The 110,261-nt window shown below is 28.3% G+C and overlaps 4 protein-coding genes across 6 annotated transcripts; 2 read left to right on the top strand and 2 right to left on the bottom strand.

Annotated features, from left to right (window-relative positions):
• Positions 1-2,214: 2,214 nt before the first annotated feature.
• Positions 2,215-16,669, bottom strand: LOC107440950 (SET domain-containing protein 4). 3 transcript variants are annotated; one of them, XM_087163624.1, is made up of 8 exons: positions 16,549-16,669; positions 16,086-16,256; positions 14,704-14,830; positions 12,664-13,093; positions 12,409-12,583; positions 10,535-10,622; positions 7,947-8,027; positions 2,215-2,424 (listed from the first exon to the last, which is right to left on the bottom strand). In XM_087163624.1, the coding sequence occupies exons 2-8, from the start codon at positions 16,252-16,254 to the stop codon at positions 2,217-2,219; spliced, it is 1,278 nt and encodes a 425-aa protein (XP_087019750.1). In that variant the 5' UTR covers positions 16,255-16,256; positions 16,549-16,669; the 3' UTR covers positions 2,215-2,216. The 3 variants fall into 3 exon arrangements, with proteins under 3 accessions (XP_087019750.1, XP_087019748.1, XP_087019749.1); XM_087163622.1 differs by having other exon boundaries at positions 16,488-16,627; XM_087163623.1 differs by lacking the exon at positions 16,549-16,669 and adding an exon at positions 16,365-16,532.
• A 175-nt stretch (positions 16,670-16,844) lies between these two features.
• On the top strand, positions 16,845-59,764 carry LOC107440951 (DDB1- and CUL4-associated factor 6). Its single transcript, XM_087163621.1, has 18 exons — positions 16,845-16,986; positions 18,600-18,661; positions 18,778-18,870; positions 24,857-24,934; positions 27,143-27,361; positions 31,014-31,149; positions 34,764-34,921; positions 36,549-36,617; positions 39,698-39,803; positions 42,112-42,291; positions 44,246-44,663; positions 45,933-46,098; positions 47,734-47,999; positions 51,137-51,296; positions 52,628-52,784; positions 53,436-53,524; positions 54,795-54,900; positions 56,225-59,764. The coding sequence occupies exons 1-18, from the start codon at positions 16,893-16,895 to the stop codon at positions 56,305-56,307; spliced, it is 2,640 nt and encodes an 879-aa protein (XP_087019747.1). The 5' UTR covers positions 16,845-16,892; the 3' UTR covers positions 56,308-59,764.
• Positions 59,765-62,118: 2,354 nt separating this feature from the next.
• Positions 62,119-78,835, top strand: LOC107440936 (alpha-taxilin). The gene is made up of 9 exons (XM_087163619.1): positions 62,119-62,238; positions 63,238-63,911; positions 65,675-65,783; positions 67,979-68,229; positions 70,301-70,495; positions 71,840-72,127; positions 73,131-73,226; positions 74,300-74,423; positions 76,819-78,835. Exons 2-9 carry the CDS (start codon positions 63,246-63,248, stop codon positions 76,893-76,895), a joined length of 1,806 nt encoding a protein of 601 aa, XP_087019745.1. The 5' UTR covers positions 62,119-62,238; positions 63,238-63,245; the 3' UTR covers positions 76,896-78,835.
• A 1,971-nt stretch (positions 78,836-80,806) lies between these two features.
• Pgm1 (phosphoglucose mutase 1) lies at positions 80,807-98,858 on the bottom strand. Its single transcript, XM_087163620.1, has 11 exons — positions 98,733-98,858; positions 98,317-98,617; positions 96,393-96,555; positions 94,386-94,646; positions 92,779-92,969; positions 90,547-90,701; positions 88,274-88,405; positions 87,230-87,349; positions 83,226-83,409; positions 82,127-82,261; positions 80,807-81,137 (listed from the first exon to the last, which is right to left on the bottom strand). Exons 2-11 carry the CDS (start codon positions 98,563-98,565, stop codon positions 81,048-81,050), a joined length of 1,680 nt encoding a protein of 559 aa, XP_087019746.1. The 5' UTR covers positions 98,566-98,617; positions 98,733-98,858; the 3' UTR covers positions 80,807-81,047.
• Positions 98,859-110,261: the final 11,403 nt, after the last annotated feature.

Raw genomic sequence — 110,261 nt, 5'->3', positions numbered from 1 at the left:
TATTCTCAGCAATCAATTTAGTCAATTCAGGTTTTACAGCAAGTGGAACAAATTTGGCATTCTTTCGTGCTTTCAATTTAAATATCAAATCCTTGACAACCGCTCCAGATTCAATAGCACATTTGTCATCGCTTTCAATTTTCAAGATGCTTTCATTAAAAATTGCAGCATGCGAATGCGCAAAAAACAACCATAACTCGGTTGTTTCACTCTCAAAATAATTCTTCCAAGATTTTTGGGCACTTTTTTTCAGACAACATAAATTCTTTAAGAGATGAATAAATTTTAAGAATTCTTTCTACAAGTAATGTCAACCACCTAACATGAATGTGTCCTAAAATTTGATGATATTCTTGGTCAGCATACTCACAAAATTCTTTCAGTCTTTCAATTCGGACTGTGTAAATTTTAAAATAACTAAAAAGTTTAGATACCATAATTTCAATATCTACAGGCAAACAATCAAAAACAGTTTTAGCGCCATTATGTATAATATGCGCATTACACCCAAAACCAAAAATATCTCTTCCTAACTCAGTTTGAAGTTTAGTATGAACATTTTCTGTTCCTCTTCTTAACAATCCTCCAAAATTAGTGTTAGTATTATCCGCAGACAAACCAGCCATTTTATCCTTCAATTGGAACTCGAATAGTGCGTTTAATATTTCTGAAGATAAAATCTTTGCAGTTTCTCCTTTAATTTCGTTTAGTGATACAAGTTTTTTATTAATTGGATCTTTAGCACAGTCCCACTGAAAATACCGCACTAAAATAGGAAGTAATTTTACATGATTGTGATTGGAAGTATCGTAAGATATTGTTACAAATTGAACAGACTGTAAATCTTTCTTCAATTCAAGAAATGCCCACGGAGAAAAAACATTGACAGCGATAGCTTCGTATTTTGTTCGGGCACAAGAAAATTTCTTGTCTACAAATTTCTTCTGTAAATTTGAAGTACAGTCCATGCTGCGAAACGATTGGTTGTGACGAATGGTGTGAAATGCAAGCGTTCCTTCATATGTTGCTAAGTAAAACTCTTCTTTGTATGGTTCCAGCTTACGAAAAAACTGTTTGACGGATTTCGTTTTTGTTGCCAAAGCTTCTTTGTGTTTAATTGTAAGAATGTGATCTGCTATAGCTGTTCGTCCACCACTTCAACTGAAAACGTTGTTCCACACATTGTACATTTTACTTTGGAAGAATTATCAGGATTCGGTTCAATAAATGGAAACTCGCTTTTCCAATCACCCAAATAATGGCATTTTCTTTTTTTTTGTTTCTGTTGCCATATTGACATCTATTTTAAAGAAATAAAAATATTTTTCTAAATATCTATTACGATAACAAATTATGAGGTTTTCAAAATGTAGAATAATTAGAATTTATAAAAATTAATTAGTCGTAAGTGATAATAATAACAATTTCATAAAAAATGGTTTTATACTTTATTGGTTAGATATTTATAAAATGTTTTAGTTATTTTTCTAAAATAAAACGGAAATGTAGTAATTGTTGTTGTTTTTAGTGGAAATTAGCTAATATTGGCAGTTTATGTAACCCAAGATATTAATTGTTTTAAAAGCAGCAACTAATATTCATGTTACGTCTTGTTTTAAACTTCTTTTCTTATATAAACATGTCTGGCGTACAGCCTAGTAAAAATGTAAACATAACTAGATATTAAAGTTATGCGTTCCAAAATTTCTGTAGTATAAGTTATAGTGTGTTCTTAAAAACTAGTTTACATTTAATTTTCAATGCTTACATTAATTTGTATTAAAATTTTTGAGAAAATAAAAATTACAAATAACATATTTTTATCAAATATTTTGCACAAAATTTTTCAATTTTATAACCGGGGACAAAACCGGGGACGCAAACCGACCGGGGACACGAGGTCCTAGCCGGGGACAATCCCCGGAAATCGGGGACGTCTGGTCACCCTAATTATAAACAGTGGTGACAACCAGCGTCTTTGTAAAGAGGGTGTAGGCGAAGCACTTGCCAGCTCTCGTTTTGTCAGTTTCCGAGCTATCTTCACTGCAATCTGTAATATTAACTTTGAGAAAATAATATTGACTTGTTGAGATAAAAAGATATAATTTTCTTTTCCATAAAAAAATGTATGCAATTTTAAAATCTGTGGTTGCAGATTTTCAAAAAAAAAAAAAATACTAAAAGAGACAACAAAATAAAACATCAGACAAAATCTCTTATTTTAAAGCTTTTATTAAAATCAGTTTATCAATTGATGACAATTCTTCGATAATTTTTTCAAGATATGAATATTCAACTGAATTCCTATCATAGACAAAATTATAATCATTAATCTTTATGCTCAATAGTTTTTTCTTCAACTTCTCATAGTTCAGTTCATCAGCAGACAGCTTTGAACCATCATGCAAAATAGATTTCCAATCCCTATTATTAAAATAAATAAATTAAAAAAATTATGTTAATGATATATATATATATAAGTTCAAAAATGTAGAGAAAACATGAAAAATTACAGAACAATGAAGAAAGGGAAAAAGAAAAATAATAATAAAAAAATCCGGAAAAAAAACACAAAAAGATTTTATGTAAAATCTTAATTATCAGGTGATACTATACAGCCTTATTGTCTTTACGCTACTGAAACCGGTTTGCACTTGTTTACGTGCGTGTATCAATTGGTTAAATTAGGCAATATATAATATAAATTCGACGATTGGATAAATTAGACGATATATTATATAAATATTTATTATATCAAGTATTATATTAGTATATGATAATTATTAGACCAAATTATTGGAAGTGGCTGTAAAATATCAAGCGAATCGGACAATTCTGTAAATGGCCCATATAGGAAAACAACTGCCTTTTGAATCCGTATTGTGCCAAAATTCGTGAATATTGGTCCTATGAGGGCCCCAAGTTATTTTGCTGCTAAGGACTCTTTAATCATGCAGGATCTGAGTGCCCTAACAAAATTTTAAAGTGGTGCTCATAGTAAATTGTTGGTTCAGTGTACACAATACTGTACACTGAACCTCCAAATGTACTGAAAGCACATGTCAACTTCTATCCCTTAAACAGATTTTTTTTTCAATATTAAAAATTGGAAGAAGATTTTAAGATTAAAAATTTTATGTTTGAATTAATAAATTTGATTTACAATGATTTTAATCACCAATATATGCAATAATTTTAAACTGTGAAACAGGCAATGTAGATTTCAAGTGCAAAATTAAACAAATTAAGTTTTTTTTAAATTGTTTTTACACTATAAAATTATAAGACTACCGAGTTGGCATCTACAAATGCGCTTTCTTTAAAAATTAAAATAAAAAAAAGGTGTCCAAATAATTTTTGATCGAACAAACAACCGGGTTTTCCCGTACTGGAACTCCTAGAACTCAATCTCAATGATTCGAGGACCTAACCATAATAATGCAGAAAATCAGGAATTCGCATAATAAAACTAACTTACTCCAGATAAACATATCTTTTTTTTTCGACATATTTGAATCTCTTATAATCAAAATATGGGGGTCACCACAATCTGGAAAATATGGTGCCAATACTTAAGGCAGGAAAGCAGACGAGCTCTTTAATGCTAATTTAATTTTTTGCGTATTCCGCTATCTCAAATAAGTCGAATTTTTAGATTTTTCAAGAACTAATCGACCCATTTTTATAAAACTTTAAATTTTGTGATTTAAAACTGTGTAGTTTAAAATGGAATAAAAATTTGAGGTTTCCTCATTTAAAACTATGTAAATTAAAATGGTATAAAAATTTATATACTTTAAAATTAAATGTTTTTAAACTCACAATTAAAATTAATAAAAAAATTATAATCTTATAATTATTTTTTTGCATTAAAATAATGCACAGGAGTTTTATAATCGTGTGCAAAAATATTTTTACGCGTTTCATCAGTTCTGGAGAAGTACACATAAAGTAAAGTTAAAATAAAGCGTTTGCGGTCCTATATTGAACTCGACCCGACTCTATAAATTTCCAGACTTTAGGCCTTGTCCAACCTAGGGCAGCATTATTAATTTGTTCTGTAAAATTATTATTTTTTTAGTGATTGATTTATGTTTCAGTTAAAGCCTACCATTTTTGTTTCAAAAATAATTAAACCAAGAGAAAAAGACCAATTTTTAAAAAATGTATTTCAAAAGGTTCATGGATCAAAAGTTTTAAATGCTCCCTTGACCAAACTACTGAGATCATATTTTCCTGACTACCTTATTTTGAGGGTCATCTGTCTTCCTTATTATCTGTCTTCCTTATTTTGAGGGTCAAGAGTCCGAATATGTAAAAAAAAAGGTATGTTTATTCAGAGGGTATGTAAATTCGTCTAATTTCGTAACTTAAAATATCATCTGCACAAATTAATTAGTATATAAACGGTTTTTATCAGTTTTACAGCATAATAAAAATTTAAAAACCAAACAAAAGGAACTTATTTTAAAGCTTTTATCAAATCAGTTAAAAACACCATAGAAATGTATAAAATGTTTTTCAAAGTATGATCTTATTTTTAAACTTAAGTGGTTTAAGACATATACCATCAACTCATCAGTTTTATCCCATTCTTTTTCAGTGCATCAACAATCTTAAATGCTTTATTAGTTGTTTCATTACTTGATGTATTTCAAAGTTTAATCAACTCCTAAATATAATTAATGTACATGTATAAAAAAAACTATTTATTCAGAATGATGGTTCATAACAATCTGTTCTTTTATATCTGACTAACGCATGCAGTCACATGTAGCTATTTTTATTTTACCAAGACTTTAGGGCTTTGCTTGTCAATTTTCTTTCTCTCTGCAACTCATGTCACATGCTTTCCTTTCATTGTCATAAATGTGATGACACATTCATTTACATAACAGTTTGAATTTTACGAAAACGACTTCCTTTATTCCACGCTTATAATCTTGTAATTGCTTCCTTTAGTCCAGAAGAATGAATGAAATATTTCACCTTAAGACCTCTGATAGTTCATGGACCTAAAATTCTAGTAAAATCTCAGGCCTAACAAATGGCAATGAACTTGAAATTCTGTATCTAAAATGCTCACAGTTCATACTGTCTTTTATATTTCTGAATTAATTTATAAACAGAATTCTACTTTCTCTTTTGTAAGTGTAAAAGTAGATAATAGATTTAATGTGCATATTAACATTTTAATTACTTCTAATAAGGTAAACTAACCAGTGAGGGAACACTTAAGCTTCGCTTGCCTTTTAGAAAATCATATTAATTTCAAAATTCGTAATTTTAGTTAAATGACAGTGTCAACATATTTGTTACTAATTGCAAATTATGTAAAAAAATTGTAGAGAACTTATATAATATTGTTTTAAAGTTTTGGAGGATCAAATAACAAGTAGTAAGAAGACCAAGTGAAGGAACAGCTCTTACCAGTGAATGAACACCCAGTAAAGGAACACTTAGATTTGGCTATTTTTTAATGCTCTTTGTGAATTTATAAGCCATACAAATATTTAAAAACAAGCTGATTCTTGAAATTATAACATATAAATACTTGGAAAATGTTAACTTTTTTTGTAATCATGAATTGAAAATTAAAGTGTCAACATATTAACACATACTGTTCATTCACTGGGAAATCTATGCCCAGTAAAGGAGCATGCCTGTTCCCTCACTGGTTAGAAGTTGTTTTAGTATTTTTAACATACTTTTGATGCGGAACATCACGAAAGGTACAAGCAAATTAAAGTTTATCTTTTATTTTCATTAACTTAGAAAAACACCTAGTAAAGGAATACTTGTTCCTTCACTAGTTTTTCATCGTTTGGTGATCCAGTGAATAAACACCCCCTTATCTCAGTACTTTATTATGCTATGATGCTTAAAAATAAATAAAACGTAACTTCAATAACTATATTTTGAATTCTCTTTTTCACAGTGAGAAAAATAAAACTATTACATGCAATTAATTCCACTTCAAACATATAAATACAAACTCTCACCTTATAATTTTTTTAAAGAAACAAGGCGTTGCAGAGATAATAACAAATTCAAAAATTTCTCCAGAGAAGTCTATTTGAACAGGTAATCCAAAACATTGCTTTCCTATTGTTTGGCAGTAAACTATTGTTACCAATCAATCTAAAGAAAAACTTTCAAATTCTTATTTTTAATCAATATATATGAAATGTTCCTTCACTGGGTAGTGTTCCTTCACTTGTTGATTTATCCTAATAAAGAATTAACTATGCATGAATTGTCAGTCGCTAATTGTGCTAACTTTTTTATTCAAATATTTTCTTACATTTAGATGTAAAAACCGTTTGGTTTGCATTGATTATGAAGACTGATTATTTACCTTTACATTAGGGGTGAATCCAAGAACCATAACTCCCCTTGAGCAACCAAGTAAAGTTTAATTATTAAAATAATCATCAACACAAAAACGTTTGTCTTGAAGATGAGAACACAATAAGCTTTGGTTAAAACCCTTATACTTCCCTATAAAACAGGGGGAACAGTCAAAGAAAAAATAAGTATCCATGTAAATAGTCATGAGAAGTAGTGACTCCCTAGTTAGCAACCACAATGTGCTTCTTTAAGTCTTAAAGATATTAGATCAAAACATTGGATACAAAGATTTCTGAGGTCTAGTATCCTTAGATTTTTTAGTACCAAGATACTACTATATAAAGTACTTAAAAGATCTGTACTTACATATGCCACGGTATCATAGATTATAACCTCAAAAGATGAATGTACAATAAGTGCTTTCGAAAGAAAAATGTTTCAAAGTATTTTCGGTGCTCGGTGCTGTCCAGATTAACGGACTATGGGGAAGGAGATTCAACATGAACTTTACCACTTTTATAAAGAACATGACATTACTAAATGTATCAAATTTCAAGGGATGAAAAGGGCTTTCCATCTAATGCAGTCACTGGATCAATATACATCTAAAAGCACTTTTATGAATAGACGATCTAAAAATCTACCATGGGGAAGACCCAAACTCAGATAGTCCGATTCTATAGATAAGAACTTTTTTGTACTGAACTGTCAAAACCAAAGAATTGCGTGTAAGAAGAGGTCAGAATGGTAGAGAATCCTCAAGAAGGGCAGGGCCTATCCAGTGCTGTCACCCTGATGATGACAATGGTTGGTTATAAAGTTAGTATAAAATACATAACAATGTATTGCAAAAATATGAAATTTAATCAAATTAAGTTAAAGTTTTGCATTAGGATTATTCAGTAAACATTATAGTCTATAATTTGTTAGATTTATCGTTAGTAACTTGTCATAAAAATACAAACTTATAAAAGTAATGTTTTAAAATAATTAATCTAACCAATTTAAATTAAAAATAATATTTAGAAATAAATCACTCTGGAAACAGTCAGTTATCGGCCGAAGTCATGAGAGTTAAGGCTACAGGACTTTGAAACCAGCTGTCGGTAAATAGAGTCAGTATTCCAAAACTGTCTCCTTTCTTTTTTTCCAGGAAAGATGGTACCAATGAATCTGTAGCATGACAGCACAAATCTTCTAACCATATAGTGTAAAAAGCACAATAAAACAAGTAGTAATAGCTTTCATATGATAGTCAGGGTCTGATTTATCATAAAGCCTGGGCTTTAGGGCCCCCACTTTTCTGGGGGTCCCCTAAATAATCAAATAATTTTTTTGTGTGTTTCTCCTTAAGAATTGTCTATAATTAATATTAGCTGGCAAAAATTGAATAAATATTAGCTCAAATTTACTAAGATATCATAATTTACTTATGTTACAAAAAATTTAAAAGTCTTTTGTGTACAAACAACAAGTAAATTTGGTTTAAAGTTACAATCAGCAGCACCACCTGACAATTTTCTGCCTACAGCCCCTGGATTTCAAGATCATTCCCTGACCATGGTAGTAAACTATTTTATCAATGAAATATTTACTTTAATTGGTTTTCTGACGTCAAAATTCTCAAAATTACAACTAAATTCCAGCTCAGACCATCATGTGAACAGACAGCATTGCTAAAAAAATAATAACTCTATGTTAAATAAACTACAACTGCAATGTACTTGTAACAACAAATTTAAATTATCATGATTCACAATAATAAAAACATATCCTGTTAAAATTACATACAAAAGATATGCATACTTACTATACGTTTGAGGATAAAGCACAGTCTTTGCAGGAATGCTTTATTTTTAATTTATAGTGACAATATAATATTATATTTTTTTATTTCTCTTTGGCTGTAGAAATATTTATGTTAAAGGAAATCAAACATTTTTAATCTTAAAAAATCATAAAGACAAGATTGTATGAGAAAAGCAAATTGTTGAATTAAAAATATCTTTAAAAAAGCTAACTCATTTGCAATGTTCAATTGTAATAATTGTGCTTGTATCTTGTACCTCATGTAATTTCTCAAGCTGTGGACAATGCAGTTATCTTTAATTATTTAAAATATATATGTAAATTAATTTCTAAAACTAAAGCTATCAAATTTTTTTACATATCTTTTTACTACCTTAAAATAAAATTATGCACAAAAATTATTAGTAACTAGCATATGACACATTTTAGTAATAATCACATACAAGCAAAATTTTAAAAACTTTAAACCAAATGTAATAAGAGTAATTTTATTGAACTTACTTTTCATTTCATAATATTTTCTGCACATAATATTAAATTTTTTAAAAAGTACATAAATAACTTCAGCTTAAAGCTAAGCCTTTAAAAACTTGTCATCATTAATTTAATACTCAGTTTTCAGTAAAAGCACATACAAAAATGTAAATTAAGAAAATAACTTTAAAAAAAATTTATACAAATTATGTTGGTGCTGCTTAACTGAGCAACAAGTAAACAAATACTCCACTTCTACACACACAACAAAATAAAGAGTAAGATAACAGAAACATTATGCTAATATTTTCTCTCTAAATGAAATAATTAAAATTCCCCCTTAATTGATTTTTCCCTAGAAAATTTCATAAAAGCAAATCTGATGTAACAATAGAAGGGTTTTGATATTAGGAAGTATCTCAATCTATGGCAAAACACAAAAAAAAAAGAAATATTCCTGGTAAGTAAAGCAAAATAACAATGTAATGATCACATGTGAAAATACATATGACATACATGTTTTGACTTGTTTTCAGGCAATAAACAACCATCCTAGCAATCAATGCTAAAACAGAAGGAAGATAAATGTTCCAAGTAGACAATGCTAATGGTAAAGAAATGGGGGGGGGGACGTAATAATCACTTGTGACAACAGTTAAGACATAGTTGTTTTGATATTGATGCGTCCTCATCAATGTTAGAACATAAAAGGAAGAGAAATATTTCATGTAATAAAAACTGACAAAAAAAAACAATGTAATGATTATATATGGAAATAGCTACGATATGCAGTTGTTTTGATACCACAAAGACGCACCCTAATAAATGCACAGAAAGAAGAGAAATATTCCAGGAAAATAATGTAAAATGTAATTAAAAAAAAAACAATGTATGTAGTGACAAAGTTAAGAAATACAGTTGTTTTAGTACTACAAAGATGCATCCTCATCAATGCTAAAGCACAAACGAAAGAGAAATATTTCATGTAAGTAATGTAGAATGGTAAAGAAATGCAAAAGAAAGAATGTAATGATCATATGTGACAGTAACAAATATATAGAGTTGCTTTGATACTACTAAAATGCATCCTCATCAATAAAACACAGAAAAAAGAAAAATAAGTTTCAGATATGCAATGCAAAAAACAAGGAAATGATCACATATGACAATAGTTAAAACCAACAGTTGTTTTAATACAACAACGAAGTATTCTCATCAATTCTAAAACGCAAAAGGAAGAAAAATATTTCAGGTAAGTTACGTGAAATGATACAGCAGTACAAAATGTAAATTAGGCAGCAGGAAAAAAAAGTGCAATGATCACTTGTGAAAGCAGACATACAGCTATTTTGATAGCATAAACAAGCAACATTATCAATGCTCAAACACAAAAGGAAGAAAAGTTGTCTAGAATAAAATTAAGTTACAGCATGACTATATTTAAACGTGAGTTAGAAAGAAGACATAAATAAATAGGCTGAATAAACAAAATCATGGGAACAAACAAATTTTAATGTTTTTTTTTAAGACTTCAATATTTTTTACCATTGTCGGGAAAATTTTGTTTAGCTATTGACTGTTAAACTAATGTTTGCAAACATTTTCAGCTAGTGTTTACAGATACAAGATAAATGAATGGGCATAAACCAAACCCAAAATACCAGCTGTTAATATTTTAACAAAGAAAGCACACTTCAATCCTAACGAAATTGCCCAAATTAAAATTGGTGTCTGCACAACCACAAAATTATAAAACTTTTACAGTGCTTTTTTTTTTTAAATTTTAATTCAATTAATACTTAAATGTCACTTAATGAATTCCATTTCAATCACAATTTAAGAACATTTGAGTAATATATGAATTTAGAATAGACATAAATTTCTTTAAAAATATTCTTACCTTAAAATATCATTACTGAGAATAAATTTCAGTTTTTCTGATACTGATGAAATAAAATGGCACTGCTTACATGCATCAAGAATTTCCACTAAATATAGTGAAAAATAAAATGAAACATGATTAAAATAGTACCATGAATTATAAAATTTGCGCAAAATTTTATGATTATTTAAATAACAGCTGAAGTTGGTGCAATTTTTAATAAAAAATAAAATCAAAAATTAAAATATAGAAAATGACAAAGCAATAGAATTATTGAATATTTCTAAACATTAAAAAGATCATTTTTACGTTTTTTATTTAATTTTTTTTTTAAAGTTAAGTCAAAAAATAAAGTTACTTTATTTTCTGAAAATCACAACATTTTTTAACATAATGTTAACTGATAGTATTTCTTTTAATAAAACATTAAGTAAATTACTTGAACTTTTTAACATGTTTATTGGATTAATTTTAATTTAAATTAGCTTCATTTATCTTATTTATTTCAGGAGAGTTTAAACGGTTTTATTGGGCTTTCTTTTAAGGAGAAAAGAAGCATTTTTATAAGCAAATTACTGCAAAATTGATGAAATAATATTTTCTTTTTCTTACACTTGCACTTTCCTAGAAAAACCAAATAGTTTTATTCTTATATTTTTTTAATGCATTTAAATTCAGTCTATGTTTTTTACCTTATTTTTTAAAAAAAATTTAACAAGTTGAAAATAGCAAAATTAAAAAAGTCTAATTTGATAATGAATATTTTCAAATTAGCAACATTTTAGGTATTTAACGTTAAATAAACCATGTTTAGAAGGTTTTGGATACAAAGATTTTAATTTATTCTTAGCTAACTAATTACTAATTCATTGTAAGATTTTTGTAACTTTGTAAGAAAAATTGTAACTAACCAATGAATCAGTATAAATACTTTTAAAGTATCATTTTTTATATTTATTTACTAAAACATGCATAAAAGAACATAAGCATAATACTTTGTATACGCATAAACATATAACTCAAAAGTAAGATGAAGTGCAAAAACTTTAAAATGGCGAGATCATGTGATTTTAATTTTTTCTTGCATATAATAGAAGCATAGTGTTTATTAAATTAAAAGAGCACATATTTCTGTGATAAAAATCATTGTTAAAATCTAAGCAATTATTAAAAGAGCTTAATTATGCAACATTTATACAAATTATGTCACAAACATTTTAGTAATTTAAATAACATAAATGCACTTGCTTACGATGCATTCAACACTACTTTGCATCTACCGAAAATATGGAATGATTTCTGGAAATCATTCCATATTTTTAAAAATTCTAATAGTTCAGTTATTGATCTTTCAAGTAACCCACTATTCTCCAATGTTCAGAAATCTATTTTAATTTAACTTTTTGCACCCAGAGGTTCACGCCAAACATCCTTACACTTGTTTTTTATCTTGCTCCTTTTATTATTTTGTTCAAACTTGGCCCTCTGTCCCTAACGGTTAAGCCACTTTGCGCATGTTTGTCTCTTTACATCTCTATTGTAATTTCGTTTTTAGAACCAAAACTATAGTATGTCCATTTCTAAAGTTTTAGTTGTGCTTTATTCACATTTTTTTTTTTTTTTTTTAGTTTACATAGTACAAAGTATGCACTATGCTTTTCAGAAATATTCAAAATGCCTATAGAACAGAAGTTCATGCATTACTTAAAACACCAAATAGGCAAAAAATATTTAATATTTCTCCTATTTAAAAGAACAATATGAAATATATAGCTCATACCAACATAACACTACATAAAACCATTTCAGTAAAAATAATTTGAAACACATATTTTGATTATATAACCAAATACATGAGTTTTTCAGAAATCTTGCTACAAAAACTAACTTACCACTAGAAAATGTTACAGAATGATTATGATTTTGATTCACAATGAATCCATATTCAATTAAAAGAGTATAATTATTGTGAGGCCCATAATTAATAAAGACTTGAGAATATTTCTTAAAACCACACAAACTTCTAATTTCGTATTGTCTTCTTTCAGAATTATATCCAGCTACTACCTAAACAAAATAAAGAAACAAAGTTAAAATTGAACAAACCGAGATGTAAAAAAAAATTTTTAAACATTTAAAATATTTACTTGCACTTCACAGTTATGATTAAGCAAATCTAAATAAGGTGCCAATGCTAGATGAAAAGTGCAAAACTTTCCAGGACAATTTTCTCGAAAACAATCCATATGTACACACCTAGTATTAACAGTACACCAAGCCCATTTATAAAGACTGAAATTTAAAGTACTGTGAAATATAGGATGTGACTGTTCTAAATGTTTTAAAAGTAAATTTAGTTTTTCGTAAGCAGTTTTTACAGATTCTATCTGTTTCGTTGCAAGTGATGAAATATTAATTGGTAGCTTAGAGAATGGGTAACCATCATGAAAAGCTGGAATATCATAAGACTCTGGTAAGGAACATAAATAAGGATACCATTCAGAACTATGGAATTTTACTCTTTCATACATTAAGAAAACACTAAGTATCTCGTGACCAGAAGCATCGGGACAATACCTGAAAATAAAAGTTGTTTTTAGCTAAATGATATGTAACCATTAACACACATCTAAACATATACACTAAAAGTTCAATGCAACACATGTAGCATATTAGGAAAAGTCTGTGACTATATTAAGTTAACACCAAAATGCTGTAATTAAAAATACAAAAAATTAATACAATTTTACATTGTATACAGATACATCTGATAACAAGCTAAAAAAATATCATCCTTACACCAAATCGTTGAGAGAAATATATTTTTTTCTTGTTTGTACAAAAAAGGGATAAACAGAACATATTTCTTTTTATTTCTAGTATCCATAAAGAAAAGTGAAAAATGAACATAATTTCAATATCCTGGAAAATTACTTTAAACTTATTAATTTCTTCTTACAATTGTAACCCTTTAAGTTTATAAAACAAACAGACAAGCACCAGACTCTTATCTTTTTCAGTTATAAAAAAATTTGAATAGTTTTTTTTCTTTTAATTTTTTTGCACATTTTAAAGCAATTGCACTTTATTTCATTTTTAGACACAGTTTGAAAAAACTTATAACAATTTAGAAATTTGTTTTTACAGTTTTTTACTAAATGTGTGTTTCATTAAAAGTTTACTACTTCAAAAATTTGATCAGCTACTGTGAATTGTCCTTAATATGAACTTTTACTGCATAAGGAAAAAAAATCTCATAGCAAAACTAGAATTTTAAATAGTATAAATATAAATAAATCATTATCATTTCGGAATGAAACACATTGCATAAACACTAGATTATCCCAAAAGGCTATCCATAGAAATAACGAAAAGATATTTTGGGTGAAAATAAGCATATTTTGTGATCCAATTTTAAATCAACAGGAAATTGGTAACTTCATAAGTGATGGCAAACCTTTAAAACTCAGTGCGTTAAATCAATTTACCTAATTCTATTGTGTAATTTTTTTTCCTGTTGTTTAAAAATATATCGAACAAAAAGAAAAAAGATTAATAATTTTGACATATGGGTGTGACATGTTATCGACACATAAGTGGGTGTTGACATGTTATTTAACAAAGAAACATCAAATGAAAATAAGCATAAAATAACTAAAAACTATTGTATATTTTTAAAAAAATAATAATAAAAGCAGTGATCACCAAATAGTATGAAAACAGGAAATTTGTGCACTTTTCAGTTGGTGCAGTTTACCAGCTAAATATTTGATTGCAGGTTTATGCTTTGTGCAATTTCATTTCTACATTTCACTATTATTTAACAATGAAAAGTTTCTCAAAAATATGTTGCTGAAATTTTTTTTTAGCAAAGCCATCCAATTACAAACTTTTATTGTAATGGCATGTTACTTTCCTTCATTTTATTAAAATGAGATTAAAGACAAAATACTGCAATTAAGCTGTTTAGTAAATATCAGAGCTTGAAAAATATCAAATCGGACATATATTCTATGGACTTATATCCCCTAGTGAGTATTTTACTTCATAAAATACATGCTCAAACAATTCAATAGTACCTTTTTTCATAATTTGTGCAAGGTTATTTAACCTAATCGAAATTTTTATTTGCCCAGGCATGATGAGAAACATAAATTTTGAGACCTGAAAAATATTGATGTACTTACTTTTCAAAATAATCACCCAAGTATAATGATAAAACTTTGACAGGAGTTATTAGCAATTTTTCAGGAATTGCAACAATAACATCACCTCTAGAAATTCTTTCTTTAGCCATCAAACCTCTACCAGATTCTAAACAACAAAAAAGCAAAATATTAATGTCCCTTTTTAGCCAATTAAACTTTGAGAAAATTTCCATTTAGGTATCTGCACCAAAATATTTATCAATTTTGACAACAACAAGCCAATGGCACAAAAGAAACTAAAAAATAAAGACTGGAACAAACTCAAAGGATAAACTCACACCCGAATCCTGTACCCTTTTTTTTAATTCCTTTCAAGTACAACAACTGGGCAGTTTCACCTGGCCGTTGGACAATTTCAGTTAAAGCAAAAAGATACAAAAAGAGAAATATTCCTGCAGCTATCTTTCAGGAAGATAAATTCTACATATCAAAGTCAAAGAACATAAAAGGTATAATTGAAATTAAATCATAAAAACTTTATTTTACATGATAAATTTAACATGATAATATTTAACATCATTTGATTCGAAATGCTCAGATGTTTACACAGATCAGGTTTTTGAGTAGAGATAGCCACTCCTATTATGATCCTTTATTTAAATGATTTAGCAAATTGATAATTTAGTATTATAACATATTTACAAACACGAGTCATGAAAGTAGTAATTTAAACACATTACATAAATAATTAAAAAATAACATTAAAAAATAAAAAGCTATACTACATATATATTTCTGAATCGGTACCAGTTGAGACCAATAAGAAGCCAAATGGTTTTAACTTGTAAAACATTTTAAAAAATATTACATGGCCACCATTTATGCCCTTCAAGTTTGCACCCTTTTTATTTTGCCAGTTCCCAGTTAGCACCAAATCTTGGTGATTGATTATTTTGGTGCATATACCGATACTGAAAATTCCAAATAAAATGCCAGGGAGATTTCAGTATTGTGATCTGTGGCAGAATAATCGCCAAGTCTTGGCAACTTCTGGGTAGTAACCCAAGATAAACTAAAATGAAACATCACATGTTTGTTTGTTTTCAATTTCAAGTTTAAAATCTATTTGGCACCTTGGCGATTGTATTTATCGTGACAGATCACGGTACGGAAATATCCCCAAAATACCTATTACCACAATTAACTAAGTATCATTGGCGTCAATAGTAAGAAAAATTTTTACTGCTCTTTGAAATAGTTTTGTATCTTTGCGCATTATATTGAGAATAACTTGTTAAATTGTCCGCAATTTAATAGGCTTTCTTGCACTAAACATAGTTTCTTTTCCTTTTTCAATTTTTGTTAACGTTATTGGGTATTAATACATTTTGCTATTACCAATATTTCGTTGAGAAACTCACCTTTAAAAATCATCGGGCATAATCTCTTCAAAGGCTTGAATCCTTTAGTTCCCATCCAATGACAAAGTAAATTGAAATATTTTTGATCATGTATATTTAAGTTAGCATTACAAGATGGGTTTAATTTTCTTCTTCTTTTGCGATAGGTTCTCCCAGAGTTATTGGTCATAACTAGAAAGGTAATATACCGTAAAAATTAGCGATGCTTTTCTGTTAATAACATAAAAGAAATATTTATCAAACATGAAATTTGGAATCAAATAAAAACCATTCAACAACCAAATTTATATTTAATATAAAGAAATCCATCAGCAAACAATCATTTTAATTCATTTGACGAAATATATACTTAAAAAATTGAAAAATTAAATTATATAAAGAGCTAGATGATAAATGACATACCAGCAGGTATATCAAGAAGTAAATAAATAAAAGCACGTGGATGTCACAGTTGCCAAACTACCTTATGAACAATATGGAATTCAAAATAAAGGCTGACTATTTTGATCATTTTTGATTTTCCGTTCAATAATCCCTCTCTTTCTTACTCTCTGTCTATTTATTATAAAAATGCTTATCATTATAAGTTAATGCTTATAAAAAATCTAAAATTTGGATTGTTTTGAGCATAGCTGTAACTGCTAAAAATAAAATCGACATTGGCTTCTGTCTTTGTTTATTTACGAAATAGTTGTTTTGTTATCGAAACGATTTATTACCAATTTTAAGTCGTATATACAAGAGAATAAACAAAACATGGTTTATAATGTTTTTCAGACAATAATATAATTTCCAATCTCTGTAAAAATGGCAGAGTTGAGAAGAAATAATTTATTTTCGCATATCTATAACTCTCCTTACGAATGCATTAAAAAGTTTCAGCTGTTTGATGCTGCAAAAAGTGAGGTTTTTCCTGAAAACGATAGTTTTTTTTTTTTTTTTCTTTCCCTTAATTAAAATACTCTTCTTTTATCTACATTTTATGATCAGTTAGAGTTTTGGTTACTACCCTGACAACAATATGTATTTCAATATTTAAAGTTGAGGAATTTTTATAATTTTAAAAAATGCTATTTTAAGTCTTATATTTTCTTTGAGTTCCTCTATATTAATTAAATTAAAAATGAAGTGTACAAATTAATTGAATTGATCTGCTTTGGGAGTGAGAGGAAAAAGACAGGCTCGTAAAAAGCGAAGAAAAGCACAGATGCGCATTCCAAACTGTTGTTGATCATCAGGCTTCCTAAGTTAATGTATAACCAAAAAAGACTTATTTATAGAAAAATTAAATGTTTTTAAAAAAAGAAAATGTCTACTTATTATACAAGTTAGAAACAGTTTTTTTTTTTTTTTTTTTTTAATTAATAAGAGATTACATGCAGATAAATTTAGTGAGACAGTTCTGCAAATTTAAGTTAAGCTACAGTGGATTAATTAAAAATTTTAAAAGTTAAATTTAATAATCATAGTTGGCTAATGTCTATGGCATAGACATATGCTATTGTAAAACCTTGTTAGATAGAAAAAGTTACTTTTATTATAAATTTTCTAATAAAATCTAGTTATTACATTAGTAAAACATATATTTTTCTAATAAATGTATATATATTATCATTACTAAAGTAGCAATAATAAATGTTGTTATTTTTGTAAAAGGTTTTGTGTGCTTGGATGCTGGTTTTAAATCAACTTGGACGTGATATAGAAATTAAAATGGAATTCTACTTTTCCTCACCTGGAATTCCTGAAAAGAAATTCTACTTTAATTAAATTTTTTCCTTGTGGGAGTAATTTTTTTCTTGATCTGTCGTGCCAACTACAATTGAAAAGTAGCCTAAAAAATTTAAACTTGCAAATTTAAATAATAATAAAAAAAATATTTATAGGTTTTCCCAGGGGTGATTATAAGTTAAACCTTATGAAATAATCTTCTTCAGGATTTTTGCGTTTTTTACATCTTGCGAGCCACTGCCTTGAAGTTTGTAAAACTTGGCCATCATTTTGGCATAGATAACATTATGGAAACAAAAATTGTCAGAAACTTCTATGGAGAGGTCTCCAAATTCATTTTTTTTAAAATGTGTATTGATTCTTGCCTGATTTATTTATATGAATTGCATTTGTAAGCATAAAACCTTTATTACAGTTATTTAGCATTTTTGGCAGAAAATATTTGAAATTTCTAAGTTTTTTTTCTGTTTTATAATACATTTCTTCCTGTTTTTTGTAATGAAGCAGAACTTGTTTTCTTTTCCTGTTCATCTTTACTCAATACGAATTTTGTGTTTGAAAACTCCAATTGTAGAATTCAAAACTGAATGAGCACTTAAGTTTTGAAAGCAAATTTTATTTATTCCTAATAACAAGTTCAATTGACCAAAAATAAATACCTCTAAATAAAAAATATTTTATTAATTCGATTTCTTTTTTTTTAAAAAATAAAGTTTGTATTTAGCTTTGCGATTTTTTTTTTTAACAATATTTTTTGATTTATACTTTTTTTTTTCTTTTCAGACAGCAGAGACTTTGTTCAGAAATTGCAACTTCAAAGAAAAATACCTGTTCATTCTGGATGTGTAAATTAACTTTTTTTTTATCATTTCTCTTCATTTTTTGTGTTTATTAAATATTGTAATTAATATGGTATTTCATAACATTTAATATTATCTTTTGAAGTATGATATTTTTACAGGTGAACAGTATTTGTTGGAATGAAAATGGGAGTTATATTTTATCTGGCTCTGATGATCAAAGATTAGCAATCGTCAATGGTTATGACTATTCGGTACTATTTTTTGGGAATTTTTATTTTTAAGAATTTTATTAACTGTATGCATAATCTTAACATTTATTTTACAATTTCGTATTTTAGTTTTTTTTTTATTTTAACTTTCTATTGCTTATGTTTGTTCGGTTGATTATCGTATACTTAATGTTAGATTTGAATTTTTTTTTTTTTTTCATTTTTGTAAGTATTAAGCTTATCTTATATAAATATAACTTAGTCTCCAAGGAAAATATTTGCTATATGCCACTGTATATAGTTGTGATCAAAATTCTTTTGAATCAATTATATTAAACTAAGAATCAATTAGTAAGGAATTATTGTATTGTGAGATATTCTTGGTGGTATCCAGATAAGACACATAATAACAAAGGTATAAGTTTAATAAAACATAACAATAACATGCTTACAGCACGTAACAAGGTTAGCGATGAACATCTATTAGGAATGGCTATATATACTCTCTGGAAAGGTAAGGCAGCGCCGCTACTCAGAAACTACAGGCTGTCGTCGTTGACTCGTAATGATGACGGAAGGTTGACATCACAACACCCCTTTGCCCTAGGATAGAACAAAGTCTTTGAACCTGCTTAGCCTGACGATGGTATGTCTGGGCCTCAAGTTTCTGGAAGTCTGTTCTGGAACTGGAACAGAAGACTCTTGATTTGGTATTGTAGGTTCAACTACTGCACTCCGAGAATCAGCACTGGAAGGAATGGGAGATGGTACTTCAGTTTCAACACTCGTTGCTGGTGGAGATGATACACTAGGGTCGGACGGAACAGTCAACGGATCAGGAATACATTTCCGCATTTGATCCACATGACGTTTAACTACCTCGCCTCCTGTAGTCACAGCTTGGTAGGAAACTGGACCTGTGGGTTTAATTACCGTTGCTGAAAACCCCTTTGGACCCTGTCCATAGTTTCTCACAAAGACTGGATAGTCGGCACTGAACGATCTTGGAAGAGAACCACCATTTTTTCTATATGCATCTTGCTCCTGTCTCAACTTCCTCTCAGCCGTCAGATCTGGATGGAGTCTATCTAAGACGGTCCTTAGCTTCCTCCCCATCAACAGTTCCGCAGGACTAGCACCTGTTGTGGTGGTGGGAATACAATGTTGTTGAAGAAGGAACTTGGCTAGCCTCTTCCTCCAATTTCCCTTCACAATGCGTCTTAGGGCATCTTTGACGGTCTGGACTGTTCTTTCAGCCTGACCATTTCCGGACGGACGTCTTGGTGCGATCATGACCCTTCGAACGAGATTCCTCTCTAAGAAAATCTGGTACTCCGATGCTCGAAACTGACCTCCGTTATCGGAAACGATGACTTCAGGTATCCAATGGGTAGCGAAGATTTCTCGCAGGACGTCGACTGTTGCAGAGGTAGAAGTCATATGACGCACTTCTATCCACTTTGACATGGCATCTACTATGATGAGAAATTCTTGTCCCTGGAACGGACCTGCAAAATCTATATGAAGACGAGACCAAGGTTTCTCTGGAACCTCCCATGGATGCACTGGAGCTTTAGGAGGGGCATGGCGTGTCTGTTGACATTCCTGGCATCTTTGAACATGCACTTCTATGTCGTGGTCCATGCCTGGCCACCACACGTATGAACGTGCAAGAGCTTTCATTCTTTCGATCCCTGGGTGTCCCAGATGTAGAGCCTGGAGAACTCGTTATTTTCCACACACTGGAATAACTACTCTATTACCCCATAACAAGCAATTTCGATGGGTTGAAAGTTCGTTACGTTTCGAAGAAAAAGTCTGAAATTTTTTATCTGGGTTTTCTTTTGGCCATTCTCTCAAAACCCAATTTAGTACTCTTGACAAAATTGGATCACGCAATGTTAATTTTGCAATCTCTGCTGCCTGAAGCGGAGGATCTTGTAAGTCCTCGGTAAACAATATCTCTAAAGGAGCGGGAACCTCAAATTTATCAGTCTCTTTTGGGAGTCTACTTAAAGAATCTGCGTTTTAAATCTTTTTCCCTGGTCTATGAATTAGAGTATACTCATATGCATTAAGTATTAAAGACCATCTCAGCATACGCGGGGACAAAATTTCTTTAGTTGGCTTATTTTTTGAAAAAATTCCTAGCAGAGGCTGATGATCAGTTATAATAGTGAATTTATGTCCATAAACAAAATGATGAAATTTTTTTATACCGAACACAATTGCCAACGCCTCTTTGTCGATTTGCGCATAATTTCTTTCTGTCGACGTGAGCGTACGCGATGCGAAAGCTATTGGTGCTTCGCAACCATTTTCAAGAACATGACTTAAGACAGTTCCTACGCCAAACGGAGATGCATCGCAAACTAAAGTTATCGGCAATTTTTCATCGAACGGAACCAAAACCGATTCGGAACTTAGCAATTCTTTTAAATATCGAAAAGCTTCATCGTGGACTTTAGACCATTTCCACACTGAATCCCTATCTAGAAGCCTTTGTAATGCTTCAGCTTTAGTAGCTTTGCCCTTTAGAAAACTATTATAAAAGTTTATCAAACCCAAAAACGCTTGTAACTGAACTTTATTTTTAGGTACCGGAAAAACATGAATCGCTTCTACTTTACTTTTGGAGGGGTGGATACCCTTCGCATCGATACGGTAGCCCAAAAAATCTACTTCCGTTACCCCAAATAAGCATTTGTTCCCGTTTGCTTTAAGTCCCGCTTTTCTTAAACGATGTAGTACTTGTTCCAAACGAGCGGCTAACTCTTCTTCCGAACTTCCTCTGACGAGTACATCATCAAAATACGGAACAACCCCTTCTAAATTTCGAAACAAATCTTCTATTGAATTTTGAAATATTCCTGGGGCTATGTTAATTCCGAATTGAAGTCTTTTTACCTTATACTCACCCTTATGCGTGATGATAGTCTGAGCTTCAGCGGAAGCATCATCAACCGGTAATTGTAAATATGCTTGAGCCAAATCTATTTTAGCATAATAACCTCCTCCTTTAAGATTAGAAAGAAGATGATTTACCGCGGGAAATGGATAAGGATGTGTGTTCATTGCTTTGTTTAACGTGATTTTATAATCACCGCACAAACGTACTTCACCTGACGGTTTAATCACTGGAACAACCGGTGTTGACCATTTTGGATTTGAAATTTCCTCAATAACTCCTTCACTTTGAAGTTTTGGTAGGGCGGCTTCAATTTTGGGCCTCATTGCCAAAGGCACGCTTCTTGCTTTACATCTAACAGGCGCTATATCCGAATTTATAGGAAGCGATACTGGATTACCCGTATACGAACCCAATTTGTTATCAAAAATATCATCGTAATTTTTAAGAACATTTTCGATAATTCCAGTTCTAATTTCGTTTACTCCTGTTATTGAAATTCCTAAAGGTTCAAACCAAGAATACCCCAAAATATTCGTACAGTGATTATTTGAAATTAACAATTCTAACTTAGATTTGAAAAGGTTATGCACAACTTGAACCTTACATACGCCAGCTAGTGAAATCCCATTTTTAGAAAAGTTGCGCAGTTTAATCAAAGTTTTTTTGATCGCAGGTTTCTTAGAACGGAAAACTTTATTCAGCGTTTGCAAAGAAATAATCGAATAATATAAACCCGAATCAATTTCCATTTCTAATTTTTCCTTATCAACCTCAACAATAACGTTTTTCTTAAACGGATATTGAGAACTTAAAACATTCAAATATTCCGGTTGAACTTCAATTTCATTTGCGCGCTGTTTTTCAAATTTATTTTTCTTCCGACAAACTTTTACAATGTGACCCTTAAGACCACAACAATGGCATATTGCATTTTTGAATTTGAACGTTCATGTTTACCACCGCAACCGAAACACACTTTAGAATTTTGAATTTGCGATTTGCTACTACCTGAAACATTAGAATTTAGTTTGCTAAATCGCGCATTATTTCTTTTGTTCCCACCACGTACAAAATCAACTACATCCGAATTCTCAGAATAAGAAGAATTTTGGGTATGAATATGCTTTGATTGGGAGGCCGCAACCTCAGATGCTACGGCAACAGAAATAGCGTTTTCAGGAGTTAATTTGGATTCAGCCAACAATCTTCTTTGAACCTCTTCATCACGAATACCGCAGGCTAATTGATCTCGTAAACGTTCTGACAAAGTTTCTCCGAAATTACAATCTTCGGCCAGCTTTCTTAACTCAGTAACGTAAGCATTCACAGATTCTAACTTGGATTGAAATCTTTTATGAAACTTGAAACGTCGAAATATTTCTGAAGATTTAGGACAAAAATGTTCTTTTAAAAGTTTAATTAATTCTTGAAATTTAAATTCTGTAACTTCCTTTGGCAAAACTAAAGTCCGAATTATAGACAAAGTTTTAATTCCACAAACAGCTAAAAGAGTCGCACGCTTTTTACTATCATCTACGATAGAATTAGCCTCCAAAAAGTAAGTAATTTGATCAGTATTCATTATTACTCGAATGAATTTGGATTTGAAGTGTCAAATTCCTGAATAGAGCCTACCATCGCCATCTTAGTGCGAAATTTAACTTAAGCCATACGAAAATATCGCAAATAGAAAAACGCAATTAAACATTTAAATCACCTACCGGAAGTATTAAATAATACCGGTATTGAATCTCATGAACAACTCATGGCTGGCAATCTTCTCCACAGAAATCCAGTTGATATCCAATTGCATCTTCACAAAAAATCCAATTGCAGTGGAACTTCGTGATGCTGTGCGGTCGAATGATAGTTTTCGTGAAATAGGATCAGTGGAATACAATCCCTTCTCGTCGCCACGTATTGTATTGTGAGATATTCTTGGTGGTATCCAGATAAGACACATAATAACAAAGGTATAAGTTTAATAAAACATAACAATAACATGCTTACAGCACGTAACAAGGTTAGCGATGAACATCTATTAGGAATGGGTATATATACTCTCTGGAAAGGTAAGGCAGCGCCGCTATTCAGAAACTACAGGCTTTCGTCGTTGACTCGTAGTGATCACGGAAGGTGAGGTCGGTTGACATCACAACAGGAATTATAATGTGACAGCATAATATGGCTACCACTGAAAAAAATCTTTCAACAGCATTCACGGAAAATCAATAGAAGTTGGAGGATTAATGACTGATGATCATCCATTGCATTACAAAAAAATTTTAAGCTTCCATCTTGATAATTTAACTAATATGCCAGACTCTATAAAGATTATAAATAGGACTACTTGTTCGCGAAATTAGCAGGAAATTTTGAAAATTACCCAGATTATAAATACAAAAAAAATTACCATATGAATGATGCAAAAGTTTTTTTCTTGGCCTATTCTTATTTTTACAAATAAAAAACAAAAAATTTAATTACCTGAAAAATATAAATTTTCATAATTTTTAACTTGATATCAGTAAACTTTTTATTATCGATACAAATTTTGCATCCGTCTTGCACCGACCACAGTGCTGACGTGAAATATCCTCAGTGGTATTCGGATCATGGGTTAGAGTCCCCTTGTCGTCCGGCTAACCATGGGAAGTTCTCATGGTCTTCCTCTCCATGTAACGCAAATGCAAGTTAGCTCCATCAAAAAGTCATCCACGAAGGCAAAATTTCTCCCAATGCTCGATCCAGGAGTTCCCTTGTCTTCTGGATTGGGTTCAAAATTACAAGGTTACGGAGTTGAACATTAGTAGTCGTAAGCCCATAAAATTGAGTCAGCTGTTCACCGACGATTATAAAATTAAAATAAAAACTCTTTATTATTCATAATTATATGTCTTTAAAGAATGTAATATTGGAAATATCTACTGCTAAATTCATATTGATACATAATATTATTCTAAAGCTAGAGGAATAAAAAATAACTTCACTTTGAAGAAATAATCTGTTAATTATTTAATGTTCGTTATGTCCTACTATATATTTTGTTAAAAATTTATATGTCTGTTGAAAGATCGTAATTTTATATAAATTATAAAACATGATATTTTATTCTAGGTAGTAGCCCTGGTTGACACTGGTCATCGTGCTAACATATTTAGTGCAAAATTCTTACCTTGCTCAAATGACTCACAGGTAAAATTGTTATTGATTTTATTTCATTAGGAGTAGTATTTAAAAATACAGATGTCATTAGCAAAGTTTGAATTCTAACTTTCTTCAGCATTTTATAAAAAGCAGGTCAAGTAAGAAACAGTTTAACATTTTAGACATTACCTAGGCATTCTGTGTCATGTCAGTGTTTCATTCAATGCTGGTAGTATGCATAATTAGCCTCCTCAATAACAGTCTTTCATTATTTTTTGAAATTAACATTTGTATTTTTGAAAAATGAACAATTTTTAAATAATAGCCTTGTTTTGACATTTTTTTCATGATTTTCCTAAAGAGTCTTTCTATAGAATTCCGAGGTATTATTGCAATTCTTAGGTAGAGTAAATAATTTTCATATTTTGCCTAAAAATGTCTGGTATTCTATCAAAATACTTCTTTAAAATGTCAGTACTTCGTGTATTGAGTATTGCAAATTATTGAAGATTTTGATATTGAATCCCAGCATCATTATTAATAAGTGTTAATACTTCTTTGAAATGTCAGTACTTTGTGCATTGACTATTGTAAATTATTGAAGATTTTGATACTGAATCCCATCATCATTATTAATAAATGTTATGTAAAGTGTGCTCTCATAGTTTGTTTCTATGAGTAATTCCTTTTCTACTTCTTCTTCATAGTTTTTTTTTTTTAATACTTCTTCTTCTATAATACTTCTTTAAAATGTCAGTACCTCGTGTATTGACTGTTGTAAATTATTGAAGATTTTGAAATTGAATCCCAGTATCATTATTAATAAGTGTTATGTAAAGTGTACTCTCATAGGTTAGTTTGCTTCGAATTCTCTAAATTTGAAGCAATGCAAGACTTTTAAAGATTTTTATTCTTTGTCTTCCCTCTTTTTAACAGTTGTGTATTGTTTGTATTTTATACAAATTCATTTACTTTTTTATTGGGTTTTTTTTTTCTTAATTTTTTATAATAAAATTATTTTAATTAAACATGAATATATTTATACAATGCCTGAGAGCTAAATCTTTCTTAAAATACTATTCAATATTTAAAAATCAATAATAATTTCTCAGTTTTTATCAAAATGTTCATGATTTCTGTTGGATAATGATTAGATTTGTTTTTAAGTAATAAGTATTTTCTTTCTAAATACTATAGTTATATGAAAATTCAAGATTTGAAAGGATCAGTAGTGATAAATCACTTTTATCCAATGGTGAAATTTTTTTACAACAAACTATTTTTTATTCACTCTAGTACGAACCTGTGGTAATTTCCCTTTAGTTTCTCTAATGTGTGACTTACCTTTCTAAATCAGTATTTTATAAATGTCCACTAGATAACTACACAATAAAAAATATCTTATTATCCACTTAGAAATTGTGGAATTTTTCTCTAAAAAAATTTAAAATCTCCATAATTTTAAAAATGTGGCTTATAATTGTATTACCCAAAGCCTTGTTATGTTTTCTGCATTTTCATTTTTGTTAATTTTTTTCTCCTGCTTTCATGTATACAAAAATTACTTTTCAAATTTAGCATTGTCACTAATCTGTAAGATAGTTAGTTTACTAAAAGATGCCTTAATATGTTTTATTCTATTAAAAATTAACAGCATACAAAAGAGCATCAAGTCTTTATATTAGGATGAAAAACAATTCTTGAAAAATTTTGATTTTTTGAAAAACATAGTAAAATAAAAATTAATAAAAAGAGATTTAAAATTTTTGGATTTGTTTGGTATTCAATTCAGCCAATGATGATGCTCAAAGTTCAGTCAATGTTTCATCCTAATTAGAAAAATGAAAATATAAATATTGTTTACAGCATTGAATGTAATGAAATATATGTTTTTATTTTCATCCAAAGCTTATTGTGTTAAATATTTTACCACATTGAACCCCTCAGGTGTTTACCTTTTCAGGTAAAATCTAACTCCACAACACTAGTGATTTTTCCCCTTTTATTTGTGTATCTGACTTATATGATATGATGGTATTTCATTAAATTTTGTTTGTATTAATGTGTAAATTTGTGGCAGTATAGTAGACACTTTTCGCACTCTTGTGCCATTAACTTTAAAAATAACTCCTGAACATCAACAACATTGACACTTCTGTCTTATTTTTTATACCACATTTTGTGCCTGTCATGTTTTGGTATTTAGATATAGCACTATGTATTTATGATTTTTATACAGTAATTACTTTTTTTCAGGTTGTATCATGTTCTGGAGATGGAATTATTATTTATTCAGATTTAAACCGACCCTCCAGTAGTATAGATAATAAATTTGTGTGTCACAGAGGTACAGCATATGAAATAATGACAGTACCAAATGATCCCAACACTTTTTTATCTTGTGGTGAAGATAGGACTGTTAGATGGTTTGATATTCGCACCAAAATATCATGCAATAAAGAAGATTGTAAAGATGTAAGTTTATGGCTAGTAAAAAAAAAAAGAAGTTGTGAATTTCGAGTATTTTGAAATAAAATTTTACTGTTTTACTTATTTCAAATGTAATAGTTATAATATGAATGTTTTGTATAAAATTAAAAGAAAAATATTTGAAATAGTTTTATGTTATTAATAAAATATTAATTTATTTTATAATAAATGAGCAAAATGTTAGCTTTACCATTGTTTAAGTTGGTTTAGTTGAATGCAGAGGTGCAGGAAATTCAATAACTGTAATATTTCTCCAGAACACAGTTTTTCTAGTTTAAAATTGCCACGATTTTTTTTTTTTAACTTACAGTAACTTTTTTTAAATATTTTTACAAGGTAGAAATCTATATTGTTAAAAAATTATGATAAAATTTTTTTCTTTATTAAAATAATAATATTTTGGTTTTTGTTTTTACACAATTCCTGAATTAACTTGTATATATAGTAGAAATCAAAATGATAATTATTTATAAAAATAAATGTAAGATACCTCTCTTTAGTAAAAACATTTTTAAACAGTAAGTTGATATGGCATAAGTAAATAAAAACATGTTAAAATAAACTTTAAAGAAAGTTATATTATAATATTTATATAATGACCATTTTTCTTATGTCTTATTTCTTCAAAAACTACATTTTAAATTTAGCAGCAAGATTTAACAATAGTTAAGAAGCCGAGTAGCTGTTAGTAGAAATTTGTTTTGCATGAAAAGGAAAACACAGAAATATTCGCAAATTGTTTAAAATAAATGTTTATTTATCATCATAAATGACAACCTTTCTCCTTATGCTTGCTATAAGTGACTGTAGCTGTTCGATATATTTTTGAAAGAGATGCTGAAAACTTATTAAAATTATTTTTTAACCATGGAATATCTAAAAACCCTTTTTATGAGTTAGAGGTCCATTACTTGAAAAAATACTTCATGGAACAATCTGTCAAAAAGCTTTGTTGGTTTTTTTTTCTTTTTTTTAATTTGACTAAAAATTTCTCCTAGGCTACGTAAATTTCCTCCAAACCTGTTGTGGGATTGAACATATTCTGCAGCCCTGGTTGAATGTAACATTTTAAAATAATAAATAAAATTAACTATGTTGAGTTAAGAAAAAATTTTATTTAAAAAGTATGATTGAGTTTTAATTTTCTATAAAGCATTTATTTTTTTCAAAAAACTAAACTCAGTGACTGTACAGCCCACAAAGAGACAAGGTTTGAGGGCATCCTTGTTTTCTTGACCTTGGGTTAATTTTTTTAATCATTAAAGTTTCGCTATTTGATTTGTTCACTTAATTATCATTGAATGATTATTAAAGCATGAGTTTCTTTCTAAAATTTTAATTATTTTTTAAGAATGTCACATATATTTTCATTGGTAATCAAAGATAAAACCTAGAAACAAGCTTGCATTCTAACTAAATTATTTTTAGAACTAATAGCTTAATATAGCATTATTTGTATTTCGTTTAAAAAAAAAAAGTGCGTTATGTGATTTTTCATTTAAAAATCAAAGTAAAACTATGTAAAAAATGTTACATATTTTGATGTGCCATAAAGATCTAAATTTTTTTTTAAACTAAATTTCTATATTTTTATTTCTATTGCATTCTATGTTCAATTTTGACTCTTAAATATAATATGAATGATTTTCCTTATTGTTTTAAATCAAAAGTTTTTGGTTTTCTTAAGAAAATATTGATAATAAAAAGTTACTTGTCTATTAGTTAGATACCAGGCGAAGGTTGGCAAAAAGCTCCAAGTTTTATCAGCTGTTTATTTGACCCTGGTGGAGTGTAGTTTTAATTACATTGAATTCACAATAATAAAAGAAAACATGTGGGGGGAAAACATCTTAAGAAAGAAATTTATTTACACAGAAGGCATAATTTCTCTTACAGTTGCTATAAAATAAATTTGTCTTGGAATGCAAACATAACTAACCTTTTTCCTCATCCTTGTCAGCCATTTTGGTACTGTGATATTTGTCTGGCACAACCAAACAAATAAGTACTAAAAAACCAATTGTGGTTTTTAAAAAAATCAATGGTTATTACATTTTATATCTCAAAGTTGAATTATGATATTAATTATAGAATGTCAAGCAATCAATTTTATGAATAAAGTATTTTAAATTAATTTTATTATACACATATACATTACTCCACCATGGCCAAGACCCTAGCACCATTTTTAGTGTTTTAATTTTTTAACAAACATAACTAACCTTTTTCCTTATCCTTGTCAACCATTTTGGTGATGTGGTATTTGTCTGGCACAACCAGTTAACAAATAAAGTGCTAAAAAACATATTGTGACTTTAAAAAAAGTAATGGCTATGACGTTTCATATTTCTATGTCGAATTATGATATTAATCTATGATCTATGTCGAATTATGATATGATAATATCAAGCAATCCATTTCATAAATAAAATATTTTAAACTAATTTTATTACAAACATATATATCACTCAACCATGGCTAAGCACCTAGCCCCTTTTTTAGGGCTCTATCTCTTAACAGCTATGGTAAGAATGCCACGTAATTTTGACCCTTGTCAGATGATGCGGACAATGCCTGAACTGGCACCCCTCTCTCCAAACTTCCACACCTCACCCAGCAAAAGGACTTGCAGCCATTACAGATTTAACATGCACCTTACTGTGTATACATGCCAATTGCTTTGTCAATTTTCTCAGGATCGAATTCACTACCCCTAACTCTCTAACCAGCTGTGCGAGTAATGCCTCAACCGACTGCACTACTGGAGCTCATAAATATACTTTATTCCTGATATCTTTTTACAGGGTGCGTAGCGTTTTTAAAAAGTGCTTAAAGGTGTTTATTTTTGATTTACGTTTTTTAAAAGCCCTTAACGGTGCTTTTTTTATTTGGTGTTTGTAAAAAGTGCTTAATTTTTTATCTTTTAAGAAGAGATTTTTTCTTTGCTGCATCGATTGTCGTTCTAAATTACAAAAAATTCATGATTTTTATAATTTTCTCTGCAATATTTATCAGAAACTAGTTATTTTATCATAATCATGTAAAGTTTTTAAAAATGTTTTTGAATTTTATTGATTTTATGTTTATAAATAACTCATAATAATAACTTCTAAACTTTAAAACAATAGAAAAAAAGAATTTTTGTTACTGCATAGATCCTAGTTATGATTTTTTTTTTTTTTTTTTTTTTTTTTTGGAAAGTGATTAAAAGTATTTTTTAAGTGAAAAGTACTTAAAAGGCGCTTATTTTTTGATGAAAAATCTGGCTACCACCCTGTTTTTGAATTTTATTGATTTTATGTTTATAAATAACTCATAATAATAAGTTATAAACTTTAAAACAATAGAAAAAAAGAATTTTTGTTACTGCATAGATCCTAGTTATGATTTTTTTTTTTTTTTTTTTTGGAAAGTGATTAAAAGTATTTTTTAAGTGCTTAAAAAGTACTTAAAAGGTGCTTATTTTTTGATGAAAAATCTGGCTACCACCCTGTTTTATCATGTCATTGGTTATTAATGTCCAATTTTCAATTCAAATAAAGTTATTAAAATTTTATTTATGATTAAAGGTTTTTGGTTTCTAGAACTAGTATAAATAAATATTTTGTTTAAAGTTAAAATCTCTTTTTTTGTTCAGGATGTTTTGATCAATTGTCAAGCACCAGTGACTTCACTTGCTGTAAATCCTCTTATACCATATCAACTGGCAGTTGGATCTGCTGATGCTTCCGTCCGCATATTTGATCGCAGAATGCTATCTACTCAAAGTGCTGGTAATATTTTTGAAATTACTTAGAAATTTTTTAATATCATTTTGAAATTATATTTGTAAATATCACAAAATTGCATAAAATCTCTAGTTTAAAATAATAAGTATTTTTCTTTTATTAAATAACTAGTTGTAGTACCCAAATTTGTTTAAGCAAAAGAAAGAAAGTTATAATTTACCCTGTACAAGTCGACTTTTTAAATTCCTGAAACTTTACGAAAAACAGGGGTCAACTTATACGCCGGTAATCAAGTAGGACATTCATTGATTATGAAATATCGTTGCATTATAAACAATGAGATAGATATGAATATCTCTTTGTTAATTTACCTTTACAAATTACTCCTTTCAAAAACTATTTTTAATACATTAAATGCAATTAATTTTGCATTTTCTCTCAACATATTTTCTTTGCATATAAAGTTTTTTTTAAAAAAACAGTACTTTAAATTAAGTTCAGATAAAAATTAAGAATAACAAAAGTTTGATAATTTATTCAAGAGTATTTAAAAAAAATCAGGTAATGAAAACTTTTGAAACATAACATGAAGCTATAAATTTAAAAGATTTCAGAGCATCATCTGTGTCGGATTCGATAACGTTTGCAGTGTTGTGATTCAGATCTCACTCTGAAATAGATTCCTTTTCATGCTCATCTGGTGAATTTTACAAAAAAATTGTCTTCACGCCCATTGAAAGAATTCTACATGTTTTATAATATTTTCCAATAGCATTTAAATCCATGTGGTGCCATGCATCTAGTATCATTTGACTCCATCAACTCACCGACAGCGATCCACTTACACACCAAGTTTCATTCTTTTCAAAATAGTTTTAAAATATCACTTAAGATTAATTCAAATTAGTTTTAAAATGTCCTTTAAGATTGATTTGTTTAAAAATTGTATGTAAATAAAGAAGTAGAGAATGTATGGTTCCTCTTGTCATGAATCACACAGATGCAAGGATTAAGAGAAGATGGAAACCTTTAAATAGATTCTATACCTACTATTGGTCATGTGTTTGTAATAGGGATGAGAGAGGCTTATTAGCTGCAGAAAGCTTTCGGGTTTGGCTTCATAATAAAGTTTTCATATGATTTCTTTCTAACTTAATAAATATGAAAAAAACATTATTTGATTCATTTGTTAAGCATTAAAAAAATCGTAAAATCATTAACTTTTGATCCCAATATAAGAAAACTCAAATAATGTATCTTATATTATAGCCTTACATCTTTTTAGACTATTAGCTGATTTATTAAATTTCTTGCTCCAGCAGGCTTGACCCCTGAAAAACTCGTACTTCTTTCGGTCAGACTCTAACCATCAAAAAATAGCTCGTTTTAGTCCATGTGTTCATTTCTTTCAAAATGTTTGTAAAAAACAGAATCTGGCAATTATTTTGAAGAAATAATCATCACTAATTTCATCTAAGAGACTTGGTAAACTTTGAAATTGAAAAACCTTTTGCATTTTCTAGTGTCACTAAATGATAATGAGCTGTGATGGCTCAGAGAATAGAGTGTTCGCCTTCCAGTGAGGTGAGCTGGGTATGAATCCCAGCGATAGCTGGTCGATATGAATTTCAAACACGGCTCGTACTGACCACAGTGCTGACGTAAAATATCCTCAGTGGTAGACAAATCATGGGTTAGAGTCCTTTTGCCGTCAGGCTAACCGTGTAAAGTTTTCATGATTTTACTCAACGTGTAACGTAAATGAGGGTTAGTTCCATGAAAAAAAAAAATTTTTAAAAGTCCTCCACGAAGGCAAATTTTGCCTAATACTTGATCCAGGAGTTCCCTTCTCTTCTGGTTTGAGTTCCAGATTACAAGGCTACGGAGTTGAACATTAGTAGTCGTAAACCAAAAATTGAATCGGCTGTTCAACGACGGTTATAAAGTAGAGCCATCTACCCAACAAGAACCTGCAGTATTTGAAAACCAACCAATGGATATCGATAGTTCAGAGCCAGTGAATCATCAGAATGAACCATCAGATCTTCAAACTGAGGATTTGGCACAAGGATCATCAATTCAAAATCCCAGTGAAGATAACCATGATAGTGTGCCATCAATTACTTATAGTGCCTTTGAAAGTGATAGACTTACTGAAAATGTTACACAAACTGTTGAAACAAATAATGAAAGAAAAACTTGTGATAAAAACCCCAGTGATTTGAAAATGGATATGGACAATACTGAAGAAAACCCGAATCGTGAGGCTTTAACTTCTCTGCCAGGATGTTCTTCTGATTCGGCAGATAATTATGATGATATTAAAGCAAGTTTAGAATCTAGGAGAAAGGATTTGATCAAAAGGTGAGCTGATTTTTGCGACAAAAGCTTGTTTTTTTACATATGTGATGTGTTTTGTATATTCAAAGTAACTGAGGATCAGAATTATATCTAGCATTATGTAATAAGATGGTTAGAGTCCCTTTGCCGTCAGGCTAACCGTGTAAAGTTTTCATGATTTTACTCAACGTGTAACGTAAATGAGGGTTAGTTCCATGAAAAAAAAAATTTTAAAAAGTCCTCCACGAAGGCAAATTTTGCCTAATACTTGATCCAGGAGTTCCCTTCTCTTCTGGTTTGAGTTCCAGATTACAAGGCTACGGAGTTGAACATTAGTAGTCGTAAACCAAAAATTGAATCGGCTGTTCAACGACGGTTATAAAATAAAATAGGGGATAATATATTTTGCTCCATGTGTATTTTACATTAAATACTGTTGAAATTCAAGCACAAAAAAATTTTGAGTGTTTCCTATCAGTGTAAATAAAAAATTGTAAAAAACAAACAGTTTTTAAAATTTTTTAGTTTAATTTTGTTTACTTAGTTTCCTTTGATTGTTTTAGGATTTCCTTGGATTTCACGAGCACTCTAATTTTATTAACAAATTGTCTTAGTTTCATTATAAACAAGTTTATTTGAGTTACTCTAATACAGTCAGACTTCTATTTAACGAACTTCTATTTTGGAATTTTTTCAAGGAACTAAGAACATTTTGGAAATTTCTTTGTAAAATAACTTCCAAATAGCGAAGTGAATTTTCTATTCAACGAACTTTTCTTTGAGATCCACTTTCCTTATTTTCCAAAATATTTCAGAACATTTCAAACTTGTTATCGCATTTTATGGGGGAAATGAACTTTAATTAATTTTCGAAGCAACTGTTTTATGTAATGCTCTACTGCTTTCTCTAAAAGTTATTTTAGAGTGGATTTTAACAGTAGCAATTAAACTTAAGAATGCATGTTTAAAATTACTTTCATAATAAATGCAGCTATAACTTTATATATAAATGTAGCATGATAGTATAACACTGGATAATGTTTTGCTCTATTCTTGCTTTCCATGCAGATTCCTTTTATGGTTAAGATTTATGAAATAAATAGTAGATACTAGTTTACAAAATAAAGGTGCATCAATTACTATTTTAATTATGCCTAGTGTTATGAAATTAAAACCTGTTTTGTGTTGTTTAAATAAAAGGTGATTTTCTATTTTACGAATTTTCCATATAACGAACTTATTACCGGGATTTAGCGACTTCGTTAAATAGAGGTCTGACTGTATTTCTATCAATAACAATTTCTAAAAATATGTCTTAGGTGTTCGTGTCAGCAATGGCTTTCAAGCTCTTATGACTTGCTTTACTGTGCCTGAATTTGAACAAAGCAGAAGAATAACTTCATTGTGTTACAGTTCTGATGGTCAAGAAATGCTTGTTAGCTATTCATCAGATTACATTTACCTGTTTGATGTGAAGGTAAAGCAAATTTTTTTAATCAGTAGTCTATTTATTTCATGCGCTTTTCAATACAGTACAGAACCCGTTATCCGGAAATCAGAAAACCGGAAAACCAGAAAACCGGAACGAAATTCGATAAATTTTCCCGCCATTTTTTAAACAAAATTTTTTTTTCCTTATAAGATTTTAGGATTTTTCTTTCTTTTTTGAAAGATGTTCACCTTACCATCATTTTGGAAATAATCATTAGTGTATTACTTCATCGTTTTTTCTTCTTTTCAAGATTATTTCCTAAAAAAAATTTTTTTTTAGTTGGGTTTAACAATAAAAAAACGGCTTTTTGTAGCGATTCAGAAAACCGGAAAAATCAGTTATCCGGAATAGTGATGGTCCCGATCGTTCCGGATAATCGGTTCCCTACTGTATTTCTAAAACTATAGAAAATATTTTTGCTTGTATTGTATTATAAATATAAAAAAAACAAAGGAGAAATTAGCATTATTTTAGTTCATGAATTCACTGATTATCAAATAACATTGAAGACTTGACTATCTTATCCCATGGTGATAGGTATTTTATTTATTGCTATTTAACAAACAAATTGCATAGCAAAAGTCCATCTTCAAATCTCTGTCTATTGTAATAATTTTTTTATGTTGAACTTTAGTATAAATATCACCCCTTTTTTTAAAAAAAATTGATTTTCCTTTAAAAGATTTTTATACTTTTACATTTGCCATGTAAGAAAAAAGATGTTAAATTTGTGAATTCATTGGCAAAATTCCGTCTGTAGTTAATTTCTTTTTCTTTTAAATTTTTAAGAAGTAAAGTTGTAAAGGCAAATATTTAAAAAAAAAAAAGTTTCTTATTATTACTTAAAAAGTGTTTTAAAAATAATTATGTGCTAAATTTTATTGCTTAAAAGTTGAAAGTAATTATATATCTATTTATATTCATTTTATGACATTGAAATAAGATAAAGAAACAGCTGTAGTAGCTGATATTTTTAAATTAGAAATGCGCTTATTCATAGTTTCTGCAGAAGCATATATTATCTAATTTTCAGTAGCTCTTTAAGAAAATTTTCATTTCTATTTTGATAGAATAGAACAAAGTTTAAAAAAAAAATTTTAAAGTACAAAAACAGGATAAAGAAAAGATTCATAAATTCTACACTTTAATTTTTTTTAATTTCAAAAAGATAAAAATGAAGATCATCTTAAATTATAATACATAGGTAAGACTTGAATTAAAAATTTTTAATTTTTCATTACTTTTTTTCTAAAATTTGTAATTTAGCATTGAAAATTAAAATAAACCTAGTAGAAAAACCCAAATATTTCAAACAATAACTAAAAGATAGAAGAAACCTCTAATTCTAGTTTTGAAGATAAGTTTTTTGTCACTAATGTTGATTAAAATATGGAAACGAACACAAAATTGGAAGTTTATTTAGCAACTGTTGGAGTAAATGTTGAAACTCGTTTCAAATTTACAAACTAGTTTCTTCTTACAAAACTGTGCAATAGGGACAAAAAAAGGGGGGGAAACACTTAAAACAGCATATTTATATTAATTTCTATTCGTTTGACCTATGTTTTGTTTGTCTCTTTCTAGTCTTAAGATATTTTATGTATACTTACAGGATGATTTTGAAAAGACTCCTAAAATTCTATGTAAAGATGGGCCATCTACTTCAAGTGATCCAGATAATGTATGTATGCATTGTTTGTTCAAAAATTTATTGTGAGTTTATTCTTGAGAAGAACCACACTAAATGTTCATGCAGTACTAAATGTACACTCTATAGTACCAAATATGTGTAAATAGATTTGCCAAAAACATTTCATTTGGTCTAATGTAGGAGAGTTAATGTCCTATGTTAAATCATTCTGATTTTTGTAGTTTAAATCAATTTCTGTGATTGTGCTCAGATGTATTCACTTCTGAATTAGCTTGAAAAATATCTGAAAAAATGTAGTCACAATCGATTCAAGATAGATTTTTACTTGATTGTTATGTAGCCCTGATCAGTTTTTGCAAAACCATAAGTTTTGTTACAAAAAAAATTTTTCATTATTGTGAGCTATATGAATCTCTTACCAAATTATTTTTTTTTTATTCATTTATTTTTTCTGGAATTTATCATTATCAAAATTTTAAAATATAATAGATTTAAAATGGATTTTCCTGTAAACATGTAAAGTAATTTTGTAAATGTAAAGTAAAGGACTGTGATGATTAAAATCAGCCTTAATATGATATGCATTTAATTTTAAATAATTTTATTCTGTTGTTGTTTCTAATCCCCAAGAGGTCCATCCCAATTAGACCAATTCCATAAGTCCAAAAATGTCCAGGAAGTCTAAAAACAGATGAGGTTTTGAAAAAACCTCGTCGATCTTAAAATCGATACAGTTTAAAATATGCTCGGGCGAAGCCTGAGCAGTCCTACATTTAGTGCAAAGTCCAAAAGTCTTTTGCCCCTGAACATATGAGAGACACCTCAAGTGACCACTTGCAAAGCGAGATAAACAAGTCTGCTGGCTTCTAGGTCCCTCAAAAAGCAAGGCACTTCCAGGTCGTTTTCCGAAAAACCAACTATGCGGAGGAGGAACCCTCCAGAGGTCCATAAACATTTTTTTGCACTCTGAAAAGACCTCGTTGAAAGTGGAAGGTAGATCTGGCTGTAGAGGTTCCAAAGAAGCATCTTTAGCCAGTGAGTCCGCCATCTCGTTACCTTTGATTCCAACGTGTGATGGAATCCATTGCAAGTGTACTCCAAAGTCCGCAGAGAGCCTGAAGAGCATCCCCAAAATTGAAGCCGCAGCCCTGTCTCCAACATTCCTCCAGTTGCTAAGGTGTTGGATTGAAGATTTGCTATCCGTCAGTATCCATATATGCTTAAAGTCAGGCTCAGCAATATTCTCAACATGTCTTAGGCCATTTTCAATCGCAATAAGCTCAGACCTTCGTCGCTCTTGCTGCCATCTGTGTATAGTTGTAAAGCATCTGATGGTATTTGGCTAATAGTTTCAAGAGCCATTTGTTTCATAAATTCTGGGTTGTCTTTACTTTTATAGGCCGGGTACAACAGCTCCGTATGGAAATGGATACCTGAAAAATCAGTAACAGGGCTAAAACGTGACCTCAAGGAGTGAGGCTCAATTCGGCAGGGATATTGCAAGTCTACAAGATGAATTGAAACTGCCAAAGAGAAGGGACTGTTTCTCTTCAGTCTATGGTTATTTTTCCAATTTTTGAGATAGTAAGAGGTTCTGTTCTGGTCACCAAAACTGATGAGCTTATTGTAGTATTTCTTGAGACTGGAGTTCCTTCTCATGTATAACGGTTGGAGGTCAGATTCAAACAGAACAATTTTATCTGGACAGCTACGCCTCAAACCTGTAATAATTTTTGCAGCACTAATTTGGACTCTTTCCAATCTATTCAGGTTTGTCTCTGAAGCACAGGAATAAATAGGTGCCCCATATTCCAGTATGGGTCTAATAAGTGCAGTGTATGTTAATTTCAAAGTTGTAGCATCTGCTCCCCAGTCTTGCCCAGAAATATATTTTAGGATATTTAACCTCTTTCTACACCTCGATTCCAGCAGTTCGATGTGTTTATTGCCAAGAATCTCCTGGTCCATAATAAAACCCAAATATTTTGCATTCTTTTCGTAAGGCAAAAATTTTATTCTTGTTTTATTTTATTCTTGTAAATTTTATTCTTGTAGCTTTTGTTAATATAATCTTGTGTACAATAATTCGAGACATAGACATCATATTAAAACTAGTTTTTTTATGCATTTAAAAATGTTTGTGTAACTGTACTATCCATAGACATTTTATTTAAACTGTTGGTAATGTTTATTTCCTATACATAAATTTTATTGTGAACATCTAAGTATAAGTATTTTCATAAATGTGCTTATATGTTCATGTTAGAAAGAAAAAAATTTCCAAGGTTAATGAAATTTGAGTCTACCTTAAAAGATATATCACATTAAACACATGAAAAATAAGAAAGTATTTACTTAAAATCAATATATCCCTATACAATTCGCAAAATAGTTAATATTAAGTTTGTTCACATTAATAAGAGTTCTGCAGAACTTGTATGTTATTTCTGCTCTTTCTTTTTCTCTACAAAGTTTACAGCAGCAGAACCCTTAAGTTCCATGGAAGAGTTATATGGGTTTTGTGAGTTAAGACTTTTTTAAACAGTTTTTTTTTTTTTAAACATTTTTCGAAATCTGTAAATATATTTAGATCCAATAAACAACATCATTTACTTATTGTTTTGATTGCCTTTTATGAAATTATTTTAAGTAAAATGTCAAAGAGAAAAATGAATTTTTCTTTTAATTCTATAATTTTTCTAATTATAATTATGAAAAGGACATGCATTTATAAAAAATTTAATTAATATTTCACATTGTGCTTTTCAAATCAAAATAAAATAACTGAATTCTTTAATAAGGAAATATGTTTCCCTAATAACTATTTTCAACAATTATGGCAGGTTTTTTTTTTTTTTCATTTTATAACAATATAAAAATAGATTTATAATTAAACCGGATTCAACTGTCATAGATAATACTTATAATGCTGAAAAAATTGGGAATTGCTGCTCTATAGCTATAAAGAAATTAACTGTAGGTCAAACTTTTCACCAACGTCTGAGATAATTTACTCAGTTTCTTCAAAAAATGTCAATTTGTTAATTATCTGTTATATGTCTTGCTTTCTTGGAAATAAGAAAATCTTTTTTATTCCTATTTTTGCTAAGGATTCTGGTTTATCTTTCCGTGGACGGCCTTTAATGAAAAGACTAAGAATAAGAGGCGATTGGTCTGATACTGGTCCCAATGCTCGGCCTGAATCTGAAGCTCGAGGTACATTCTTTTTTTTTTTACTGTTTTACAAATATAAATATAAAAATTTTTAATAATTAATAGTCTTTTCACTGTCTAAAATAAAATCATAGTTCATAATGCATTTTTAATAGTTTTTTTGCAAGATTTTTATGTAACTGAATATTCTAATTCTTTTGTTTGAGATGTGTTACAAATAATACTGAAAACGAGGGGTTGCATGTTTTGTTTAAAAAGCAATGAATTTTTAAACTTAGTTAATTTCAAATCATGCTGCTATCATATCACTAAATTTCAAAGCCTATGTTTCATGAGTTATTAGGCTTTAAAATGCTATAAGAGTCTTTAAAAAAATTTATTTTAAAAGTACTAGAAAATACTAAAGCAAACAACAATGCAAAAAAGAACTGTTTTTTACATATAATGTCAATAAACTCATTAATAGCAAACTTGTGAGCTCAGGGATGACATGCAAAACATGTTTGCTTGTGTGTGTGAAGAAAGAAAATATGATATAAGTGAAAGATTTTGTTTTGAGAACAGGCAAAAATTCATAAATTCAATTTTAGTTTTCTATCTATATCTTTCATAACATTTTACAGTTAGATCTTACCTATGCTATGCAATTGGTCATTGAACCTCAGAATATTTTTGATTCAGTTACTCTCAAATTTGGATTATACGAATGCTTAACAATGTAAAAAACCATCTTTTGGTAAGTTTTATTTTTATTGATGTGATGCTTGTTTTTATTAAAGCAGAATTTTTATTCTGCTAACCTTTCATCATGTCTGTGTTTCTGTTTTTTTTTTGTTTTTTATTTTATATATATATATATATAAAAGCATCATAAAAAATCATTTCAGTAACAGATATTTGATAAATTCAGCTAGATCAGCATGTATTCGAGGAAAGTCTCTAAACAAGCATAAAGTTTTTGTCATCAGATATGTGCCTTTTTTCTGAAACATATCTGCCTTTAAGGCTGTATAAATATAAGAGATTTCTCTACACAAAGTTATTGAACAAAAGAATTGTGAAGCAAAATAAAATGTATGTTGCTTACAAACATTAATTATTACAATAATATTATTCAAAATGAATTAAGAATTAAACATTTGTGAAAATAAAAGGAATTCGTGTCTTCAAAAATGGAAGAAAGAATTAGATTTTTTAAATTAAGGAAATTTTCTGCTGAACATCAGGACTTACTGCGTATGTACATGTGTGGCATGTCACTATATTAAAAAATAGGATTTTTTAGTTGTGGTTCACATCAGCAGAAAAGACCCACTACTCCATTTATAGAATATGAAGCAAAAGAGATGCTTAGTTGATAACATAACAATTTCTTATTAATTTTACCAAAGCAAAATCAGATCTGTAACTTAACTGTTATGGGACAGGCTGTTAAAATATCCCAAAATGAATTATCTTGAGAACATGATAGCTTCTGGAAGGTTGACAGCACCCACTATGTAAACAGTCGTTGATTGGGTTCTAGTTTCGATTTTTATAAAATAAAAGAAAGCTTGTAAAATTGAAATTTTTGATTTTTAAGTTATTAAACATTCCATAAAATTCTTTATAAAAATAAGGATTTTAAAATTAGTGTTAAAATGAAAGTAAAAGATGTTAAAATAAAAGATATCAAAATAAAAATAAATAAAAGATGGGTGATTTTATATTCTGATGGATTAATTTATAAGAAATTAAAATTTTATTAATTATATAAAATAAACCATATTTTTCTGAAGAAACATCCAATCTATTTCATAGATTTATAAAGACTAATTATTATATTAAATTCTCGAAAAGAGTTGTTTGTGTAATTCTATTACTTAGCAACAAATAAAGGAAATTAGAAAGTTATGGGCATTATAAATATTATTCAAGAGTAGGAGAATGTGCTGAAAGGAAAGCAGCAATTTACCATTTAAAAGATTTATCTTAACATGCATCGACTGTCTTTAAAAATGTAATTTAAAAAAAAAATTAATATTCAAAGTAATAATACCACTTAACTAATGTAAATATTTACAAGGGAACTAACGCCCCATACAGGAGAGAAATAGTAATTTCGAGTTGAGGTATACTATCAAATTGATCTAGTTCATCAATGGTAATGTTTCAGCTTGTAAACCAAAGCTTGCAATCAAGTTCAGCCTTGTTTTTACTAACTGAATACATGTTAATTTTAATAAAATTGTTAATCAATTTATATTTTTCTGTTTTAAATGTGACAAAATTTTTTTAACTTATTGTCCATTCTTTAAACCAGTTTTTTTAAATCTGTTTTAGTTAATTATTCATCATATTTTTTATTTAGAACTTCTTCCTGAAAATACATCTAGAAATAGCATAGTGCGCACAATGACTGATATTTTGACAAGAATGTTCAATAACACTAGTCAGAACACTGAAAGATCTGAGGCATCTCACTCAGCATCAGCATCATCACACGGATCTTCATCTGAAGACATTGATGCTGCTTCAGATGAAGACAGAGGTCAGTTTTTCTTCTGTTCATATGTACCAGCTGTATAAAGGGTGTTTCAAAATTAATAAGAGCATCAAAGTAATGACAACTTTCCATAGAACCACATAGGGCCATAAACCATTATGGAACCATAAACCATGTAGAAAAGGTTAAAATCGCAAAAAATGCACTATCTCATAGTACAGATTGTCATTGCTTTGACAGACATCAAAAGCACACTTGGCATGTCAAGAAATCATTTGCAGGTCTCCCCCGGGTCATGGAGAACAGGGAAAACCTTAATTGTCGGGGAATTTTATTTTTATCTTAAAAAGCAGGGAGAGGTTTTTTTTTGCAAAAACCTGGAAAATTCCTAAGTAATAAATACCTGGAAAATAACCAGTTATAGATTTTTCAGTAACAATGATCAGTTTTTTTAAATTCAATTTAAATAAGTCTAACATCTATTACAATTATTTGTTATAAAAGCTGACATTTTAATAAAGTTTTTCCATGTTTCCATCCTCATTCTATGATATTTTTTTGCTTACAAAATCTAATATTTGACATTATAAATAAGAAAATCAAAGTTTTCCAATGAAAAATTGAATGGTATGGATAAAATATTATTTGGATTTACAATGAAATTTTCCACAAATACCTGGAAAAGTCAGAGAAATTTTTTCTGAAATTTAGTAGGAACCCTGTAATTTTTATGTCATTGTGCAATGACATCAACTAGCTCCGCTTCGAAAAACTTTAGTCAAATTAAGTCATTTTGTAGTTAAATTATTTAAATTATTTTTTGTCATTGCTTATCTGTGTGACATTAAAACCTGCATGGGATTTTTGCAATTTTCACCCTCTCAGCAGGGTTTGTGACCCCATGTTCTGTGGTAAGTTTTCATGCTCTTGATACCTTTTACCACCCTGAAGTTGTCGAGTATTTTTTACTGTGTAACAAACAGTGTATGTTTTATCTTAAATATCCCTTGTTAATCTATATTCTTGTGCAAGAATTAAATTTTTTCTTATTCAATATGTTGCAACTACATTTCATAATTTTTGTTTATCTTTTATGTAATACAAACAAGTACAATTCTTTGTATGTTTTTTTTTAATTCAAAATTCCAATTAATTATTTATCATGAGACTTTTTTAAGATTACTTAATATTTGGAGAAAAAAATGAATAAATTGAGATCAAACTCACTATTTTTAGAGATCAAAAATGCTGTCATCAGAATATGTAATAAAAATTTTTAACCATATAGTCAGAAAATGGCCTTTTTTAACATATGATTCTTCATAATGTTCTTAAATGGGAACCTTGATTATTGGATTATCACTGATGAATTGATTAAAAGGAGCAAAGTAGTATTGATTAAAGCAAAGTATTAGAACAATTTTTTTTTTTTTTTTTTGAAATATAAATACTACTAGAAAAATTTAAAAAAGATTCTATTTGTTTGGATTATTTTATTTTAATAAAATGAAATACATACACAATTTTTTATTCATGGTAATATTGTTAGGAGAAAATAATATTTTTGAACATAAATTTTTATTTAAATATATGTCTACTGAAAGTAACAATGAAATTAAAATATAATAAAAGTATTCTTATATTAGATATATTGTTCATAAATTCAATGGTAGAAATTATTTTTCGAAAATCATTTTGTGATTGTTTACGTGAAATGATATAAATGTTATACAATGTTTTTGCTTTATTTAAATTTGTATGTTTTTATCATGTTAAACTAATACTCAATGTTGGAAAAAAACAGCTTATTATATAAAGTTGTAATAGGCTGGAAAGATTATAACTTTTGTAACAAGTAATTTTTTAATCCAAACTAAATATATATGTCATTTTTTCTTTTATAATATATTAAATTTTAACATAAAGTTTTTTTTTATTTATTTTTTTATTTTGTTTCAATTTTTTCAGTTTTCATAAATTAATGTGATTTTAATTTTAGCATTAGTAGAGCCATCTACCCAACAAGAACCTGCAGTATTTGAAAACCAACCAATGGATATCGATAGTTCAGAGCCAGTGACTAATGAACCATCAGATCTTCAAACTGGAGATTTGGCACAAGGATCATCAATTCAAAATCCCAGTGAAGATAACCATGATAGTGTGCCATCAATTACTTATAGTGCCTTTGAAAGTGATAGACTTACTGAAAATGTTACACAAACTGTTGAAACAAATAACGAAAGAAAAACTTGTGATAAAAACCCCAGTGATTTGAAAATGGATATGGACAATACTGAAGAAAACCCAAATCGTGAGGCTTTAACTTCTCTGCCAGGATGTTCTTCTGATTCTGCAGATAATTATGATGATATTAAAGCAAGTTTAGAATCTAGGAGAAAGGATTTGATCGAAAGGTGAGATGATTTTTGCGACAAAAGCTTGTTTTTTTTACATATGTGATGTGTTTCGTATATTCAAAGCAACTGAGGATCAGAATTATATCTAGCATTATGTAATAAGACTCTTGATGATAAAAAATTTTTGTATGTAACATCAATAGTGAACAAACAACTTTCACTAGTTAAATTATTACTATTTTTTTAATTAAAAATTTTATTTTGCGAAGAAAGGGACCTTAATTAGGTAAATATCAAACTTAACTTAAATGGATACGTTTGAAAGCAAAAATTAATATTGTCTTTTGAAATTTTTATAGTGACATAAATTTTTTTCCATATTTTCGAGAAGTGGACATAGTTTTTTCTGCTCCAAACATAAGTTGTTCAGTGCAAAACTCCCTGTTTTGAGCACTTTCTGCTTTTAGGCAGGTTGATAATTATTGAGTTGCATAAAACTTACCTTAATAACTTATAACTCTCCTTAATAACTTATAACTTCAACCACCAAGTTGTAAAACTTGGTGGTTGAAGGTAAGGGATATTGGAATTTTTTTTGAGAAAATTGTTATTCATTTTTTGTTGAAATTGTCAAAATATTTATTAAATTTTGGGACATGTACATCTTTATTAAAACCATTTATGTGTTAACATTTGTGCAACACCATAGTCTTTGACAGCAAGCAAATCAAACATTTATAAACTATATCTATAGTTACTTTTAAAATTTGCAGTAGTTGTATTTTAAATTTTATTTTTTATTTCTAATATCTCAATACTTGTCATTCTGGATATATTTTTTTAATAAAGCTTATTTTATTTAAAACTGACATTGAACATCTAACCCAATTATGAGTTTACGGCTATCAATTTTCAACACTGTATCCTTGTAATTTTGAACCTGATCCAGAAGACTACAGAACTCCCAAATCAAGAATTAGGACAAGCTAGTCTTTGTAAAGGACTTTTTGATGGAACTAACTCACATTTGCATTACATGGAGAGGAAACCCCCATGGTTACCCCAATGACAAGGGGATTCCAACCCATGATCTGTCTACCACGGACGATATTTTACGTCAGCACTGTGGTCGATGTGAGCTGAGTGCAGAATTTCTATCGACCAGCCACGCAAGTTGGGTCACCTCATTGTGAGGCAAGCACACTATCCCCTGAGTCCCCTCGGCTGTTTTATTATCTATTATTCAAAATTATTACACTAATACTTTGCATATTTGTTATATTCTGTTACAGCTTTTCCTTGTTTTAAACTTATTTAATTTTTAAGGCATGGTTCTGAACCAATGGTGAACTTACATTACTCTGGTCAAAGTGTAAACAGTGGCCTTATTACAATGGATGTAGCCACCTCTAGTACACCAAATGAAAGGCAATGGTTAGAACAAACTGCATCAGAATTGCCTGAGCTTCCATCTTATGAAGAATCTTCTCATGTGAGTATAAAAAAATTTCTGAATTTTATATCAATTGCACAGTAGATAAAATGGGCTAATAAATATTTGTTGCTATTTCTGTTTTAAATATTTCTTTATTTTCTCTGATATTACTCAGAATATTTAACTTTGCAAAGTATATTTGTGTAGTCCTAACTTAAAACTAATGACTTTACTTCAACAACAAAAAACTTCTACCATATTCTTTGAAAAAGTAGTGCAAAGCAAGGAAAATTATATGAGTTTTTCCCAGGTTTAAAATGTTTGAAAAATTAAAGAAATTTTTGTAACTATCCGCGTATTACCTGCATGAAATTATATCAATCCACATGCGTTGCTAGCTAAATTACACTATGTTTTTTATGAAATAATCTTTTTTAAATACCTTTTGTTTTACTTCAATGTTAGATAACAATGTAGTAAACTGCAAGGTCAGAGTTAGTCTCGTAGTTCTACTAGTCCACTATTTGTAGTTTGTCGTTAAATTTCATAATTATTAATATAAGTTGAAGCATTTATTAGAATAAATACCACAATGAATACTACTAATTTTAATGTTATATTATGCATCCATGTGTAAACATAGCTGTTCCTAATACTTTTTGAACTTCCTATCTATTGTATACTAATGTCTGCTTCAATAAAAAGCATAGTAAGGCTAGTGTTATTCATTTTTGCATATATTTTCCTTTTATGCCTTAGATAATAGTGAGCATTTTCTTTGAGTCATATCTCATACTATTACTGGCATTAAAGCAGTTTGTTTTAATGACCTGGTATATTTTACAATAAAGTGAAAAGTGCAGTTAATAAAATTTGAGCTGAGATGACTCAGAGGAAAGCGCAAACAACTCCCTATGAGAGGTCTCTGGTACTAATTCTGGCACTGACAGTTCAACTTGAAGACTATTCCCGGCTCGAACTGATCACATTGTTGATGTGAAATATATCCCAAATGAAAAACATAGCTTCGGCTAAAATTCCAAGGATATTTTAACCCAAAGTAGGTAGTAGGGGAAATGCCCGGTGGCTAAGTGATAACACTTTGCGCTCCCATGCCACAGGTCCAGGGTTCGATCCTGGGACCGGGCAAGGTTGACTCAGCCTTTCATCCTTTCAGTGGGTCGATAAATGAGTACCAAGCATGATTGAGAACTAAACACTGGGGGTTTTGCGTTCGGCTGACCACCTGACCGGAACGTCTGCACCCCAGAGCCGAAAGTTAAGAAAACTGAGATGGGCACTATAAGCCTTGGCCCTCTATGAGCTGTCGTGCCACTGAGTTTAGTTTAGTAAGTAGTAGGGGATTTTGACCAATTTTACTATTTAAATTAAAATATTTGTGATATTAAGTGTTATATTTTATTTTTTAAATTTAAAGAAGTTTGAGATCACAGCTATGGAAGGTTTTCTTCTCCGTGTGAAGCAAATGCGGGTTAGTTTCAGAAAAAAATCCCCACAAAAACATGTTTGTCTAAATGCTTGATCCAGAAATTCCTTTATCTTCTGGGTGAGGTTTGAAATTGCAAGACTTTAAAGTTGAATATTGATCGCTGAAATCCAATATGAATTAACAGCTCAACGTCGTTATAAAATTAGTATTGTTATTTAATTCTCAATCATATCGATTTTTAGCCTCAAACACCAGTAGTTCATCATACGCCTGCAAATCTATTATCTGGTTCTGATAGTGAGACTGAAGCTGCAGTACAAACTATTCAACCAAACAGTAATCTACCCACAATTCAATCAGACACTAGCAGACCTTTGACTTTCACTGAACGAGCAGATGCCGCTGAAGATGAATTAGAATTAATGGTTGAAGTTGATTCTTGTTCTTGGGATAGTGATGAAGACAATGCTAGAGGCAGACAAGGATCACCTAGTCGCAGAAACAGAAGGTATGTATGTCATCTGATTTCATTCATTGATGCATTAATGTGTGCTTCAATATCTTTTTCATTTTTATTCCTTTTTAGTTTATAATGTTTGACACCAGAGCTGGTTGGTTTAAACAGGTTATCCGCGCACCTGGAAAGTCATGAATTTCGGTATTGGACAAAATTTGTCATGAAATGTCATGATTTTAAGTATTTTTTATTTTTTTTAAATCATGGAAAGTCATAGATTTAAGTCGACAAAAAAATATTATTTTCAAAATGGATTTTACCCCTCCCCTCAATTGTTCGAATGTCTAAGTGTGTAACAAAATTCCCACTCACAGTTATGTTTTATTAAAATACAGTAGGGAACCGATTATCCGGAACGACCGGGACCATCGCTATTCCGGATAGCTGATTTTTCCGGTTTTTTAAATCGCTACAAAAAGCCGTTTTTTTTTAATGTAAACCCTACTTAAAAAAAATAATAATATTTGGAAATAATCTTAAAAAGAAGAAAAACGATGAAGTAATACAGTAATGATTATTTATAAAATGATGGTATGGTAAACATCCTTCAAAAAACAAAGAAAAATCCTAAAATTTTATGAGGAAAAAAAATTTTTTTTTTTTTAAATGGCAGGAAAATGTATAGAATTTCGTTCCGGTTTTTTAGTTTTCTGATTTCTGGATAACGGGTTCTGTACTGTATAAAATATTTTAATCATGTTCTTTAAAAATTATGGTGTTCTTTTTAAAAATGAAAGGAAAGGGATCATTTCGAGAGTGAATTATCTTTTAAACATCTATGATTTCAGAATTTTTATTATTATTTTTATTTTTTTATTTTATCAATTTAAAATTATAGCTTAAGCAAGCCCGTCATTGACGAAATTTTTTATTCTGAAATGAGAACAGAAAAACAGGAGTATTTCTTTCCTTTCCGATGAACAAAAAAAGTATCTTTAGAATATAATTCTGCAGAAAAAAAGAAAAATATTAAATGCTTTTGTATTTTTTTCAGCTATTTTATTGCTTCAACTCTTTTTTTACTCTATTTCTTAAATTTTGAAATCTATAAATATGAAGATGCAGAGTATAACAGTTTTGGTTATACCTATCATTTCAAAGAATGTTATTATAATGCTTTTTTAAATTTATTGTTGTGTTTTTGTCGGAGAAAATAGTAACTTCAGGAAAAATTCTTGGAATTAGTCATGAAAAGTCATGAATTTGAAAATCTAAAATGTAGCAGATACCCTGTTTAAATCAAACAGTTTTTTAAAAAACTAACCTTTTTTGTTTTTGTTTTTTAAAAAAAAAACCTTAATAGTAATTTAATTTTCTATTTTTTATGTTATTGTAGTACTTTTTTAAATAAATTCATTAGAAAAAATAGTAAATTTTCCCTTGAAAATCTTTTCAATTTTAAGTTCAATAACTGATGTGTGTTACTTTACCTAAACATTAATATGTAGTTTTTAATTGTTTATGTAACATTGTGCTTTTGCAAAGATACCTATAAAATAAATTACCTATGAGCAAATTTAAAATTAAGTCATAAAAATTGCTTAAAATGAAAGACCATCTACTACTTTGTGTTTGGATAGTTTTTAAAAATGGAAATAATGTCAACCTCTAAATTTAAAAAAAAAATTTCTTGTTAAATAATATTAAGCTTACAGCCAAAAAAAAAAATTATACTTTTAAGATTTTTTACACATGAATCTTAAGATGTCGTGATATTTTTGATATTATTTTTAAACTTTCTAATAACAAACAAAAATGAGTCTATATGAATTGGAGAGGTGACAGCAATTGTGATTTCTTGCAAACTGTTAATCTTTTTAAATTCCAATTTTCTACTTGTGTAGACAACTTTACTACTTGTCTACGACTTTGCTACCTGTGTAGTAAAGTTGTTGGTCGATTTGAGTCCTGCTAACTCTCTGGCTTTAGACCTGTGTCAGGTGTATAAATGGGAGGACCTGTGTACAGTCATCATACAGCTGTCAAAACTTTCCTCTTTGTTAAAGCTTTTCTAATTTAAGTGTATTTAGTTTCTCATTTTAATTCCTTTTTAGAATCTTTTTTTTTAACATTTTGAAATGTCAGCTAAGCTAAAAACAAAACAAAAAAATAAAGAATTTTAACAATGTTTCAATAAAGTTATGCATTAATGAAGTCTATATTAATAAATCTATTCTTAAATAACAGATTTTTGAGTAACATTTCGATTCAGAACGAGAGTTTTCATTCATTTGATGGGATCAATACAAAATTATGTAAAATCAGTCATAAAAAAATTAATAGGTACCTTCAGTGTGTTATTCAAGTTAAAGTTGGAAGCATTAACCAATCCTCACAGAGATTCGACCTGTGTGAAAGTATTTAATGAATGGCATAAACATCCAGACTTAATTCTGTTCTTGTCAAAACAAACTGGACTTGGAAGGCAAATCAGATTAACGTTTTTAAAAAGCGTTTTTAAAAAATTTTCAAAACAGCCTATCAATCTGTTTTTCTAAAAAATAGAGCAATTCATTATAATTTTTATTTTTTAGGGTAAATAAGTTACTTAGCGTTCTTAAAAGGTGCTTATTTTCGATTTTCGTTTCATACATGCTCTTAAAAGTCCTATTTTCAGTAGGTATTTTTAAAAAGTTCTTAAATGTTTCTTTTCCAAAATGAGATTTTTTCTTCACATTGTCTATGAAGAACTTATGTATGAACTTATGTATGACTTCAACAATAGGATGAAAACATTTTTATTAAAGTACATGAAGTTCTTTAAAATATTATTTGAGGGCTTTAAAGGTGCTTATTTTTGGGTGAAAAATTTGGCTATGCACACTGTTTTATAAATTTAAAGAATGTGTAAAGTTATTTATTTCTTTATTTTTATTATTTATTGTTTACTTATGCTATGTCTTGATTGCAAAGAGTGTCAGAGATTTTAAATTTCTGAGATTGGCAGATCTGCAATTTCCAGTTTTGTTAGGAATGGTAAGAAATTTCATTTACTTTTGTTACATGTTTCAAAATGTCTGAGCATTTGTCTTGAGCTAAATGAAGTAAAATCTACTGTAATAAAAATTTTAATAAAACTTAATTTTGATTTTTTTTTAATTAATTTAATTGCAAAATTACTTTTGTAGAACAAGATGTGATAGGCATTCTGACGACTTTATGTGTTCACTCAATGAAAAAGTCAAAGCTGCTAATGATGAACTTAAGAGAGAAGAAGTTACCCTGCAAAATGTTACTCAACCCAGAGTGAAGAGAAAGTATACAGGCCATAGAAATGCAAGAACCATGGTAAATATACTAATTTTCTTTATTTTCTAAATATGCCACCTGTGGAGCTCAAAATAAACAGTGGTTTATTGATCCGAGACTGCTAAAATCTGGCATTATTTTCCATTAAATAAACATCTATATCACCAATTGCTGTCAATCAAATGGGCAAATCAAAAATCAAATGTTAGTTTCGGTCATCCTCTACATCATTTTACTTCTGGTGCCTAGTTGAGATCAACACTAGAAATTCTGTCTTCGTCTATTTTTATTTTATGACCGGTTAAGCGTAATTTTAATTTCTTCATCCTTGGGTTTTATTTTTATTTCTTGTTATATCATTTCATTGAATATGGCGTTATGCAGTAAAAGTATTCTTAATAATTATTTATTCAAATTTAATTTCTGTCTTAACGTTTTATTTGTACTCTTAATTGTGTACATGGTTTTGACGTGTTTAATTTAAGCGTAATTTTAATTTCTTCATCCTTGGGTTTTATTTTTATTTCTTGTTATATCATTTCATTGAATATGGCGTTATGCAGTAAAAGTATTCTTAATAATTATTTATTCAAATTTAATTTCTGTCTTAACGTTTTATTTGTACTCTTAATTGTGTACATGGTTTTGACGTGTTTAATTTTTTTGAGAATTCATTCAGTTTATGTAGAAAAAAAACACGATCAGCAGTTTTACATTACCAAATTTTTCGGGTAAAGAATTCAAGGATCATACGCATTATTTTTAGAAAACGCTGTTACAAATCTTGTCTCATGAAGCTTTGTAGTTCACAATTAATGATTCCTTACTTTCATCCAATTTTAAAAATCATCAATTAACAATTAAATACCATAAAAAAAGATCATCCTCTCAATTTCGTTTCTAAGAAAAATGTTAAGCGGCATATTCACTGTATCATCGTTTTAAGATTTTTGAAATTCTACTCTTATTTTATTTGACTAAGAAAGTCTTGAACTTAGTTTAAAAATTTTTTTAATGAATATTGGTATGCAAGAATATTAACTACTTGAAGCAGGTTATTTCTTTAATTTAACAGTAGTGTAAAAAAATTTATATATTGATCTCAAAATGTCATTATTTGTCCAGTGTTCCATTCATAAAATTATGCTGGATTTATCATTAAAAAAAATTTTCGGTTCTGAACAAAGTAACTCTGAAATTAAAAATACAGTTTGTCCGTGATTTAACAAAGCCCCATTATCTATTTATAAGTTTGATATCAGTTTTTGATTTATTAATCTTAAATAATGGTATTTGAAATAAAATAGCATATATTTGTTGATTAAATTGGTGTATATTATTTAATCTGTAATGTAAATTATCTTTTCTAGATCAAAGAATCAACATTTTGGGGTGATAATTTTATAATGAGTGGTTCTGACTGTGGTCACATATTTATTTGGGATAGATATACTGCAGAATTAATTATGCTAATGGAAGCCGATCACCATGTTGTAAACTGCTTACAACCTCACCCTTTCGACCCTAGTAAGTGTGACTACTGTTATATTTATTGGGAAAAAAAAAATTTTCTTAGATATTGATTACAATAGATCTTTTAGATGTCTTGAATTTGATAGTTTTATTTTAGAAATAAATTCTTTGTCATCCAGATCACTTCATGTCTAATAACAGAACGAAATGCTATAGAAATATTACATCAAGAGATTAATATAGTACTGCTTTTAGCAAAGTTTATCACAATTTATTGTTACATAAAAAAGTTAATTATTATTAATATGTAAATCCATTTAGGGTAAAATTAATTAAGGCGTTACAGGGAGGTAACCTGGTCAAGTTGCTAAAAATTGGAATCACATAATCTTAGAGTTAAGAAACTTATTGATATGATCTAAAATATAAAGTTATTGATATGAATTATTTATGTCTGGTGAGCCAAGACATTTTGTAGGTTTAAAGAACATAATGAATCAAGTTTTATACTGAAATTTTTTCCTCCATCTGTATGCATTCAGTTCATTATAAATTGCACACCTAATTTCACAAATGTAATAAACATAAATATATATTAAACTAAAAAGATTGTTATACTTTTAGAGCTTATTTTTAACCTTCTTTATTTATTCATAACATTCCATCAAGTTAATATTTAATTTTGTTGAAATATTTATATTCTAGTCCTTGCATCGAGTGGTATAGATAATGATATTAAACTATGGGCACCCACTAGAGAAGAACCTTTCTTTGATGTGGACAAAGCTAATGAGGTATTTGAAATATTTTGTTTGTGCATTTATTTCTTAAAACATAAATGTAAAATATATAGTATATTTATATGCAAGTAAACGTGTATTTATAAGTGTATTATTTAGGTATTTATAAACAAGAAACTGAATAATTAATCTGTACATCACACAAAAAAACGAATCACATTTAATGCATTTTAATTTATTGAATTTTCTCGTACTAGTTCTGAATCTTAGTTCTGAGGTGTGTCCTCAAATATTCTAATTAGTTAGTGCTGACAATATTTTGGGTTACAAAATCAGACTCAAAATCACTCTTTCTCTAAATGAAACAAACCTTTTTTTCTATGAATTATAATTCCTGACCCCCAAATTACAGTTTCAATAGTTTAGTCAAGAGAGCAGTCAAAAGTTTAGACCCTGTAATGTTAATTTTATTATTTGCATATATCACCATATCTCAAGAACTTTTGAAGAGAAATAAAATAAGTTTGCACACAACTATAAAATTCTGACATAACTATGATCATGTCAGAACTATGAACTTTTAAAATTTTTAATTAAATTCCTCAAGAACTATTTGTCTGATTTTTTTCAAATTTTGTATTTTGCCGTATAAAATTACATTCTTTAAAATTATGTACAAATTTGTATGTCTTTCAATTCAAAAATTTTTCAACTATTATTAAATAAAATAAATAATTGTTAAAATTTATTTTTTAAATTGAATTATCATTGGATAAAGATGGATAAAGAAATTTTATATTTGTGTGCAAAAGTTTTCAAGTTGCTTAAAGGTTCTTGAGATATGGCTAAGTACATAACAAATAAAATTAGCATTAAGTGGTTCAAACTATTAGGTTCATATTTTCCGGATTGTGGGTAGCCACTATATTTTGGGGTACAAAGAAGTATATTTATGTTACTTAAAGTATAGTATATTTATGTTACTTAAAGTATCGTCTGCACCAACTAATTAGAATATGTTAGGTCATTATCTTGAACCATTAAGATTGAGTTGCAATATGTGAAAATTGAATCATTATGTCATAAATTATTCAGGGTAATTTTTTTTTTTGTCGGTTCCAATTAGAATATACTAAATAAATCGTGCTAACTATTAAGTTATAAAATCGTGTAACTTTTTCGTATTAAATGTTTGTTTGTTTTTCAACAGATTTCTAATTCTCATAGTACTGTAGACATTTTTAAAAGTTAATTCAAAAGAACAGTTTAAAACATAAGCTCTTTTATGTTTTTAATTTAGTTTTGTTTTTAATTTTCAATTTAGATTATCAAACGAAATGAAGTTATGCTAGAAGAGACAAAAGATACCATTACTGTTCCAGCATCTTTCATGTTTCGTATGTTTACATCATTAAGCAATTTTAGAACTGGTAAGAAATTAATGTTTAGATTTGAAATTTACAAAAATATTTTATTTTGGTTTGAGTTGTAATCTTTTGTTATATGTCTTTTCCTTACTTGCTGTCTTCTACTTAAAAAAGTTTTTCGTTTCGGCTCGAATTTACTGTTTCAGATTAACTATAAATTTTTCTTCAGAATTCTGTTTCGAATTCACCTTTACGTTTTCATTCAAAAGTCATATTTTCTATTGAAAATAGCAATATGATAATGATACTTATCCTTATGATCTAATTCAGATCAAATTCATGAGTTTATTGCTGTTCATGGAAATATTCTTCTACCAATTTGTAAAATTGTTAATATTTTTAAAAATTTAATTTTTGAATTTTCATGCTCCATAAACAATTTTGAGATTTAAAAGAATGTTTAATTTATATGCTATATAGAAATATTGATTACTATCTAGAAAAATTTTTTGTTTCTATTTAACCTTGTTTATTTAAACTTTTTACTTTAAATTGAATTAAATTAATCCTGGCTTTCTAAATAAAATAAAAAAGCATTTATCTATATTCTTAATTTTAAAATAAAAGTTCTTTACTATCGTTAAAATCTGTGTTTGTAAATATTAATAAAAAATTACACACCATTTGTTTGTTTTTTTTAACTAGATATGCTTAGGCCATATCCAGTTTGTACAATTGTTGGCACACTTGAAAGTACAGATAAAAACTTCCTTATAAGTAATAAAAATTTTGTGATGATAATGATAAATCACCAAATGTTTGTTTTTTCTTGTTCTGTTTCATCAGTTTTTTTTTTTTTTTTGTCAAGAGATGGAGCCACTAATGAATTTTTATGTATTTTAACTCTCCTTTTCTCATTGGCTGATTCTGTTTTAATTATTAACTGCTTATATTGCATTATTAAAATAGGTATTAAATGTATTGCCTCTGACAGCATCTTGTTTAAATTAAATATTATTTATCTTTATTGGTAACTGCTCTGAATATTAGTATTACATAAAGCGCAATGCAATATTGAAGTCAACTTACCTATATCAATCTGATATTTAATGAGTGTTATCTGTTTTCTAGAGCGAACTAAGCAATATTTCTCTTGATTGGTTACTGCTCAATGTACTATAATGTAAAAGCTGATTCAATACTGAAGTCAAATTGGCCGTATCAATAGGATAATTAGTCATTATGATCTACTTCTCTAGGGCGAGCTAATTATTTCATTTTATTGGTAACTGCATAGAATATTAAAGCGTAAAATCTGTTTCAATGTTGAAATCAAGTCCCCTATATCAAGTCCCCAATATTTAATGAGTATTATCTACTTCCCTAGGGCGAGCATATAGATGGAGTCGTGCAGCAAGAGAAATGCGAGCTGCTCGGGAGAGAGAAAACCAAGAAGCTGGCAGACGATGATGGACTTTGCCTTATTTTTGAATATTTTAAATCTGCATTTTGCTGTTTGTTTAAAATCTATGCATTTTTGTTTAAGACATTTAGAACTAAGTTTTCATAGGGGTGATTGCTTTGCAAGTGATAAAATCTTGATTTTCAATCATGTAATTGAAAATAAGTCTACAGCAGTGTAATATTTTGAAAAAAGTTGCTCACAATCATTTTACCCATAAATACAAATTTATTTGCAATTACTGCATTTCAAAAGACCTTTTTTTTTCCTTATAAAATTATTTTTTGGATTCATGATTTTCCCCTAATTTTATTTTATTTTTAAAACATTTTCCAATGTTTATAAATAACCTCTCTGCTGGAAATTTTTTATCATACACTTTTAAAAATTTTGTTTTTTCATTTAAAATATAGTCTTTCATATTTATATCAATAATTTTATGTGGAGTATAATCTTATTTAATTAAAACTATGCAATCCATATTTTCCAAAATAATTTGAAGATTTTTCGAATGCTTTATTTTCTGATCGGGGATATAATTTTCTTGTTTAAAGTTTAAATAAATTTCTATAAATCATTCTTAACTTATTCTGCACACAAAATATTCTAATGAATTGTTTTCCAAACACATTATTTTAGTTTGTTTTTATTTCATATGTGTTTCCTCTTTTACTTCCTATTTGCAATGTCATACTTAGTAGTAATAGGACAATATTAAATTTATTTCTAAATTATATGGATAAATAATTATTTCCAAGTATTATATCTAATCCTTTGCACGTTAAACCTCTACCCTGTTTGAAGTAAAATATTGTTTTCCTGCATACCAAATCGTTTTTATCTATGTCATTCACTACTCAAGAGGTTTGCCTTCTTTAAATCAACAGGGGAATTTCGTCCCAATGTTCACAAGTAATCTCTGTTTTTTTTTTTGTTTTTTTTTTTTTTTTTTTTGTTGAGCTTACTATTGATCAGCTTACCTGAAGTATGTGTTGTAGTTTATGTTTGGTCCAGTATAATTAATTCTGGCTTTTGAACCATTATATCTGATTTCTATATTTAAGCATGTAAAAGAAAGCTTTCCATTTAAAAAGCTGTACAAATTTGACTGAAAAAATTGGATAATTGCAGCAATCTATATTTATCTATTATAGATGATTATTCCAATGTATGCAATAAAAAATTTCTTGTAACCTTAAGCAATTATAAAAACTTTTTAAGTCCATCTTTCTACATCTGAAAAAGTATTACAAAGTCCATTACTCTGGAAAATCATATGGATTATTACAATTCATAAAATATTTATGAATTGTAATATTTTAAAGTATTTCCTTATGGTGTATCCTCCTGAATACCATACTCAGGGCCCAGTAAATTAGCCAAATATCAAAAGTATTCGCCAATATTTGAAAGTCTTCGCCAAATGCAGGTCTTAACAATTTTTTAGATATATTTTTCCTCCCAGTGGAAAAATCATTCACCAAAACACAATTTTATTCGCCAAAATTACGATTTTATCGCATTTGGTGAGGTGGTGTGGTGCCTTATCTCGGGCCCTGGTACTCATGGGTAGGAGAGAGACAATTGTACCCGGACCCAGGACTGCTGAAGGTCCAGCAAAAATTTCTTACAAAAGGTATAGTGTTTATTATTTATAAAGTATAGTTTTTTTTTTTGAAGAAGTTTGCAGATAAATTCTTTATAGCTCTATAAAAACTACAATTTTGTGTAAAGGATCTACAAAATATGAAAACAAGGCTTTTTGCTCTTTGAGGAAGGAGCCCGTAAAACGTTTGTTCAGTCTTCGTCTCCTCCAAGATGATATCTACTGTACTGAATCACCTTGTATATGAAGAGGCTTGAGGAAACAACGATAAGCTTCATTTTTATGGAGAAAATTTTTGATTTAAGACAATGATTTCCATGAAAGCAAGAAGTGTTATATATATATAGTGATATGATCTACTAGGAATACTGGAAATTTGTGATGTATTTATGTGGAAATAGATTAAGAATTTGATGTAGAAGTGGAACCTTTGGAAAAACTGAACTTTTAGTTAAACCTAAACCTTTATAATGCATCTGTGAGCGCAGTTAGTTATGTTATATCTACCATAATTCTAACTGTAAGATCATTTTATACATATGCACTCCTTTTACTTCAGATTACTGAAAGCAGTGTCTCTACATTAGTAGCTCAAAAGAATTTCTCTAAATTTGAACCAGTTCTGGATCAAAACACCCTTACTTTGGATATGGTCACATGATATGCTGTGCCAATCATCATTTTTCACCATAGAGCTGGTTTTGTCTAAAAAACAGTTCATTAAAAAGTAGCGTTGAAAAGCTGGCTTTTATTCCCAAAATCAGGTTTATTAATTGTGCATTTGAGGAGAAGTACAAGCAAGCAATGTCTGTAAATTACTTAAGTCATTGGTACAGTGCCTGAAAATAATTGTTTACTCACAAGCGCAGTATTCATTGATACAGTAATTTAATTTGTGTCTAGATATGTTTGAATAATATGTTTAACCAGTTATTAAAAGTAAAGTTCTGTGTATTACTGTATAAAAAAAAGTGTTCAAGACGTCGAAATTTTAGCATAAGAAAATAATTGTTATTGCTCATCAAGCTTTATTCAATTCATTATTGTTTTGCCTGTATTTTGTTTTTAAAAAATTTTGTGTGTTTCTTATTTCAGTTATAAATTATTAACATTGTCAAATCCTTATCAACCTGTCAAATTATTATTCAAAAAAATCTAATTAATTTCATTTTTAAAATTATATTTAAGTTTTGAAGTTAATATCCTTGAAGTAGAAATATGTTTTAAATGTTGTAATTAAATATTGTATTAAATCTTATTGTTTAATATTATTATTAAATGCTAAAAGTGTTTTAATTTTATAATGCATAACTTAAATTAATTTAATACAATTCGATAAAAAAAATTCTTTAGCTGCTGTGTTTAATGCATTCAATAGCAATCACCCCTAACTAGTGAGATGAAAAAAATGTGGCTTGCTTGTTGAAATGTTTTATTTATTTGAATTGTTTGTTTTTCATATGTGGAAGAATTGTTTTGTTTACATATTCTGTTGGAATTTTTTCAAACCCTTATTTTATTTAAAATATTATTGAAAATTCTTATTTAAAATGTCAAATATATTTGTAATTTCTGTTAATATAATTAGTTATTGCATTAACTGAATCTTTTGAATGATATTGAGATAGATGTTTCCTTGTTTTTGATAAATTTGTTACACTGCAATTGAAGTATTATTTCCAACTATTTATAAAATTAAAATCATTCACAACTCTCTTATCCTGAGAATATTTATTCTGTTGAAATTTTATTTATTGTAGGTTTAGAGCTTCAACTTTTTCTTTCACTAACATTATGTAGCTTGAAAGGTTATGGGCAATGTTGTGTGAAAGGTTGTAAATAAATAGTTAAGATACTTATGTTGTTGTCACATTATTTTGTACTATCTTCAAACAAATTAATTTCTATTTTATGTGTACAGGGTGCCTAAAAATCTAAGAAATAAAATTTTAGGGTATGTAGGAGGTGTTAATGTTACAGTGCACCTACCAACACTAAGCTCCTATGATTCATAGAGCTTGTTTTCTACCTGAGCAGAGCTCTCAAGTGTTAGTGTATCAATAGCTTAAATCTATTAATACAGGGTATGTTAATACAAGACTCGTCTGATCTGCCACTTCATTCGAACTATATGACTTTCAGTGTTTCACAAGTGTGCATTCTCGTTTGACGGTATGTTAATTCAAATTAGAAGCGGACGACTCTGAAAACAACAGCTTTTTTTTTAAAAAGAAAAAAAAGACAACAATTACTCACAACTAAAAAATTCCCACTTTCACTATCTCACTAAAATTAGTATTATATGCAGGCATAGCAGTTCACCACTGTCATCATAAGTTTTTGCCCTTTGAGACAGAATTTTTATTAAACATATTTTTCTTACTTTTTTTTATTAAGGTCGAAATAAATTAAAATTATTATATTTAGCTTTTTAATAATTTATGGTTATAAAATTCAATATGAAACACTGATTTCTTTATCTGGGTTAAAGGTAAAATCTTCCTAACACAGCTCACTTCCAAACATTAATATTTTGAATTCTCTGTTATCTAAAACTAAGAGAAGAGAAACAGTTATTCATCACTGAAATTTCTGAATCAATTTTTGAATATGAATGTTTAAAAAAATTCAAACTACATTTTTTGGGATTTTATATTTCAGTTAAAATATAACTCCTGTAATCTAACGTATTTTTTACTAACTATTAATCAGTTTCTTATAATTGAAAAATACCTAAATATATTTTTATTTGTAGTTCGATCGTCAGGAAAAACATATATAAAAGGGACACCGGTGTCCCGTCTACGTCAAAGGGTTGAAGAAGCAATCGACCAACAAATTCAGTGAGAGTATAAAAGATATAAATTGGATGAAATTTTACCATAGAAAATGGAGTAGCTGAATGGGTGAAAATCGCAAAAAAATTCATAAAGGTTTCGACGTTAAGTTTGAAAACAAGTACTACAAAAAGATGTTACGAACTTGCTAACTGTTAAAAGGTTTATTTGATTAATTGTTACAAGAGGTTGCCAACTGACATAATGAGTCTACAGTGACAAAAACGAATCTCGAGATTCGTTTATACCAGATATGCTTTTATACGAGTCGATTTTTTTACTGGAATATGCCAGATACGCTTTTAATGTCAGCAGGAGAGATGACAATTCGCTCTATGAGATCATCTAGATTGAGACCTGGGGACTGTGAAAACCATACAGCACGTCACGCAACTCCAATTTGCTTCTTTGGGTGTATTACATCAAAATTGATTATGCATCTGGAGGGGCATAATGTGCAGAAGTAACTTCGTGAAAGCAAATTACATACAATGTGTAAAATATCGCTAATTAAGTTTCCGTTTTTTTTTTTTTTTTTTTATGTTCTCCTCAGCGATCGAAGATGCGGCAACTGCTTACAATGCTCAGTTTCTGAGCTAACATGATTTTCAGCCTCTCAACGTGATTTGCGACCCTATGTTCTTTGGTAGAGATTAGAATTTTCTAATATAATTTCAAAATGTTTTCTATTCATGGACTTTAGTTCATGGAAAATGCTTCTTTTTTTTCTATTTTGCATAATAGTCACATCAACCCAGAGATTCGAATTATATTCATTAACTGGACGAATTATTCCTATACATACAAAAAACTTTCGATCTTGCCGGGTGAGTGAACACCGTGTTCATTTGACTAATGAACAAGACTCCGAAGCCATTCTCGAGTCTAAAACCAACCAGGTTTCTAAACTGACATTAGGAGAAACAGGAGGACCAAAACAGTCATTGAATTTCCTACATCATTTAGCTACTTCAATAAATTATTTGTGGCAACACATTTTGCCGTCTCAAGTTTCAGAATCTGCTAAGTGAAGTGCAGAAATTAAATAATTTAGTAATTATTTTGCTATAATTTATAAAGAAATTATTAAAAGCTCGAAGTTAAAAAAAAAATATAAAGGTAGGAAAGCATATTGCATGTTTTAAATTTCATATCAAATAATTAATCATGAAAGCAAGCATGCTTTTTAAAATGTGCTATGAACATTGAATTGAGACTGTATTTATCAGCGAAAATAATGTTTATTTAAAAAAATTTGCTAAAAGTGTTAATTTTTTTGATAAAAAGAGTGGAAAATTACTGCAATTGTTTTTGTCTTGTTAAATTCCTCAATTCAAAACTGGTTAATATCCTAATGTATTAAAATTTTTGAATAGCATATTTTACAAAATTAAACAGAGTGCATACAATTTTTAGATGGTTAAGTCGAAATGTTTTTGTTATAAGTCTTACCTCAGCAGTCAAATTTTATAATGCATTTAATATTTTATTAAAAGGTGAATCAAATTTTCCTAATCATGCAGCAGTTAATTTTGTCACATATGTTTGACAGTTTCCTACAACTATTCAGTCCTTAGATAAAATTGTGATGTCGTTTTTTACTTTCAAATTTCTTTTTTATGTTTTAGCATGGTAATGAGCTATTTTAAGTTGGCAAAATAAATTTAAAAAGAAATATTTTATAACAATGAACTTATTTGCATGTTTTAAGAAGCATAACTATTATTGCAAACATAACTTATTTATTACTTTTTAGTTTGTGGTTTCTTATATGCTTGGTTATTGGTTATTGCTTAATAAAAGCTTTAATATTGCTTAAATAAAGTTTGAAATTGATTTATTACATGTTCTTAGCTGTTTTCGAACAAACTTTACTTCAGCTAACCTAACTATAATTTTACACAGTTTGTTAAAATTGCAAAGGAAGTTTATAAACGGGTAATTTTTTGTTAAGAAATATTTCTTAAATTTAAATTAAAACTTTACTTTAAGGAAATAATTCCCAGTGTATAGCAATTTAGATAAATGTAATTTTTTTTTTGCTCTAAAATATATATATATATATGTATACATAAAAAAGAAACATTAAATAACATTCAGATTGCGTAAAAAGCTACTGAAATTTGCTAATATTGTATTGTATAACCAAGTTTAGGCTAGTAGTAAAGTAATAGTTAGCTAGTAGTAATACTGAAAGTATGTTTTGTTTCTTAGTAATTTATTTGGCATTATGGGTCCTGGGTTCAATCCTCGAACCAGGCATATTTGACTTAGTCTTTCATCCCTTCAGTGGATTGATAAAATTAGTACCAAGCATGCTTGGGGACTAAACACTGGGGGTTTGCATTCGACTAACCACCGAACCGGAACATCTGCTCCTGCACCCCATAGCTGTATGTCAAGAAAACTGCGATAGGCACAGTAGACCTTGACCCTCTATGGGCTGTTGTGCCACTGAGTTTAGTTAAGTAATTTATTTATGCTTTATTTTCTAGGTTCTGCTATGAATACAGTTGAAAATACTATGGAAGGCTGTAATAAGAGTTCTGATGCTTCAGTGAATACAGCAAACACTCAGTCTAATTTAAACGAATGTCCAGTCATTGAAGACGATTTGACCGATGATTATAATGACATTGATCTGAGTGACATAATACCATCTGCTTTAGATCCAACACTCACAATGGATAATTCTGTTTCACTTGTCAGTGGTAATGATTCCTATAAAGAGATAATTAATGTCTGTAGTAGTACTGCGCAAGTCCTTAAAAAGACTATATCTGATGTTTTAAATTCAAGAGGAAATGTTGTCATCACAGAAGTGGATGATTCAAGTGAGCTAGAAGCTACACTGAATCAAAAAATAGCTGATTTCAATAATACCGTAGATGGTTGCTTGAAAAATCAAAATCAACTATCAGCTTCAAACAATGCCGATAACAATTCTGATTTACCAGCTAATGTATTAAAAGACACAGAGGAAAATCGTTGTGATATCTGTTTACCAGAAAGTCTTCAAGGTTCCTGTGAAGAAATATGTAATTCTGATGCTTCGTCTGAAAATTCTTATAACAATAATGTCGACACAGAACAGGATACAAATGCTGGTACATCAGAAACTAAATCGTTTCTCGATGCTCAAAATTCTAGTCAAGTTCAAAAAGGAAAGGTAGGATAAAAAAATTTTAAACTTAATTCAATAGAATATAAATTGTTAAGATGTATAATCTGTAGTGCTGGAGATAAATGTGCCCTTTGAAAAGAGACCTTTTCTTTATTTTAAAGTATGATTTTGCATTATGGAGATGATTTCTGTATCTATACTTGCATGAAAATAATTGGCATTAACCAGGCAGTGGCAGACTAGAAACTAAAGTTAAAAAAAATTATTAGAAAGGTAAATTCAAAAGATAAAACTTGCAGCTACCCACATGAAATAGAACTCTTCCCTCCGAATGAACCTAAGGTAGCGTTGGCTAGTCGAAACAAATTTTGCTCTTAGCTCGCACGGACCACTGTGCTGACATAAAATATCCTTAGTGTTAGGCAAAATCACGTTTTAGAATTTCTTTGCCGTTGGGCTAACTGTGAAGATTTCCTCTTCATGCAATGTAAATTCTGGGTTAGTCTATTTAAAAGGCTAGCCTGTCCTAATGCTTGATCCAGAAGTTCCCTTGTCTTCAAGACTGGGTTAAAAAAAACAAGGCTAGAGTTGAACATTGATAGTGGTAAACTCATAATTGGGTCAGCTGCTCAATGCCGCTTATATTTGTCTTTATATAAAAAAAAATTATTTCTTAAAAAAATTTTGAAGTACAAAAAGTTTTGGGGCTTTGGTGATTTTAATTAGCCACAGGACAGTTACCAATTTAGAAATGTTCTTAAGTTGTGTAAGAAAATTTAATAATAAAAAAAAGAGTTAATTAGGTGTATTGTGATGAAGAGGTTATGCTATGGACAGGTGTAGTTCTGTGGGTAATATATTTCCTTGCTGTTCCAAATATATTTGTCATGGAATACAGAATTTATCTTTCAAAAATCTATATCTTTAATCATTTTTTTTCCTTCACAGATAACAGGGTAAATTCAAAAGAAATACTTAAATGACCTTCTGATGAAAAAACAGCATAAATTCGAATAAAAAATAAATATGTATGAATAGTGTTTATATATTGTTATAACTGATTTTTATTTACAAAGTTAAACTATCATATAAATTTAACTTGGATATTTTCTATAATTGCATTATAGTCAATATTTTCACACTTTGCTGATGATTCTACATTTAAGGTCAAAGTAGTATCAAAATAGAAGCTTTGATATTTATGTTTATGTTAAAATTTTAGGGGAGATTTCTGTATTCGTGATCAGTGGCAGAATAATTGCCAAGACTACGCAACTTCCGGGCAGCTCCAACCGAGAAACTAAAAAAAATCACTGAAAAGGACCAACTCGTAGTCCTCCCCGATCAAACCTCTATATGTTTTTTTTTTTTTTTTTAAATTTTTCCCATTTAAAATCAATTTGGCGATTGTAGTTGGCTTGGCAGATCAGACTACGGAAATATCCCTATATTTTACCATTATTGCAAAGAAATCACTTTTTACTAAAAAAATAAAAGACCTGGTAATCATTTAATCAATTTTTTAAGTGCTAGCGATTTTTTTTAAAAATTCTGCTTTAAAATAACCTTTTAATATAATTAGAAAGTATATTTTATTTGAACAGAACAAAAGTTGACAGTTATCGAATTGTTTTTTATATCCAAAGCTTACTTTTCAAAAGATCAATTTTTTTTTAAAATTAATAGAGGTGTGTGCACAAAGTATTAATTATGATTTTATTATTGCAGTTTTTATTTTGAGTTTTTAAACTATAATAATAACATGTAGTGCCATTTTACATAAGTCAAAATATTTATTTTTGTTGTAGCCTGCTACTAAAGAAAATGAGTCAAAAACTGTTGTTTCTTCTGAAGACAGCAAAATTGCTAAAAAATCTAAAAGTGTAATTTCCAAAAAGAAGGGGGAGAAGACAGTTGGTGAGATTTTTTACAATACATTTTATAATTTCATTGTCTGTTTTGAATTTTTACTGCCTATTATTTCTATATATTTCTAATTAAAGCTTGATGATCTATGCCAGGGGTGGCCAAGCTCCTTAATAGTCGAGCCATTTTTCAAAATTTGAAATTTTTCGCTGCAATTAAATACGTATTTAAAAGGTATGCAAAAAAGTTATTAAAATTTTTTTTCTTACATAAATTATATTTATTGAAAACATATGAAAAAAAGTCAAAGTACGAAATATGTGTATTGAATTTAAATATTAAAAATTAAACACATTTATTTTACTTCTCTTGATAATTCTTTAGAATTTGGTGAATAATTGGTGACAGCACTTCTCAGTAATTTTTTGAGATGCTGGTTAGTTTATACTGATCGGTCTTTGGATTTCACGAATTTTAAAGTGGAATAAAATGATTCACATAAGTATGTTGTTCCAAATATTGAAATAATTCGACAGACAGCCTTTTTTAATTCAGGTTATTTCGATTCTGGTACAAATTTCCAAAACTCAGCCATCAATGTCGACTTATATTTTAATTGTAGAGCTTGATCTTTTTGCATCTCTATTAATTCTAATTCTCCAGATGCTTTTTGTGTCATAATTATGTTGGAAATGGAAAACTCACCTTGAATTGAGCAACGTTGCACTTAGTCTTTCGTATTTGTTCTCCGTAATTTAAAAGACATTTTGAAACACTTACTGAATGATAATAATTTTTTAAAATATAATAGCACAGAAATGAAAAAGGAACTCGGGTACATTTATCAAGAGCCACAAAGCATGTGGCTCGCGAGCCGCATGTTGGCCACCCCTGATCTATGCTGTAAATTATCACTATTATGTAAAAATGATTTTTACCTAAACTCATTGATGTAATGAAAGATATAAGCCTATTATTGTCCTTTTGTGATATTTGTGTTTATTGATGTTGAAGCAGATATTACCCCAATGTTTGTTAATTTAATTTTGGATTTTACATCCAAAACATCAGAGATATAAAAAATTTATTGCAGACATTTGGATGAAAACAAGAATCTATGTTAAATTTTAGAACAATTGAGTTCTCTTAAAATGATGGTTCTCTGTTTGCTCAAGAATTTTTTTAAAATTATATTTTGTCTTAGTTTGCTTTATTTGATATAACTTAGTTATTTAAAATAATGATTTAACATAACTTAGTGAACCAGCCAATCGATTTCTTGCAATATGATTATCAATAACTAATCAACAGGAATTCAATTTAAATTTTTATAAATTAAAATTTTAGTTATATTGTTAAAAAAATACCACTTAGTTTAATTTTTAAAAAAATTAAATAAATCTCAGTGATTAGTTGTCTTTGTTTTTTAACCTATATATTATGTAAATGTACACAGCTCATAAAAAGTACTAATATGTTGCTAAACTGTTAAAAGAGTTTTATCATTGGTTTAACATTGATTAGTGTGCCTACTCATTATATATCTAGAAATAATTTATAATACATGTTTAGAAATAATGTTATGTTGTTATTTAGTCTCGCATATAAAAACAGCTGCTAATTTTTAAAGTATTTTTAAAATCTTCAAATTATATAGTTAAATTATTTAAGTATCTTTTGAATTTTTACATCTTTTTTTTCTTCAATTTGCAATAAATTTCAAACAAACATATTTTATTCTCTATAAATTCATGATTGACCAGTACCAGTATCTACAAGTAAACGTCCACAGCTAATAATGGTTAAGCATTGTTGACATATTATTAAAGTTAAACAAATTTATTTTTCATTTAAATGGTTGACTGGTAGACCTAATGTGTAATCTTTGCCTATCCCTGGCTATAAAAAAATTTCACTATTGCAAACTTTGACCTGCATTTCTTTAATTTATAGTATGAGACATAGCACAGAATGTAGAAATAGCCTTATAAGATTTTAAAAAATAATTGCAGTTTTTAGTATTATATTACTTTATTTATTCCTTTAGGAATATCTAGCATATAGTCACTTGCAATCCCAGAAAATACAAAATTTCCTCCATGCTAACTCTTACCTGTATCACTTTACAGATTATTATACTCTTCAAAATCTAAAATGAATAAATAATCTCATAAATTTTTAAAAGCTGACAGTTTCGAGCATTGACGTTAATATTACTATTTCAATGAGAATTGTTACTTTTGCAGATCAGATACTTAAATCCTTATCAGGTTACTCATCTACCGAAGAGAAGCTTCAGCAGCTATGTAAGAAGCATTTAGAAACATTGGAAGATCTCAGATTGTTTGAACCGAGGCTAAAACAGCTCGAGAAACAAGTTGTTTCTCAGCAGAGAGAAAAAGAATCATTACAAGCCGAATTGAATAGAATGATACTTGCTAAATCACGATTAGAAAGTCTTTGCCGAGAAATGCAAAGACAAAGCAAAGCTGTGAAAGTTAGTTTATAATTTTGATAAGCATTCAAAATTCTTTTTCATTTTTTGCAATGTTAGTGTATACATATTTATGTTGAAATTTTAATATAATCTGAAAGGTTAAGATATGTTATTTTACTGCATTTTTTTCTTTTCTTTAGCATTAATTGTATCCTGCTAATATTAATACACTATCTGAAATTTAACTATATTAATTATAAATCTCGCTGATTTCTTTTTTGTTTGTCATTCTTTGGCCAATGATTATTTTTATTTTGTCTACAAAAAAGGCAAAATTAAATTTTTAGTAATGAATAATAAGATTTTAATTTGCCCTAAAAGCTTAAAATATATTTTACAGTGTTTTTTTTTTCTTTGCTTTATTGTTAATTGTGTCCTGCTAATATTAACACGCTATCTCTAACTTTACTTTTAATTATAAATCTTGCTAAATTTTTTTTGATCATTTTTTAGTCTAAAAAGTTTTAATTTTTATGAAAATTTCATAAGTGTTTTTATTTTTTGATTGTTCTACATATCAGCCCATTTTTCTTTAAATTTAGTAGTTTTATAGTAGTTAATAAAGCTAGTTTTTGACTTACCAAATTCTGTTACTGTTATCAGATTTTTCTAAAATTAACTGCAGGGTAGAAGTAGAATATAGACATTTTGACCATATATTTATATGTGTGTATATATATATATATATATATATATACATATAATATTATACTTTTTAGCGTACTCTACTATTCAGTATTTTGTTATAATCAGAATTTGTATAATAATGCGTAATGTTAAAAAAGTTATTATGAAGATAAAAAATTTTCTGTGAACTGCGTTTGCATGTTCATGTATGTTACAGGTATCTGCATATAAGACAAAATTAAATTTTTAGTAAAGAGTTTTGTAATGTTTTTGTGGAGATTAGATAATTAGAAAAGTTTATTATTATTTGAGAAATTTATTTCAAATAGAAATTACACAGAAATGACATGGTGTCTATAAATATTTACGTTTATAAATAAAAAAGTTAAAAAATGAATCTAAAATTTTTATCAAATTTTGGTTGAAAATCTCTAGGCATGAGTTTCATAATTATTTTATTCATCAAAATTAAAAAGTTAATCTTTTTAATATTTTTCTTCGATTTAATTAGCCAAAAGTTTGTGATAATTCAAATTTTTCTGTCATCCATGAAGAGCTATATATTAGAATAACTGAAAAACTGTACAAAATAACTTTTGAAATCTGTGAAAAAGACAAATTTTCCGATTTTTTGGAACATCACTTATACATTTTTGCAATTTATAAGTGACCTTTTATTTTTTGTCAGTTATGCAATTTTTTGTGTCCATACTAACTTAACTAACTAAGCATTTCACATTTTGACAAGTTTGTACAGAAATTTCATTTCAATACATAGCTTTCTCAATGAATAACGTAGAAAAAACTATTACAAGTAAATACTTTAATATTACAATTTTTAAGTATTAAAGAGTTGAAATTATATTTTAAACACTGATAACTCACAAGTGTCTACCTTTTATTATGGAAAGTCTGTAATCAGATTTAGGCATTATAATGTTATAGTAAATATGTTAATACTGTTGATAGAAAAACTATTTAAAAAAGTTATGCCTTCAAATTAATAAATCATATATGCTCTTTTAGTTTCAGAATACTTACACAAATTAATTGCCAGCATTAATTTTTATGTTCTCCAATTAAGTATTATAAAGAATAGCATTGAAATTTTATTTTAAACATTGATAACTCACAAGTGTCTACCTTTTACTATGGAAAATCTGGTAATCAGATTCAGACATTATAATGTTATAGTAATTATGTTAATAATGTATATGGAAAGACTATTTTAAAAAGTAATGTCTTCTCCTTAATAAATTGTGTATACTCTTTTAGTTTCTGAATACTTACGTAAATTAATTGCTATCTTTTTTTCCATCACTTAAAGAAAAGAAAATAATCTAAAAGTTGCCATTGCTCCGATTGTTATTTTGAAGGCATTTGTAATTCCATTAATATTTCTCTGTGTTACTTACCTATCCTAAATTCTTTCACTATAATTCAGGAGGAAAGCCTTATTCGAATCAAGGAAGAAGAAGAGAAAAGAAAAGAAGTAGCCAATAAATTTCAAACTACTCTTAATGACATCAGTACCTTGATGCAAGAAAACTCAAAGAGGAATACAGCATTAAGAGAAGAAAATGCTGAACTTTCTCAAAAGCTGAAGATGTTGATGGATAATTATTCTGTGTGGGAAGAAGTGAGATTAACATTATTTTTTTCTCTCATAATTGCATATTTTAGCATTCATAGCAGGACTTAAAAATTATATTGCCAAAAATTCTGATCTAACATACATTTTTCATTCTTTTATTCTGGAATGGAAGATCATTTACTCAAAAATGTTATAAAATAAGCATTTAATGCCTCTTCTAATTTTGACAAGAATCGTCAAGATGTCTTATGGCATCTTGGCAATACCAATTATAATTTAATAAACGAAACCAAAGCAAGAGAGAGAAAAATCTATTTTACTTCATAAGACTGAAATATTAATATTTTAATTATAAATAAGAATTTATAAAACAGAGTTAGCTTGTTTTTTATTCCCTTTATAATGCTTATTTTTATTGAAAATGTTTTGTCGAAATGTAAGAAAATAAAAAATAATAAACACCAAAATTGAAATGTTATAGAAATCATCAGAAAGTGATAAATATCAATTATATAACTCTTACGTTTCATCAACTTCAAATCTTAAATGAAATTCTACAATGATAGAATAGGTGAATTTCTTCTATGTGTAAGTTTGTCTAAAATTCAATCCTACTCATCAGATATGTTTCCTTTCGCTGTTTTGCCTTTTTGAAAAATGAAGGTATTACACTAATAATTTCATTAAATAAGTAGTTAAATAGCTGAAATAAAAACATGCAAAAGTAGACTATATTTTATTTTATTCATACTAAATAACATTTTGAATATCAAAGCAAAACAACTTCATCAATGCTTATTTGTGCCTAATACTTTGCTTTTTCCAAACTTTCCAATTTGTTAACATATACTTTTATTTTATACCTAAAATAAAAATGTTGTAGGTATATTATTAATTAAATTTTTTTTACTCTTATTAATTTAATATGTTTTCATTTATATGCCCTTGAAAAAGATGTTAATGTAAAAGTTTAATTCGGGTCTGTATTTCAGAAACTAAGCATGGCTGAACAAGTAAAAAATTTTTTAGCAATACTACATAGGTGTCTAAAATTTAATCTGATTTTTTAGCACATTAACTTTTATGTTTCTAAAGCAATGAAACCTTTTTGCTCTAGATCAGAATTATTATATGTTTTTAAACAATATATATATCTTTCTTCAAAGTTTAAAGTTGTATGTTACGGCAAACTTTTTAAAACCATTACTTGTTAACGGATCATTCACTATTGTGAACTAAGTTAATTATTTAAAAGAATATATTTTAAGTGAGTTGTTTAGTTTTTATTTAGTTTTTTAAGTAGTTTTTAGTATTACAGAATATTCACAATATTATTATATAATAATGAATGCTAGCTAAATAATACACCAATGTTAATTTTGTTTATAGAATATGAAAAAGATTGTTCAACATAAAGAGTTAGAAGCTCAGTTAGCAAATGCCAAGTGTGCAAAAGTTAATTTGGAATTAAAGCAAGAAACTGAAAAGTTCCTCAGAGAAAAACAGACATTGTTAGAAAATATGAGTGAATTGCAAAAGAAATGCACTTTACTTACTGCAAATGAACTTCAGCTTAGAACTGAATTGGGAGATTATACAAATAAATATGAGGAATTCCAATCAGTTCTTACCAACAGTAGTAAAGTATTTGCAACATTCAAATCTGATATGGATGCAGTAAGTTAATATTTATATATTGTAATTTTCTCAAAATGTGTATATTTAAATTTTACTTTTAGAAAGTAGCGTATGTTGTATGTATATTTATAAATTAGCTTATAGTGAATATGGTGATTTTTTTCGTGTTAAAAAAGCTAGTAGAATTTGTTGAGTAGTAATTTTTGTTTAATTTCTTAGCGATCAGCCCTGATCAAAAATTTTGTCCTTAATTTCAAGTTTGAATAACAGTTATTTTATTTACTTAAATCTGAGATTCAAAACTTTTTTAGTATACAAGGAGTTAATGTTCGGCTGACCACCTAACCGGAACATCTGCTCCTTCACCCCAGAGCCCAAAGGTCAAGAAAACTGAGATGGGCACAGTAGGCCTTGGCCCTCTGTGGGCTGTCGCACCGCTGAGAGAGAGAGGAGTTAATGTGAAATAATACTAAACAAAAAAAAGTCCCACCCTGAAATTGAAAAAACAATGTAAATGTTTTATGTTTGATTTTGTGAAAAGTAACTTGACAATTATTTTCTTTAACATATTTCTAATGCTATGAATGATAATAAGGTTTTAAAGAACTGATAAATACATGACCCTATATTAGATTTTATAAAACTTTATTTTTTTTTAAAAAATTGTTTTAAGTAGCTTAACACACACAAATGCTAAGTATATAAATTTCTAGATAACTAATTTAACAGTTTTGTCTAGGATTTTTGTGTGACATGTTATTTTATTTAGTAATTCTAAATTCAGAATGTAAGTAATTATACAAATTTGTACTAGCAATTAATTTTGTATCAATTATCAATCTATTTTTTCTAGCTTTTTTGGATGTTTGTAAAATTAAAAAACTCCATAATTCGATTAAATCATTATAAGCATACTAATTTAAATTTGTTTGTTAAATACCATTTTTCATCTAAAGAAAATACTTTAAACTTTTTATGATTTTGACTTTAAAAAATATATTTAAACAAAATATAAATAAATAAAATAACTTTTTTGTTTCAGACTTCCAAAAAGATAAAGAAACTTGAAAAAGAAACCAATGTGTACAAACAAAAGTGGGAAAGTAGCAACAAAGCCCTCTTAGATATGATAAGTCATGTAAGTGCAAACAATTTTTTAATATGTTTTAATACAGCAAATATAAATAAATGAAGAATGCCTAATATCAGGTTGATTCATCTAAAAATAGATAAAAGTATCTTCTGTTTGCGTACACAGGTGTTATGTTGCTCTAAACTTAAAAAAAATTGTCATGATTTTCCTTTGGCAGTGTATTTCAGTAAGAAGTTGGAATATACTGAATAACATTATAAGACACATTTGACAAAACCATGGAAATTGAAAGTGAGGAAATCGCATAACCTTGAGGCACCTACTGTATTTACAAAGAGTATAGAATATTTATTTTCTTTGAGTTCGGAAATCCAACTGTACATTGCTCTTATGCTATCAAACATAAACCCAAAGTTGCTAGTACAAAACACATGAGGAATTAAATGCCAGTAAAAAGGTACAAGTTCTACTGACTCTAAACATAAAATACTCTAAATCAGTTTTTTTTCTTCTTATTGAGAAATTAGATTTTTTTTTAATTATTACCTATTTACTGTTTTTATTCAGTGAATAAAGTTTCTTTTAAGCCTATTAAATTGCATCAATGGGGGAGGGGTGCCAACTTTATCAGTAATTCATTAGAACTCAAATACATTTCCCAATACATAATAAATTATGCTAAGTCTAAAAAAATTACATGCTCAGTATGATCAACACAAAGACATGAAAAATAGTGCAAATATAACACAATCAAAACTGCAACAATTTTTAACTATTAATTGTAATTTATTAAAAATTTAATTTTCAAAGTGTGAATTCAAAAGTTAACTTATACAAAAAATATAAGATAATGATATCTTGACATTAAATCTGTGAAAGTTTCACTATATTTTACTGATATACTGGATTCTAGAAAAATCATAATAAATAAAATTTATAATTATTTTCGTTGTAAGTAGATAAACCTTGGTGATACCTCTTTACTATAATTCATTTTTGCAAGTAACCTTGTTTTCTAATAATATGCTAAACAGATTTTAATAGCATGTTTAAAAACGTCTTTTTAATATAATTTTTATTATCACAAGCAGGTTAAATATTTGGATATTTTATTGTAGAAAGAAAAACAAGACAGGGAAAATGCAAATGCACAACAAAGAATACTAACTCTAGAAAAATTGTGCAGAGCTTTACAAGCTGAGAGAAATGATTTAAGGAATGAGTTAAATGCTTTAACTGCAAGTAAGCAATTTTTTTCTACTTCTTCATAAGGTGCAAGCTATATAAACGTCCATTCTCAATAGTAATGTTTATAGAATAAAGTAAATTATTATATTTTTTCTCATATAAACAAATATTAGTCTGAAATGTTCATGTTTAATTTGCATAATGACTTATATTGTAAATATGTATTTTTTGTATTGTGTAACTGAATCTTATAATCAATAGATGTACAATAAAATATTTTATTTTAAATTTTATGATCAAATACGTTTTACATTATTAAAATAATATTATATATTTTTTCCAACCAATTCTTTTACCAATTGCTTTTTTTTAAAATTATTTTTAAGCATATTTATACTAAGTAAATAAATCATATTTTTCTTTTTTAATCATATCAATATTTTCAATCTAAACATAAAATTTTAAAAGACTACAATTAACAAATAATTTACTGAGTGTATGTTTACTTTAATAACATTAATTTATGATTTAAAAAAATTGATACCAACATTTGCTTGGCCAGTTAATGATTTTTGTACTGAACCTGGCTTATTTATTTTACGACATAATAGTGCAATGTTTTTCATTCAGCTTCTTTAGCTTTGTTTATATCAATTTTAAAAAGTTGTTTGGATATCAACTTATATTACTTTTGACATTAAATAAAAATTTCATGATTATTTTAACAGTTTTAAATAAAAATGGTAATAATCACTTGTAAATATAGTTTACTTAAGGGATCCACAAAATAATGACCAACATATTTTCACAATTAGTTTTACTTTTCTAAATTAGTTTTATTGCTTTTATGAATTAGTTTTATTGTTCAATTAATATTAAACTAGCACTAAATGCATTTACAAATTTAAAAATAATAATAAACAACCATCTTTATTACTTGTTAATTTGCTAAATTTCAAACATTACTATAACTCAATATTTTAATGAAGTCCTGGCCCTTTCATTTTTAACTTCTTATTCTTGATTACTCGATTTTTATTCCCTCTAACTTGATTTGACTCAAAGCTTTAAAATCCTTAAAACTGAATAAAGCAAAAAAGAAAATAATTGTAATAATAAAATAAAAAGTTAACCACAATGAAGGAGGTAATAATTTCTTGCCCCCCCCCCCTCTTAATCTGTTTACAATAATGAATGTCGCTTGTAAAAAAAGATAAAATTTGATTTCTTGAATAAAGCAAAAAAGAAAATAATTGTAATAATAAAATAAAAAGTTAACCACAATGAAGGAGGTAATAATTTCTTGCCCCCCCCCTCTTAATCTATTTACAATAATGAATATCGCTTGTAAAAAAAGATAAAATTTGATTTCTTATTCCGTCAGCATCAATAATATACTGGAATTTGAAAATGAAAGATTTCCACTTAGCATTCATATTTATCATTATTTTCAAAATCAATGAGTTCTGGATCTTATAATTCGCTAATAGAGTTTGTGAGGAAAAAGTATTCACCCCTAAAGGTGTGTTAGGGAAAATTTAAAACATTTAATATGGAAGATAAAATTCATCTTATTAATGATGTAAATAGAAATACAATCACAAAGAAAAACAAAGTGATGAAGCATAGAATTATTTCAAAATAATGAATGAAATAATAATTTACAAAAAATAAAATTAATGCCAAATGAGTTTTTTTAACAATATGAATCCCTTCTCAAAACATAATTGTCAACATTTTCAAGTTATAAACTGAAACTAGCAGTTAAACTTTTGATAGGTCGTAGCTTTTGAATTTTTCTGTTGGATTCAAGTTATCTTGAATTGACGACATAGGAAACACATGATTATTTTTTCTATTTTGCTTCCAATGTGTCCTGGATAACATTTTTAAAAACATTTTCTAATTTTTCCCTATTTATAATATGTACTGATCAACATCAATATCATTGAATACTAAGTGGAATAAAATAAATCATTTGTATAAAAAATAAATAGTTATTTTATTCCAATAAGCATCCAATCTTATGTATAAATATAGGACAACCTTTTAAGCAACATTGTTTTTGTAATTTGTAGATTATTTTATTCCACTTAATATTCAATGTGATCAATTAATATTGGATAACATTTTAAGCAATATTATTTTTTTAACTTTTCCCAGTTATTTTTTAATTTTTCCCACATTAAAAAAATATTTCTGTAGCATCCTAAGTGTCTGATTACTAGACAATATTTGAAGCAATACTATTTTTTAATTTTTCACTTTTTATAGCATCATCGTAATTAGACATAAGTCGATCAAAATAAACCACTTTTATGAGGAATGTGTGGTTTATTTTTTTCCCACTTAATATCCCATGTGTTTGATTAATTTTGGATAACACTTTAAGCAACATTATTTTCCCCAGTTTATAATATGTAGCTGTTATATCATAATTATTTTTTAGCTGGAGACTGCCAGAATGAACAAAATGTGCCTTTGCCATCTACTGAATCTCTTGACGTGGCTACTAGTAGTTCATGAAATTATATGATTAAAATATAGGAGTGTCCACAAGTGTAATTGAATCCTGTGACATTGATTGATCACTTTCATTATTTATTACTAAAATATTTAAATTACTTTAAAATTATGTGGTATAGTAAATGTTTTATTTGCTCATAATTTTTGTCTTTAGCTCTTCAATATGCATATAGTTTCTGCATATGCATATAGTTCTTAAGATAACTTTTTTTAGTTTATAGTGATTGTGTTAATTTTGTGTATTGTTTGGATAAAACGTAATAACTTTTTATTTGAAATGAAATTAATCATAATGATATTTGGCTCTTGTTTAAATTCATTAAAATTATCATACTACATTCAATTTAACTATTTAAAGTAGTAAGTTTGAGGATTAAAAAAAGTGATATGTTACCATTGATAGCTTGGAATTTTATTAAAACTAGAATAGAACAAATTAAAATTTTGTAAGACTTTCAAATATTGTTTTCTGAGCAAGATTTTGACTTGTAGTGTTCTTTTATTTATTTGAGCTTTATATTTTTTTTGTATCAATGTATTTTTTTTATTGAGTTATGTGATTTACAACCATTTTTTATTATCTATTGAATATTAAAGCAATTTTTTAAAACTAACTAGTCTTAAAAAATCTTCTATGACATGAATTTTGCAACAGAGTGAAATTTTTATTCATAACAATATTTAACATATGTCTTATGAATAATTTATTTACAAATAATAAAAAAATATTTGTATATAAAATTTTACATTATTTTAAGTTATTAAGGCTGTTGTAACCTAGTTATAAAGTATTAGATAATTTCATATTTGTGTTATATAATATGATAAAATAAGCTTTTAAGATTTGCTCAACTTTAAACCTACTAATTCATAACAGAAAGAGTTAGAGCACATCCTTTTGTAGACTTTCAGTCATTAAACCCTACATTCAATTCAATAACCCATATAGTGCTTCCATATACTATTTCTATCGAAATAATGCTTTAATAACTGAAATGTTTGTAATAGTTTTCTCTTTTTAAATATTTGTTTTATGATTTCAAGATAATTTTAGGGTTACAAATTGCTCCACAACAATGGTTCATATGTTGCGCAGAATTTAAAAATTATATATTTTTAAGTACAGTTTTCTTTATATTAATATTAGGCAATTTCAGCCTTAATATGTATTGTATAAATTCATTTATACAAATAAGATAGTTCAGTATTTCAATATTGATTACAGATTTGTCATCAATATTAAGTCAACCAGTAGTACTAAGCTGCATAACAGACTAGAATAAGAATTTCTTAATCATGTAATTTCAAAAGGATTTTAAATTGAAGATTTCTTCTTTAACAATTTTTGTTAAATAAAATACTATTAAAAATATTTTATCTACTAAATTTGTTAAAGTTCAAAATAGTTTATGTATTCTTATTTTTCCAAAGACTTGATTATTTTTCTTGGTAGCCAAATTCTACAAAGCAAACTTCTCATGGTGTAAATTCAATAAAAACTTTATGATGCTAATATTCACTGAAATAAATTTGCTTATGAATTAAAATTTCATCAGTGATAGAATAATTGTTAGCTCATTTTAAATTTTGCTTTTGACTAAATTTAATTAATTCCATAGCAATCATGCTATCTTTTTCTTGCCTGTATTTATCTCACACACAATGCTTTTGTTTTGTGATTGTAACTTTTAAGGACTTAAAAATGTCAGAATTTCTTAAATTTATTTATTAATGCAACTGTGGCTTTTAAAGACATTTTTTAGTCTCCTGTGTTATTTGAATGTAAGTTTGTTGGGTGGTATTATTTTCTTTGTTAAATGTGTCAGGAAAGTAATATAAGTATTTCTTTTTTTAAAAAATTACATGTTCTTAAATATGACATATTCATTGTCGGATTGTTATGCATTTATATAAGAGAATAATAAAAAATTGAAACTGTTCATTATTGATAGCAAACTTATTTTGTGATACTAATAATATTACAATTTCACTTTAAGTAGTTTTTACATATACAGTGAAACCTCCTGTTATGGACACTCCTGCAAAACGAACGCCTCTCAATACGGACATATTTTTAATTCCCCGGGAATCTTCTATGAATAAACCATTGCGTATATTCTCCGCAAAGCGGACACTCCCGTAACCGGACAGTCATTTTGGTCCTGAAACGTTTTTTATCTCTACAAACCGGACACAACTTTTTCAAAATAAATTGCAAGCTAAAAAAAATTCAACTTTTCACCATTTTTAAAGCATGTAAATAAAACTTTCTGCCTTATCCATAACTAAAAATATTGTTAAGCTATTTCACCACCGAAAAATCAATCTTTCTCCTGTCACCTTGCCTTATCTTCATAAAGAAAGGAGAGAAAATGGTACTGCACTCCTGAAATAATTCTGACATCGGCATCTTTTGATCTGGACCACACAGGTTATGAGACTCCTCAAGTTGAAATGACTTCTCTCAATGCTTCTTCCCCATTAAAAATTTCTTTAATTTTCTTATCAATTTGAAGACTGTATTTAACACAACTGGGGTAAAAAAAAAGAGAACAGAAGTATAACAGGGTGGCCACCCACCTGGAAAACCTGGAATTATCAGGGAATTTTTTTATACTGGAAAAAACCTGGAAATATCAGGGAAATTTGGATAAAAGCCTGGATAAATCAGGGAATTTTAAAGAAAAGCTGGAAATTTTTCTTTGATAATTTTTTTAATTTCACTAATTTAAATTATTTGCTAATTTTCTTAATTTAAATTATTTCATCCATTATACCCACTTTTTTTTAACGGAAATGTATCGCCAAACAGTTGAAATATCATCAACTTAGCAATACTTTGCTTGCATCAAAATTTGCTCCATTACAGCTGTTAAACTAGAATGCCACATAAAATTCTCCTACTGCTAATAGGAAAATTATATTTATTTATCTGTAGCTACATCCAGAATTATGTATTTATATCAAACTTCTTTATATATTCTTTTGTATCTTTCTTATTGTTTAAATAAATATTCTTGTAGATATTTACAGTATCCTTGTAGATATTATTTAATTATTTCTACATCTTTGAGAATATTCTAAAAACAATTTACGGTGTTAAATTTCGTTATTAGGGTACCCTTCCCGTAAACTGACAAATTTTTTGGTCCCATGAATGTCCGCTTAAAGGAGGTTTCACTGTATTTAAGTTGATTTACTGGTTGGTTAAAATAATATCAATCATACCTAAAATTACTGGAGTATGAGGTATTTTTAAAAAATAGTTTAAACTTCTTAGTTGAGATAACACAATTTTTAATTAAAATCTTAAAAATGCTTATCCCAAATTTGAGTTATCACTAAGAATATTTTCCTTTTTATTGACTCATTCACTGCCTGATACAACATTCTTTTTAGTTACGATATATTTTATTGCACAATTGAATATTTGATATATTATATAATTCTTCATTTTTATTATAGTTAAGTGATGATTATCCCATATACTTGGGACTAAGGATTCCTCAAAAAATTTTCTTTTTGAGGATTCCTCAAAAAATTTTCTTTTTGAAGTATGATATTGTTAAACTATTAGCAAGTAAAATTACTAAAAATACTTCGTATCACAACCTTTCCATACCATAAACAAACAAATGTAGTAAGCTTACATTACATTGAGTTCTATAAGAAAATGTTTTAAACTGAATTTTGTATTCCCTTTATCATGACAAAAGTAATAACTTTAAAAATAACACATTGTGCGGTTCCAATATTATGAGATATACTACCAATTCATATCATATAAATTTAAAACAAGGTTTTGGACTATGCTTTGCCATCATAGAAGAAATAAATTACTTATCATCACAATGAGTTAATTCAATTTTACCTAAGTCATATTTAGAATTATAAATTAAATAGAAAATTCATAAAATATAAAACTGTTTATTAAGTATTTATAAAGCATTTTACAATCAACAATAAAACACATGGTTCCATATTGGAATTCTTCAATTGAAAACGGAAATTGGCATAGAATTTTATGGAAAAAGTCATGTTAACAACCCTACACTGAGTTTGGCATTTCATTCATTCACTCAAAAGACTAGACGTTCCATCAAGAATTTTAAACTTCACCGGTAAAATATAAAAGTACAGATCTTTTCAGATTTATGTGATTACAGTAGGCTTGTCTCTTCCTGTATATTCCTTCATTTTGGTTATATTGAGGGCAATATCAATTAAAGGTTTTAATATTTCCTGTGAAAAAAACATTTAATATTAAATGAATTACTTTATAAAAATAATCATTTAAATATAAGCATATTACATTACAGTTTTAACTTTTCAACGCCATACTTTTTTTTAAACATTGTGGGATTTTCGAAATTACTTTTTAGTCATACAAATAAATTTATTTTTATTTTTAATGTCTTTATTACATATAATACATTTCTATACATATCGCCATCTAACAGCTAACCCATTTTTTGTTTCCAATAATATTCGGTTGCATAACTTTATAAATTTGAACCCAACTCAGAAGACATGAGAGAATTCCTGGATCAAGCATTTGGACAAACTAGCCTGCATTTGTGTTATATAAGGAGGAAAATCTCCCATAATTAGCCCAAAGGTAACTCATCCATGAAACAATAAGGATATTTTACCACGGCACTGTAGTCTGTGCAAGTAGGGAACAGAAATTGTATTGCCCAACCATTGCTGGTATTTGAACCTGAGTCACCTCACAGGGTTGCCACTCCACAGGGAATTTTGATTTTTTCTTTAAAAACTGGGAAAATACAGGAAATTTTCTTTCTTATTTTTTGTCTTTTAAAAAATGGTGACCACTCAAAGCACTCTATGGGATATTTAGCCATGATATTTCAACTAGACTAAACTATTTCATTTATTACAGCATTATTTAAGTTTGTTCAGCTGTTTTTCCAGCAATTAAAACTAAAATACAGTTAGTCCAATATAGCTCACACAAGAGCACAATAATTGTTGTTTCCTCTTATAGTATAGAGGGAATTTTTTTTCTTCCAGATTTGAGAGGCAACCCTGCCTCATTTGAGGGCCAATGCTCGCTCGCTCTATACCCTGAGCCACATAATACGTCTACAGAAAATTTGAATATATTTTTGTATTTATTTATATAATCACTGGGTTTCTGCAATATTAGAGTGAAACTGTTGGTTAGCACGTGTTTTTAAAATGAAAACTTTAAAACTTCTAAAATTTACCTGAGCAGGTTGTTTCACTTTATCTTGATTATTTTCATAACTATCGATATACAGACGAACAGTTGCTCCGCTACTTCCAGTTCCACTCAATCTAAGTACAATTCTAGAACCATCTTCAAACAGAATACGTATACCCTTAAAAAATTAGAAGTACTTTAACTATACAAACAAAAAATAACTCTGTTGTTAGAAATAAAGACAAGTTTTTTTGTTCATTTTTTTTTTCCAACATAAAATATTTTATCTGTTTGAGCAAAATAGGCTAGTTATTAGTTAAAGGCTTATTAGTTACAGGGATTTCTATTGTTACAAGCATAAATATGCATATAATTTAGTTTAAAAAGAGTTAAGCACTTGCGTCTTTTACACTTTTGTTTATATTCAGATTAAAGCATTTTTTTCTTTTTAAATAAAAAACTGGCAATTACAGATGTAACACATTTAGCAAATAACTAAAAATTGTATGTTCAAGTTAATATTCATCTTAGTAATCTTGTATTGACTTAACTGTAAAAGAGCCCCATCAGACAGAAAAAGGATACTTCCTCTATGTTATTTTCAAAGAAATATATAAATACAATTCACCTTTTTATTATGTAACTAATTAATTTTTTATTTATTTGTGTATTGAAATGTGTTCAATTGAACCAAGGTACCAAACTTAAAATAATTTTAAATAAAAATTCTTGCAGACTAAAAATTTAGTAAAACACATTTCACTGTATAAAATGAAATTAAAATATTTATTAGTCATTTAAAACCTTTAGAAAATGTGGTCATATAACTTTCTATAGGTAACATGAGTAGAATCAATTTACTCTCTCAAGGGGAACCATTAAAGCTGTCAATCAGCTGAATAAGTTAGTGAAACAAGCTTTTTATTATGTTTAAAAACAACTAAATCACACTCTATTTGCGCATACTTTTTTTTCTTTTAAAAAAAAATTGAGATATAGAATGTACAACTGATTATCGTTAGAGTATTTTATTTTTACTCAGTTAAAATTGTAAGATTAGTTAAGTTTTTTCAAGCACATTTTTCATTAACAATAAATTAAAATGACAAGACCATCACATTATATACTGAAATAATAATTACTTGTTTTGTTGCTATGCTTTGATCCACTGGATCAACATATTCAAAGTTATCCATGTTTGAAACTACATATGATTTATCACCCGATGAGAATGATTTATTAACCAATGACTTATTACCAATAGCTGCTTCAAGTTCAGCCATCATTTTGTTACAAGGGTCAGATTCACAATTTTCATAGTCATATCTGAAATAATAAATTGTATTTCATTAAATAATAAATTTAGGTTGTATTGTGCAAATTTTTCATCGACAAATACATGAAGTTAAGTTTGTACTGTGCTAAAAAAAAAGGACCATCCTGAATAGCTTTTAATCTAATGATCAGGTCTTCACGTTTTAGGACTCAATCTTAATGGTTTGAGAGGATGACCTCAAATATGCTAAATAATTAGTGCAGACGATATTTTAAGTTAAGAAATCAGACACAAAACCTACTTTCTATGAATAAACATACCTCTTTTTCGAGGGATTCGGATTTCTGTCCCAGAATTATAGTCCCAATAGTTTGGTCAAGAAAGCGGTCCTAAGTTTGGACCCCTTAATGTTATTTTTTGTGTATTTTACTATATTTCAAAAACTTTTTAAGTGAATTTAAACATTTTCGCACTAAATTGTAACATTTGCTTGTCCAAAGATAATTCTATGCAAAATATAACTTTAAATAAATATTATTTTATTTAATAATGGTCAGAAAATTTTGGAATTGTAAGGTATAAAAATTTTTTGTATAATTTGAAAGAATACAAGTTTAAATGGTAAAATACAAAATCGGTAAAATCATTCCTGAGAAATCAAATTTTAAAAAAAAAAAAAGACTTTTGCAAAATTCGATTTCTCAAGAACTATAAGACATATTTTGCTCAAATTTTGTCAGTTAAAATAGCATTTCTCAAAATGATATAAAAATTTGTATACTTTATAATTCAAAAATTTCCAACCATTATTAAATAAAATAATAATAAATATTTACTAAAAGTTATATTTGGCATGGAATTATTTTTGGAAAAACGGATTTTATAATTTAGTGTGAAAATTTTTCAATTCGCTTAAAAAGTTCTCAAGATATGGTGAGATATGCAAAAAGTAAAATTAACATTAAGGGGTCCAAACTATTGGAACTATATTTCTCAAGTTGCGGCTACCCCCTATAATTTGGGTGTCAAAAAAAAGTTTATTCAGAGAAAGTACGTTATATGTCGAATTTCATAACTTAAAATATCGTCTGCATTATTTTATTAGCATATTTGAAGGCACCTCCCTTAAACCATAAAGTTTGATTCTTAGAACATGAAGATCCTATCATTAGATCAAAAGTTATTCAATGTGGTCCGTTTTTTATTTTGCACACTGTAAATCTGCCAGAACTTCATTTCAACACTATTTTAAAGGGGTAGGTGATGTTATTATGTATTTAGACAAGTATTGTTTCATATCACAATGTGGAGTGCTTGACATTTTAAAGGCTTGTACTGATGCAGCAGGAAATCAGAACATTTCTTGGTGAGCACTCTAATTACAATATTTTTCAAATTTTAACTGATGAAGAAACTATTTTTTTATTATTTTAATTCTACTTTTGCAACTTATAATAACATAATATGTTTTATTATATTTTAATAATATTATTTTCGAAACATTAAATGGCAATACCTAACATAGAAATTTTTTTTTAATTTTCACTAAGATTTTAAGTAAAAATATTATGGAAAATCTTGTTTAATATTAGAAATTTCAGGAAAAAATTAAGCAATATGCACGTTTTTTTTAACTGTCCTTTATTTTTTTAGTATTCTGCTGATTTAAAATATGAATAAAAATTCAGTTCTGCAAATAATTTTCAGGGATGAGAGTAGTGAAAAAGAGGAAGTCCAAGAAAATATATATATATATATATATTCAAAATCCAAAAATTTGACAAAAAAGTGCGATTTTTAAACTTGTAAATCATGTGGTTATAAATCACGATGGTTAATTTTAAAATTGTATGAATATGCATCACATGCATGATTTTAAATTGAGAGAATAAATCATGATGCGTAATTTTTAGATCACGTAAATACAAAATCACGATGCATAATTTTGAAATTGCGCTAATATGAATCCAAATGTCTAATTTTTAAAGCACGCATCAATACGAAAATCGATGTTTGATATTACAACCGCATAAACGAATCACGACATTGGATTTTAAGCTCGCGTGAATACGAATCGCGACATAAGCTTTTAAAAGCACGTAAATACAAACCGGGATATTGCATTTTTAAATCTCGTAAATAAGAATCGCGATGTACGATATTTAAATCGACTGAATAAGAATCGCAATGATGGCAATGTTCAACTTTTAAATCAGATAAATACGAAAATAGATGTTTGATGATAATAAAATCGCGATTTTAAAAATGCTTAAATACAAAACGCGATATTGGATTTTTAAATCTCGTAAATAAGAATCATAATTTACGATATTTAAATAGCATAAATAAGAATCACAATGCGCAACTTTTAAATCAAGTAAATACGAAAATAGATTATTGATATTAAAATCGCATGAATAAGAATCGAGATTTTTTGCAGATTCTGGACTAGGGATTTCTAAAAGGCTTGTTTGTATTGTTTTTGTTTAGACATAATAAATAAAAATTTACAAGATTAATTGAATGGGCAAATAAATATTTTCACCGCAAATCCACCTAATTTTTTTTTTTTCAGTTTGTTTTCACGCCAAAAAACAGGAAGCAGCAACGTCTGAATTACGAAAATACGAGCTATCAGGCGAAGAATAAAAATACGGAAAATCTTATTTTCTGAGCGTAAAATCGAGGAAAATAGCTAAAATAAGTAAAAGGTGGAAGGGTTAGCAGCTAGGACATAGTTTGAATTTTCTGTTTATCTTTGAAAATCGTAAATAAATATAATTGTTTTATCTCAATGACTGAATTTTCATAAAAAAAAGCGGGATATTTATAATAAAAATTTTTTTTTTTTTAAAAAAAACGAAACTTCTAGAGAATTAGAGTTTTTGATAAAAAGGCTGAAATTCGAGAGACAAAAGCGAAAATCCTCTAAATAGCGGAAAAATCTCATCCTTGATTATAAAGGTCAACCAGTTTTATCCCAAGAAAATGATTTTTAGGGAAACTTCAGAGGGAAGAATGAGAACTTCAATGTTTTCGCTCCGCGGAAAATTAAATTCCTCAAAATATTTTAACTTGTGCAAAAAAAATTTCTGTGGAAATTAGCGGGAGAAATGGAAAAATCTGAAAAAAAGCGGAAATCCGCGGAAGAATCACATCCCTGAATTTTTTAGCTAGTAAAGACATTAGCATTTGTCTTAATATCAATAAAAAATTATTTAAACTGCACTTGCAAAGCTTTATAAACAGAAACATAGAAATGTATTAAATAAAAATAAAACCAAAAATGTGGAATATCTAAAGAAAATCAGAAAAGTGATTGTATGAATATTGATAATTGGAATGATGTCATTAAATCTAAGAAAAGTAAAATCTAATTTTTAATAAATCAAATGTTTTTTTATAATTTTTAATAAATAAAACGTAATTTCTAATAAAATATAAATCAATAGTTTGTACAAAATTATTTTCGTGAAGTTATAAGTTTGAAAGGAAAGGAGGTTTAATTATTACTACATTTTTAATATTTGGCAAGTAACTTATTAAAATATTCCTGTCAAAGGCAAATTATTCTTTATAAAAAAATTTTTTTTTAAATAGTTCTTAATAAAAATGAAAAGTAATTTCATAAAACTATTGTACTAAATGAAAAGAAAATTTGATAAATGTATGAAATTTTTAAAAATTATATTTGCACATTTAAGTTTTATTTTACTAATCTAAAACAATACAATACCGAAACTAAAACTTTTACATGCAGTAATGATATTTGTAATTATAATGTTAAATTATAAGTTATTTAAATATAATTTTACACAAATAGTTCACACAATTTTAAACATAAAAATGTAAAAAAATAATAATTTTTACCTAGTGAAAAAATTTCTTCCAAATTTAACCCAATGCTGTGTCAGAAGATCTTCAACGCTCAGATTTGTGTTAGCAATAACAGAAAGCCATGCTAAAACAGCCCAAATTCCATCTTTCTCTCTATATGTAGTAATTTTGATATAATGTAAAATTAAATGTGAACATAAACATCAATAAAAATAGAAAGTTAGATTGAAAATAAAATAAAAAGGTTAACCTTGACGGAAACGTATTTCAGAAAATGGAAATATGCAAAGAATTAATATTATAGAGGCGATATACTTTTTTACTACACACACTGTAAATCAAGTTTTTTAAAAAAAGGGCTATATAATTTTAACATGATCATTTAATAAATATCTTTTGAACAAGCAGGTATAAAAAGATTTAAATACCAATTTGCACTACTGCACCATGTAGAGGTATGTGTATGTCTTTGCTGCTTTAATTTTTTTTCCATAAACCATTTATACAAAGCAAAATTTAACTTCAAACCATTAGTTGATTTCTCTATTTTTTGATATTGATTTATTAATAGGCTTTCTGATTCCATTCCCCTAAATATTTAAAAAAAATTTCCTTTTGCACTGATAATACAATTTTTTTTAAACAAAGAAATCCATTACGATCAAACTCAATAAAAATTAAAATGTACAAAATTTATCTGACAAAACCTATGCAACCAATTTCACCTACTAAAAAACCGTTTATTTGCTACACACATAAAACAATTTATTCTATCGAACGATGTAGTACAATGAGTGCATTTTATTTTGTAGGTATAATGTATAGCTGAATTATGACACTGTATTATTATAATCAAAGAAAAGTTTATACAAAATATGATTCTTAAGTCAGCTTGTAAAAAAGAAAGGGGAAAAAAACGCTGGAAGTTAGCTCGATTAAAAGTTGCAATTAAAAATTGCATATTGTTTTTAAACAACATTATTATTAACTCTGTTAAGTTTTAAAAATATTTCTATTTTAGTCTTATGTTGGTTAAACAGATATTTGGTTCTTAGAATCATAGATAATAGAATTTACCTAATATGATCAGATCCAGTGCCAAAACTTTCTTCCCCACAAAGTGAAAGCAATCCAGCATCCATTAAATTGCCAAAATATTTCCAGCCAGTTGGTGTTTCATAACTCTTTTTGCCGGTAACTTCAGCAACCCTAAAAAATATATATATATCATTACTGTTTAAAGGAAGGAATGACAAAAATTAAATATTTATATTATATGAAATCCTCAACACTAGTACATAAAAACAATTAATCAAAAGCTGCTTCAAATAAGGACTTAAACAACAAATCAAAAATTTAAATTTGTTCTTCAATAAATGTAATATTTTTTTTAACTTTCTATAAATTTTCATTCTTAATATATTTTGTTTGATAAATGATAAAAAATATTTAAACTAGAAATAAGGTTGCAAGCAAGGTGAGGAGGAATCATAATTCTTCCTACATTAAAATAGTTTATTTTGAATGGGTAATAAGTAATGGAGGTTCAAAGTAATTTCTTTGACAGGTTATTTTAGCATATACGTTTTACACATTTTCAGTCGAACCCATATAGTTATTTAATTATACAATTAATAATGACTTACTTGTTGCAAAAAGGAAGGAAAAAATAATTTATTGTTTTTATGATTTAAGTGATTTAGTTAAAATGGAATAAATTTCACACAAGGGAAATATTATATTAATGAATGAGCACTATGTTGAAATATAATCTAATAAATTCATAGAATTGCTAATTTTTACTCATTACAAAATTTGAAATATATTTTTCTATACATAAAAAAAACTCTCAATTTAATAATTTAACTGCAAATACAAAAATATAGAAAAAAAACCTATCTTAATTACATAAAAATTATAAGATTTTGTCTGTGTATTAGTACACAAGAAAAGTTTTTAGAAAACAAGAAATTTTTTTATTACTTTATTTTATTGCGTCCATTTCTTTATTCTTACTACTAAAATTCTCTTTAAAAACATGACGAAATATTTTAAACAGTGATTTTACTTTAATGATTTAAATCAAATTTTTTTTAATCAAACCATTAAAATTGTGATTCAAACTGCAAATTTTAACTAACTGATTTTAACTACTGTCAATTAACCCAATTGACTAAAAATACCCTACTTACCAAAGTCAATTAACCTTGTTTTATACAAACAAGTGTAGAATTAGCTTAATATGAATTTAAAACTGTTCTATCCTTATTTGTAGTTTATGTGCTCCTGATAAGATACATAAATTAATGTGAAAACATCCAGCTTTATTGCAAATGATAATTTGGCAGTTATTGGCAAACATTTTAACTACTGTCAATTAACCCAATTGACTAAAAATACCCTACTTACCAAAGTCAATTAACCTTGTTTTATACAAACAAGTGTAGAATTAGCTTAATATGAATTTAAAACTGTTCTATCCTCATTTGTAGTTTATGTGCTCCTGATAAGATACATAAATTAATGTGAAAACATCCAGCTTTATTGCAAATGATAATTTGGCAGTAAACGAGGAAATAAATATTCTGTAGCCATTAGTAGTATAAATAAAAAAGGCCACTTTTTTAATGTTTAAAATTATTTCAAAAGTATCCAGATGTTTTAATGTGTAAAAGTGCTAAATCTATTTTTGTAGAATATAATCTGATCTGGAATAGTACATAATTTGAAAATTTTAAGCTTGTTGAAAATGATAATTCTGTAGAAAAAAACTAATCGGGGATAAAACACAAAATTCTATTCGGAAGGGAATAAATACCCTGACCTATATCTGCACAAGTAATAAAAAAAATTTCTTTTTAATATGCTCAAAGTTATTTCAACAGCAACTAACAAATTTCAATATTAAAAATCATTCAATGTATTTTCGTAGCATATGTGCCCTTGATCAGTAATGTTACATAATTTGAAAACTTTATATCCCATGATAATTTTGTAAAAAATAATCAAATAAAAAACAAAAGTTCTATTCACAAGGGAATTAATAATTTGTTGACCTATAAAAGTAATAGTAAAAAAAGTACTACTGTTTTTTAAAAATATATCTAAAATTATTTCAAAAGAAGTTAACAAACCTTAATATGAATATTCTTTAGTTTTTGATTGCCAGAAAAAATGAAAAAAACTTTTAAGCACATTTTAAGTAATTCATTGTCTTTTTAATAATAAAATAACATATTTCTACAGTGTTCTATTTCAGTTAAAATATAAAACATCATAACAAAAGGCATCTTAATACAAAAATATTAAATGAATTAAAATAGAAAGTAATTAAATTAAAATTTGGTTACCTATCAACAGCTCCAGCAGTAGGCATGCTCCTTGCATAGCCTTTCACACCAGTTTTTTTAAAATATGGAATGCATTCTAAATTATTAGCTAAAACTGCTAGAGAGTCTGAGGGGCAAACGAAGAATGCTTTTTTACCCAAAATCATGTTACGATCCTGAAAAATAAAATCTCATTATTAAAATTTAATAAACAAAACAAATTGTTTCGCAATAAAGTACTATTATAATAAATTAATACTAAAGTAATACTTTTGATTATAACTCATAAAACTTAGTATGCAAATGCATGTGGTCTAATTTTTTTTAAAAGTCTTATGTAATTTGAGTTTTCATCATCAATATCCAAGAATTGAATCAAATTTTCTATTGAATCAAATTCTATAGATTTTGAGCAAGATAGACTAAAGCAAAAAAAAAAAAAAAAAAATCTTGTATAAAGAATAAATATAGAGACAAAAATGGACATACTATGATTCGGTTTTGTTAATAAAAACGTTCCTCAGTGTCTAAATACCTCTGTGGTGTTTAGACACTGATGAAGGTTCTTGTTTATAGAACCAAAACTATTTGTCCATTTCTGTACTTTCATTTATGCTTCATTTACCTTATTTTTTGCATTAGTCCAATTCTACATTCAACAGGAATATACAAAGGCGTAAGGAATATATTACCTGGTAACAGATATTGGTTAAATAATAAATGTACTAATTTTGTCTATATGAATTTTGTTGAGAGTAAACGCAATTTTAAATCCAATGTACTTAAAAAAAGTGAACACCCTGAATAACTTTTGATAGATTTTCAGGCATCAGGATTCAATTTTAATGTTTCAAAAGTCTAGCCTAAAATTTATGAATCAATTAGTTCAGTATCAGTTACAAAAAAACATCATAATGTTAACACATATTAATAAAAAAGTAAATGTTATACGTCTTTAATTATAATCAAATATTGGTGTCCATAAACAACATATCATACAAAATTAGATATTTGAATGTTTAGAAAAACGAAATGTTACAAAAATTAAAGTCTAACTAGTATAAAAAAATAGTAAAAATATTTTCCAAAATTTTAAATAGTTTAAAAACTAATTAGAACACGAAGAACTTTTATTATTTATGCTTAACTTAAATATGATAAATATATATACTCAGAAAAATGCATTATAACAGATTAAAAAAATTTAAAAAGTTAAGCATAATCCAAATTAAATAATATACTTTATAATTAATGGAAAAGGATCGAACTCAATAAAAAACAATAAATAAAACATTATTTAAATGTAAAAACAAAATTTTTCAACATTTAAATGATGTTGAAATTCTAATTTTTATAACTAAACTATTTTATGTTATTAGTCCAAAAACTAATGACGTTTTTGCAACTTTTATAATAGGGGTTTAATTAGAAAAATAGCAAAAACTTTCTAATCTGCTACACACAAATTTTACTTTGAAAAAGACAAGTTTAAAAAAAAAATGATCTTGTAGTTTTTTCATTGAATAGCAGGTTTGTTATGTGAAAAAAAAATTTAACAATTAAAGGATTGATCAAATCCTAATTGGAAATTTCTATCAAACATTTATGTAAAAAAATAATTTTAAAACTCTTAATTGTTTGTTTAACCAGGGGTCTGTTTAGAAGAAATTTGGGTCCGTTAACGGACCCTTCACAAAATATCTTTTCATCAAAACGGATCCTTCACAAAATATTTTAGCTTAAAAACAGACCCTTCACAAAATGATTTTTCTTTTAATCGAACCTTTCACAAATTTGTTTATCTTCATTATTATTTTGTTAATCGAATAAACCCTTTCCAGGGCAGAAAACAAGAAAGATGGATGTAAACGAATTAAGTTTTGTCTTCGGCAGACGATTCTTCCATTATTCGTCCGAAATGAATATTCTGCGTTCAGCAGTATAGGCTAAATACCAAATATTTGTATGTTGCATCTCTAATTTAGAAGCAGCAATTGTTGTTTATTTTTGAAAATTTAATTTTTTTAATTATAATTTTACAGTGTTGAGCATAATCTTGTATGTCTTTACAATTTAAAAACTCCTTGAAAAAGTTTTTTTTTTTGCAATAACAGACCCTATTTGCACAAATTCATAAAAGCGGACCCTGGTTGAAGGAATGTGAGTAATTTTTTCACAATTTCACGAAAAACGGACCTTTCACAAAATGTCTGGACAGACCCCTGGTTTAACATAGTAATATGGAAAACCTACTCCATCACCATCAAAAGCAGCTCCTAAATCAAAGTCCCCTTGTTCCATAGCTTTCACAAGATCTGCAGCATATGTGAGATTAGGATCAGGATGATGACCACCAAAATCTTCTAAAGGAACTCCATTCACAACACTACTTTCTTGGGCTCCCAATTCATTGATGAAAATTCTTTTAGCATAGGGACCAGTGACTACAATTTAAGTTTTAGCTTGTACAATATTACTCATAACAAATACTTACAGTTTAAACACAAACAAATAATGAAATATAAAATGTACTTCTTGAATTTAATAAAATTATCGATTGATATGTATATCTCCTAGGCCCTTTAATTGACAATATCATTATATGGTTTGAAAAATATGTTATGATCCCAATACAAACTAAAAATTAGTTCTTAAAAACAAGGTAGTTTGATCATCTGATCATTGGTAATTTGATCATTTTATGACATGCACATGCATTTTATAAGTTCTGATTTTATAAGTTTCTGGAAAACCAGACACCTTTACATCCCTTTATTAGTAGCTGAGTTTTCAATTCTTATTTGCTTTTTGAGAATAATTAAAATTTATTTCTGGCATTTTCCCCCAAGAGACGAAATAATTTCATTTCTGGTGGCTGAGTTCAGTGTATTTTTTTTTTCTTTTTTGTTCCTTATTAAAATGATTTCAACTTGTTTACAATGTTCAATAAAGGTTTCCTGCAAAAACTACAAAATCTGCTTTCTGCCCAATAAAACAATCACATCGAGCTGAATAATTTATATACTAATTATTGGAGAAGTAAATTTCTTGTTTTTTTTCATAAATTTTTTTTTGCAAAAAGAATGATAAAAAACTTAAAATAGTTAAGCAAGAAATAACTAACGTCTAACACTCAAAAGTGTTATATTTCTAATAATTTAGTGATACTTAAATAAATAAAAACTCAGAATTAAAAAAAATTTAGCAGCACGTAAATGAATTTAATTCTGGGTCATTCATTCAGGAGGAACATGGTCCAAAGGTTAAAAAGTATTTTAATACAAGATAGTCAGAATTTTTAATTAATTTTCAGTTTTAAAATTTATATTCAATGAAATATGCATTATTAAGTTTCAATTAGCAAAATTACATAAATACTTTGCATGAAATTAATTACATCACTATTGAAATAACATTTTGAAAATACAATTTTTGAGCATTTTTCAGAATGCATTGTAGAATTTTTAGTTTATTAGTAAGCAAAAGAGCTGTGAAATTAATTTTGAGATTTGTTTCATTCTAGCCTGTTTTTCAATAGGTAACAATGATACCTTTTTATTACATTTTTAATCAATTTTAATCCTTTATTTATATGTATTAAACAATGTTCAATGTAATGAAGATTAAAATGAATTTTTATTATTTATGTTTAATAATATTTCAGTCATAACTATATTTATGAAATCTAATAATAAACTGAAGTTCTTAAAGTATCGTTAAAAAAATTGAAAATATCAGAAGTCAAAAATCTGATTTAACTCAAGTAAATCAGATTTAAAAAAAAAAAAGATTTTTGAAATAAAAGAAAATTACGAAACCTTTTTAAAAAGGAAATAAAATAAGAAATAAAGACATCATACCTCCATGCATACAGTTAATGAGAATTTTGAAGCCTCCAGAAATATGCTGTCTTATTGCATTAAAATCAAATATTTCTTTCATGAGTTCTAAATAGTCTTCTACTGAATCTACGACTTCGACACAAAATGGGTCACCTTCAACAATATAATCATTAACTCCTATTTTAGATATGTCACACTCTAAATCTGGACAGATGGAGTACTCTTTAATAGACTTAGTGAGTTCATAAATCATATTTGTAGCACCATCTGGAGCTGGACCTATAAGAAAAATATTAAATTTAAAAATATTTTAGTAGAAAACAAAAAGGGAAATTGAGAGAGGACACTTTGAGATAAGTTTTAAGACATTAAATACATTACAGTAGAAGATATCTATATGACGCAATTCTATAAGCTGCAATTCTCCATAAACTACATTAGCTTTATGGGTGTAAACAATGTTTGCAGTTAAGAAATTTCTATAACTTAGCAAGAACTATAAAACTTATTATTTTATTTGTTTAATTATTTACTTAGAGGTTAAAATTTCAAAAGCTAACAGGGCTGAAAGTCCATACATATCAAGACGGAAAAGAGCAAAAACTGGTAACAAATAAATTTCATTTTTAGCTTTTTTTCGGGAAACTAGCAATTTTTATCAAATCCATAACTACCAATTTTTTTTAACGAATACAATTTATATGTTGAATTATTTCTTCGCTGATAAAAAATTAAGAGCAATGAATTGTTTATTCTTAAGAATAGATTTACTCCTTCCAATAATTATCAGTAATTGAAAGAATTCTACTAACAGTTTTTTTCTTTTTTCCATCTCACTTTAAGGCCTGAAAGCTAAGCAAACCATAATTGATTAATTTGTTTGTTTCTATTCTAATATTGTAGAAAATCTCAACTTTTTTTCTGCAAATAATAAGTGCATAATTTATGTTTTTAAATATTTGTTTCTAAATAGCATTTAAGATTGATCTGTTCCAGACAAATATTGCCATATTTAGTGGGTAAGTTTAAAGATAAGTGAAAGGACCCACATATCACAAAATTCCCTAAAACGCAAAACATTTTACTGTACTAACAGTGATTTCACTTACACACTATAGCACATCAACTATGTTAAAAATCAGTGAGAAGATACATTCCTAAAACTTGTAAATCTCCATTGCAAAAAATATAAATAATTATCACAACAGTTGATTTATGAAGACAAAAGTAAGTCAAACTAGACTAGAACAAATTTTTTTTCTTGTGTTTATCATAGGTATCAAGCATTGAGGGTTATTAGATTTTTCTAGGAAGGAAAAATTATAAATAATTAAGTGAAAGCTTAGTATGCAATTAATAACTGTCTCACTTGTAAAAGGATGGACGAAGTCGATTTATAATATTTTTTAATTCCTTCTGAACCAATTTTGTTAAATGTTATATAAGTCTCACACAAAGACAAAATGGATATATTACAAAGTAGTGATATACCATCAATAAGTTTTGAACTCGAAAATATAACAATTTCATATATTCTGAAAAGGGAAAAAAATAGTTATTTTATACAAATGTATGTTAGGCATAAAAGGCATTTAATTTGCATATTTGTATAACACATATTGGCACTATTTTTTAGAAAAGTACGCAGTTTTCAATTTAATTGTAGGCCCTAATCAGTATTTATAAAATCCTTTTAAGAGATCTCGTTTATTTTATTACTTGAGATAAATAATTCTTATTCTCAGTCCTCCAAATATTTTAAAAAACATGATAAATCTAATGAATCAAATTGATTTTTAAAAAAATGATTTATACCTTGATCTATACTGCTGATATCCTGGTTATAACTATTTTCAAAAATATATTTTGCACTGTTAAACAGGCATTTAAATTTAAGCCCAAATAATTTAAGATGAAAGTTAATAAAAATAATTTTTCAATAAAACAAAGATTAAAAATTCTAGTTGGAACAAGAAAACAAGAAATTTTAAACAAGAAAAATAAGAAATAAATTATATTAGTTACCTCCGTTAGAAATATTGAACTTAATGCCAAAATCTTCATTTTCTCCACCAGGATTATGGCTAGCAGTTAAAATGATTCCTCCATCACAACCTTTTTTTCTTATTACACAGGATACAGCAGGAGTAGACATAATACCATTCTGGGCAACAATTAGTTTTTTGACCTAAAAAAAAATTTACAGTAAAAATTATTAAAAAAAAACAAACTATTATTAAGATAAGTGGTTTTTTTTTTTATAAAAATAAAAGATTAAATACAAAGGAAGAGAATAATTATAAAATTTAATAACATGTATATTGCTGTAAAAAATATAGAGGAACACTAAGTCTTCAGATCATCTGAAAAATGAGTATAAATAACTCGAGTCAAATTTAGGTATTTAACTACTTGAGGGAGCTGGTGATGCATGAATTATGGTAATAAGCACACCAATTATGGTAATAAGTAATACAGGTATTGTAGTTATAGGTATCTAATATTACCATGTGTATTGAAGAAATATTTTACTGGTATACAAATTGTGAGGTATAGTACTGATATAAATACTATATAGAGGGTCTCCTCCCTCAACCTTGGCTTTTTAAATTTTTTTTCTTTTTATATACACAATGTAAACAAAAATATATTTATGTAAAGCACACTTTAATTTATCAATAAAGCTATGAATCCAATAAAACTTAATCATAATATCAATATACAAGCTTCTAGTAGAAAGTTAATGAAACATTTACTTATTATTAAATTAGACTCCTCTCTTAGTCTTATTTCATTATTTAACTTGATGAAAATTTAAATACACAAATTCATTTTTTTATAATCCGTTATTAGATATTTTTTAAAAAAGAAATTTAAAAGATATCAGTAGGCAACTTACTAAATTTTATAAATGTTGCAAATTTTTTTAAATATATTTTTCAGATGAAAGTAATTTTTATTTTATAAGCAGTCATATTAAAGAATTGGGGTTTTGTATCTAAATTTAGCTAAAAGATTAAGCTTGATAGAACCAGTTTCCTCAAAATTAAAAGTGGTTGATATGCAATGCTGAGCACCTTGCCTTTATGTGATGGGTCTTGTTATTATAGAACACCACTTTTTATGATTCTCATGGCTAACAACTGGCTGTTTTAGGTCAACTTTACTTTATTGTATAGTGGAAACAATAATAAAATACAAAATGGATACTTTATTTACTACAAAACAAAGTTTTATGAAAATTATCTTTTACACCTCTTCTTCTGACAGAACGAGATTCTACTCCTTCTAGGTTAATTCATGAGTAATACGCTTCCACATCAATTTACAGATAAGATATTCTTAATATTTATGTATGTAATTCCCCTATTTATTAAGAAACAAATTGACATTTTAAAATAATTTTCATAACATATTAACCACTGGATTTTATTATATTGATCTAAATTGCCCAAATTTTACAGTTTTTTTTGTAGTTATTAATACTTTTAAGTTTTTTCAAGGTTATTATAATTCAGAAAATATTTTGATACATTAAATTATGCATAAATATTTCCAAAATTTGAATTTCTTACTGGATAAATATGGCAATTGCAAACATGTAGTTATTTTATGGGTTCACATGGAGGAAAAATAATCTTTTTGGCTAGTAGATGTCATTAAAATAGTTTTCTTTAATTTTTAAATACTAATCTAAGTAAATTATACTTCAATAATAGTTTCAATACAAATTTTTACAGCAATGCTCCGAAAAATATGTAAAATACAAAGCGCAAATTGCGCTTGATTACACTAACATTTCTAAGTTACCCAATATATGTTTTTGGAAGTCAAGACTAACACTTAAAATAAGTATGCAAATGTAAAAAAAATAAATAAATAAAAATTATTAATACAATAAAAAATTATCTTAACTTGACAAACAATTAAATAATCAAATTTTGATTACTTTGTTAGCTGCACATATCTTAATAATTTTCTGTACAGCATCTTTCACATAAAATCTTCCATCTCCTCCAACTGCTAAAAGTGAGCCTTTAAGTTTATTTCCCATCGCAGAAAGAGTACATTGTACAAAATTTTCAGTGTAATTTTCTTGTTTGAATACTTTAACTTTTTTACGGAGACCACTTGTTCCCGGCTTTTGTCCTTCAAAAGGAGTAGTAGAACATTTTACGATTTTTAAAGGTTTAGCCATAGTAAAAATCGTCTGCTAAACTCCTAATTTTCACTTATGCAAATCAGTAGGGCTGAAAAAAATAATTACAATTATCTTTACAATATATTACAGTATTAGTTTGATTGCATAAAAAATATAACACTGAAAATAAAATAAAATAATAGACTTAGGAAAGATAACGATACCAAAATTTTAAATGAAGGTCACATCTGAAGGGAACAAATCGAAAACAAGTGCGTTCTAACCGTTGCCAAAACAATTATAATTGTAATTATGATCGCTGAAAGTTAAGAGCTAGGAAAATCATACCAGTATTTCAAAGTCGGCACCTAGTGTTGAAAACATGAACTATTTTAAAGAGTAGGCATTAAAGAATAAACACAATCCCAGTCTCGCAATGCAAGGTCTCATGTTGGTTCCAACAAAACAGAATGATTCAAGTTGCTTGACCAGTCTTTTTGACATCCAGTTGCCGATTAGCGTAGTTTTTGTGATAAGAGGAAGAATCATTCAAAATCTCTTGAGACCAAAGTTTACTTAAAAAAGTCGTACTTCAGTAACTGCTATCGACAGAGGCACACAATAGCTCTTCATAATTAATGCAGGAGAGAAAGAGATGCGCTTGATCAATGAAGATCGAATTGGTGAGCTTTTTTCCCCTTTCCATTTCTTTTTATTTATTTTGCGAATTCGCGTTTGAATGTTAGAATAATATGTTATGAGTTTATGTAATAAGGAAAATAATTTGTAATTTTTTGTACACAAAATCGTAATTAATGTAAAACGAATGAAAGTTTTATAAATCGAAGGTGTGATATTTGTATATGTTGAATTTTTTTTATAACTTTATTTTAAAGTGAGAATCAGCATACTTCGATATTTAAGTGTTTCAGTGCAACAAAATTATACTGAAACACATAAATATCGAAGGAGTGAGCGAAGCGAGGTTAAATTGTGAAATAATTTGAAAGAAATTTTGAAGTTAGCTTTATATAGCGAAGCGAGTAAATCAGTATTTACCTATTATCATTATTGCCAGTATTTACCTATATACCAGGGCTTCTCCAAGCCCTGATATATAGGTAAATACTGAAAATTAATTTTTTTATTTAAATTAATTTTTATTGGACAAGTTTTTAAACTGCTTGACGTAGGTTTTCAATTAGTGAAATTGATTCCAGTGATATGATGAAAATCACAAAAATTAAGAATGCTCTTAAGGGACTCAAACTTTTGTCCACTTTCTTGATTGAAATAATCGAACTATATTTTTCAAATGTTCGAGTCGTAAATCCAAATTGTACAAAAAAAAAAATGCTTTTATTCACAGAAAGTATCTTTTTGCCACAGATTTTTTAGTTAATCTATATAATTCGAGCTATTCAATAAATTTTTATTTCTTATAGCACTCAGTTTGAACTACATAAAACGTTTAAAGCGAATTGATATTCAAGAGAAGAAAGCAGAAAAAAGAAGGGAAAAAACCAAGTGCTGTCAATTAAAAATCTTAATAGAAATTTTACTTTACCTTTTTTTTTTTTCTGAAAACTTAGTAATAACAAATTCAGAAAATTTTATTACAAATGGTTTGCTGTTATATGTAAGAAAATAAATGGGAAAAAGTAAGTGTGACTGTAATGAAAGTGACTACAAATATTATTATAAGAACTGGTGGCTGGAGCATTATAAAAAAAAATGTGTTCTCAAAATGCTCCTATGGAAAAGTAAGAAAGTAGAAACAACATAGTTTCATATGTCACATTATAGCAATTTTACTTATAAAAGCACTACATTTAGTGAATTTGAACTATTTCAGTTCATTGATGGTTTATGTAAATTAATATTTACTAAGTACAAAAAAAATGCCCTAAAAGAGGCACCATAACCATTAGTTACTGAAGCATATTTTGAAAAAGTTATCATAAACCACGAGAAAATTGCATACATAAAAAAGTTTTTAGAATATAAACCAAATGAGTTTCCATGAAAACATTTATAAATGACCCAGCACAGATAATTATAATTCTAAAGATTTCTGAATCCACACAAATACCTAAGAATATGTAGTTTAAGAGTTAAATAACGACTTTATTTCATATCTAAATGACAAATTATTAATATTTTCGTTGTTGAAAGTAATATATAGTATTCATTTTAATATTTTGTCCAAAAACCGGTCATCTCCAAGTTCAATTTTTTTTCAATTAAAAAACTAAAGGATATGTTATCTCCTAATTTCAATAGAATATTTTGTATACAGCCATATTTTAATATTAAAAATAAAAAAAGCTCTGTTTATCAAGCTAATACTTAACTATTCAGTTTTTTGTCTCTCCTGTAAAATTAGTTTTGATGAAGATAACTCGTTTTCGAACTGATTGATTCAATTTGGAGTAAAAGGGTGGGAAGTGATGATATCAGAGTCCTGTAATATAATGTTATTTAGTATTTCTGTGTAACTAAGCAAATAATCTGAGGAGTTATATAACAAAACTACTGTTCCAAGTTCTACTGCTTCACAACAATACAGAAATTGAGTAGAATTATATCACTGAATTATTCTACTACCATCCAAGTTTTCCTCTTGCTAATTCCGAAAAAAATGACGGAAGATAATAACAGTCTTTGTGCAATAATAGAAAATAGAAAATCTAATATTATGTAGCATCAAAACCGAAATAAAATAATATCACGGCAAACGCTAGATAATATTATTTCCTATAGAATCTAACGTTATATAATGCTGAGAAAATAGCGATCTTTTTAATCTTTCCAAAAGTTGTGCAAAATAATGTTATATTTTCTAGTTTTCTCATTGTTATTTAATATTATGTTTCTTTTGGGGTGTCGCTTATACACATAGATCATCACTTTTTCACATATAAAATTATGAATCTTACTTTAAAATGTGTTGAAAATAATTATAACTGTAACTTAACCATAAATTCTGTAAGTTTTGTTTTTTTAAATTATCTGTCACTTTATAAAATATTTTGCAGTTAGTGTAGTAGTTGGCAACCCTGCAAAATATTTTTCCTTTCGCTCCAATTTACTTACCAGTAACTAGAAAATATCATTTTCAAGATGGATGGGAAAAGGGCCGTAATTTAAATAATGATTTAATTTATAGGTTTTTAAGCCAAATTAAACCAACCAAAATGCACCCACTTAATTACATAATAAATGTGTCACCAATTTTCTAGTAAAGGCGCTTCTCTCATTATTATAAATTGGTGAGCCCGTTTTTTAACACTTTCAACGAAGCTACTTTGTTCCATCTTCTGCTCTTAAAATTACCCCATAGCACTAAAATTAAAACAAAGCGCAAATTCCTTTAAAACTTGTTTATTTTACTTCAAAAAATAAATATAAATTGCAATTAATAACCTTATTCACTAATACAACAATAGAGCACAGCGAATATTCCTGGCTTCATGATTAAAGTGTTAAACGGTTTACTTTAAATCGGTATCTTCATCGTTCCTCAGAACATCGTTCCTTAGAACCCAAATGATGTTCCAAGGAACCTTAGGGTTCCGTGAAAGGGTTTCCGAGTGTTAGGACTTTCTTTGTAACCAGTTAAGAATTTCAAAACTTGGTATTAAATTTAAATCCAATTAATTATCCATTATTTCTTTAATATTTCAGTTATTTCTATAAAATTATTTACTTAAAATGCTAGTAAATAAACAAAATTCAAAACAATGTTTTTATTAGAACAAGATAATGAATGAGCTACGAAAAGAATAAGAAAAATTTAATTGTCATATCGCATCGAATAAAAATAACCAAATTCGATAGTGAAAAAGTTCATATATAATCTTTGATTATCAATCTATATACTAATGCCTATACTAAAATCAAGTTAAGAAAACTAGATGCCATTTTGGACCTATGCATTCAACTGCTTGACGTAAAATTCAATTTTTTGACTAATATTGATAAAACAATTTGCGTATACTGAAATCAAATTGAGAACTAGCGTAGGTGCCGTTCCGGACCTGTGAATTCAACTGCCTGACATAAAACCCAATTTAGACTAATATTGATTAAACGACATAGGTAAAAAATTTCATTCTGCTTTTATTTAATGAAAATTTTCAAAATAATTAATAAAATTTAGATTAATACATATTTTAAAATAATTAGTAGTATTTTGATAATTAATATATGTTCCTCAATTGTTACTAAAATTTATTCATTAATTCTCGAGATCGAAAAAGAATATCGATCATTTAGGATTCTACGATCGAAAAAAATTGAGAACCGCTCCTTTATTAACACGTTCATACCGGGAAAAGTGAAAATACTGGTACGGGAAAAGAGAAAATACTGGTAGAAAAACTATTTCAATATCAGATAATATTAGAGAGGAGTTAATCTATTCTCAACAATAACAATTCACTGTAAGGAAATTTATCACGCGAAGAAGCAATTCAATATAAAAATTGCATCCGTTAAAAACAATTGGTAGTTATGGATTTTTATTATTCCCGGAAAAAAACTAAAAAATGAAATTTATTGTTACCAGTTTTTACTCCGGTGAGCTGCCAAGATGAGACAATCTAGCGTGACCCACCGGTGGGTCACCCCGGCGTGAACGTGTTAAAAGAATTAAAAGATTTCCTTTATCCAAAAAAGCTCCTTTGGACAAACTTACGTGTAGTGAAAAACTTTCAGTCGAGGAGCTTTTGCACTATATTATACTCCGTTCGAGACGCTGCATCGGTTTAAAAATATATGAGCAGCAATCATAGCTGCCAACTCGGAACTTTTGGCAAGGTTCATACGCTCTTGAAAGAAATTAATAACAATTAATAATTTTGTTATAAATAAGCTGAAAATTTCTTAGCACAGTTGAACCTCGATCGATCGATTTATAGGGTTTCTACTCACTATAGGGTTTTTACTCACTCACAGGGTTTTTACTCACTCGATCGATCAATTTATAGGGATTTTACTCACTATAGGGTTTTCACTGTTTATATGGTTTTTGCTCACTACTACTACAAAATAGGACTTGAAAATGTAGGAAAAGCAACAGAGATGCCAACTTGTTCCGGACAGCGGATAAATATTTTTAAGTCATAGTTTTTTAATTGTGATTCTTGGTACAGTAAATTTTTTTTATAGGGTTTTTACTCACTACTACTACAAAATAGGACTTGAAAATGTAGGAAAAGCAACAGAGATGCCAACTTGTTCCTGACAGCGGATAAATATTTTTAAGTCATAGTTTTTTAATTGTGATTCTTGGTACAGTAAATTCTTTTTACAGGGTTTATACTCACTACTACTACAAAATAGGACTTGGAAATGTAGGAAAAGCAACAGAGATGCCAACTTGTTCCGGACAGCGGATAAATATTTTTAAGTCATAGTTTTTTAATTGTGATTCTTGGTACAGTAAATTTTTTTTATAGGGTTTTTACTCACTACTACTACAAAATAGGACTTGAAAATGTAGGAAAAGCAACAGAGATGCCAACTTGTTCCGGACAGCGGATAAATATTTTTAAGTCATAGTTTTTTAATTGTGATTCTTGGTACAGTAAATTCTTTTTATAGGGTTTTTACTCACTACTACTACAAAATAGGACTTGAAAATGTAGGAAAAGCAACAGAGATGCCAACTTGTTCCGGACAGCGGATAAATATTTTTAAGTCATAGTTTTTTAATTGTGATTCTTGGTACAGTAAATTCTTTTTATAGGGTTTTTACTCACTACTACTACAAAATAGGACTTGAAAATGTAGGAAAAGCAACAGAGATGCCAACTTGTTCCGGACAGCGGATAAATATTTTTAAGTCATAGTTTTTTAATTGTGATTCTTGGTACATTTAATTCTTTTTATAGGGTTTTTACTCACTACTACAACAAAATAGGACTTGAAAATGTAGGAAAAGCAACAGAGATGCCAACTTGTTCCGGACAGCGGATAAATATTTTTAATTGTGATTCTTGGTACAGTAAATTAATTTTATAGGGTTTTTACTCACTACTACTACAAAATAGGACTTGAAAATGTAAGAAAAGCAACAGAGATGCCAACTTGTTCCGGATAGCGGATAAATATTTTTAAGTCATAGATTTTTAATTGTGATTCTTGGTACAGTAAATTCATTTTATAGGGTTTTTACTCACTACTACTACAAAATATGACTTGAAAATGTAGGAAAAGCAACAGAGATGCCAACTTGTTCCGGACAGCGGATAAATATTTTTAATTGTGATTCTTGGTACAGTAAATTAATTTTATAGGGTTTTTACTCACTACTACTACAAAATAGGACTTGAAAATGTAAGAAAAGCAACAGAGATGCCAACTTGTTCCGGATAGCGGATAAATATTTTTAAGTCATAGATTTTTAATTGTGATTCTTGGTACAGTAAATTCTTTTTATAGGGATATTAGTTATGCTACTACAAAATAGGACTTGAAAATGTAGGAAAAGCAACAGAGATGCCAACTTGTTCCGGACAGCGGATAAATATTTTTAAGTCAGGGTTTTTTAATTGTGATTCTTGGTACAGTAAATTCTTTTTATAGGGTTTTTACTCACTACTACTACAAAATAGGACTTGAAAATATAGGAAAAGCAACAGAGATGCCAACTTGTTCCGATCACCGGATAAATTTTTTTAAGTGATAGTCTTTTAATTATGACTGGTTCCATGCATTTAGCCCTTCCTTCCCTCTCTTCTTTTCAGTTGTATAGAAATTTACTACGATATTTTTCCTCTTCTTAATATTTTTTCGTACTTAATTGCTAAAAATACTTTTTTAAATTTCCATGATGCTTTCTTCTAGAGCTATGTTTAATGTAGTTTTCAGTTGCAGATCGTTTCCCAACTTAAAAGATTTTAATCTATTTGAAAATCAAACAGAAACTAACGTACTTCCTTCCTCTATGACTCTCCACACGCTAATGGTGAAAGCATGTGAAGTGTTACCATAGGTAGAGAGTTCTGCCATCACCTCCTACATCAAAAAGCCTCCACACCATCTTTTATAAGTAGTCCGCGCAGACTATTTAAAAAGTGAACCAGTTGCGCGTGTGAACCCAAAACCTTTTATAAAAGTAGTTGAGAGAAATGTATCTTATATATTTGAGAATTGAATCTGTAGTGGTTGACAAGTGAATAAGGCAAACCAATAATATTCATAAATAAAACAAATTTTTAGTCATATATTTGCTACCACTTTCTTATTTTAACTAGATTTTATATTAAGTGACTCGTTCGGAAAGTGGATATCCTTCACAGTGGTCGGATCGGGCTACCTATAAAAAACCGTGTGGAGGCTTTCAGTTATAGGAGGCATCAGTGTTGCCAGATTGGGCTACTCTTAAAAGTCCCCGCCACTGAAAATTGAATTTTCGCTACTTGCTACTTTTTGGGCTACTTATTATTTTTCGAACGCTACAAATCTTAAATATGAGCTACTTTTTCTCCTTACTGAAATATATATATATTTTTTAATTTTTTCCCTTCCCATTATAAAATGATTCTGAAAGTTTGCAGCTTCTTTACTATTTTTAAAAAGGACATTTTTGTTGTTGTTGAAAGCGTTCTCGGTTCAGTTTTGGATTCTTGATATGTTTTACTGATGGAGTCTATAATCTTTCCATGTTTATGTTTCAAATCGTAGACTCCGGAAATCGCAAAGAAATATATGGAAAAATGCACGGAGAGTATGATGGGGAAAATGTTTTTTAACTCCAACTATTATTAATCGTTTATCTTCTGGAGAAAAAAAATCACGTTACTCGCTTTGAAACTCAGAAAAATCCAAAGTCCTGATGAATGAAAATAGTTGTTGTGAATGACAATGAGTTTCCAAAAAATATCGTACTGTTAAATGCTTTTTAGTGAATTCATTTCACTTTTGTAAATCACCATCTATTCACAGTTGCACGAAAAATAGGAAAATTTTTATATCTCTCTAGAGCTTAGATTTGCCCGTTGTAATTGATGAAATTATTTTTTTTAAAGGAAGCTATAATATGTATTGCTATGGTTACAGTTATTATTTTTCACCTCATTTTGCCAAATATGCAATAAATAAATGAAACAAATAAAAATGAAATTTTGGATAGTTATCATATTAAAATAAAATTCGTATTACCAAACGCAAATGATAATCAGAATTGGCATCAAGGAGAACGACATGAAGAAATATTTCATAGAAGGGCAAGGCCCACCCAATGATGACGAGGAAACGCAAAAGATGGATTTTGTTTTTAAAACAAAAATATATACTATGAAATTTCAAATAATAATTAACTATAACAATGAAATTATGAATAAAAATGACTAAATTCCTGGTTTCTTAGGACAGGACGCCGTCAGCTGGAAATCAGCGCTAACCTTTGATTGGTCCATTTGTGAGTTTGATAGTATACGTCATCGAACGCTCATCTTGAACTACAATTGCGGTCCAACTCAACTGCAGTTGGATTACAACGTGACGTTAACCACAGAAGCAATGGCGGACAACATCCAACAGCACATTGAAATCAGCCAAGATTTTGATTTTGACATTAAACATAGCTTCTTCATTAAACATAGCACTCTTCATTTAGCTCAGCTATAATGTGTTTTTTCTTGGACAAAGTCATTATTTGCTCTCTAAAACACTGGTCGACAATAACAAAATAAATATAAATTCAAAATAAATATTTGTTTACGTTATTAACGCATGCGCAATGAGAGATAATGTCTGCGTTGGACCAACTGCTCACGCTGAGCTAACAAAAAAGTATTTTTTTGGCATCAGCTCTACGTCAACTTTCCGCTGACGCCCAGATAAGGCGCTAGTTCTAAGAAACCAGGCCTTGAGCTAACAAACCAGTATTTTGTTGGCGTCAGCGGGACGTTGACGTCACGCTGACGCCCAGATAAGGCGCTTGTCCTAAGAAACCAGACCTTAAGTTAATTGAAACATAATGCACTTAGGGATCAGGAAAATTGAATAACGACAATTTTTTAAATTCGAAAATGTCAACATTTTAAACCTTTCGAAACATTTATAGTAATTGCAAAATAACTAGGAAAGATAATTACTTTAAATGATAAACACGGTAATGTATATGCTGTGTGTTATAAAAGGAGTTTAGAAAATTATTAAAGCTACTACAGTGAAACTAGCGTAAACTGATCAGAAGTGGAACTACAATTTGATGGTTTTATAAGAGAAGTCATCTTATAAAAATGATAATAAATTGTTTTTACCAGTTTTGCACTTGATCATCAAAATCTTAGATAGGTGATTAACTTATAGAGATGGTCAACTTAACAGGTTTCACTGTCCAAGTAAAGTAAGCACAGCAACTAAGCGAGCTGCGAGAAAGAAAATATTTACGAGCATTTAGTGCAAATCTATCTTTTTATCATTGTTTTTTTTTTATCTTTACAACAGATGTTACGACTACTATAAATGAAGAAAAAAAAATAGTTAAAAATATTTGTTGCTTCGTAGACGCTTTAAAATACTGTTTCATACGTGGCCCAAATCAAAATATTCATTTGTTCACTAAATTACTATCAAAACTATTCTCAATCGAGTTTGAAACAATTATTGATGCTGTTACAAAGAAAAGCAAAGTCATATTTCTCATCTGCGAGCTGAATGTTTGTACTTTGTATTGTTTCGAACTTCAGAGCAGAAATGATTAAATAAATTATTTTGCTTATCAAAAAAAGATTTTTTGCCTTTTATTTTTAAATATACACAGATGTAGGCCCATGAAGTTGAACTTTTCTGAAATTCTTGTTGGAGATTGGGTCCTAGTTAGGTCTTATTTTTAATTTCCTCGAAACGCGAGATAATTTTTATTAAAAAAAATTAGCTAGTGAGAACATTTTTATGTGAGAGTAATTAAGGTTCTTGAGGTTGGGGAACGAAGCGAGCTGAGGTCGAAACTTCTTAGTTTTCTTATGCAGCTCAAGAACCGCACCAACATTAAAATATCGAAGACAGTTCCGACTGATTTTTACACATAAAGCTTGAAAAAAACGAGCTATCCAATGTTATTATAATTTTAGTGTTTTCTGGCAAACGGCGCCGTTTTACAGAAATATAGCCAAATAAATTAGAGCACTCAAAACATGGCAAATTTTACACTTTATTTATGCTGTGATATTAATTTTGTTAATATATATATATATATATATATATATATATATATATATATATATATATATATATATATATATATATATATATATATATATATATATATATATATATATATATACACTGGTTATCATAAATTAAGGAAAATTCACAAAAATCGCGATAACTCAAGAAATTACACATGGAATTTTATGAAACTTACCCACAATATACAACACATAGTAAGGTATTAAACAACATAAAAAGAAATTATCAGACATTAATAGTAGTATAGAAATTAGCACATGTATAAAATAAACAAATTGGAAGTATCGGTTTGCAATAGAAAAAGTACCTTTAATATGGAATATGATTGCCTCTAGAAGCAATACAGCACAAACAGCGATGTGTGATGCTTTCAATTATGCGGTCTATCAGTTCAATAGGAAGTGAGAGCCATTGCTCTTGTAAAGCAGTTGCAAGCGTGGCAAGGGTCTGAGGGGGCGGATTGATGGCAGATACACGCCTCCCTAGAGCATCCCAAACGTGCTCGATAGGATTCAAGTCCGGGGATCGAGCTGGCCACTCCATGCGAGTAATTGTTTCCTGTTGAAGATAATCATCAACAATGCGAGCTCTGTGTGGTCTTGCATTATCGTCCTGTAACAGGAAGCAATCACCAATTGCCCCGGCATATGGGCGCACATAAGCATCAAGGATGTTGTCTCGATAAACCTGAGCATTCACGGTTCCCCTTGGAAAGACATGGAGGTATGTGCGCCCTCCTAAGGATATGCCTCCCCAAACACAGACACTGCCTCTTCCGTATGCATCTCTTTCACGGATGTTTGATGGATGATAACGGGTCCCAGGTTCTCTCCATATCAAATAACGTCTACTGTCACTTTCTAGACTAAACCTGGACTCATCCGTAAAGAGAACAGGCCTCCATTGATCTGACGTCCAGTGGACATGTTGTCGGGCCCACTGCAAACGGTCTCTCCTATGGCGTGATGTGAGCGGCACGCAAATGGCTGGTCGTCTCGCATACAGACCACCTTCGTGGAGCCTTCTGCGCACAGTTGACGTTGACACCAACCTTCCGGTGGCTGCAGCAAGAGAGGATCTAAGATGTGTCGGAGTAGCGGTTCTATTCCTGCGTGCACTTAATGTCAAATATCGGTCATCGGCACTGGTCGTAACAGTTGGCCGTCCTTGACTGAACCTCCTAGATGCCGAATCTGTGGTTTGAAATTGCCTCCAAAGTCTATGAACCACAGATGGACTCACATTTAGCCATCTGGCCACTTCTGATTGACTCTGCCCTGCCTCTAGTCTCCCGATGGCTCTCCATCGTAGTTCTTCAGGCAAATGATGCCTAGAGGTCATTATTACGAATTGGCTATCTCAGATTTTCAATGTCGCAATCACAGTAAAATTTGTGTGCTTTCTCTCAAACTTGGACTTTTATGCTCCAGGCAGATGACGTAAGCCGAGTGCAGCGCCACTAATTTGCATATTGCAATTTTACTCAGCTACTCTTAGTGGACAACATATGCAAATTTTGCACGGTTTGGCTTACTTTTGAAAGAGTT

This window comes from Parasteatoda tepidariorum, chromosome 5 (genome assembly GCF_982258835.1).
Source record: "Parasteatoda tepidariorum strain Cologne lab strain chromosome 5, Ptep-v5.0, whole genome shotgun sequence".
Classification (NCBI taxonomy): Eukaryota; Metazoa; Arthropoda; class Arachnida; order Araneae; family Theridiidae; genus Parasteatoda; species Parasteatoda tepidariorum.
This window is presented reverse-complemented; position numbering and strand designations above follow the sequence as displayed.

Coding starts and splice junctions, on each gene's coding strand:
- LOC107440950 (XM_087163624.1), bottom strand. CDS start 16,254: ATGACCAATAACTCTGGGAGAACCTATCGCAAAAGAAGAAGAAAATTA. Junction 14,831..16,085: donor ATGCCCGATGATTTTTAAAG/GTGAGTTTCTCA, acceptor TTTGTTGTTTAG/AATCTGGTAGAGGTTTGATG. Junction 10,623..12,408: donor TTCTGTAACATTTTCTAGTG/GTAAGTTAGTTT, acceptor CACTATATTTAG/TGGAAATTCTTGATGCATGT.
- LOC107440951 (XM_087163621.1), top strand. CDS start 16,893: ATGGCAGAGTTGAGAAGAAATAATTTATTTTCGCATATCTATAACTCT. Junction 18,871..24,856: donor TCAATGGTTATGACTATTCG/GTACTATTTTTT, acceptor ATTTTATTCTAG/GTAGTAGCCCTGGTTGACAC. Junction 44,664..45,932: donor AGAAAGGATTTGATCGAAAG/GTGAGATGATTT, acceptor TTAATTTTTAAG/GCATGGTTCTGAACCAATGG.
- LOC107440936 (XM_087163619.1), top strand. CDS start 63,246: ATGAATACAGTTGAAAATACTATGGAAGGCTGTAATAAGAGTTCTGAT. Junction 70,496..71,839: donor ATTATTCTGTGTGGGAAGAA/GTGAGATTAACA, acceptor TTTTGTTTATAG/AATATGAAAAAGATTGTTCA. Junction 73,227..74,299: donor TCTTAGATATGATAAGTCAT/GTAAGTGCAAAC, acceptor ATTTTATTGTAG/AAAGAAAAACAAGACAGGGA.
- Pgm1 (XM_087163620.1), bottom strand. CDS start 98,565: ATGGCTAAACCTTTAAAAATCGTAAAATGTTCTACTACTCCTTTTGAA. Junction 88,406..90,546: donor ACTGCTGGAGCTGTTGATAG/GTAACCAAATTT, acceptor TATATTTTTTAG/GGTTGCTGAAGTTACCGGCA. Junction 81,138..82,126: donor AAGTGAAACAACCTGCTCAG/GTAAATTTTAGA, acceptor TTTTTTTCACAG/GAAATATTAAAACCTTTAAT.